Here is a 137552-nt window from a genome sequence, read left to right as displayed (position 1 = left end):
CAACGGGGCTCAGAGTGTGGTCTCCCCAACTAAGTGGGTCTGGGTTTGAATCCTCCACTTGTGAACTCTTTACTCTGGTGGTTTTCTCTCCCCTGAACTTCAGGAATCCTCTCTGAAAACTGGAGGTAATGGTGTTATGAGTCCTTTCCCCAAAAGTTGTGAGACGCTTATCAGCTGCATCACTGGGTAAGTTACTCAACTGCTCCATCCCTCGGTCTCTCGCCTGTGAAATGGGGAGAAGAACAGTACCTACCTCAACCAGATGTTAGGAAGATGAAATAAGCTAGCGTTTGTTTCCCGGGCACATGGTGAACGTTATGTAAGGGTTGCTTAAAAAAAAATATTACATGACGCCTGGCTCAGGGCAAGCACTCAAGAATGCCAGCTGCTATTATTGTTCCTATTTTAATTGATAATAAAATGTTGGCACCTGTTATATTAGAACGAGATGGTGAAAGATCCTATCAGGTGTGATGTTATCCTGTCTCTGGCTTTGACTCGGACATGCCTTCCTTACTCACCCCACGCTGCGTCACTCCGAGCTCAGATCAGGGCCAGCGTGTGCACTCGCACCAGGTCCCGTGCTCCATTTAATGCTTTACTCTCATCGTCTTGAAATTCTTAATAACTTTTGCACAGTGGGCTTTGCATTTTCCTTTTGCATCAGGCCCCCAAAATTATGTGGCCAGACCTGCTTGGAGTCACAATTCTTGTGGTCGTAGCAGTGAGGGGTCTCCAGCAAAGAGTGGTGGTCCCCCTCGGGTCTGAGCTGGGTGGGTGGCACACGGAGTTATGGCTCCTCCAGGAGAGACCTTTGCAAACAGAACGATCCACTGGTCGCGGGGGCTGGAAAACATGGGATCCGAGGATGAACTGGTGGGGCAGCGGTTGCTCTGCCTGGGAGAAGAGATGTAGGGTGGGCCCAGTGGTGTCCTTTGATTTCTGAAGGGCAGTGGGGAGGAGAAAGGAGCACGTGTGCTCTCTGTGGCTCCCAAGGGCAGATCCAGCTCAGCATAAGGAAGGAATTTTGAATAACGAGAGTTGTGCAAGAAGGGAATGACTGGCTTGATTTCAAGCCTCAGCTCCGCCTGGGGGTTGAAAGCATGGGCTCTGGCTTCCTACAGCTCCACCTCTGCCCAGATTGGTGACCTTACAGAAGGTCAGTCATAGCCTCAAGCCTATTTTTCCTTCTATAAAATGGGCCTGAAAATGCTCCCTAATACAGAGTGATGCTACTGAAGATAGAGCAAGGTAGGTTTGTACATAACGGTGTAGGGGATCAGAATTGGCCACCCAAAATGTCTCTTTGGCATGAGGATCATTTTGGGCTGGTTACTTTTAAGAAATTGCAGACAGGGGAGAAGCTCTGAAGTGTAGAAGTTACCCTTTGAAAGAGACATTTACATTTGTAAGGGAAATCTCCATTTGTAAAGATATCTCCCTCTCCATATCAGGAAGAAGGGGGGAATGACCTTGTCTCTAGAAACTCTTATCAATGTGGAAGGCAGGGACTTAAATCTGCATAATAACCTTACTCTTGTTTACTGTGCTTTTCTAGTAATCTCCCATAACTGACTCCCCCCACCCCCAACATCCTCCTTTGTATTTAGCTGAAGATAGTGTTTAAGGTAACAGCCTCCACCATTTTGGCAAGATACCCAGTTTTCCTGGGTCTCTCCCATGTATACATGTTATAGAGCTTTGTTTGATTTTCTCCTGTTATTCTGTCTCATGTCAATTTAATTCGTAGCCCAGCTGGAAGGACCTAGAGAGGGTAGAGGAATTGTCTTCCTCCCCTACACATGTAAAGGGCACCAGGCTCCTACGAGGTGCCTAACTAAAGACAGCAGCGGCTGCTGCTGTTATTATTGTTAGAAAGTAGGGATTTCCCGGAACTGGCAGGGTTCAAGTTGAGATGGACCATCAGGAGTTGCAGAGACGACCTGTGCATCAGAGCTAAAGGAGGAAGCACGCACATCGCCCCCTTGACAATTTCAGAATCTGGCATATTTAGATGAAGAGTTTGAAAAACCCACGCTCATAAAATGCTGTCTCTGTGACAAAGGCCCCCGAGGGAAAGGGGGTGGTGCTTCTTGCGGAACTGAGGAAGTTTTGGGACCTGGCGGCTGCTGAAGACGTGGGAGGGGTTCCCACCGTGCCTGCATTTGAAAACCCTGGTTCCCTGAGCCGTCACTGGCTGAGCATGTTCCCAGGAGTGCAAAGCTCCCCTCCAGGCCTCCTAGGAAATGGGTTCCATGTGTCTGAGACCTGGACACTGGAACTGCCCACAGGAAAACAGCATTGGTGGGTGGTGTACGTATAAGCGTGAGATTGCGTGTGCCCGCTTGATGCACGCACGAGCAGTTCGGGCATGTGAGGGTCTTGGCTATCGCTAATGCCGGAGCCTTTGCCTAGAGCCACACTCAGAGTGACAGCAGCTTCCCTGGAAATGTCTTGGCAGTGGTTTGTCCTGAGATAAACATTTCTCCTCTCCCTCATCTCCCATCTCCTCTCCTGTCAGCTGTGTGTTGTCCCCAAGCTGCATCCAGGAAATGCTCCCTTTCTAACCACAGTTCTACACAGCAGTAATGGAGCTGAGGCTCAGAGTCTGGGAAGCAACAGATGGGCTCCATCAAGGGCTCCGTTCCATTGAAGCACGGAGTAGCCACGAGTGTGTTTCTCCCTCCTGAGACAGGAAAAGAGGATGGGCACCACAGCCGGCCCCAGGAATTCAGGAGCATTTCCTGCACACATTCGGGCGGTCCATCCTTCAACAAATATTTACTAAGTCTGGCTCTGTGCAGACACCATGCTAGGCGTGTAAATACAGCCGTGAACAAGAGAGCGGCCCCAGCTTTTCTTTTTGTTTTTAACATAAAACTATTTTAAAATGTACAGTTCAAGTGGCGTTAATTACATCCACACTGTTGTGCAACCATCACCACCATCCATCTCTAGAACATTTTGTCCTCCTGAAAGAAAACCTTGTATGCATTAAGCAGTCACTCCTACTCCCCATCCACCCACACCCTGGCAACCACCAGTCTGCTTTCTGTCTCTATGGATTTGCCTATCCCAGACATTTCATATAAATAGAATCATCCAATAGGTGGCCTTTTGTGTCTGGGTCCTTTCTCTCAGCATAATGTTCTCCAGGTTCATCCACACTGTAGCAGGGATTAGCACTTCATTCCTTTTTATGGCTGAGTAATATTCTACCATGTGGCTATCTAGTCTTTTCTTACCACTGGACTTTATAGCTGAGCAACCTTGCTATTCCTCACTCCCAAGATGGGAAGAGCTCCCTGGGGCTTTCCTGACTCAGGAAGCATGAAGACAGTGAAAAGGCCTTAAATTATTCATTAAAAGTTGCTCCCCCTTGAGTGCTTACCACATACCACTTCCTCTGGGCCTGAGCCCATAGGCCCACAGCTAGAACAGTACTGCCTCTGTGACAAGAACATCCACTTCGAGCAAAGCCCAGCTGTGGGACATCCTCAGGGTGAGTATACAAGCACCAACCTGGGTCTCAGGCCCCACATCTTTAAAATGGGTCTAATAGTCATATCTCCGCTGGAGGATTAAATACAATGGTGTCTGTGATCAGCCCAGTGTTGGTTGTGAGGGCAATGCCCAGTGACCCTGTGACCATCACCCCATCTGACTGCTATCCTTAAATGGGATGGCATCATCCCTGAAGGCCATCTTGGCTATCTCAGGAATGGGCTTCAGGAGCCAGGCTGGCCTTGGGAGCCCAGGCAAGCAGCCTGGCACGTAGCCCCAAGGCAGCCTGGTTGGCTGATGGGCAGCTTCCAAGTCGTCACCATTTTTCCTTGTCATAATGTCAGCTTCTGTGTTTCTACATGCTGGGTGAGTGTTTGTGCTGCCAACGTGCAAATTAACTCAATTTAAAATCACACCATCTTTTCCGGTTCTAACTGAATGGTTATTGAAGGCGGGTGCCCTGGGGCCACACCCCAGTTCTGTTGTTCTGGTCCTAGCCTGCCGGGCAGCCAGGCCCACTTGAGACACAAAGCCCTCTTCCCTGGCTCTCTGCCCGTCAGGAGAGGCAGCCAGACTCCCGCGGACCAGGAAGTAGGCGGGCAGGAGTCAGGATCTAGAACCAAACTTTGGACTTTTCACTTATCTTGGTCTAGACTCTTTTGGTTATAAAAAGAGAAATCCAAATCAAATTAGCTCAATTCAATTCAATTCAACAAATTGCAGCTGTGTCTATGTGTCAGGCACGGGACCAATGCTTGTGGTTCATCAGTGAACAAACCTGAGATTCTGGCCCAGGGAAGCCAGGTGTTAGACATAGGGATATTAAATAAATTATATGATGTGTCGTCAGGTGACATGTGCTATGGAAAGAAGAGAGGGAGCAGAGACAGGGCAGTGACATCGGGGTGCTGGGGGTGGGGACAGGCTGCAGAACTGATTAAGGTGGTCAGGGTGGGCCTGAGATTTGAGCGAAGGCTTGAAGATGAGGTGTCAACCCAGTGGATGGGGGAGGGAAGAGAATTCCAGGCAGAAGATCAGCCAGAGCAAAGGCCCAGAGAAAGACAGTGTCTGGTGTGTTCAAGGACCAGCCAAGAGGGCAGTGGGACCAGGCTGACTGAGTGAGAGGGGGAGGAGTAAAAGGAATTCAGGGAGAACCAGATGAGACGGGGCCATGGGCCATGGTCCAAACTTCGGCTTTGACTCTGAGTGAGATGGGAGCCACTGCAGTACGGAGCAGAAGAGAGACGTGATTTGACTGATGTTTTGTTTAAGCGAAAAAGGAAACTGCTAGATTCCTAGGTCTCGGTGAGTCAGAGGTTGGGGCCTCACTGTCTCCTCCAGAATACAGCCTCCTTCCATGTGGGGAAGGAGAACGGATGCACATAACTTCAGGCCAACACCATCCCAGTCCTGGAGTCAAGAGGGGTCTCTCTATCTGTGTCAGAATATAAACTCCCAGGGAAGGTCTCTGATTGGCTCTGCTTGGACCAATCACAGTGGCCAGATGCCAGGAACATTGTGATTGGCTGGTCTGGGTCACATGGCTGCCCTATATGAAGAACATGGAGTATTCTGATTGGTTGTCCCATCAGAATTACAGGCAATAGGAGTACAGTTCCTGAAAGGAAGGGTGTGATTTCCCAGAGGAAGGTAGGCAGGAGAGGTGAGCTGGCAGACAGAATAGTCTTTCATTGAATTGCTCATCCTGAGAGGTCACCTCTGCCCCAGGAGGGGCTGCAGAGCCATCGGAAAGTGCTCACTAATCTACTTTGCCTCTTCTGCAGACTGCTTACCACATTTCAAAAACCCTGCCTCGCTGAGGATGTTGATGCTGCAGTGATGACTACAGTACAAATCTGACTTAAAGGTCACTTCATTTTTTCATCACTGTGTTTCCCCATCTCTGGCTGGAGAAAGCCCGAGCAATACTCACCGAGGTCAGGAACCAGCGGCCGAGGTGCGGCCACTTCCTCCTCTCTCGGAGCCTCCTCTGAAGTCACAGACAATTAAACAGCACGAAGAGCTCGTCTCTGATCCTCAGGAAATGCCGAGGAGGGTGAGCTGGAAGAAGCCACATGGGGCTTTAGACATAACACCTCCTCTTTGCTCAGAGTTGTGATGGGAAAACTATTGTGGGTTTTTTTTTTTTTAAATACAGTAAAGTAACAAAATTCGATGATACGTCTCAGTGAATTTTTACATATATATCCACCTGTGTAACCACCACCAGGTCAAGATATAAAACATTTCTAACACCCAGGAGGCCTCCTCCTGGGATGGGCTCAGGCCATCTCTTGCCCTCATTTTTGTACAGGCACCGCTGTGTTTCTCATGGGCCTTGGGGCCAGGCTCCCGGTAAGCATGCCCCCCCCCCCAGCCTTGTGCTCTTGCATACCGTCTCCAGTCCCCCACCCGCTGCAAGGCAGGGGCCGCCAATCCCATTTTACAGGCAGAGACTGTAACTGGAGTTCAGAGAAAAGTACCACCACCCTCATCACCACCACCAAAAACCAAACAGCAGCTTCCACCGATTGAGGGAGGCTGGAGGGAAATTCTTGGCGGAAGATCAGAGAAGGGTTTGTCCTCCTTGCCAAGCCCTGGCTTAACTGGCTCATTTTAGCAGACGATGACGAAAAGATTCCTACCATGAAGTCACACACATCAGTCAGAAGGGCCTCCCTACAAAGCCCCTCTTATTTTTGGCTCCAGGTAATAGTAGGTAATAATCTGCTCTTTGCCCACGCTGGTTTTCCCAGACTCCACTGGAGAGGTTTCTATCTTGTTTCGGAAGACCGAGCAGGACAGAGCACGTCCCGTCCAAGGAGGGATGGACACTGAGAGTCCTCTCTCGGGATGTCTCTGGTCCTCGATTCTGGGGAGGGTGCAGACACCAGACATCAACCCAGTAACTGAGCATTTTGACAAAGACAGCCACCTCCAGCGGCTCTCCCGAGCTGGAGGCGAGAGAGGCAGGCATCCTCTGTTCTCAGACAGAAACATCAGCAAGGAGCAAGCCAGCACAGTTCTTCCCAACATACAGTCAGAGATAAAACATGTTTCAGGACATCCAATGCTTTCTACGTCCTGTCCCTGATCACGACCTATCATTTATCTCGTGAGGCTGGGACAACCCTGTCTGGCAGCGCCATGCTCCAGAAACAGGGGGTTGGTTTACAAACACATCTTTTGTCCAGACAAAGGAAGGTTTGGCACATATCAAATGGACCAGAAGGTACGCCCCCCACCTCCTCACTCCCCAACCCACTGCCCCCAGCAGCAAGGGCGGGGGTTTCCAAGAGCCTCCCTCCTGGCAACCCTGCTGGATACGGATCATTATCCCCATTCTGAGGAGGAAGAAACTGAGGCTCAGAGGCTCATACCGATGGATGGCCTACTACGTGCCAGGTGGCTAACAATTAGACACGACTCCCCTTAGTTCCCACAACTGCTGTGGGGAGGGACTTACTGTCAGTTGCATTTTACAGTTGAGGAAACAGGTTCAGAGAGAGAAACAGCTTGCCTAAGGCCACACAGCTGACGCTAGTGCTAGTGATGCTAAGAGAGACAGTGGGATAGCATGCTAGTTTCCTGCAGCTGCTGTAACAAGTTGCCTCAAATTTAGTGGCTTAAAACAACACAAGTTTATTCTCTTACAGTCCTGGAGGCCAGAAGTCCTAAACCAACTTCAGAGGGCTAAAGTCAAGGCCTTTGGGAAGCTCTCAGGGAGAATTTGTTTCCAGGTTTTTTCCAGTTTCTAGAGGCACCTGCATTCTAGAGGGGCTCAGGGCCCCTCCCTTCATCTTCAAAGCCAGCCCTATAGCATCTTCTCTCCCCTCTGACCTCTGCTCCTGTCTTCACATCTTTTCTCCCTCTAATTCTACTGCCTCTCTCTTGGGAGGACCTTTGTGATGGAACTGGATTTACTCAGATAATCTAGAGTAATCTCCCATCTCCACATCCTTACTTATTCCCATCTGCAAAGTCCCTTTTGCTACATATGGTAACGTATGCGCAGGCTCGGGGGATGGGGACGTGGACATGTTTGGTGGGACATTATTCAGCCTACCACAAATAGCAAAGTCACATCAGTGTAGATGTGGCTGTGGTTCAAGTGTCTAGGCTGAGTGTGGGGACAGAGGCTCAGTTCTCACACCCACCACCTGCCTTGACCTTCAGAGAGCTGGGCACAGATCAGCGACATCAGCCACCTGTGGAGGTCCTGTCAGGTGCCCGGCTTTGTCGCACCTCCTAGAAGGCAGGCAGTGCGGAACACCCGCATTTTATGGAGAAGGAAACTGATTAGAAAGTGTTTAAGGATTTGGCAGGGAGGCGTGGTCCCCGACCAGGGGCTGGACCGGGAACACCTCCCGCTCCTCCCGCTCTCTGCTTCTCCCAGCATCTGGAGGCAGAAGTTGCTTCTGGCGCTGGGAGTAGGCGGGTGCTGAGTGTAGACAGGCCTCCGTCGCGGCTCACCCCGCCTCCTCCCTGCTCTCAGAGACAGAGCCACACGCCTGCTCTCGCCGTCTTCCCCAGAGCTCCCGCCGGCAAGATGCCGCCCTCCAGCCTGGCGATGGTGAGCGGCCAGGCGCTCCCGGCCTTCCTGCTCTGCAGCACGCTGCTGGTCATCAAGATGTACGCGGTGGCCGTCATCACCGGCCAAGTACGGCTGCGGAAGAAGGTACGTGCGGCCCTCGGGTACCCCAGCCGGTGCGCGCGCGTCTCTCGCCGCCCTGCGGGAAGGTCCAGGACAGGAGAAACTTGGCCACGGTGTTTTCAGGACCAGAGTGTTGAGCAGGCTCTGGACCTAGGTGCCTCTTCCAGCCCTTGGGATGGTGCCCCTCTGGCCCTCGGTTCCAGCTGGACCGCACCTTCTTGTCCTCTGTTTTAAGAGCATTTACTCCCTGGCTGTGCCACCAGGTGAGTTCTCCAGGAGTGCCGCTGAGCTCCGCTGCCTCTCGGAGGGAAGCAGGTCCCGGAGGGTGGAGCGAGGAGCAGAAAGCCTCGGTCTGACCTGGCGGCTTCCCGGCACAGGAGATCTGATATTTGGGCGGAGTGGGAACCGGTGAAACAGGAGCCCGAGAAACCTTTAAGTGGAAATTCCCAATGTGCCGGTGAGGTCGCTTCCAAACTCGTGGCAGCCTCTAGGGGCCAGGTCTCAGCCAGGATCCACTGGAGTTTTCAGGGAGGAATTTCCCCCACCAGGCCGAGTCCGGGAGCCAAAACAACAATAAAGAGGCCCAGATCTGAGCTAGGGCGGGCGGGTGGGCGGGCCGACTGTTCTGGGACGACTCTGCTGGCGCTGGACAGCCAGAGCCCCAGAAGTTGCCGGACAAGCGCGCCAGCCCTCCCGTCAGGCGCGGAGGCCCGAGGGTACCTACTGATCATCCTCCCAGGTGTTTCAGAGAGGAACTGTTTCCAGAATCCGTACCCCGTTTTCCCCCTTTATCCAGTGCAAAGGCATGGCGAGGCTGGCTCTGGCATGGCGTGGGGGGTGGACACCGGGGAGCGGGATCTCGCCCAAGAGTCGGGCTCAGCCCCTGGCACAGGTACAGGCAGGACTGAAGGCAGGCCAGCCCCCCAGGGGAGCTGACACTGAAGCAGAGGCACACTGATCACGCCTGACTTGTCCCTGCCTCTGCCCATCCTGAGATGTGGGATACAGGCGTGGAGCAGGGACAGCTACCTCCGCCCATTGGGTCCTTCCAGGGAGCTGAGCATTTAATCCCCGCCACGGCCCTGGGGAAAGAGGGGAGGAGCTGTACTCAGCTTATTTTGGGCTCAGAGAGGAGACATAACTTGTGAAGGCCAGAGTCTGGTTTGAACCCAGCTGTCCAGCTCCAGAACCCACACCTTGCTGGTGGGGTTCTTACCAAAGGGCACAGCCCAGAGCTTTCCTTTCAGTGTAAATCCAGGGGAGGGGAGGAGACAAGCCTGTTGGAGTGCCTTTGTGCCTGGTCAGTGGGGAGTGGCGGGAGGAAACCTCCCCTCGGGCTGGCCCTGAGGTGCCCCTCTCATTTCTGCTTGGCATTCAGTGTCAGCCAGGAAGGAGCAGGAGAGCTACACCGTGGGGAGGTGATGGATGCAGGCTCTGGCTGCTCCACTCACCAGCCTTGGGACCATGGGGGAGTCTGGGACCTCAGTTTCCTCATCTGTAAACTGCGGATGGTCACAGTGGTGCCAGGAGAATTCACGCCTGGCACAGAGCAAGTGCTCCATCAGTGTTAGTTCTCACTACTTATTAACAACTGGAATTAACACAAACGGCCCCAGATCCCTCCGTGGGATGCGTCGGGAGGCCTGCCCCCTCGCCCCCACTAGAGGTCGTCCCCCAGCTTCTATCACTCTGGCCTCTTCTGGTCTGCACTGCGGCTGGCGCCTGGCCAGGGCCACCTGTCCTCCAGTTCTGTTTTCAGGAATGAGCAACCTCGTGGACCTCGGACTCCACAGGCGGCTGCCCGCCAGATGCTAAGGCCCCTTGAAGGCAGTCATGGGTCCACAGACTGTGCACAGCCATCAGAGTTGGTGATTCCGTGACTTAAGGGCTAGCGGAGAGGAATTCTGGGTGTGGGGGCTCCAATTCTGACCGTGACAGGCATCGGTCACGTGATCTGTTCACCTCTTGGCTGGGGCAGGGGCAGGCCCACCAGACAGGACAAACCAGGGCTTGGGGACAGATGTCACAAGGGCCCATGAGTCAGAAGCAGCAAGATTTGCCGTTGGGTGAGCACTTTAGAAAACCTGCCGCTGAGGTTCAGGTTGCTGAAAGGTTGGTGGGGCCAGCTTGCCTGGATGCCAGCAGGGAAGGGTGGAGCATGGGTGATGGGCGTGGGCCTTTAATGACTGGAGTGTGACCTTAAGTCTCTGCCTTCCGCCGACAGTTCATTAAGCCCCTTCTTGTGCCGGCCACGTTGTGCTGGAGGCTTCTCCAGTTCTCTCCTTCCCTCTCCTCAGGGCAGATGAGCTCCATTTGATCCAGAGTTCACAGATGAGGAATCCGAGGCTCAGGGAAGTTGAGAAACCCGCAGTTAGTCAGTGGGAGCTGGAGTTCCCACTCTCATTGCTCTTGGTTCAAAGTCTAAATTCTTAGGGTGCCTCTAGGACCCCTGCCAATCTCTGCAACTTTGTCTTGGGCCTCTGTACCTTGCTCTCTATGCTTCAGTGTCAGCTAGTAAGGAGTGGGGGGAGCTACACCCTAGGGAGGTGATGGAAGCGGGCTCTGGCTCTGGTTTTCTGTTTTTCAAACATGCCCATGTTCTTCTGACTCCGGGGCCTTTGCACATACTCTCTCTTATGTCTTGAATGCTGTTGCTCCAGTCCTCGCTTCATCTGGTTAATGTTGATGCATCTTTAAGCCTCAGCTTTAATGTCACTGCCCTGGAGAAGCCTTCTCTGACCCCAAGACTCGGTCAGGTCTCCTGTGGGCATTCTCAAGGCCAACCCTGTTTTCCATTTCTTTCTTTCTTTCTTTCTTTCTTTTTTTGGTGAGGAAGATCGGCCCTAAGCTAACATCTGTTGCCAATCTTCCTCTTTTTTGCTGAGGAAGATTGGCCCTGGGCTAACATCCGTGCCCATCTTCCTCTCCTTTATATGTGGGACGCCACCGCAGCACTGCTTGATAAGTGGTGCATATGTCCGTGCCCGGGATCCAAACCAGCGAACCCCGGGCGGCCAAAGCAGAGCTTGCGAACTTAACCGCTACACCCCTGGGCCGGCCCCTGTCTTCCCTTTCTTCAGATTCACCACCTGGTCTTCCCTGGTTCATAGGCAATTCCCCCAGCAGACGGTAAGCTTCACAGGAGCAGGCACAGGAGGGCCTCTGTCTTAGTCCACTCGGGCTGCTGTAACAAAATACCATAGACCCGGCAGCTTATAAACAACTGAAATTTATTTCTCACAGTTCTGGAGGCCAGAAGTCCGAGATCAAGGTGCCGGCAGATTCAGTGTCTGGTGAGGGCCCGCTTCCCGGTTCACAGACGGCTGTCTTCTCGCTGCGTCCTCACATGGCGGAAAGGGCAACAGAGTTCTCTGGGGCATCTTTTATAAGGGCACTGACCCCGTTCATGAGGACTCCACCCTCGTGATCTAATCACATCCCAAAGGTGCCACCTCCAAATACCATCACATTGGGGTTTAGGTTTCAGTATATGAATTTGCGGGGGACACAGACGTTCAGTCCAGAGCGGCTTTGTTTGCAGGGAGACCCCAGCACTTGGCACATAGTAGGAGCTCGTGGATGCTGGTGGATGGATGTGTGTGTGACCGCACCACTGCAGAGCCAGGCGGCCGGGCCGTCCGTCTCACGAACAGTAATTCTCAGCTGATGTATTCCAGGCTTTTGCCAACCCCGAGGATGCCCTGCGACACGGAGGCCTCCAGTATTGCCGGAACGACCAGGACGTGGAACGCTGCCTCAGGCAAGTACAGTTGGGCCTCGGCCTGGCCGCAGCCTGGCCTTTCAATCCCTTGTCTGGACACCCGGGGCTTGGGGGACACCAGGGGGACCAAGGTCTTCTGCCTTCCTGACCCCCTCAGACTGTTCTTTTTTTTTTGTTTTTTGTTTTTTTTGTGAGGAAGATCGGTCCTGACCTAACATCTGCCAATCCTCCTCTTCTTTTGCTGAGGAAGACTGGCCCTGGGCTAACATCCGTGACCGTCTTCCTCTACTTTATATGGGACGCCGCCACAGCATGGCTTGCCAAGCGTTGCCTCAGTGCGCGCCCGGGATCCGAACCGGCGAACCCCGGGCCGCTGCAGTGGAGCACGCACACTTAACTGCTTGCGCCGCCGGGCCGGCCCCAATAGGTGAAAATTTATGTCACATCCTGGTTTGACTTTGCATTTCTTTTATTCTGAGTGAAGTTGAATATCATCTCATACGCTTAGCATCCCTCAGCCAATCAAAAACAATTTTTCTTACTACAAAACTCAGAACTACTCCTTGCAGACAATTTTGATAACGTTGAAAATACACAGAGGAGAAAAAGGAAAACCACTCACCTTTCTAATCACTGTTAACATTTTCATCTGTCTCCTCTTTCTCTTCTGTGTCTAAATATTTTTCATAAAATCAGGCAGGCATTATCTACCCAATTTAGGGTTCTGATTTTTTTCGGTTAACATTATTTCATGAGCACTTTCCATGTCAGTAAATATTACTCAAAAACTGACTCAAAAAATGGCTGCATAAAATTCCATCAGATTGTGTTAACTTCATGTGACCAGTCTCATGTTGGACTTTTTGGTGGTTTCCTCTCTATTGTACATCATCGAGCTGGAGGGTGAGGAGGTGGCACTCCGGGGGCTGGGGTTGTCAGCGGAGTTCTGTGGAGAGGTGGGAGGATGGGTCGCTGGATGGGAGAGAGACAGGAGACGAAGCCTCGGGGGGTTCTCAACACCTTCCCCTGCATCACAGGTGGAAATGTGTGGGGTGCTGCAGTAGAAATGAGAGAGGTACTTTTATTAAAAGACAGTCAGTGGTTTATTTTTTTATGGTTTTCTCGGCCATTGAAAATAATATACTTACTTGTGGTTTTTAAAAATTACAGTAATGTGTAGCGTAGGAAGCGAAATTCTTTGCTCTTTCACCCTTTCTACTGTAACTATAGTGATAGTCCTTGGTGTGAGGTCCATCACCCATCTTTCCATTCTTTCAACATTTAATGAGCACCTATTGTGTGCAGGACACTGTGCTAAGCACTGGTTGTACTTTAGTGAACAAAAGCCTGACCCACACGTGAATCCATGCTGGTGACCCTCACCCCACCCTCAGTACTGGTTGGCTTCCTCTCCTGGGTGGTGGAGAAGGACAAGACGAGTAGTTGAGGCAGCCGGCTGCCATGACTGCGGGTAGCCCGAGCCGGCTCACAGCCGAATCACCAAGAGATGCGTCTGCCATCTCCTGGGGTTCAGGGGTTCTAGGTACCAAAGCTTACTCGTGGCACAGGAGTGCTTACATGGGCTTATGAACACCTGGTTTATTTTCACTGGCTGTAACCCTGCCAGGGAGAGACAACCGACCCATGTGGTGCCGGGACATTTCCACCCGCCCAATGCAATGTTTTCCTCTGATCAAAATGACCCACCGTAAAGTACCGATGCTCAGGTGGTTGAAATTCAATTCAGTGCTTTTTGAGCACTTCTTATCTACTAACGTGTTATATCCATTCAGCAAGTATTTATTGGGGGCCTACCATGTCCTGGTATTTATTGGGGACTTACCTTGCCAGACTGGGGGATCCCTGGTCCCCTAGGGCTCCTCCTCTTCCTCCTGAACCTCACCTAACGTCACGGAAACTTGAGGGCGCAGAGCTCAGAGAACCACACATCCTGGCGTCCAGGACGGGAGAACTGGCTGGAACCTGAGTGGGAGATGCCCTGAGGGAAAAGTGGGTTAAATATTAGACCAGTTTATGGTGCCATGGGGGTCACCTGCACACACAGGAAAGCACTTAGGTCTCGGTTCCTGGAGGATGAATCTGCCTTGCAGGTTAGCACGGGCTGCAGCCACAACACGAACCCGGCTCTGGGAGGTTGGGAAGCAGCTTTCAAGGACACAATAAAGCCCAGCCACCTTCTTTCCACGATGCCTACCCAGTCTCCCGGCGCTGTGTGTTTTGGCCAAATTTCGACTCTATGTGTATGAAACTGCAGTGAGGGGGGGTATCTGAGTGGTCCCAAGGCAGGAAGCAGACCCCTGACCCAGGCTTTGGAATATTCTGACTGTGTGGAGTATGTGGACTTAATCTGCGTGCACTGGTTTGTCAGGAGATTGAGTCCTGAAATCTCAGCCCTAGAAGTCCCTTAAAATCTTATCCAACACATCCATTCTATGGATGGTGAGCCGTGGCCCAGAGAGGGAGGAGCCTTGCCCTAGGCCAAGGAGCTCATTAGCATCCTGGTGGAGAGGCAGCTCCTGGCCCAGTGCACCTTTTCCAGCGCACCATAAACTGTGTTTTATTAATTTGGCCAAGGCATCTCTGGGTGGTCTGGAGTCTGGCAGAACCGAGAGGGTGACGTTAGCTTTAACAGTTGTGTCCAGGACAGGGCTGGTGATGGTGACGAAGAAGATGGCAGCTAACTTAGGATGCACCTACTTGGCGACAGGCAGCGTTCTTGGCACTTTATAGATTCTAACTCGCTTAGCCCTCCCAACAACCTTCTGAGGAGGGTACTGTTACCTGTAGAGGAAGAAACAGGCTTGCCCAGGCCACGTGGCTTGTGATGGCTCAGCTGCCATTGAGCCCAGGCCGTCTGATGCGTGGGCTCTGCTCCTGAATACTCCCCGCTCTGCGTGAACTCGATTTTACTCCGGTTTCTACCTGCCTTTACAACGAAGCCGACTTGACGTTGTATCAAACCTGAATTCAAGGAAATCACCAATGGGGATGGAGAGCAGGGCTGAGGGAAGGGGAGAGAGCTGGCGTGGCCACCAGCAGCTGTGCCTGCCCGGGATGCCTGGGGGTCACTGCAGGTCTCCCTCTCCCCACCCTGTCACTTGATACCCTGGGCGGCTGTTACCTTGTCTGCTGAGGGGGAGGGGCAGCCTGGGGCCGCGGGCGGCTCTGCAAGTCCAGTCGGCTCTGCAAGTCCAGTCGACTCTGCAAGTCCAGTCTAGCAGGAATTTGCTTTGGGTGACTTTTGCCTTAAAAAAGTGGTTATTATTGGAACGCCACGTTTTGCCCAAGCGCCTCTCCCATACGTGACTCCTTCCATGTGTCTCGTTCAGATCCTGGGGTGGGGAGGAGGGGAGGGGTTTTGTTGCATCATCCCTGGTTTCCCCACCTCTCCTTGTCCCTGGCACCACCTGTGGCTTCGTGTGGGCCCCCACTGTGGTCTGAGACATACCAGAGAGAGGAGGGGGGCTGGGCCAGCCCCAGGGGCTGAACGTCAGAGCTTTAGGAGTTTCTCAGCTCCCAGCCACCTCTCCCCCATCACTGGTGGGCTCTGAGTCCTCTAGTCCCAATTGATGGGGCTCAGCACCCAATGCGTGGTTTTCTGCGAGGGCTGCCCCTCCCCATCCCTGGGTCCTGCCCCGGAGAGCAGGCCCGCTGCCCGCCGGCCGTGAACCTCTCCCATCCTATCCCTCCTCTCTGCCCTGTTTCCCCGGCATCTTTCTCTCACCTGCTCTTTGGGGTTTGGCCAACGATTCTCTCAGCAGCTTTCTAAAAACGGACTCACTCTTAAAATATAAATACATACTTTAAGGAAAAGTATCTGAATGAATGGGTTTCCGAGGCTAGTTATGCTTTTCTGATAGTTTCAGATAAATACAAAAGTATGACAAAAATACTCATCCAGGTGGCACCATCTCGTTGGGCACCTGTGGGAGGCAGACCCCGTTCTGGGACACACTGACTTCATCTAAAATGGGTTTTCCAAGGGTGTCCCTCTAACAGGGAATGGGGGACGTTGGTATACTCAGCTCCATTTCCGCAGGGCAGAGTGGTTTGAGAGGAACACTTGCTGCCTCCTCCCTCATAGCTCACAAGTCAGGGGAGGGACTTGCTCGACTGGGGAACTGGAGGGCACCGGCCCTCAGTTTCTGCCTCTCCTTCCCTGCAGCCAAGATCTGGCCAGGGCCCGCCTCTCTCTGGCATGGGAGCCAGCAGCCTTTGCCCAGCTGGGTGAGGCCCACCCTCCCGCAGACTTGCTTTCCCTGTGGCTGGGTCCCCAGGTGGAGATTTGGGAGAAAAGGAGAAGGGAGGCTCATGTTGGCTCCAGGACATGGGGACAAAGACACCAACTGCCATGTCCTGAGTTTGACCTGAGACAGATCCAGGCCCTGCTGGGTTTACGGGAGCTTTTGTACACTCAGATTGAATTCCAGAATCCTGCTTCACAAGGCCTGTCTCCCGCTCTTATGCTGCCTTACTCCCTCTGTGCACCACACTTCAGCCACATGGGTCACTTTTCTGTGCCTTGAAAACATTATGCTCATTCCCACCTCGGTGCCTTTGCATGTGCCCATCCCTTTCCCTGGAAAGTTCTTCCCCTGCACAGATAGCCCCTTATCATTCAGGCTGCAGTGCCTGAGTGCAGTCTCCTTCCCTGACCACACCCACTCCAGTCATGCTGCAGAGACCCCTACAACACTGGGCGGCCAAGTGCTGCAGGCCTCTTCCCTGCCCTGTCCAGCCCAATTCCTTTCCATCAGGCCACATACCATGGCCTTTGCCTAAGGCTCTCCTTGCAAGTGGGAGGGAAGAGGAGGACTCTACAGCAAGTCACCACACCGGGGCTGCTGGCTGGGCCTGGCCCATTGGCGCAGCATTGGGGAAATGCATTCCAGCCGGAAGGCCTGGAGAGGGGGCTTCGGTTCCAGCAGTGTCCCCGTGCCTCACACACATGGCCTGTCCTTGGGGGAGGTCATGGGCCGGGCACTGGATTCCTATTTATTTGAGCTTCCAACATGCCATCTAGGGCTCAGCCACTTGCTCAGTCTCTAATTTATGGGACTCGACCTCCCCACCCTCTGTAAGGGAAGCTGCCCATTAGCAGGAGTCATGGAAAATGTAAACCGACTCTTAGGAGAAGGGGGTGAGTTTTCTTTCTTGGTCATTTATTTATGGCAGAGTTATACACAGCCCCCCACCCCCCATACACACCACACACTCACACACTTGATGATTTTAAACAAAAAAGAAACTGGATAGCAGGGATGAAATGGAGAGCTTTGCCAGGGTCCAGCAACTGGTTGGCTCCAGTGGGTGGACGCTGTTCTTGTTATTATTTTCCCTGAAAGAGGGAGGGGGGTTTGCTTATATTTAGGGGCAGAATAAGACAGAGCCAGGCGTGGATTTCAGATGCATGCTCCCAGGTTCTAGGCCATCCCCCTCAGAAGGGCCCAGGAACCTGCATTTGGAAGGAGGGCACCTCACAGCTGCCTCAGTGGTAAAGACCATGGGCTCGAGTCAGACCCAGGCTCCTTCCCAGCTGTCACTCACCCCGCTGAGCCCCACTTTTCCTGCCTGGCATCCAAGGCCAGATGGGAAGATGGCGAGAGTGTGGCAGGGGCCGTGTCCCGGCCAGCCCTAGGGCTTGGTAAGAAAACCCCAGCCAGCAGCCTATCATGGCTCCTAGCCCACTAATAGGAGCTTGGAGTTGCTGTCCCTCCCACCTTTGGGGTCTCTCCCTGTCCTAGCCGTGAAGGGACTCGACTCTGGCGCCCCTGAGATGATCCCCAGCCGTGTGGGGCCTCTCAGGGCAGAGGGCCCCAGCTTCTGTGATATTCTCAAAGCAGACACCTGGCTGACCGCACCCCCTTGCCTTCCCAGAGCCCACCGGAACGACATGGAGACCATCTACCCCTTCCTGTTCCTGGGCCTCGTCTACTCCTTCCTGGGGCCCGACCCTTTCGTGGCCCGGATGCACTTCCTCGTCTTCTTCCTGGGCCGCATGGTGCACACCGTGGCCTACCTGGGGAAGCTGCGGGCGCCCACCCGCTCCCTGGCCTACACCCTGGCCCAGCTCCCCTGCGCCTCCATGGCCCTACAGATCGTCTGGGAAGCAGCCCGCCACCTGTGACCACCAGCTGACACCTCCTTGCCGCCAGACCACTGACCATGAGCCTCTCGGGGGACTGGGCATTCTTTCGAGATTGTGATAGGCCCCGGGGCCTGGCTTCCTGGCAAACTGCTAAGCGGGGGGCCCTGGGCCCCGTGCGCCTGTGCGTGTGTGCACACGTGTGCATGTGTGCCCCTTGGATTCCTGGGTGAAGTGACCGATTGGAACCATTTAGAGCCAGTTATCAAGACTGATAGAAAATACTTCCACTCAAATGACGTTTGCATTTAGACATTTGCACATAGAGCATTAAAATCATCACTCCTTCGTCCCTAAGAACCGGAAGAGGGAGGAAAGAGAGTTCAGGTTCCTAAACCCAATGACCGTCCAGGTCCAGGGCTGTAATAAATGCAGACTTCTCAGACCCACCCCAGAGATTCTGGTTCGGCTGGTTTAGAGGGGGCCTGGGCATCTGCCTTTTTTAAAAGCTCCCGGTGAGTCCCAGCAATGGCCGGGCCTGGGAGCCACTGCCAGACCCCTCTGGAGGCAGGCCCAGGATGCACAGGGTGTGACTGCGATTTCTTTTTTGGTGGGAGTTTCGTGAGGGTTGGGGGTTACATTCTGTGCCCTGTGCTCCATGGACTCTTCTCTCCTCCGCGCAGGTGCGGGTGGGAGGGGCCCACAGTGAAGTCGGCCTTCTCTTCCCCGAGGTTTTAGTCGCTACTGAGGGCTGTAAATCAAGGACAATGGGCCTTGAAGGACCAACTACTAAAAGGAACTTATGGATCCTTCAGTATCTGCAGGGTTTGAAAACCGCGAGTATGCCCCCCCCCAAACGTGGGGAATCTGTGTGTCTCTACACTCCTGTTCTAAGACGTGTGGCTTTAATCATTAAGTGGAGAGTCTGACCAGCTCGGCCCACCACCCCGCGGCCTCCTGGCTGCTGGTTCCTGGTGTCCACCGTCGCCCACGCCGGCCTGAGCGCCAGCTCACTGGACGTTTTTGCTAGTGCGTCACTGGCCACAGTCTCTGGCAAACACACGAACACACCCTGACTGGGGTGGTAAGGCCACAGCAAGCAGGCTGCTCTCACACCCTCCTGTCTCCTGCTGTGGGCCAGTAAGAGGGTCTCTCGGCTCTATTGTTGCAGCCCAGGACACTGCGGCTCCAGGGGGCGGACACCCTGAAGTGCAGGGTCAGCTCTGGCCCGGCCTCTTAGCGTCCAAGGCCCTGTTCTAACCACTGTACTCCACTGCCTCACTTTCCCTAAACGCCATCCCAGCACTGCCCCCTTATCTCCAGGATCTGGGGAAGCCCCCCTCATCCCTGGGCATGTCCCGCTCCCACCACCCTGCAGCCCCTGAACTTCTGTCCCCACAGACTGAGGGGCCTGCAGAGTGGGGGCCTCCCTGGAGGCTCGGGACCCCAGGCCTCACTGGAAATCCGGGTCAGCCCCTTCCCTGCCAGGCTCAGAGCTGAGAGTGGATAACACTGCCCCCTGGTGGTGAGATGAGCCTCCGTTCTTGGGCCACAGCTGCTCCGCTGGAAACAGGAGGGGCGCCATCCTGTATGGAGTGCCTGGCGCTTGCTGAGCATGGGCTGGGCGCGGTGCTTACAGTTTTTTTCACTGGATCCTTAAACTGATCCCAGGAGGGAGGCATTTCTGTTTTTTGATGAGGGAAGTAAGGCTCAGAGAGGAGAGGTTACCTGCCCACCGTCCCTGAGCTGAGATGTGCTAAGGCCAGAGGAGCAGACCCAGTGTGTGTTTTATATTTTAATATTTTCCACCCTGGGGACAGAGGGGCTGAGAGGGCAAAGTGCCCAGCTGGGCTCCGGGTGAGGAGTGCATCCAACTCCCAGGGGGCCACGTAAACCTGGGACCTGGATGAAGGGGCAGCCCCTCTGAGCCACAGAGACGCTGAGCCCTTCATGCACCGCGCCATTGTTCGTTCCCCCGGGCGGTACCTCTGCGGACACTGTGCTGGGCGCAGGGGCAGCAACAGAGTTGGGGGGACAGCAGGACAACAGACAATGACAACACCAAGTGCTCAGCATCCTAATGGGGGAGATGGGTCGTGGGAGCAGAGAGGGCCCTCCAGCCCTGCTGGGGAGGGGTTTCTGGGGGAGACGGAAACTCACCTGAGATGGGGCTAAGTCAGACTGGTTGGGGGGGATGTCCAAGCTGAGGAAGTTGAGGTGCAAAGACAGCAGAGCTCAGCCCTCTGGGGTCTTAGGGCTGGGAAGTGGGGGAGGGGGTGTCTAGGGAGCGTGGGGGGTATGGCAGGGAATGAGGCTAAGGGGTCAGCAGGGGGCTCATTCGAGGCTTTGGGCCTTGTCGGGGAGTTTGGAGGCAGTGTGGATTGGTGTAGGTGGGTCTCTGTCCTAAGACAGTCTCAGAAGGCCATGCGGAGAGCAGAAAGGCCGGTTGACAGCCGGGCAGTGGCCCTTACTTCCCAGGTGGCAGGACAGTGCCCTGACTGCCCGCCCAGGAGCTGGAGGGCCCAGGAGAGGCAGGTGCGGCCGAGGGCAGGGAGCGCCCAGCCCACGGTGCTGTCCAGGGGCAGCTGGCAGGAGCTGAGTGATTTCCCCAGGGGAGAAGGAGGCCCGGGGGCCCGTTCTGCTCCCACCCCCAGGGCAGACTCAACCCTCCAGGGTGGGGAAGGGCCGAGAGCCGCCTCCTGGCAGCTGCCCCTGTGGCTGGACACCAGGCCCAGGAGAACCACTGCCCATGTTCCCGGCAGCAGCAGAGTGAGCGCAGCAGGTGAGTTGACACGGGTAGGGGGCCCCGAGACCATGTCTGCTGACCCGGCCACAGGTGTGTGCACTCAGCCACCCCTTGAGGCCATCTCAGGCACCGAGGCAAGTTGACCTTAGGCACTGGAGAGTTCTGACCTCATCCCTTTCTCTGCAGCGCACATTCCTCCTACTCCACTCAGACTTGGGCCAACCCTCTGGGGCTGCCTCCTCCCTCCTAACCCGGGGCTGGGGGTGGTGTGAAGTGTGGGCAGTGCCGGGGGGGGGCGGTGCTGAGTGACAGCCTGGGGACCCTGGAGCTACAGGCAAAGACTTTGGGGCTGAGCCCTGGCTTGGGAAGCTGGAGCTGCCTCTGGTTGGGGCCTGGTGTCTGGGAGCATCTTCTCCTGGGCTCCAAGTGAGCAGGAAAGGCCAGAGCCGGGCTGGGGTGTCATGCAGACCCCAGGGTCAGGGCGCTGGACTACGAGTTGGGGACCTCTCAAAGTGTCGCCAATTTGGTCTAATGCTATAGAACCTTTCCCCCCACTCCAATACACACACCTTCTAAGGAGGAAGCCCAAGACAAGCGATGGCCAGTGTGCCCGTCCACCTGGGCTCCCCAGTCTCCATGATGCCCCTCCGGGGAGCCCCTGGGGCTCCCTCATCTAATGGATTTCTTAGCTCGAGGCTTCCAAGAGCTTCCCTGGTGTGTGAGGGACTTGGAGGAACAGGCAAAGGTCAGAGGACAGAGGGGCCTGGTCTGCCCAGTCCTGGAGGCAGGGACAGAAGCGGGGGCCCCCCTGGGGAGGAAGAGCCCAATTCCCACGGAATCCAGGGGATCCTGGGGCCTCTGTGTGTGTGTCCCCAGGAAGCCGCTGCCCTTGAGAATGGACTTCCAGGCCGGCCAGGGTGGAAAAACTGACCCCTTCTAATTCTGGATGAGCCAGGCCTTGGTCAGTCACAGAAGAGGGGGGGTCTGTTGGCACTGGTGGGAATCCAGGTAGGCTTCTCAGGAGAGGCATTGTTTGAATTGGAACCTGAAAGGATGATGGGATTTTAAAAAATTGTTAATTATATATACTCATGATTAATGGTCAATGTCAGAGGTTTAGAAACTACAGAAAAGCTCAAAGAAGAAAATAAGCGGCCCGGCCCGGTGGTGCAAGTGGTTAAGTGCGTGCGCTCCGCTGCAGTGGCCTGGGGTTTGCCGGTTTGGATCCTGGGCATGCACCGACGCACTGCTTGTCAAGCCATGCTGTGGCGGCGTCCCATATAAAGTGGAGGAAGATGGGCACGGATGTTAGCCCAGGGCCAGTCTTCCTCAGCAAAAAAAAAAAAAAAAAAGGAAGATTGGCATCAGATGTTAGCTCAGGGCTGATCTTTCTCACAAAAAAAAAAAAAAAAAAAGGAAAGAAAACCTCCCGTACTCTCACCATGCAGAGGATGTCCTGGGTCATGCTCCAGGTGCCCTGAGATGCTTGTTTGTGGAGATTGCCATGAGGGCCTGGGTCATTGGAACAGCCTCCCAGCCGCATTCCTGCGCCCACCCTCGACCCCCAGGGTCCCCTCCCCACCCAGAGCCAGAGGCTTCTCCTGAGAGCCATGCCTTCGGGTGACTTCCACCCCACTTGGAGGGAGGCTGCGTTCTCATAAGGCCCAGTGCCATCTTCTTTATCTTCTTCACTGTCGGTCTCTCCCTCTAGAATGTGTGTCTCGGGGTCATAGATTTGGGTCTCTGTTGTTCCCTGCTGTGCCTGTGTCCCCAGGTCTTGGAAGAACACCTGGCTCCTAGAGCGTTTCTATTAAGTGAACGAATGGTGTGTATGATGAATGTGTGTGTGCGCGCGTACGTGCATGTTTGCACACGTAGAATAGAGATAGGGATTCAGGATTGTTTTTATCCGGGGTGAAGTTCCACAACAAAAAATATTTATTGAGGGTTTCTTGGCACTGGGGAGACTTGGTGTGTCACTGATACGGTGGCATCTGTGCTCAGGGGCTCACAGTCTCCAGCAACACCTTGGACTGGCTCTTTGTCATTTCTTGAGATTTGCCTAAATAACACATCTGCACTTCCTCCCAGGGCTTTTCCTGGTCAATATCATGAATTTTAACAGCTCCCTGTCATTCCATCCTCATCATTTATTTAATCTGCCCTTATTGTTGGACAATTAATTTTCCAGGCTGCATCAGCATGAGCAATGCTTTCACGGGCATCTTTGTACATAAATCTCTGCGCACGTCCATTTCTTTAGGGTACGTTTCTAGAAGTAAAATTACTGGGCCAAAAGGCATGTTTGCTTTTAAGGCTTGTGGTATATATTGTCCTCCAAAAAGATGGTTCCAATTTGGATAGAATTTTTAAAAGAGTTTTGTCAATTTTTAGTACCCAAGTAGGGAAATTTACAAGTGTATGTGAAAGAATAGAGACCACCCACAATCCCACGTCCCTGAGACAATCACTGTTCACGTTATGGTTTATGACTTGCCAGATTTTTTAATTATGCATATTATATGTAATATAATATTGTTGTTAGTGCTGTTGAGTCAATTCTGACTCCTAGTGACCGTGTGGACAGCAGAGCGGAACCCTGCCCAGTCTTTTTGCACCATCCTCTCACCTTCTGGGCTATATCAGACAATGCTCCGCTGCTATTTATAGGGTTCGCTTGGCCAGTTTTTTTGGATGTGGGCGGCCAGGTCCTTCTTCCTAGTCTGTCTCATTCTGGAAGCTCCGCTGAAACCTGTCCACCATGGGTGACCCTGCTGGTGTTTGAAATACTGGTGGCATAGCTTTCAGCAACACACAGCCACCACAGTGTGACAACTGAGAGATGGGTGGTGTGGTTCCCTGACCGGGAAACAAACCCGGGTCGAAAGCACCGAATCTTAACCACTAGACCACCAGGGCTGGCTAATATGCATAATATATTTATGTATCATGCATATTAAAAAAATATATATGTATATACATATCCTATGTACATATGATCCTGCCACGTGGCCACCCATGAGACAATGGTTGATGCTCTTGGTATCTGCGCCAGCCAAGAAGACTTTGAGTAGCTTCACTTTTTCAAGTTTGAATTATGAAAATGATACGGTTTTTCTTTCCATTTTCCAAATATAAAATTATAACATTGAATTATTCTTTTTCAAACTACACACATCTCCCCAGACACACTGATGCATCTGCTGACTGTCTAGAATTTAACCTGGTTTTTTAAAATGTTGACACTATATTATAACCCTCCTGGGAATGGATTTTCACTGGCAGAGTGGGGCTGGGTGGGGAGGACGTTGCTGCTAGGTGGGAGGAGGGAGCACAGTGAGGAGAGGGGACTGAGTCCTCAGGATTGTCTGACGAGTCTAGGGTAGGGGGTGAGGTGGGGATGTTAAGGCTGAACAGGGAGAGCAGGACTAGATGGTGGAGCCTCAGACACCGGGCCTGGGGGATGCAACTTCGCTGGGAGGGCACTGGGGAGCCATAGGAGGATCTAGGCAGGGGAGGGACATGATCGAGGCTGTGTTTTAGGGCAATCTGTGGGCTTATGCAGAAGAGCCTGAAAGGGGATAACACAAGGAAGCTTTTCCTGTGGCCTGGCAGATAATTTGAGCAGAAGCCTCATGTCTCCCCTGTAGTGGGCCTGGGGGTTCTCTGGGTGTACCACGGGCAGAGAGAGGCCAAGCTCCATCTCCACCTGGATTAGTTTTCTCCGCTGTGTAACAAGTTGCCACAAATGTAGCTGCTTAAAACCACACCCCTTTATGATCTTACAGTTTCTGTAGGTCAGGGGTCCAGGCACAGCTTAACTGGGTCTTCTGCTCAGGGTCTCACAAGGCTCCTCCTGTCAAGGGGTCCTCCAGGCTGAGGTCTCATCTGGAGCTCAGTGTCCTCTTCTAAGCTCATTCAGATCGTAGGCAGAATTGAGTTCCTTGCGGTTGTGAGTCTGAGGCCCTCAGCTGCTAGGGGCCACCCCCTCCACGGGCAGTTCATGACACGGCTGTTTGTTTTCCAAGGCTGATAGGAGAGCATCTCCCTGCTTTGAATCTCTTCTTTTAAGGAAGACCTGGACTCTCTTTTAAAGGGCCCATGCAGGATAATCTCCCTTTTGATTAAGTCAAACTCAACTGATTAGGGACCTTAATCACATCTGCTAAACCCCTTCATCTTTGCCATATTCTGTTGGTTAGAAGCAAGTCAGAGGTTCCACCACACTCAAGCAGAGGGGACTACACAAAAGTGTGGCTACCTGGGGTGGGAATCCCGGGGCCATCTTAGAATTATGCCTACACACCACCTCTCCTTTGAGTTCGCCTTCTGAGTTCAAGGTGCCCACGTCTGACTCCTCATATCCCGAGCTCAATCCATCCCCACTTCTTCCAAGATGGGAACTAAGAATTAAGAAGCTCTCAAACACATCCTTTCCAGCACTTGCAACGTAGAAGGGAATTACTGATGACCACAAAGCTCCAAGACCTGCAGGACTAATGGTGGAATAACAGACAGTGGAGTAGAGAGCTTCGGATGGGGGCCACTCACTTCCCAACAGGTGTGGAAGAGACACCAAGGGGGACAGAGAAGGGAAGAAAACACACTTTTATCTTCAAAGAGTTCCTTCTATAGCTGAGACTCTTACACTGGCCTGCTTGTCTTGTTTCTCTGTAAAGTTATTAGCCACGTTACAGAAAATACAGAGACAAGTCGACTGTGAACCACTATAAAATTCAATCTGGGGCCGGCCCGGTGGCGTAGTGGTTAAGTTTGCGCGCTCCGCTTTGGCGCCCCAGGGTTCGCAGGTTCGGATCCTGGGTGCGGACCTCCTCACCGCTCATCAAGCCATGCTGAGGAGGCGTCCCATACAGAGCAACTAGAAGGACGTACAACCAAGACATACAACTATCTACTGGGGCTTTGGGGAGAAAAAAAGGAAAAAAGGGGGAAGATTGGCAACAGATGTTAGCTCAGGGCCAATCTTCCTCAAAAATAAATAAATAAATAAATAAAAATAAAAATAATTCAAACTACTTACATTTTGGTTTGTGTCTTCCCAGGTGTTTTACATTGCATGTATGAAATGTGTGATAAACATTTTGGGACACGTTACCCTTTTTCTCCCCTTTTGGATTGTTTCTCAAAGTGGGGCTTAGAGATGGAATGACCCGGTGAAAGCACCTGGACAGATTCATGGCCGTTGGTACATTTTCCGGAAGACCTGCTCTCATTTTTGTGCTGTGACCCCTGCTGGTGGTTGGGGATTTGCTTGTTTCTTTGTTTTTCAAGAGAAGGCCTGGTCAGGAGCTGCCCTGTGGGGAGAGGGCAATGTTCCCCTGTTCTGGGCCTGACAGTGACCCCACAGTGCCCTCCAGCGGCGGGCGGCAGAGGTGCAGGAGCAGGGGCGCCATTTTGCTTTGGTCCCACTGGTGTTCCCAAGGAGTGTGGGCACCAAAGGGACAGGGGAAGAGCCCGTGAGCCGTGTGTCCCCGGTTCTCTGGGCAGGGGCAATGCCATTCATCCTAGGACGGGGAGTATTTTGACTTCCTCAAACTCCACCTCTCACCCAGGGCTCCTCCACCATAAACAGCAAAGCGCCCATTTGTGGAGGGTGACTGTGCCACCAACCCTGGGAGGTGGCTTCTGTTATTGTGCCCATTTACAGAGGAGGAAACTGAGGCTCAGAGGAGAGTCTTGCCCAAGGTAACACTCTGCTCTTTATTTCTCGGGTTTTGGATTTTGCAAGAGCCAGACTGCCCTTCCTTAGATTTTTCTCTCTCAACTCAAGTTCCTTTATGTCAAACAAAAAATAGAAGCAGGTACACGCAATGCCCTCTTCCAAGCTTGCTGGGCCAAATAGGCAAAAGGAGGCAGAGAGGGGAGGATTCCAAGTTCTCCCGGGCTGGGATGGGGCCTTGGGTACCTTATCCTCATGGAAAATTATATCCCGGGGCGGGTGCCCGGGCAGCTGCCCACACAGCCCTGCAATTAGGGCCACAATAGCGACAGCGCTGTTTGAGTGTATTTTACCGGGAGGGCCGCCGTGCCCCCTCCCTCGGCTCCAGGGCAGCATGTGCAAACGATTAAGCGGGTTTGTTTTCTCTAGAGCGCTAGGGAGGAAGTGACACTCATCCTCGCAGCCCGACGGCAGGGCCAGCGCCTCCGTGGGAACCGGCCTCGGCTTTTTCCAAAGCTGGCGTTATGGGACCTGCCTTCCAGGCCCACAGCCTGAGCTCCCCGCCCAGTGTGACCCCATCTCTGCTGCAGGCCGCCCCAACCCGGCCATGCTTCATGGCACCCTCCCCTTGGACGGAAAACGGAAAAGACCGGACGCGCCTCCATCGGAGCTCTGGAGCACTGGCTGGGTGCCTGGGCGGGCTGTCCACTCACTTGCTCCCATCCTGTGCTTCTGGGGAAGAAAGAGGCCGCTCTTCCTGGCTGCCCAGGAGGGCACTGCTCTGGGCCCTGTGGGCTGCCCCTTTGCTGGTGCAAATCCCCAGGGGGTGGGGACAGGGGAAGCTCCTGTGAGGGAGGACCCTGCTCAGACCAGGAGGGTCCCAGCTCTTGTCTAGGGGAAGGGCAGGCCAGCGTCTTCCCGACACCTCTACCAGGCAGGACCTGTTTCCAGGGTCTCTTCCTCCTGGGCCCTCCTGGATCCGGAACACATCCCAGATCCGCCCACTCTGTCCCCATCTGGTTCACACTGCTGTCCCTCCTTCCTGGACATCTGCCCCCGCCTCTGCAGGGGACTCTCTGCCTCTACACAGAGCCCAGCGGGCAGGTCCCTCCACCAAGCACATCCCCTTCATGCTGCCAGGATGACATCCAAACTTCTAGATCTGGCCACACAAGCCCACCGGAGCCAGCCCCTGCTTCTCTCCACCTTCATCCCGCACCAGGAGATCCAGCCCTGGCACTGTCCCCACTGGCCCAAAGAGACAGCTTCTCACTTGCCTCAGGGCCTTCACACACGCTGTTCCCTTAGCCAGAAACACTATTCTCCCTCCTCTCTTTGTCTAGTGAAGTCTTCATCCTTCCAGGACACCTCCTCCAGGAAGCCTGCCTAGATGCCTTAGACTAGGTTTGGGGCCCTCTGTGCTTGGTGAGGCCTCTGCAGCCAGGGCCCCTGTGTCAGTTCTCTGCTCTCTCCCCAGGGCCGGGGGCAGGGCCCTGACACTCAGCAAGTGTTTCATAGTGTTTGTTCAGTGAATGAATGGGCAACGGACCCCAGAAAGCACTTACCAAGGTAGAGGCCACACTGAGCAAGAAAACACAGCTCTGGCTGCACCCCCCTGCCTCTGCCCCCCCGCACCCCTGGCCCCGGCCCCTCACAGTCCAGAGCAAAGGTCTCTCCCTTGCTCTGGCCCCCGCGGTCAGGTGGGCCCGAGCCAGCTCAAGGCATCAGCAGAAAGCCCCCTCCCCACACCTTCAGCCGGAGCCTGCACCTCCCTCATGCTCGTCGGTGCCCCAGGGTCTCCTGCTGACCAGAGTCCCAACCGTCCAGCCACAAGGCAGTCACACGGCGAGTGGGGGTCACCAGTCCCCCAGCGTGTCTGCGCATCCGAAGAGGGCCACGCTCAACCCAGAAGAACCATGTTTTCATAGTGGAACTCCAGGCGGAGTCCGGGGAAGAATACCTTGGGGTGAAATGGGGGAGAAGGGGCACGTCCTCACCTCACTCACGGGTGTCGTCACCATTCCTTCTAAAACAAGAACGGGGACCGTCCCTCCTGTGAGGATTGTCACGTGGCTTTGACCTGTCGGAGGTCATCTTGGAGAGGCAGCCGCGGGTGGGAACGCTGGCATTTTGGGGGCACTTTGATGCAGGGCGGGCAGGGCAGACTATGGGGAAGAGGCCCAGCCCATCGACTCCACTGGGGTGTCATCACTGTGTCAGTGTGAGGGCTGGCCCCCCGGGGGGCTGGTCATCTTTGCACCCTCTGGGGTCGGGGAGGGCTGTCCTACTTCCTGGGGGCTGGCTAGGTTACTTCTAGCAGAAATGGTCCCTTCACTTCCCATCAGGAGGCGGGGCACGGGGCCAGGTGGAGGGGCTGGCTTCAGACCACTCCCCTCACCCCATGGTTTTCGGCAGACTCCTCATAAGTGATGTCACTGGCTGGTGGCACATACGTCCTCTGTCGTCCCCAGTTACCATCTGTGAAAGGATGGGTTGGGGGACTTGGGAGAAGGTCTTCTGATGGACTTGGCTGTTAGGACCACTCCTCTGTCCTGTGAGCCCGCCTGGGACCTCCACTCTGCACCCCACTTTCTGGGCCACTTGCCCAGGCCCCTCCACAGTCAAATGCCCAGAGGGGTCCCACATGTTCTGCGTGAAGCAAGGGATTTAATTCCAGCATCTGCCCACCCACTCTCTGGCCAGTCCAGGAATCCATGGTCACCCACCCTGCCCCGCCCCATAGGGCACAGAAGACACTCCCTGCCCAGAGAGGGGAGGGGTCCTGCCCCGAGTCACACAGCATCTGGGTGTCCGTGGGGTCCAGGTCCCTGTCCGCCTCCCCTCCTCCCACCCCTCGGCTCTGCAGGGTGAGGGAGGACCTCGTTCAGAAGGAGGCACAGATACGAGGGCGGCTGGCCCTGCCGTGGCTCCTGGTCCGGGCCAGGCCCAGGGCAGTCCCCATGGCCGCTGCTGACCAGAGCAGGGCCCCAGAAGGCCGGCCCTCAATTGGTTTGCTGCACTTATCTGCCCTCCCACAACCTTTTGGGGCTTAAAAACTTTTTTATTTCTTAAAGACAGAGCTTTTTGGTTTTCACACACAAAGTAAGTGAGGTCCTTGGTGAGCTTCTTCTCCACCTTCCAGCCCAGCCCCCCCGCTCACGGGCCGAGGTCTCCAGTGGCCGTGGACGAGGGGCTGAGCTGGGCTCCCGGAGTCTCAGCAGCTGCTCAGGCCCAGGAGTCCGGGCTGGAGAGAGGGGCCAGGAGAGTCCACCCAGCCTGTCCTGGGGACAGGGGACAGAAGGTCACTTTCCTCACGTCTGCCCCCTTTCTGGTTGTTGTGAGAGCGGGGGCAGCCGGGTCTGGGGGCGGCCGTCAGTTCACCGTGGGCACCTGGCTGTGGTGCAGGCTGAACTCCTTGGCCTTGAGGCGCAGGCTGGCGATGCTGTTGGCCATGTTGACCCCCGGGGTCGTGGGGCCTGAGCCTCCAGGGCTGTAGGGGGGCACTGTGCTGTGGGCGACATAAGACACAAGGACATGTTGGTGAGGCTGGCATGCTGCCCGGAGTGGACCGCTTCTGGCTGTCAGTCCCAGACCCCAGCCTCTGGTCCTCCTGCTCCTCTCGTCAGCTTGCTCTCTGGGAAGCCTTCCCCTGGGAGTGGGGGGCGACCTGGGCTCAGGATCTGGAGAGGAGTCAGAGCGCCCTCGGTCAGCACTGGGCACAGAGCCACCTCTGTGGATTGTGGCATTCCTCGCTGGAGCAGGGGCTTCCTGAGAGCAGAGCTGGGTCCTGTTCACCCCTGGCGCCTGCACTGGGCCTGGCCAAAGCAGGGTGCAGGGGGAATGAACACACACCTGGATTTCAGGATGCCTCTGGTCGTTCTCCTGCCCAGGTAGGGACGGGGCAGGGAGGGAGTTGGGAGAGCTGTGAGGTTAATGTGGGGTCACTAGGACTCAGATCCTACAAGCTGACCTGCTGGATTGCGCCTCCAAAGAGACCACAGAGCTGCTCACACAGATTAAGGGGTGGGTGGTGCCCCCTGGAGTTGTGGGGTACAGAGACACAACTCTGTCGCACCTCCTCCCTCTTCCTTCCTGCCCTGCCACCTCGGAGCCTTTCCGGCTTTGACTGCCATTCCCTCAGCCCTGCCAGCCTCAGTTTCTCGCCTGGAGGGTCCACACAGGGGCTGGGGCTCTTGGGCCAGCCTAGGAATCTTCCTGCAGGTTTTCAACTTCCTCAGGGTGAAGGTTCCAGACAGTCCTTGTCTTCTCGCCTCTCCACACATTCACACACATGCTCACATTCGTGTGCACACGTATGCGCACACAGACTCCTGTGCACTCACAGGCACACACATGCACACTCACAATCCTGTGCACACGCTGATGTGGAAATGCACACACTCATGCACACATGCTCACACTCGTGCAACATACACACGCATATTCTTACACACCCACATGCACACACTCATGAGCACACACTTGCCCACACGTCACTTGTGGACCCCAGGTCCAAAGGGTACCTGGGCACCGCTCATGGCTCTCTTCAGATCCTCAAAGGAGTCTGGGCCCCAGAGGGCCCCCCTCCCGCCCTGAGGGGCCGCTCTCACCTGTAGGGGGACGAGGCTGTCCAGGAGAGATAGTCGGGACTCAGGGCGCTGGGCCGGGGAGCCACGGGCTGCTCGATGGCGGCCTCCTGGCTGTAGGACTTGAGCAGCGAGGCAGAGCGGCTGGCCAGCATGGCTCGCTCGTTCCGGCGGAACTTGGCTCGTCGGTTCTGGAACCAGACCTGGGGCGGGGGTGGGGGGGTGGGGGGAGCAGGGTGCCACAGGCTGCAGAGGGGACCCAAGTCCTTTTGACCCCGGTGTGCGCCCACTCTGCCTCCAACCCTGGGCTGGCAGCTTCACCTCTCTGAGCCTCAGTTTCCTCCTCTGTAAAGTGGGCATGATAAATGGTGCCTGCTGCTGGGTAAGCATGTTGGGGAACCAGCAAGTGAGTGAATGAATGAGCACTTAGCCGTGGTGAGGCTGTAATGAGAGAGGGGCATGCTGAGCACCCAGCTCAGAGCTGGCAGAGAGTGAGCACTCAACACTTTAAAATGACTTTTATTTATTAAAACCTTTTGTGCCAGGCACTGCTCTAAACTCTTTACAAATATATTAAGTCCTTTAATTCCCATAAGAACCCTATAAAACAGACCCATGGGATCCTCATTTTACAGGGAGCCACTTAAGGCACAGAGAGGTTAAGTAACTTGCTCAAGGTCACACAGCTAGTCAGTGGCAGGGCTTGGATTTGAACCTCAGCCCTCCCGGCCTCAGATGCTCCTTGCTCTTAGACACCCGACCTGGGCCGCTCCATACCCTGGGCGCGTGGTGGCCGCCCGCTCCCGCGCTCACCTGGACGCGCGCCTCGCTGAGGTTGACGCGCCGGGCGAGCTCCTCGCGCACGAAGGCGTCGGGGTAGTGCGTGCGCTCGAACACGCGCTCCAGCGCCTGCAGCTGGCTGCTGTTGAACGTGGTGCGGTTCCGCCGCTGCTTCTTCCTCCGCTTGGCGCCGCTGCCGCGCCCCGGGCTGGGACACTCACCTGCGGGGCATGGGGGCCCGAGGGTCAGCAGAGTGGCGGCGGCGCACCGTGCCCGCAGCGCCCCAGCCCGGCCAGGCCGCCCCTGCGCCCCGAGGCGCCGACACGGGCACGACTCGGGCACCTTCTCGGCAGTTTGCACTGAGCGCTTTCCTTGTGTCTCTCTCTGCAGATGGATGGTCCCGCCCCCGGAGCAGGAGCGCTTCCCTTGAAATCACTCCTGCATTCATTCCTTCGCGCCTCCATCCATTCATTCATTCTTCAACACGTATTTACTAAGCGGTTACCATGTGGCAGGCACAGCACACGGCGGGGGGAGGTGCAGGAGCGGGTGGGGGGTGTAACGGTGAACAAAAGCAGCCAGGCCCCTCTCCTGTGGAGCCAGGGGACAGGCACTTGCTGGCACCAGGGACAACTGACCTGGTCAGGGAGGGCCCGGGAGACACCCGAGTGTCCTCAGCAGCTGGCCCGGGCTCTGGGGCATGTAAACCCGCCGTCAGTATTTGTTGTGGAATTATAACAACACAGAATAAGGAGCAGAGAGAGGCACAGTTCTGAGGGTCCACTGCATGTGGGCCCTTGAGCACAGATCACTGGATGCTCACAGGGATCCTCTAGACAGGAGGGACTTGAACCACCAGTCTGCCACCAGAGTCCTGGTCCTGTTCACCAAACCTAACCTGCCAGCTGCTGAGACCAGCCTTCCAGAGGGCCCACAATGCCAAAGGGCATCTCTCAGCGTCCTGAGCACCCACTGTGTGCCAGGGGCCGTGCTGGTACTGGACAGAGATGAATCAGACGGACTCATCAGCAGGGGAGGCAGGCCCCAGAATAAGACACCCATTGCCAGGGCGCAGGAGGATACTCAGCTCTGGTGGGCAACGGGGAGACGATCAGGGGAGGCTCCTCAGGAGAGGTGGTGCTTGAAGTGGGTTTTGAAGGATGTACAAGAGTTCTCCAATCCGACCAGAGGGAGAGAGGGAAGGCATTCGAGGCAAGGCACAAGAGGTGGGAAGGACCAGAGGATGAATCCCAGCAAGGGAGCTGATCAAGGGTCTGTGCTGGCCTGGGGGGCAGAATTAGCAGCTCGGGTAAGGATGCCCAGCACAACTCTGGGGAAGGCATGGGGTAAGCGACTAACACCTTCAGGACCATCCTGTCCCTTGAGGAGACAGGTTGGAGGGTGTTCAGCTGACTGTTGCCACCTTTAAATTTTATCTAGGGGCAGAACTGTTGACCCTTCATCCCCTAGGGCCCAGCTCGTTGCCCACTCCGCCAGGGAGCCCTCCCTGACCACCTGAGTCCACGTGGAATCCCCTTCCCTCCACTGCATTCACACAGCACTTAGAAACAACACTGCCCAGTCTGGCACTTCCTTCTGCATCTGATTTTCTTATTAAAAATGTATATTTAAATAACAAAGGAATATCACTCTTTGTCACAGTAAGAGATTCAAACACCAGAGAAAGGTAAAAAGTAAAACAAAATACTCCCCTCTCCCCAACTCCACTCCCCACGCTTTACAAGATTACAAACTTATATTTTAAAAAATTTACAAGCATGAGATCATGCTGAATACACTGGTGCCTCAACTTGCCTATTTTCATTGAATAATGTCCCAGATGCCGTTCCCTCCCGGTACAACCCGACCTTCTCTATTTGGGTTGTTTTCCATACTCTATTTTCCCTCTTGTTCCCTCCCTCCCATTTTTTAAATTCGTTTACTCTTCCAGCATTACTTTTTGCAAATACAATATGTATGTTTTCTCCCCCTCTTCCATCAAAAGGTAGCATACCGTGCACTGTTCTGCACCTCACTTTTTTTCCGCTTAGCAATATATCCCAGGTTCCTCCGTCCAGGGCACAGACATCACTCACGCTGCTTTCGCAGTTCCGCAGCACCCGTTTACGACGGTCCCGTGGCTTATTCAACCGGAGCCCTACCGAGGGGCACTTGGCGTGTTTCCAACCTTTTGCAACTAACGAGTGCCACAATGAATAGCCTCATGCGAACATGATTTTCTATTTTTGCCAACGCATATTTGGGACAGATTCCTAGAAATGGGTTTGCTGGGCCAATGAGTAAAACACTAGATGTGGCCAAATTCCCCCAGAAGGCTTCCCATCAGCAGTGTCTGGGAAGGCCTGTTTTGCCCAGTTTGGTCAACAGAGCATGTTGTCAACCTTTTGGACGTTATCCCTACCTTGTAGTTTTGCTTCCCTGGTTACACATTCCCTTTATACGTCCTATGTTCTTTGCACAGTGTTGGGCCTTTGCTCATCCGAGCATCTAGAACATTCCAGGCCCAACGACGGGCTCCTCTCAATCCCTGCTTTTGAACAAGCCCCCAGGTTAGCAGGGCTTACTGACTCTTGGGCAACCAACTGATGCGATTTGAGGCTCGATTGTTCCAGGAGCTCGGAAATGCTTGTGGCAGGAGGATGGGGGCTGGCAGGCAGGAATCGGGGAGGGTACCCGATGACTTTACAGCTGGGTTTGGACCAGTGGTCCTCAGCTGAGGGCAATTTTGCCTCCAGGTGACATCTGGCAACCTCCAGAGACACTTGTGACTGTCAGAGATGTCCGAAGTGCCGGGAGTGAGAAACCCTAATTTAGACGGACGACCAGGAGTCCGTTCAGTACTTTGTCCCCTTTGGGAAGTCCTTGCAAACACACGAGACATGTGTGGGGGTGGGGCAGGCAGTGGCAGGAACACGGAGTGGCCCCTGGTGCTGGCCTCCTCTCCTGAACGGCTTCAGTCTTCACTCCTCACCTCCTCCCCTAAGAACAGGAGAAGATGGATGAGAGCCTGGGGCCTGTGAGCATCTCTCCACCCCCACTCCCTTGAAGGGGAAGAAACCTTAAACTGAAACAACAAGGGCCCTGCGCTGAGAATCCAGTGGTGATCCATAGCCCAAAAGCGGGACGGAAGCTTCTGGAACACTAGCCATTACAGAGCCGATTTCCATCCCCCTTCAGGCCACGCTGCTTGGGCACACACCCAACGCAGGAGGCATTTCAGCCAAAAAAGGAGACATTTTGGGGACGTTCCTGAGCATTTCAACTGAGGGTGTTGAAATGAAAACCATTTTGCAGCTTTTGCCCCGCCAAGTGGGCGCCGGAAGAAACGACTCCTCTTCGCCAGATGGCGTGGTGACTCGGAGCTGAAACCCTCACGCAAAGGCATTTGTCGCCAGCCCCCCAAGAGCCGCAGGCCCTGCTACACCGAGGCCAGCTGGGCTCCACGGGGGTCTGGACTCGGCTCCCTCCTGCCTTCCCCTCAAGGCGGCTCTGAGGGATGTGCTCAACAAAAGTTGGTTTGGGCCAGGAATGGTGCCAAGCCCTCCAGCTGCTTCCCCCCACTGGCTCCCCGCACCCGCCCTCTGAGTGTTCCCCCATTTCTCACACAGGGAAACTGAGGCTCCGAGGTTGTGCACCTGGGATGGGAGTGTTTGTCAGAGGGCGCAGCCACCCTGTCTCCATGGGGGTCTCCTCCCTCATCCGCCTCCCTCCTGGGGAAGGTGACCCGGGGGTCTGTCACGCTCTTAGCCCCCGCTCTGGGAGGCGCCGAAGAAAGAGGCCTCCACTCACGTCATCTCGCTGGTGCAGAAATGTCCCTGCCTCTCCATCCCAGCCGGTGGGAAGTCTGCCCCTGGCACCTCTTTGTTCCAAAGGAAGATCTCATCTCTGGGAGCCGTGAGGGATAGTGGCTTGCCCAAGGGCCCCCAAAGTTCCTGCAAGGAGCTTAGCTTAACCCAGTGCCAAGAGCACAGTAATTGCTCGATACGTGCTCGCTGTCGTTAGCGTTATCGCTTGTGTGCAATCCGCTTTGCACAGGAAGACAAGGATCTTTCTCCCTGGTCGTCTGGTCCCCTCACGCCAGCTCACATAGAAAGACGGGCCCGCAGGCCCTGCTGTGGGCAGAAGCTGGGGAGAGGCAGCCGCGTTGAGGAAGATGCAGGCAGCGTCTTGGAGGTGACCCAGGACCTGAACCCACAGCTTTGGACTCAGCCAGGGCCCTGGGGCTGGCCTCTGCTTCCCAGCGGATGTGCCGGATATTTATTACGTAAAGTTCCTGAATCACCTCTTGACAAATGTACTGTGGTGGGCGTGTACATCCCTCAGGGGGCTCCACGCTTGGGCTTAAAGCAGTTGGAAAATAATAAATACTCACAAAGCCTCAGGCCAGCCAGCGCTGGGGCTTGCTCTGTCCAAGTCGGACGGTGCCCAAAGTTTCCTCTTATGCAGTAAAAGTTCTGCATTTCTCTGAGATTAGAACTAATAAAGCCTGAAACCCCCTCCATTTACCCGGGCTGTTTAGATGCTATTGTGAGGGCCTGGATCGGGGACCAGATAAAGTATTCAGACGGGGGAGGCCTGCCCAGTGCTCTCTCCCTTAAAACCCAAATTACTTCGTCCTCGATTACATTACGATGAAAAAAAAGGTGACTGGTGCAGTTTTCTGCCATTAAATTATTTCACACATACCATTTATTTGGCTGACTGCGGGCTGAAGACGTAAAAACTCTGCTCTCAGCCAAAGGATCAAGTGTGGCTGGCTCCCCTCCCCTGCACCCATGGTTGTTCTTATTCCGTGTAATTTAAGGGTCTAAATAGTCTGGAGGGAATTAACTGCAAATTCTTCCTAAGACAAATAAACCCAGCCTCTTCGTTTCTGCCTTTCTCAGGCCGGGGAGAGAGACATTCTGTTTGTTTTTGCTTCAAATAGTCAGTTTGCGCCTGACCCCAGGGCCGCGGCGAGCTCCAACCCAAATAAATAACTTTTATTAATTAGCATTTATTCTGACCAAATAAGCAGCCTCCCCACCCCAATGTGATCTCTGCCAACACGTTCCCAAAAACAAACAGTGGGTCCCCAGGACCTTGATGTGGATTTAACAAATTAACACTGGGCCTTGGTCAAAGGCGCTTCGGAGCTGCAGGAATATTTACAGCCAGGAACGTCCGAGGAAGGAAGTGGAGGTGGGGGGCGTGGAGAGGCTGCAAAGGCTTCAGCTCCCCCTCCTAGCTCCCCGAGGCCTCTCAGTAGAGATTTGGGGCCCTTTGAAGGACCCTGGGAGAAGGGCTCAGACAGGAATTCTGGAAACCGTGTCCTCAGCTGCGGCGCAGGCAGCGTTCCTCAGGACACAAGTGTGTCAGGGGAGACTGGAGGGGGATCCCTCACCTCCTCAGATAAGTGAGGGGCAGTGCAGCCTAGTGGTTAAGGAGGCGCACAGTCCGGGGTTAGGATCACCAGCACAGTGGCCATGGGTGACCCTGTAACTCCTCCCAGCCTCCGGAATCTCACTGAAAAGTGGGAATAAGAGGAACTACCTCATTTAACCCTCATCACAACCCTACACGGGGGCCCTTAGCCCGATTTTACAGATGAGGAAACTGAGGCACAGGGGGTTGCAACGTGCCAAAGCCACACGGCTAGTAAAGGCCGGAGGTAGGATTTGAACAGAGCCTAGGCTCTTGAGCACCTAGGCACGGGCAGCCAGCCCTCAGGGTACCCTGCCCCCACCCCATCCTCCTGCAGTGGGTTTCTGAGGGTCTCACCAGGGGCTTAGGGTGTATGGAACAACCAAGAAGAGGGATGCTGAAGGCAACAGAAGCATTTCTGGAGTGGGGTCTGTGCTGGAGTTCTGGGGCACGCAGGCCAGGGGGCTGGGAGCAGAGTGCAGGACGGGGGGGGCTTCGAGGAGGGAGAGGCGTGCAGGCCACCCAGCCTGTGAGACCTGTGAGGGCAGGGCCAGGGTCAGGCCTGGCGCCAAGTCAGGCCAACAACCTCTGAAGGAAGAAAAGAAGGAAGGACAGAAGGGAGGAGGAAGGAGAACAAGAAACACGGTCCCTGGAACCCTCTGGAGAAGGGGGCCTGGGCTTCTGGGGGTTTCCCCAGGCAGCCAGCCCCACCCCCACCCCCCAGCCAGAACCTCAAGCAAGGGGTCCAAGAGCTGATTTGATCTCCGGCCGAACCAGGCTCGGTCCAGGACACTCGGGGACCAGGGCTAAGGTGAAGGAGGGGCCCGGGTCCTCTGGTGAGATCACACAGGCAGAGCACCCAGCATCGCCTCCCTGGAGGCCCCAACACCCTCAGGAGGGGCAGGCGGGGCTGCCTCTCCCTACAGAGGAGATGGAGGGAGGCCCAGAGAGGGGCCAGGACCTACCCAGCGTCACACAGCGAGTGAGAGCCCTCCCCCCGCAAACCCCAGGCCCGTTCTTTTCCCGCTACACCTCTGGTAGCCACTTGCCAGGGATAACGGAGAGAGGATGTAACCCCGGCCCCCAGCCCAGCCCTGGGCAAACCCGATGATCATCACACAGAGGAACGCAGCCTTTCTCCTGAGGGCCTTCCTGGCTCTATCCACTGGGTGGGGCCACCCTGGTGGGTGGAGCCAGGGCCTGGGCCCTGGGAGGTGTCAGGGCTGCTGTCCCAGGTTCACGGGCTCCTTGAGGTCAGTGCTCCCATTGGACACACACCCTTTCCCTGTGGACCCTGCCCACACCGTTCCTGGGCTTGCAACTTCTCTCTCCCTCCCTGGCTCATCTTCAGGTCTCAGCAGAACACTGCCGCCTCCAGGAAGCCATCTCAGACCCCCTCATTGTAGCTCTGTCACACTGTGGGGTAAATGTGGGGTCATTTGTCAGGCAGGGACAGGAACTTACTGTTTTCTGTCTCCCTGGGACCCATCACAGGGCCTGGCCCAAGGTCAACTCTGCACAAATATTTTTTGTGTTGAGTGAATGAATGAATGAATGAATGAACCGGGACTGCTGCACTGGTTCCCTCTCCCAGCCCCCAGGCCAGTGACCAGTGTGGCTATGGGGAGCCCTCAGCAGGCTTGGGCTGACCCTGGAGTCTGGAGGAGGCTGGGGAGGCTCCTACATGTCCCCCAGAAACCTCGGCAGAGCCCTGGAAGCGGCTGCAATGATCTGGGTCTCTCTGAGGTCTGGAGCCTCTCCCTTACATGCACAAAGGACATGGTGTGCTTCATACACTTCCACAGGGCCACTGAACCCCCCAAGAAATCCCAGTGGAGGGGCCAGAGTGCCAAGGGGATCCACCTTACCAGACAGCACAAGCTCCTACCCACCTCAGGGCCTTTGCACATGCTGTTCCCTCTGACTGGAGCACTGCACCCCTTCTGCCTGGCTTATGCTTATCCAGTCTTTAGTCTGAGTCTAAATTCCCTGCCCTGAGAGGCTTTCTCAGACCAGGACAGGTCTCCTTGTTACAGGCTCCTGGGCCCTCTCCCTCTCCTGCACATCTGTAATTAAGTCACTCTTCTATTTTGGTTATCTGTTTAACGCCCATCTCTTCCATTCGACTCTAAGCTCTAGGAAGACAGAGACTGGGTTTGCCTTGTCACTCCTGTATCTCCAGGACTGAGCAAGAAGTTTGGCTTCAAAAATATTTCCAGGGGCTGGCCTGCTGGCCTAGTGGTTAAGTACAGCACTCTCTGCTTCAGCAGCCCGGGTTTGGTTCCTGGGCGCAGATCTATACCACTCGTCAGCGGCCATGCTGTGGCGGCGGCTCACATACAAAACAGAGGAAGATTGGCAACAGATGTTAGCTCAGGGCGAATCTCCCTCAAGCAAAAAAAATATTTCCAAATGAATGTTTATATAAACGAAGGAATGGATCATTCAGGACGTCTCAACTTCTAAAACCATTCCCTTTACCCTCAAAAGGGGCAGACGATGGTTTCTTAGATGTGACACCAAAAACACAAGCAATTAAAGAAAAAAAGATAAATCGGGCTTCATCAAAATTAAAACTTCTGTAAACACACCGTCAAGAAAGCAAGAAGACAACCCCCAGAATGGGAAAAATATTTACAAATCCTATATTTGGTAAGGGATTTGGATTTAGAAAATATTAAGAACTCTTACCAACTCAAGAATAAAAAAATAATCCAATTAAAAGTGAGTAAAGGATCTGAACAGACCAAGAAGATATATAAATGGCCAATAAGCACACAAAAGGATGCTCAACAGCATGAGCTATCAGGAAAACGCAAATCAAAACCACAGCGAGATCGCACTTCACACCCACTAGGACGGCTAGAATCAAAAAGTCCGATAATAACAAGCGTGGGCAAGAATGTGGAGACCTGGAAGCCTCGTACACTGCTGGAGGGAATGTAAAATGGTGCAGCCGCTTTGGAAAACAGTCTGGCGGTTCCTCAAAACGTTAAACATAGAGTTATATATGACCCAGCAAGTCCACTCCCAGGTACACAGCCAAGAGAAAGGAAGACCTGTGTCCACACAAAAACTTGCATATGAATGAATGTTCACAGCAGCACTACTCATAACAGCCAAAAAGTGGAAACAACCCAAACACTCATCAACTGATGGATGGGTAAACAAAATGTGGTCCATCCGCACGTGGACTATTACTCGACTGTAAAAAGGGATGAAGTACCGATCCACACCGCAACACACAGGAAGCTTGAGAAACATTATGCTGAGTGAAAGAAGTCGGTGCCAGTCACAAAAGGCCACATAACATATGATTCCACTTACATGGGAAGTCCAGAAGAGGCAGGTCTCTAGAGACAGAAAGGAGATTAGTGGTTGCCAGGGGCTGGGGAGGGGCTGGGGGAATGGGAGGGTGATGATTAAAAGGGCAGAGTTTCTTTATGGGGTGGTGAAAATGTCCTAGAATTGATGTGATGATGGCTGCACAACTGAATAGACAAAATCAGTGGAGTGTACACTTTAAATGGGGGCTTGTATGGTGTGTGGATTATATCTCAAGAAAGTTGTTACTACGTAAAAGAACACAGAACCGGGGGAGGGAGCAGAGAGAGACACTGGGACTGACCAAGAATGGCAAAGAAAGGAGGACACCTGAGGGGACACGGGGAGGGGATGACAGGGGGTGGGGGACAAGTCGCCAAGGCCCAGACGGTGGCTCAGCACTGCCGGGGAGGCCCCCAAAAGCTGCTCTGGGCTGGGGTCTTTGGGGAAACCCTCAAAGAGAGAGCAGCCACGAGGCGGGGTTCTTAGGACAGACCGGCTCCATGTCACTCGGGGAAGCCGGGGGGCAGGGATGGGAGAGGCTCACACTTCCCTCGAGGCCCAGGAGAGTTGAGAAAAATGGGATCATCGGGCCCACAGGGGAGCAGGGACAAGGCTAATGGGCAGAGAACATTTGTGTCCTCTTCTCAGGCACAGAAAAGGGCCAGGAGGTCAAAGGCCAGATGCAGCTGACCATGTCAAAGGCTCTGGGGTCCCCGGAACCTCCCCTCGTGCCCCCCAGGCCTTTACGTTCCGGGGCCTGACCACCTCTGACCTCTGTGCTCCACAGCCGGGGGTTCAAGCCTCCAGGCCCCTCTGGTCACATCTGTGGTCAGCCCATGCTCTCCACTCCTGAGACCCCCAAACTACGCTCCAGGGAGCGGGGGGACCTGGTTGGAGTGGGGTGCGGGTGAGTGGGAATCGGGGAGCCATTAAGGAGGCAGACGAGCCCTCTGCTCAAAATTCGGTCTAAGAAGGGAGTTAGCGTGTGTCCCGTCTGGTTTTAATCTAAGGTTGGTGCCTGATGCCAGATTGATTGTAAAACCTCCATTCTAATAACAGGCTGGGATCTGGAGGAAAGCTGCCCTCGGTAACCACCTCCAGACCAGGGTGAAGCTCTCAGGGCCCAGGGCCCAGGGTGGGGCTCTGTGCCCAGTTAAGAGCTCCTGGGCCTGTGAGGCCCACAGCCTCCACCTGCAGGGGGTCAGGGAGGGGGCGGCTGGCTGGGGGCAGAGAGGGTCCAATGTCCTGTGCCTTGGTTCTTTAAATCTTTTTTATTTTATTTTTTTGTGAGGAAGATCAGCCCTGAGCTAACCTCCATGCCAATCCTCCTCTTTTTGCTGAGGAAGACCAGCTCTGAGCTAACATCTATTGCCAATCCTCCTCCTTTTTGTTTTTCTCCCCGAAGCCCCAGTAGATAGTTGTATGTCATAGTTGCACATCCTTCTAGTTGCTGTGTGTGGGACGCGGCCTCAGCATGGCCGGAGAAGCAGTGCATCAGTGTGCGCCCGGGATCCGAACCCGGGCCGCCAGTAGCGGAGCGCGCACTTAACCGCTAAGCCACGGGGCCGGCCCTGTGCCTTGGTTCTGAAACAAAGCTGCAGACAGCGCTGGGGTCTCAAGCCTATTATCCTTGTCCTCTCAAGGACTCAGACCTGAAGGGACCTTACAGGGCATCTGTCAAAGCCCCTCATTTTGCAGATGGGGAAACCGAGGCGTGGAGAGGGCGTGAATCAGCCCAGGGCTCCCAGCAAGGCAGCGGGACCCCAGGTTCTGTCCACTGCAGTCTGACCCCTGAGAACACACATTTTCCCCTTCTGCTCTCTCTCGGGGGACGCAGGGGGGACACAGGAGCAGATCCCCGACCCAGCCATTGGGCATGGTTGGTGGGGACAGTCAGCAGCCCCCCTAGAGGGCAAAGTGCTGCCTCCTCTGAGCATCTGAGAATGCAGAAAACCTCCCCGTGTCCACAGTCGAGAGAGTTCCTCTCTGGGCCCTCGGTTTCACCATCCGTGCCCTGGTGCGAGAAGGGTATCTCCTCTTCCCTGAGGGTGGCGCAGAGAGGATGCAACAGCCCGGGGCTTTCCAGCGTGGCCATTTCCAAATGACCAGTATCCCCACTACCATTTTTCCCAAATGAAACCTCGGCCCCAGCTCGTTGGTTCTTCCCCTATTTAGATCATGAGCCCCTTGAGGAATCTGGTGAATTCTATGGACCCTTCCTCAGAAAAACACAGGTGCACACAAAAGTGTGCATGCAACTGTGGTGGGCGGCGGTTCACAGGTTCTCTCAGTCCTGAACACAGACCCCAACCTAAAAAGTCAGCTCGATAGAAAGTCAGGTTTTCGCCCCGGAAGAATCTGCCCCTCTGCCCCATTCCACCTTGGGGTCCCCTGGCCAGCCCCCCCGCCCCCACCAGGAAGCAGCCCCGGCAAAGGCAGTGCCCGTCGGCCCCCCTGTGAGGCCGGCGGGACCTCCGGCGACCCTGGCTCCGGAGCAATGCTGCATTCCCAGAGCGGGTGACCTTTCGAGCATCGCTGGAGGCTTTTATGACCCATTTGTGAGTTCCAGACACGCTGGAAAATGTGAGTTTGAGGCTCGGCTTAGTGAAGCTCCAAGGGCTGTCTCCAGGGCTTCTGCCGCCCCACTGACCACAGCTGGGCCTGTGGTGAGGACAGAAGGGCCCCGCCGCCCCCCCGTTTTCTGGCTTCCATTTGCTAAACTGTATTACGTGCCTGGCACTGGGCTACAAAGCCCTGCCTTCAAAATGCGGAAGGCGCTGTTACTCGGCCTCGTTCTCAGTCGGGGCAGTGAGGTTCAGAGAGGTCAAGTCACGGGCCCGGGTCACACAGCCAGGCCGTGGTGAGGAAGGGATTTATGTCCCGTCTGTCTGTCCCCAAGGTGGCAGGTATCTGGAGGAAAGCCGCCCTCGTTGACCATTTCCAGACCAAGGTGAAGATGCTCGGGACGCCGTGTGGGGTTTGCTCTCCCAGCTGAGAGCTCCCGGGCCTCTGGAAGCCGGCAGCCAGCACCTGCTGGGCGGCGGGGCGAGTGCGGAGACCGCTCCGGCTTCCCGTGGCCTAGCCGGCCGCTCCTCTCTCCTCGAGCAAGTCCGAGTGCTCTGCCCATGCCCCCCCCCCGCCGGGCTCAGGGGCCCCGGGGCCCTCCAGGCTGAGGACCCCCTGCTGTGTGTCAGGGGTGGACGCCTGTCTGCGCCCCAGCCTCCGCCAGCCTCGCCAGCGGGCCGCGTGCTCCGCCATCTGCGACATCTCTGACACGTTCCCAGTCACACCCTAGAACGACGGCCAGCCTTGGCCCTAGAAAATTCTGCATTACAGCGAGACGTACCCCTCTCCCTGTGGGTCCCCCCAGTTGTCCTGGGCTTATGCTTTGAGGGGCGGCACAGGGGACTCTTCCCCAGGACCACCTCGCTGACATCTGAAGGTCGCTTTCGCCCGTGGCTCTGGGAACTGCCCTGCCCCCCTCGCCACCCCAGCGGCCCCCGGAGGAGGGGCTGACACCAGATCTTCCAGATTTCTCAAACGGGTGTCCACTGACGGTTTGCTTCAGGACTCGCTGGGAAGTTCTTAAGAAGGGACATTCCCATCCCCTCCCGGGGGACTCTGATCCGGCCACTGGGGCCAGCTGGGAATCTGCAGCAGAGTCTCCCTCACCCGCAAGCTTAGTAATCACAGGCTTCGGTGCAGCAAACTGGGGAGGACACGGCTTGACAGGAAAAATGCCCGTCCCCTCGCTAGCTCGGCACCGTCCAGTGTGGTAGCTGCTAGTGACATGTGGCCATCTAAATTTAAATATATTGATTAAAATGAAATAAAAATAGAAATCCTGTTCTTTGGTCACACCAGCCGCCTTTCAAGGGCTCAGTAGCCAGATGTGGCTGGGCTGCCATACTGGACAGCAAGGATAGGGAACATTTTCATCATTACGGAAAAGTCTATCCCATACAGCCGCTCTGGAAATTCCAATTTTACTACTACTTTTTTTTTTTTTAAAGGAGAGGGAATAACAACAACAAAAAATAGCATTGAAGGACATTCAAAAGCAGAAAAATCATCCCTAAATCCCACCACGCCAGCATATCTGTTTAATTGTTTGTGGACTTTTTGGCCCTCGGCCACCTGTATCCAGCTCGCACATGAGTCCACTTACGGTGTGCGTGAACATCATCTTCCTTTTTGGATGGGGCATTGATTAAGAGTCCAGGATTAAGATCAGACATACCCAGGGACACCATGTATGGTTGCACAGGTTGTGCACTGCACAACTCCAGGGACACCATCCCCATAGACTACAGTGTGACTGGTGCCCCCTCTAGTTATGCAGTGGCCAACTTGCTCAATCCTACCCCGCTTTCCTGGAAATAGCTGCATTCAAGTCCTGGCTTCACCACGCACCAAGTAAATGAGCTCTGTGGACAAGTGGCTTCCCCTTAATCTCCTCCAAAACCCTCTCCCTGGTTTCCCCTCCTCCGTGTCATGGTCACCTCGAGCGGCCGCATCATTTCACCCAGTGGGGATGCCAAAATTGCTCAACCACTTTTTCTTCTCTCGGTGGACATTTAGGTCCCTTCCAGTTTTTCTCTATTGTAAACACTTGGAAAATGTCTCACGTCCTTCTCCTTCCGCTGCGTTTCCAAACCCCACCTCCTTCAGGGCAAGTTCTTACAACCGCAACCTCCTCCCTGCCAGGACCTTCTGGGTTCTTTCTCGCCACCAAGCCAGTCAGAACAGGCTTCCCCACAAAACATGAAAGTGATTCACCCAGCACAATGGTCCAGAGCTGGACTCTGCAGCGGCCTGCCCGGGTTGAAATCCCAGTCTCACTGCTGTGTGACCCTGAGTAGGTCACAGCGTTTCTGTGCTTCAGTTTTTGCATCTAGAAAATGGAGTTAACAATATCTCCCTTACAAGGCTGCTGCAAGGAATAAGTGAGGTCACATGTGTAAGGTTCTCACAACGTCCGGGACGTGGGAAGTGTTAAATCACATGAGCCATTAGCATATTTATTTGGAGTCAGATGGGTCTAGGTTTGAACCCCAGACTTGCCATATATTGGCTGTGCCACCTTTTGGCAAATTACTCACCGTCTCTAGACCTCATCTGTGTATCTGTCAGGTGGAGACTTGGCTGCTGGGAGGATGAAGGGCATCCGTGTGCCTGGTGCAATGAACAACAGGTGCAGGATACCTTTTCCCTGGAGCTGGTGCTCACACACACACACACACACACACACACACACACACGCACAGAGGCTGCCCTGAACGTGCCTGGGGAGTCCGTCCTTCCCAGATGCTTCCGGAGAAGCTGGGCTGGATCAGGCAGGAAGCCCTGCCACCATCCCAGACTGAACTCGCCTCTTTAGTCTCAGCACCTGGCACGGTGCCCAGGGCACAGGTGCTCTGTAAATACTGAACGACTCAACACATGAATGAACGGGTAGAATTTGGGTCCCGATGGGGGAAGTGATCCCAATTCTCTGTCCACCCAGACATGTGAAGACTTGCACGCACTGGAGATCGGGGTGAACTGCTACAAGCTTTCCCACGTTCCCGACCCTCCTATCTGCGGAAACTAATTTGGTTATTGGTTTTTTAAATTTAGGGGGGAGAGCATGAGCCAGAGCAATCTCCTCCCCCTCAGCCTGGCTTTGCTGGTGCTCAAGGCTGGAGAAATGGGGACATCATTCTCCCTGTAGGGGAGGGAGGAGGGGGCAGCCCCTGGGCTGGAGCCAGGTCTCCTGAGCCTGTGGGGGAAGGGAAGGGATGGCCGGACTGGATTGGGGGACAGGTGGCTGGCTGTCCTGATCCCCTCTCCAACTGGGTCCAGCATCCTCCCTCTACTTCCTGAAGGTTAGGAACAGACCGCCTTGTTCCCTGAACCTCCAAATGCAAAGAGGATTTAACTCCAAGCACAAAGTTTGGTCTCCGGAGCCTGGGTTAGAATCCCACCCCCTCACCTCCCAGCTCTGTGACCTGAGCCCGTCCCTGCTCCTCTCAGGGCCTCCGTCTCCCGGTGAAGGCGGCATGTGATGGTTCCAGCAGGATGGCAGTGATGTGAGAGGGCGCACCCACTGCAGCACTGATGCACGGTCAAAGGTGTGGCCGCCCGGGCCTCAGCCCTCTCCACCCTGTCCTGAGCCCCCGGAGACGGTGCTGGCTTCGCCACCCCATGCATCTAAGGGGGGATTGGTCTCTCAGTGTTGACGTTTATGGGGCTGGCACCCCCTTCCTCTACTCAGCATCCCAGCTCCCCATTTCCAGAGCAAGGAAGGGTGGCAAGGCCAGAAGACCTCACTCTTTCGACAGATCTTCAAAGGTTTTCTCTGAAACACTCTTCTCGCAAGCACAGGAAGGGCTGCAAACCAAGGAAACTGCTCCAAGCCCAAAGGCCCTGGGTGAGGCCGCCTGCTCCGCAGCCAGACTGGGCTGGCCAGGCCTGACAGCACCGCCCTGTCCCACCCCTGTCCCACGTCCTGGTCTCCTCTCTGCTCTCAATGCTGCCTCCATGTAGATGGATGGCACCAAAGTGCCCCCTCCCCATCCCCCCACCTTCCTAACCTCCTCTGCTTCGCCTGGTCCTGCCAGGGCCCCAGAGCCCACGTGGTGAGACCTGGGAGCCCCGGCCCAGCTCCGTGGCTCACTTTACAGAACCGCACAGGAGGCCCAGAGAGGGAAGCTGCTGGTCGGGAAGAGCACAGCACCTCAAGGCTGCCCTGGGGCTGGAGGGGGGACAAGCAGCTGACCCACAGCCAGGGCTGGGGACTATCCTGTGGGTGACACAGATCTGGTGCCAAGCTGGGACAGACCTCAGTGAAACCCTTGTATTTCCCCTGGTGGGTGAAAAGCCCTCTTCCGAATCCATGCGTTCAAAAGCCGCCAACCCCTACATTTCCTCCCCCACTTCCTGCCCCCCTCCCCCTGTTTTGGCATTTCTCAGTATGGCCCAAACTCCTCATCTTAGGGGAAGCTCTGACTCAGAACTTTAAAAAATCTTACACACACACTTAAGAAAACAAACTTTGAGGGGGGCGGCAAGAGTCCCCGGCCCTTGTAAGGGGTGTGGCTGGGTTTTCCGAGAGGCCATCCTGCCCTCCCCTGGGACAGGGGCGGTGGGCGCGGCGGACCCCACCCCCGGGAGACCAGCATCCCGGTGTGGGCGGGGCGCTGTTGGCGCTCGGCTGGCAGGTGGGGGCGGAGGGGTCACGTTTACGCACACGCGGGTCTGGGGTCGGCCGCGAAAGCCAGGGAGTGCCCGGCCCGGCGCGCCAGCCGCCGCCCACCCGGCCGGGCCATGTGCGCGCCAGCCCGTGCGTGCGAGCGCGCCGCGCCGGTGGCGGTCAGAGCGGCGCCGCGGCACATCTGGTTCCAGGCGAGCCCCTGGCGCCTGCCTCGCCGCAGACCCGCGGCCCAGACACACAGACGTTAATGGATCGGCGCGCCCAGCCCCGCGCGGCCCGCTCCCGCCGCCGCCCAGCCGCTCCGTATGAGTGCCAGGCGGCCGCCCGCGCGGGAGGGTGGCGCGGCGCGGAGGGGTGGGCGCGCGGCGGGCGGGCGGGCGGGGGCGGGGGCGCGGCGCCCACCCTCCCCCTCCTCCTCCTGCCGCCTGTCTTCCCTCCAGCGCCAACACCTCCCTCCCCACCCCCGCTCGCCCAGTCTCCGCTGGACCCGAGCTGGAGCCAGAACTGCCCTGTCCCATCCTGGGAATCCAAGTTCAGGGAAATCCAAGCCCAGTTGGTAACAGGGGCAGGTCCCACGTGCCCTGAGCCGGGCGCTGCAAGGGCGCGCCGCCGCACACGAGAACCCGATGAGACAGGGACGCTGCTACCATCGCCCATGCCAATTTCACAGTCGGGGAAACTGAGGCTGGAGCGGTCACTCGCCCGAGATCACACAAGGAGAAGGCAACAGAGCTGGCATTCAGCCGGGCTGTTGGACTCCAGCTCCCGCCTCCTCAACTCCTAACGCACAGATCTGGAACCCAAGGTCACCCAAAGATAGCAGCCACGCGCGCCTTCGCCTGGGGCGCCCCCCTCCCTTCCCTTTCTCAGAGAACTTCTAAGCTGCACCCTGACCCCTTAGCTGAGGTCCTCCGACCCAGGCACCTGGGGGCAGTGAGGCTTCCAGGGGACTCCTCAGGAATTTGATTTGGGTGGATCCTTTCCCTTGGCAAGGTTCCAAGACGGCCGCTTATTCAGAATTGCACCCTATATCAAACCCTGAACCCCGAGGGTAGCTCCAGGTCCACCGGTGCTCCTGAGAGAAACGCTCTTCTTTAGAAGCTCCTTTTGATTATTGAAGGGTATGTGACGTGTTCTGCCTTTGAAAGGGGGCTGTAGGAGCCGTCTGCATACTGGATTAAAGGGGCGTCAATCTGAGTGGGCTAAAGTGCGTGGGAGGCTGAAGGTGGGTTTTGTCTCTCTCTCTCTCATTTCTTTATTTTTTAACTATGGCCTCTGGCCCCCAAGGGCTAAGTGTGTGTGCTTGCAAATTGCAAGTAATTTGTTGGCTCCGGGTTAAATTTTAGCCTTCCCCCTCCTCCAGGGGGACTTTATAGGGAAATGGGCCCACATCAAAATGCCACACTCCCCCTTAAACTGGGGGCAGAGCGTTTTTTCTGGGGGCAGAGCGTTTTTTCTGAGCTGCTCACACGATGGAGGAGTTCTGTTTAGGACTTTCCCTTTAATACCTCCTGAATTCACTCGGATGTCTTGTTAACTTGGGCCATCAAAAATTCTGGGTTTTAGAACAAAACTACACTTTTTAAAAGTTCCCAGCCTGCAGGTAATAAGCTTTGTAATGGCCGCAGTGGACGTGCCCAGGCATCGAAACCGACAGGGAAAGTCTTTCCCTGCCAAGTCCCACGGTACAGGCTCTGGCTGGTGGGGCCCCTGCCCCCTGCCCCCTGCCCCCATCCCCACCGCCCAAGGGTGCGGGGTCTGGGGAAGAGCAGCGTGGTGCAGGAAGGGGAGGCCCCAGCAAACTGGGGGCTCCTGAGGCAGCTCCCAGCTCTCGGCCCCACACCCCCATCCCGTGGTAAGACTGGCCCCTTCCCCAGAGGGCCCGGGAGGGGTGGAGGGCAGGCCACCGGCCAGGACTAACCAACATGGGCTCAGAGTGCAAAAACCAAACCGGTCAAGCACACTGGTCACGAGGCACCGGGAGCAAGTGGCAGTCAATTTGGAGGAAGCCGACTCTATCTGCCGCTTCTGCACCCTGTCTCTCCACAAAAGCAGTTTCTCCTGGTGCTAGAGAGCTCATGGCGATTTCTGGTCTCAGAACTCGGTCCCTTTGCCTTTCCTTCCACCTGCCGACCTCCCCTCACTCCCCCTTAGCCAGAAACCTCTGGAGGGGGTGCTGATCGCAGGTGCCTTGTCCATACTCCAGTGCTGTGGGCGGGGGAGGCCTAGAACTTCCAGGCCCTGGGACTTCATGAGGCCCAGCCACCTGTCTGTGGGGTGCTGTGTTTCTCCCTGGGCTGCCAGGTGACCCCAAAAGATTAACCAGTGGCTGCTGGGCCCTGCCCCTAGACCTCTCTGAGTGGCCTGTAGCACACCCCATTTCTTCTGTATGGTGAACCCCTTTCATCTGGAAGCCGCAGACAGGCAGGGGGTGGGGGAGGGTTGGGAGGGGAGGGGCACCGAACCTCCCAGGCCAGAGGCCTTTGCTTGACCACCAGGGCCATGTGCAGGCACCATACTAGTTATTATGACTCTGAAAGGGGCTCGCCCAGCTGCCCTCCACAGAGCCCCCATGTGCCAGGCCCTTTACACACATGACTTCAGGGAGTCCTCACCTGCAGTCACCATCAACACATTGTACAGATGAGGAAACTGGATCCGAGAGGACTAGTAACTTCTCTCAGGTCACACAGCCTATTAGTGGAAGAACTAGGACTCACCCACCCCCGGAGGCACCAGACTCCAGCACCTGAGCTTCTAACCACTGAACCACACTGCCCCCTGGGGGGACAGGGTGAACGTTCCTGCTGAGCAGGGGTGAGTCTGCACTCATGTCCTCCCCAGGCGGCAGCCTGCACAGAGAGTCAGAGTCGTAAGGGGCTTTAGAGAGCACTCAGACCAGGCTAACTCATGGTGTCTTCTCCCCTGCCACTGCTAATGGCCTGGCAGCAGCTGCTTGTGTTCAGGAGGATTCTGAGGAGCCCTGGAGCTGTGTCTGCCATGGGCTCGGGAAGGGGGTTCTGACAAGGAGTCTTGAGCCCGGTCCCAATGTCCTCATTCCACAGATGTGGAAGATGGAGCCCAGAGAGGAGGCGTGACCTGTTCAAGGGCTCAGAGAGAGTTCCAGACAGAGCCAGAGAGGGGACGTGGGCTTTGCTCCCTGCGTGGGCTCTTTCCACCTCAAAGAGCACAGCAAACAGCGTCACGTGTGCCACCATCTCACCACCCCTCCTCCCCCAACACGCTGATTTTGGTAAGTTCCACAAAGGTCAGAGGCGTCCATTTGCAGAGAGCTCGGGTCAGTTCTGCCTCTTTAAGGAAATAAATGAGCAGCAACCTGGCGTTGCCAGGAGCCAAGCCCTTGTCCAGGGCCTCGGTGGGGCAGGAAAAGTGATCCAACCTCCTCCGACATTTTAAAAATAGGGACAATATTCCACCTCCTGCACAGAAATACCACGTTGGCAGGTAATGTTGGCAAAGCAAATTTTGCCCCAAGAGACGTTTGGTTTTTTTTTTTAGACTATCTACCATGAGAAAACTTTTTTACAAAATTAAATTAGAAACAACCCGATTAAAAAATTGGCCAAAGACCTTAACAGACACCTCACCAAAGAAGATACACAGATGGCAAATAAGCATCTGAAAAGATGCTCCACGTCATATGTCATCAGGGAGATGCAAATTAAAACAACAGTGAGACACCAGGACACACCTATGAGAACGGCCAAAATCCAGAACACTGACACCACCAAATGCTGGCGAGGATGTGGGGCAGCAGGAACTCTCATTCCTTGCCAGTGGGAATGCAAAATGGGGCAGCCACTTTGGAAGACAGTTTGGCGGTTTCTTACAAAACTAAACCTACCCTGACCATCCAATCCAGCAAGCGCACTTCTTGGTTTTTACCTAATGGAGTCGAAAACCTATGTCCACACCAAAAGCCACACATGGATGTTTACAGCAGCTTTATCCGTAATTGCCAAAACTTGGAAGCAACCAAGATGTCCTTCGTAGGTGAATGGATTAATACACTGTGATGCATGCAGACAATGGAATATTATTCAGCAATAAAAAGAAATGTACTATAAAGACACAAAGGAAACTTAAATGCATTTTGCTAAGTGAAAGAAACCAGTCTGAAAAGACTACCTACTGATTCTAACTATGTGACATTCTAGAAAAGGCAAAACTCCGCAGCCAGTAAAGAGATCAGTGGTTGCCAGGGGTTGGGGGCAAGGGTAGGGATGAACAGGGGGAGCACAGAGGATTTTTAGGCAGTGAAACTATTCTGTATGATACTGTACCGGCGGATATCTGTCATTATATATTTGTCCAAACCCTGTGGACTTTGGGTGATAATGATGTGTCAATTTAGGTTCATGGGTTGTTACAAATGGACCACTCTGGTGCAGGATGCTAGTGGGGGAGGGTTGGTGTGTATGAGGGCAAGGGGTATATAGGAATTCTCTGTATTTCCTGCTCAATTTTCATGTGAACCTGAAACCGCTCTAAAATAATAAAGTCTATTTAAAAGGGAAAAAAAGAAAATTGAAAAATTAAATTATAGCCTGTGGTGTGCTGGTAAATGTTTAACAACCAGCTCTCTGGTGGGAGAATGGGACCCTTAATTTATAGTGTTTGCCAATTTCTGGCATATAAATACTTCCACCATGGCTAATTTCTAGCTACAATGTGACATCAGTGAAGGCAAAATTGGCAAGAGATGTGCAGAAGCACACCAGGATATAGTATTTCCACCGTCCAGATACCATAGGTGCAAATAACCTCCAGAGAATAAATAACAGTAAAACGTAGTAAAGTGACTAGAGAGAGGTGAGTTTTGAGTATATATATTGCCTTTGTCTTAAATATAATTGGAAGTTTATATAATTTAATTTTTTGTGTGTCTGTGAGGAAGATTCACCCTGAGCTAACGTCTGTTGCCCATCTTCCTGTTTTTGCTTGAGGAAGATTGTCCCTGAGCTAACATCTGTGCCCATCTTTCTCTATTTTGTATGTGGGATGCCGCCACAGCGTGGCTGACAAGTGGTGTAGGTCCACACCAGGGATCCGAACCCATGAACCCCAGGCTGCTGAAGTGGAGCATGTGACCTTAACCACTAGGCCATGGGGTCGGCCCTCTATAATTTAATTTTTAACAGCATCTGTATTTGACAATCAGCTTCCAAAATTCTGGAAATTTAATAGCTGGCTCTCATGAGCCAGTGCGAGCTGGTGCTAGCACACTGCTATAATATCTAGGCCATCTAAGGGAGGTAGTCTTATTTTTGCCTGTTTCCTCTCGTCCTTACCCACATGTAGGTGTTTTTGTGGGAGCTGGCATCAGCGTGTACAGCCCATTTTGGATTTGGAAGCTAGGTTTATAGTGATGGTGAGAGCTATGTCTGTCCTGGGAGTGGCATCTCCCAGAACGCAGCCCTTGGGCAGACCTGTCAAGCCCTCAGATCCTGCTGACCTTGTCGTCAGGGTCAGGATCATTCCCATCAGCCTGATGCTACGTGTGATTCTGACATCACCGGCTCCGAGCGCCGGGGGGCCTTTCTAAAGTGAGTTGTTGCCTCAAAAGTGTGCCCAGAGGGCTGGAAAGTCCCGCCAGAGAAAACGCAGGCCCACAGCTTCCACATCAACTATCAGGGAAAGAGTGACACCCCCCCCAAAACAGAGTTCCCCGGGGGAAGGGAAGGACGGGCTGAGTAAGGTGGGAGGGATGGAGGCAGCAAGGTGGAACTGGGGTCCTCAGCCCTAGCTGCCCACTGCAATCACAGGGCTGGGGGCCCGTGGAGCTTTTACAAGTGAGATGCCAAGCCCCATGCACCCCTCCTCCCTCGAGAGTCTGACTCCACAGGTTCGGGTGGGCCTGGCCATCAGCATTCATTGAGCACTCTCCAGGCAACACTATTGTGCAGCCAAGTGCATGGTCTTCGGGCATCAGACCAGCCTAGAGTAGAGTCCCAGCACTATGGTCATGGGCCAGTTACCCAACATGAGCCTCAGTTTCTTCATCTGCAAAATGGAGATCTACCTAGGATTGTCACAGGCAATAACGCGATAACCGGGTACCAGGCGGGAGAATGGGAAATGACGGATTCTGCAAACACACAGAGCAATGCTTGTATGCAGGGCACTGAGCTAAAAGCAGCCGCCTGGGAGAGAAGCACTATCGTTGATTCCCCTTTTAGAGATGAGGACACCAAGGCTCAGGGAGAATGAGGACTTGCCCAAGGCCACAAGCGGCAGAGCCAGGATTCAGACCAAAGTGGGCAGGCTAATTATGGAAGATATGAGTGCTCCTGGAGCTCAGAGAAGAGCTGGGGGTGCAGGAGGCAGGAAATCTTGAAAGAGGAGAGATCTGGAGAGGAGATGGGAGTGTCTCCCTGTGCCACAGGGCCAGCCATGGGCCTCTTGGAAACCAACAACTTGGAACATTCCTGGCCTCATGCAAACTTCACCTCCTTCCTGTGAGACTCTCGTTGCCCATCACTTCTGGGGAGGCTCAGCAGATTGGGCACTTTCCTTTCCACTCTGAATGATCAGGGGGGGTACGCTAGGTCTAAAGCCACATTGGTGAACAAAAGGCTCCTACTCATCCTATAAGACCCCACTCAAAAAGCCCTCCCCTGATGCGCAGAGTGCCTTGTGCACACATCTGCTTCAGCCTTCTCACACTGGCTTCTAGGCCTGGTCCCCCTAGGCTGTGAGCTCCCGGGTGCCTCTTTGGGCCCAGTGTAATTGAATGGAGGTAGACGGAGCAGCAGAAATGTGGACCCAGTGAGTCCTCCTGGACTTGCTCCTTCAGCGTCAAATAGACCTTGTCCTGATGTGGATGATGCTTCTTGGGGAAAAGGTGAAATTGACGTGCTATTGCACACATTTGGGTGGAAGGAGGAAGGCACAGAGAGAAGGCCAGAGACTGAGGAGGGCAGCTCTTGGTGAGTGACCACACCATGGAGCCTGGGTCCAGGGTGGCTCTTCAAACAACCCCTCTTCGTGTCACGGGACCCTTTCCAGTCCTCAGAGCTCTTCCTCATCCACCCTCGTGAACGGTGCGAGGGGGATACTGTCATTAAGTCGCTTTACCAAAGGGGAATCAGGCTCGAGAGTGATGTGGCTGCCCGGCCTTGCCCAGCTGGGACCTGAGCTACAGTCTGTCTGTCTGCCCTCATCTCCTGGGCTGTGCTACCTTTCTGCTCCCCAAATCTCAGGGGGGGATAATAAGAGTACCCACCCCTCCCGGGACTCAGGTGTGGGGACCAAAAGGGGCTGCGAGTCAGGCTGCTGGTCTGTGACCTTGGCAAGTCGCTTCTCCTCTCCCTGCCTCAGTTTCCCTGTCAGTGTTGCACATGACTCCTGGGTGGTTGTGAGGATTCCTGGGGATGATGCCTGGAAGGTGATCAAGACATGGGACCCACAAGTGTCGCTGTGGCTGACAAGCACGAGAGTGGTCCTCCACACCTCACCTATCCGGAGGGCGTGGGCCGCACAGGCCCACCTCCCTGCCAAGCTACGGCGCCCATCTTTGCCCCTCCCTCCCACGAAGCATCCTGAATGCAAATGCACCCCGCATCTTGCAGGCTCCCAAGCAACCTGTTCCCTCATCGTATTCCCCCATCCCTCCTGCAGGGGCTGCACCACAGGGGGCTGTTCCTCACCAGCACCAATCAAATATGGAAAAGAGCCAGCCACAGGTTGAGTGCATTTGCTTAATTCTCCCTTGACCCAGGCCCGGCCCCCACCTGGGCGCCTCTGATTTCATTAGCATTCTGCAAGTCCCCTCCCATCAGACCCACTTAGGCCCCCCACTCAAAAAATCAGGACGTTGGAGTTTTCTCAGAGAGGAGAGGAGGGGGCACCGAGTGGAGGGGGGACCGCCGACTGTGAAGACCAATTCCGAGGCGCCTGACGAGCTGGGACCTTGTTCTGAATGAGCTTTGTGCTCTTGGTGCCTCACTCTCCTTACCCTAGTTCTGACCAAGACCCAGGGAAGAGCCACCACGCAGACCAGAGTCTAGATTTCAGCCTCAGGATCTGCCCGCACTCCAGCCTCATCTGGTGCCCCTGTCCCCCACAAGCCTCCTGCTGGCCACACTCTGTCACTTCTTGTCTTTGCACATGCTGTTTCCTCTGGCTGGAACACTTTTCCCACCTCTTCAGGAAGCCCAACCCAATCTTCACCCCTCACCTCTAGGAATCTTCCCCTCATTGCCCCAGAGAGGCTTGGGGACCCATCTGCCTCCCCCAGCCACTTCACGATCACTGTTTAAACTTGGACTGCACCAGCCTGTTTCCCTCTGTCCCCCTCCTCAGGGTTATCTGTGTCAATAGTGGTGCCTGGCACAAGGTAGGTGCTCAGTAAACAGGATGAATGAATGAATGAATGAATGACTCACAGCCCAGCACTGTTTAGCCTTTAGGCCCACAATGCCTAAGGCCCAGAAGCTTTTCAAAGGCCCGGGAAAATGGAAGACCTGAAGTAGTTTTTTACTGGTTCCAAAATACAATGCAGAGGGTAATTAACAAACAGTTAATGAAATGTTGACCCACGTGACGGCCTTCAACTGGACAACCGCAGCCACCACCGCTCGTGGCTGTGGGTAAAGTATATTGCCATGGAGCGTGGGATGTTAACTGGAGGGGGACACTGATGCTGGAAGGGGGCCCAGCAAGACCCCAGCCGGCCCAGCGCCCCCAGCCTGGGCAGTGATGGCCCCCTTCTGAGGCTGCCTCCATGGTTTCTTGCCACCACCCCTCAGCCAAGGTCAGGGACTGCTCAGACTCTGCAGGAGCTGGACAGAGCCATGGGGCCAGATGGGCGCACTGAGCCCAGGAAGAGGGAGGGCAGGGTCTCAGTGACACAGCTTCCCGTTCTGGTGGAGGGGGACAGGGTGGCCCCAGTGCCAGCTGCTCAGGCCTCCTGGATGGACATTAGCTGCTTTGAGGGTCATGGTTGAGACAAACGCCCTGGATTGAGTTCCCAGTACTCCACCCACAAGCTGGGTGACCTTGAGGGAGTTACTTGATTTCTCCGAGCCTTGGCTGCCTCCTCTATAAAGGTCTCCCTGGGAGGATTAGGTGAGATAATACACGGGAAACGCATAAAGCAGGGCCGGCTGCCGTGTAGGGAACTCTTCCTTGTAAATGTGAGCTCTGTTATGTCCGAGAGCAACCCTTCCAAGAGCAGCCGCCCTCCACTCCTTGTCCCAGCGGTCCGGGCGACGCCCCACCGCGCCCAGCCCTCGGCCGATCAGCACGCAGCTCCTCTGCGGCCGCTGTGATTGGCTCAGAGGTGGGCGGCGACCCTATCCCGGCCGAGCGAGACGCGGGAGACACTCCGGCGGCTCCGCAGTTTAAGCCCGGGATCGGGGCGCGCCTGAAGCGCCGCCCTGCAGTTCTCGGTTTGCACATCCTCATCTTAGTTTTGCTTAAGCTAGTTGGGGCCGGTTTTCTATCCGTCGTAGGTGACAGTCCTCCCCAACTATACCTGGACCCTCGTCCTTGCCCTGGCGGAGCTAGATGAGTGTGTCCCCGCTCCGCACACCCCCACCCCCAAGTCTGCGCCGAACACAGCGCCAGAGGGACTTATGGACCCGCCTTTGGAATCCTCTCTCCCCTGCCCCCAGCCCCGCCCACGCCGTATGGGCCGGTCCTGGGTCCGTCTCCCAACTAATTTCGGATGTGGATCTCTGCAGCCTGTTCGGAGGCTCCTGTTAGCCACAGCCTTGCGCTGAGGGGACAGCAGGGACGGGAGGGCTCTGGGGTCTGATCCTCTGCCAGGTGCGGGCTGTGCAGCCTTGGGGTGGCAACTCTTGTCTCTGAGGCCCAGAGGCCCCTGTGCTTCTCAACTTGGAGGGATTTACCAGCACCGCAATTAATTACCTGTCTGTGTCACTCTCAGTTAATTGCCTGTCTCCTGGCACCTGGGAGCTCGTAAAGGCTGATGGGTGGATGTGTGCCCAGTGCCTGCACATAGTCGGTGCTCAAGAAATATATGTTGAGCGGAGGAGCCCCTGCTTCTCACCTGTGGAACGGAAACTTTGATAGCCTGTAAAGATGAGGGGGGGGGCATGTGTGCTCTGGGCTTCGGCCATAATGGTGGCCTCTTCAAGGGGGACGATTTGTTACTGTTACGAAGGAGGTCCCAGCAGGGGTTCCCTGTGGACAGTGACTTCACCCAAAGGAAGTGACATTAATGGCGGCATGACACTGGTACAGCCAAGGGAGGAGGGGGAAGATGGAGGCAATGATCTGAGGGCTCCACAGCCAAGCTGGAAGCCAGAGCCCCCCCGCCCCCGCCTGTGCTGTTCCTGGCCCGACTCTGTTGGCCAAAGCGATCGTTTGTCTGCTGTGCCCAAGGCTGGGTAGTGCTGAGCTGAAGACACCCGAGCGTCCCCCAGGGTGGACACAGCTTCTGCCAAGAGAGCGTGGAGACCCTGCCTGCACCCCCTCCCCTCTATCTCGCCCTAAATGTGCCAACAGACAATGGGAGTAAACATGCCCAGCCCCCATTGCCCCACCCCAGGGTGGGGCTGGGGGTGGAGGGAGAGTTAGTGCCTTAATATGGAGCTAGTTTGGGTTGAGACAGTTCCCGTCTTCATGCTGGGGAGATGAGGGACCCTAGGGACCAGCCGCTGCCAGGGGTGTGGCTGGGTCCTCCGCCAGCCCTCTCTGAGGGGCCCGCATGTAAGTTGCTAATAATAGCAATGATAGCAGCAGCAGCAGCTGGCTATGTGCCAGGACTATGTGAAATGCTTCCTATCTCTGCATCCTCACAACCCACTTGTCATTAGTCCCACTTTACAGACAGAGAAACTGAGGCTCAGAAAGAAACAGAGACTCAGAAAGCCCCTTGCTCCAGTGAGGCAGCTGGAGTCAGTCTAACTTGCTGGCCGCACTCTGGACCTCCGCTCCCTGGGGCCCCTCGGGCACATGAGGAGGCCACCAGGCTCCAGCCCTTGGCTACCAGCTCCCTGGGGCTGCTGCCCTCCTGACCAGGACCACGTCACCTCCTCAGAGACCTGCCTGTACCCATGGGAAGGTGGAGGGAGGAAAATCTTCCATGCCCAGGGCAGCCCCACTCTCCCAACCTCTGCTGTGGTTCTCGGTTTGAAGAAAGCAGAGAACATTCGCCCCAATCCCCGCAGAGCCCAAGAAGCCACCATGGAGCTCTCCAGAGCCTAAGGTTCTTCTGCGGGGGCTCCGAGCTAGCCCCTGGGTGCTGAAGGGGACACACCCCGCCTTTGCCCTCTTTGGAATGGGGCTCGTTTGGCCTTCCTCCCTCCTCCCTGACCGGAGCTCCATCCCACGCTGTCTTGTAGACCCACTAGTCACTTAGATGTCCATCTGGTTCTGGTTTTTGGGGAGTGGAGGGAGAAGCTGAGAGCTGGCACCCGATGGGGGTAAACCTGATCCCTTCGCTTCTTTTCTTGGCACCCCAAGCTCTGTGCATTTCCCCCTGCCACCCGCCTCCACAAATCCCAGGGCTGCCTCATCATCACGGAACCTGCTGCTATGGCCCTTTGGACATCAGGGTCCTAGGCAGAGAAAGGAGACAGCATCGAGATCAGCTTTCCCACAGTGCAAACGCCATGTCGAAACCAGCTTTTCTGGAGCCTAGGAATCAGTTGACTGCGAACGTGCATAAGTGTGTGTGCATGTGTGTGCGTGTGCATGTTCCGGACATGTGGTGAGAACCCGTCTGTAATCCCCGAGGGAGTGTATCTGAATATCTCAGCCTTCCTCCTTGAGCCGTCTTATCCACAGACCTTCCAGAAGTTGCAATTAATCTCTAATTTGAATTTTTAACCTCAAATGCCACATTATAAAAATAGTTGTGTTGTGTTTTATAGATGGCATTTGTCATGAAATTATAAACGGTTACAATTTGTGCCATGGAAAATAAAGCAAAATGCTCATTCTGCACGGGAGCAGGGGTCAGTTCTAGCCAGGCTGCGGCTGCAGCAAATCAACCCCATCCTTCCAAAGAGGGGACCCCAGGTCCCCCGGCAGGGCTGGGCAGGGGCTGAGGGGTCTGGGTCCCATGTCCGTTGGGGGGGCACTTGGAGCTGGATAAGCTGTCTCCTTTATGGAAAGCGTAGGTACCAGCAAAGGCCACCGGGGCCAGCTCCTGGGACCCAGAACTCTGTTCCTCATCTCAGCTCCTCTTCCTGTGGGGCCTTGGGAAATTTATCCCTCCTCAGTTTTTCCACCTGTGAAAGGGGCTTGACAGTCCTCAACTGTGCATCTGCCTCCTCCTCCCAAGTACCAGGGAGAGTGAAAGAGAAAGCAAACTGGTGTCTACCGAGCTCCTCCTGAGGCCAGATGGGCACAGAGCTGAGCCCTCCTGCTTGATTTCATCAACTCCTCTGAACAACCCAAGCCCCACGTACTATCATGATGCCCATTTTGCAGATAATGAATTTGAGGCTCAGAGAAATGAGGCACTTCCCAAGATCATCCAGTAAGTGAGGGTGAGGTCAGGGCCAGAATCCCACAGCTGAGCCAGGCCCCTACTGGCAGCATGTCCTGCCCTGAGAAGGTGGGGGACCCGTGGAACTCACTGGGGCTGGCTCTCTGTTTCTACACCTGTGTCACCATCAAGCTGCATGGGGGACAGTCAGGGCTGTCCCTGTCCCAGGGTCCTGGCCCGCCTGCCTGGGTTGAGGAGCAGCTCTGCCAGCAACCCTCTGCTCCAGTGTTTCCACATCTCTGACCCGTCCCTTCCTAAACCAGCCTGGAGAGGCTGGGTGAGGTCAGAGTGAGCACAGTCCAGAGGCTCCAGGCCAGCAGGGGTGGGGAACACCTTGAAGACAAGGATCTAAGGCTTGGCACCCCCAAGTCCTCAATGCATAGCCCATCTTTCTGGGCCTCAGCTTCCTCGTCTGGAAAATGGGGCCGTAAGACTGCCTAACTCCTAGAGCATCCGGGAGGAATTAATGAGATGATCCACATGGAGGGGTTAGCACATAGTAGGTGCGCAATAAACGGCCCTGGCTGTTGGGATCTCGGTGACGAAGACAATGATGAAGATGAATGTCACAGGGGCAAGCCCCTCCCATCCGTCATCCAGCTCCACGGCCCTGATTCAGTCACAAGCACCCTAACTCCCTCCACTCCTCCAGGGGCGCAGGGCTTGCAGCCAGACAGCCCAGCCAGCGTTCCTCGTCTTGCTGACGGATCTGCTAAGGAAACCTCCATCTCGGGGCCGTTGTGCTCTACGGCACGAGGCCCCAGTGTTGGGTCCGGGACTTCGGTGCAGCCGTCCTGCAAATGGCAGATTGGTGAGCCTGACACTGGGCACGGGGACCTGCCTGCCTCTGGCTCTGGACAGCTCCTGGAACCTCTCCTCCCAGACTCGGGATCTCAGATCTCAGAGCAGCTGGGCCGCCGCGGCCAGTTAGCGCTTGGGATCAGCTCCTTTGGAGACAGGGGTGCCCCAGGAGGCTCCGGGCAACTGGGAGCCAACTGCTGGTCCCAGGTTAACCATCACTTCCCACACAACAGGGAACACTCGCTCACCAAGAGAGCTACTGGGGAGCGCCCGGGTGCCCTGGACACTCCAGATGCCCACAGGCGCACAGAAAGCATTCCCACCGCTCTGAATACAGAAATGGCAAATCTTGAACCAGGCTTTGCTCATTGCCCCTTTCCCACCGCGCCCCCTCCTACCCTTCTCCTGGAACAGCCAATCTCTTTCTCACTCTGAGCCCCTGTATCTGCTGTTCCCTCCACCTGGAGCACCCTTCCCAACCTCTTCGCCTGGCTAACTCCACTCATCCTTTAGGTGCCTTCTGAAATTCCACTTCCTCCAGGAAGCCTTCCCTGAACCTCCGGACCAGGTAGGGGGCCCCATTATCTGTTCTCATAGCAGCCAGGACATCTCCTTCATAGCAGGGACCACACCTCCCTTGTTCCCTGCTGGGACCCCAGCATCCAGCCCGAGGCCTGGCATGGAGTAGGTGATCAACAAGTATAGGTGGGAGGAAGGAGGGAAGCGTTCATGGGACGCCTCCCCTATTTTTCCTCCCCTGAGAGAGAAACCGGCCCCTTAAAAAGGCAGCCCCCTTGAAGCTCCATTTGCTGCAAGAGCAAACCAGTGTTCTTTAAACAATGACCCTGCTTTTGGCCGCATTAGAGCCTCATCTTTTCTTTTTTCCTTCCTGGTGAAACCAGAGGAGTCCGTTTTTACTTCTTGTCTCCGGCAATTTCCCGCTTTGAGCCCTGACACTCTCCTCGCCCGGGGCAGGCGGGTGGCAGGGCAGCCTGCTCCCCGGGAGAGGCTGGCCTTCCAATTAAAACATGATGTTGCTCAGAAACACAAGATTTCCGAAGGTGGCATCGCTCCCCGGCCCCCAGCCCCAGCCCCTCCATCACAGGGCAGCCCGGAGCCCTCCTGCCTGGCTGCTGTGGGTCAGGCTCTGCACAAGGGTGTCCCTGGAAAACTGGCGCCTTGCTTAGGGCACTGCAGAGGTTTCCGGGTGAGAACTGGGGAGACGGGAGGCACAGGGCCTTCCTGGCAGGGCTGGGGCTGCTTCCAGCAAGAGGACACTGAGGCTCCTTCGGCACCTGGGGGCCCGGCACAGGGTGGCCAGCATTGTACCTGGGATCTGGACATCATTGCATATCTCCTGGGTGACCTTGGGCAAGCCACTTTGCCTTTCTGAGGCTCAGTTTCCTCATCTGTAAGGTGGGGGTAATGCTTCCCCTCCCTCCTGAGAGAATTTGGCGAGAGACTGCGTGTGAAGCGCTGAGCTGGGAGCCAGGCAGACGTGCCGAGCTGGACCGCAGGAAGCTGCGCTGCCCTCGCACTCTGCTCCCTGGTTAGGGACCTGCTCCCGCCTTTCCACTGGTGTTTTCCCAGTACGCTGCCTCAAAACAACACGTGTGCACTGAATGAATGAGTGAATGAAGGGGTGAATTAATGAATCCCATCCAGTTTTCTTGGAACCAAAAAGGAGGCCTATCGTGGAGCGGGACGGGGAGGCGAGGAGTTTCACATATGGTCTCTTAGCGGAAGGCAAAAAGGCCTGTTTTCTGGGGCTTCATCACGAGGGGAGTCAGGGAACAAAGTGCCAATTTGTCTTTTCTCCCACTTTTGGGACCTTTTTTCCGGACTTTTCTCCCTAGTCTGGGCTGCAGCCCTTCCTTCTGCAGGTTTGAGGCCAGATCCCCCTGAGCCATGGGGATGGTGCCTCAGGTCCTGGGGAGGCAGCCGGCTCTCCTGGCCCCCATCAGGGGAGATGTGGCTTCTAGAGGCCCCTCTGGTTTCCGAGCCCATGGGGAGGTGGGGGGGCTTTGAGGGGCACCTGGCCTCGGGGAGCAGGGTCAGCCCGCTCTCTCTCACAGACGAGCTCATCCTCTGCCCTCAGCTGTAGACTCAAAGCTCTCTGAGGCAGGGGGCTGTGTCGGAGCCATTTCTGAATGCCCACCACAGTCAGCTCAACGTGCACTCCTCACTCCGTGCTTCACAGGGTCGGGAAAGGGTGTAGACCCTGAGGCTCCAAGCCTCGCTTCTCCACCACTGTGGAACCTTGGGCAAGTCCCTTCACCCCTCGGAGCCTCAGTTTCCCCACCTGTAGTCATAATGGCAGATGCCCTTTCTGAGAACTTCTCACGTTCCTCCGCTTCCAACATTTCTCTAAATGCTTAAAACTACCCCACAAGGAGGCACGGTTCTTCTCCTGTGACAACTGGGGCGCTCAGAGAGACGAAGAAGCTTGCCAAGGGCACACAGCCGGTCAAGGCTGCTCCTCTGGTGGAGGGCTGTGAACCCCGCCATTCAGGGGCACTGCCCCCATCAACAGACCCTTGGATGACAGGGTCTCACGGTGAGAAGAGAGGGGTGAGTGACTGGGTCGGAGGAAGGAGGCCCCCAGGTCTCACAGGGCGCAGGGGGAGGCCCCGGAGAGAAGGGGAGCCCGCACCCCCCTGGGGCGGGCAGCAAAGCCTGAGCCCCGCGCGGCCTGGCTGCCCGCTGGCTGGACCGGCCGCCCATGGCCCCATCTTGAGCGCATTAGGGGCTGCTGTTCACAGATGTTTTGTGTTACATGTTATTTGTTAGTCTAATGAAAGGAGGTACACTCGCTTTCAAGACCTCGGCGTTCGGCGGGGTTTCTACGGGAGGCTGCCGAGCTCTGGCGGCGAGAGGAGCCACGAGGCCCCTGCCAGGCGCGCCCGGCGGCTCCCGCTTTGATTCCGAGGATTGCAGCCATCCGCGTGGTAATTCCAGCTCTGGTTGAATGTCATTTCTAATAACGCCATCTCTGGCGTGTAAACATCTGCACCCATGGCGAGAGGGGAGGCCAGGAGGAGGAGGCCAGAGGCGGAGGAGGGCAGACAGGGAGATGGGGTAGGGGGCTGGTGGACACACCCCGGGGGGAGTGGCTGCCCTGGGGGCAGCGGATGCCCGACCCCAGCGGACCCCTGCGAGGGGAGCCTGCAGGGTCGTGAGGGGTGGGGTGAGTGAGGAGGGCAGAGAGGAGCGGGGCGGGATGCTGGGAGGGGCTTTTCCAGTGACAGAGACCCTCAGCTCAGCAGTGAGGCTTCTGACCACCCCAGCCACCCCCCACCCTGGCCAGCCGCAGCTGGAGGGAGTCAGGAGGCTTGAGAGGGACAGGCAGGAATCTCTCCCAATCGCAATGCCCCTTCCATTCCAATTCTTTAGGCTGCCTTGAGCTGGTACTCAATAGGTGCTCAATGAATGCTGGTGGCTGGTCGACAGCAATTGTTCTCTCCTAGCCCCGTGCGGCTTCCTGCACAAAGTCAGGTCTCTGGGGATGCTGGGGCTGGGCCTCGGAGCAGCTCCCTCCCCGCTGTATACTCAACCCTTCCATGTATACTTGATGCCAGCCTCAGGCTTCCCACGGCGGCTCAGCCCGGCCTCTCCATCCCCCCAGGGAGGACCATTTTCCACTCAGGCCAACTGAGGAGGAGGAGGAGGAGGTGCAGAGGATGGAAGGAGCCTTCCAGAGCATAGCAGCACTTTCCCTTTAATGCACATAAAAATCGCTGAAGGCCCTAGTAAATGCAGAGGCCCAGGCTTGGGCCCCAGAGAGTGCCATTCCATGGGGTGAGGTGGGGTGGGGCCTAGGAACATGCATTTTAACCAGCTCCACGGTGATTCTAATGCAGTGATTCCTGGGACCACACGTTGACAAACAGATGGTCCAGCCCCCCTCAGATGGGGACACTGAGGCTCAGACCAGCGACAGGGTGTGTCCAGAGTTGTAGGGCCTGGCAAGTCCCGGTTTCCTGACTCCTAGTGCAGGGCCCTCTTACTGCCACCTGGGCAGCAATGTCATGGGAGGTGACACACCCTGACCTTGTCAGTTCTCAAGCAACTGAGCTGCTTGCTCAGCCCTGGGTGGAGGGGCCCTCTGTGGAAGCTTCCAGGTCTCGCAACCCCTGGGCCACCTGCTCTTTCACTGCCCGCTCCCAGCACCTTCTCCAAAGACCACAATCCGCCCAGCAGCCCCCTGTCCACCTCTCCGGCCTCGGGGTCCCATCTTCTTGGCTTCTCCGTAACTCATTGCCCCTGCTCCCTCCTAACCCCTCCCACTGCCCCCCAAACCCGAAGGTCCCGGCTGCCCCTCCTATGCACAGAAAAGCAGAATGGATCACAAAGAGGGGCCAAAAATAATGTCTTCCAGAGCCTGTTTCATTTTTAGGATGCAATAAAAGACATCATTAGCCATAAAGGGCCCCATGTGGACGGCGTCCTGTCATCGCAGTGGCCCCTCGAAGCTGGGCTGGAAACAAGCGGCTTCCCAGATGTAGGACACAGAGCAAGGGGGCCAGACTCACAGGGGGCGGCGAGAGCATCTGAGTCGTTTAACAACCTCCATTCCCAGGACATCATGAGATTCCACGACTCCTGGGTTCCAGGCAGGGCAGGCTCTGCCCCTGCTCCTGAGGAGGCCACTCTGCCCCGTGTCCCCTCTCCTAGTCCCTGGAGGCTGCAGGGCACCTGGTCTCCTGTTCTCTGCTCGGCATGGGAGCCAGGCGTGGTAACCTCCCCACCTCCCTCTGTCTAAACAGGAAGCTCGCACGGTGCTCTCCTACTCACCACCTCGCAGAGGGCACTTAACCCTTGGCCCGTTCCAGCACGACATGGCTGCTCATGTGCCTGCAGCCCCCCTGGACATTAAAACCCTGAACTTGATCACTGGGGCTGGGTTGGAGCCCTCACGATGGGGTGTGAGTGTCTGTGTGTCTATGTATGAGTGTGTGTGTGGTGTGTGTGTGTGCGTGTGTGTGTCTCTGCATCTGTGAGTCTGGGAAAGCCCGTCCACCACGTGGATCCCAAATGCCAGCCCATGACACGGTCTTCAGCGACCTACCGCAAAATGAGACAAATAGGGGCAATTTGCGAATTTTTTGTTAAGTGAAATCAAGTCAGTTTTGAGAACATTCTCTACCCTGGGATTAAGATGCTAAAGGTTCTTTCTTGGATAAACAGATGGGGCAACAAGATAGTGTGGCGCATAAATGTCTTTTCTTGGCACAGTTTAAAAACTGCCCATTCTATGCCAGTTCCCCTACGTTCCTGGACATTTCCCTGAGGCTTGAAATCTGCAAGTCTGGGAACCACAGGGCAGGCAGTAGGAGCTCAAGGCCTGACGCGCGACACACAGTCGGTGCTCGGAAAATGACTGTTGAATGAATGAATCAATGAATGAATGAGTATGGGAGCTGGGGGTGGACTGCGAAAGGGTCCTCTCCTATTGATGTTCCCCAGAGTCAGGGACTCCCCACAGCTCTCCCATGTCCAGGCGGCTGGAGACAGGCCTGTGGAGGGTGGGGGAGGCCATTCTGGATGTTTCCGGGCAGGAGAGGTAGAGGACCCCCACTCCCTCTCACACCTTCCCACACCCCCAAAGCCGGGCAGTCCCGACACTGCCAGGCCTGACCCGTCCCCCACAGGCCTGTGACCCAGGCCAGGCTGCTGAGGAGACAGAGGAGACCCCTCCCCTGGCCGCCCCATGGCCCCCTGAATGCAGCCCCCACCTGCCTGGGAGTGGACCTCTCTGGCCGAACCACCGAGCATTCCAAGGGCTGCAGGAACGGCTCAGAGCAGGGGCTTCAGAACGGGAGAGGCCTGGCTGGAATCCCATATTCACGAGAACGTGTGACCTCGGCCAGTGGCTCCACTTCTCTGCGCCTCAGTTTCCTTCTCCATAAAGTGTGAAAAATAAAAGGACCCCCTTCCAGGGTTGGTGGGAGGACAACGCGGGGCGAGGCAGGTGGAGGCCCAGGCAGCACACGGGGAGCACTTGGCTAATGTGCCCGCGAGCGCTGTGGTCATTCTTGCCACGTCCCCTCACGTCCCCCTTCAGCCCCATCACGAGCTCGTCCCTTCCACTCCACCCCCACAGCCTCCGGCCCCAGGGCAGCACACTGGCTGGGTTCCAGCACTGACGCCCCATTTGTGGGATGTGTTCGGGGAAGCTCTGGCCCCCCGTAAATCACCCCCAGGGTCCACTTCCACCTCGGCCAGCCGCTGTGCTTTGGGTCCGGGACTCCACGAAAGCTTCCCAAGTTCTGCCTCGTCCAGTCTGACGTCGCATGCCTGCCCAGGACAAGCCACCGAAACCCTTCCTCCTGTCTCTGCCCACCTAGAAACCCCTACACGGCACAGGGGGCATCCCAACAGCCCCACTCTGGGCCAGCCCGCAAGGCCCGTCTCCCCCTGCCTGACTGCCCCCTTTGGTTCCCCAAACAAACCTGGGCCCGAGTCTCCCCAACAACCAGGTGGGCTTCCCCTCCAAACACTGAGCTGTGTGGGACAGAGAGGCCTGGACTTGGGATCCACAAACAGACCCCGCGCCTCCGTTCCCAGCTGGGAGACCTCGGGTAGGCTGCTTTGCCTCTCCGGGCCTCGGAAAAATAGGGATGGCAGTTCACGAGCCCCGCCTGATCCACAGGGCTGCCGTGAGCATCTCAGCGAGCTGTAGCGGGGACCCTTTATTGAGCACTGACTGTGTGCCAGCACGGTCTCCCACACCCGCACCACACCACGCCCCTGTAAGGGACAGCACTGGCCACCGTTCCCATTCCACAGGTGGCAACACTGAGCCTCAGGGTGCTTTTTAGGCCTCCAGGGTGGCGTCCAAGCAGGCATTATCACTACTGCTCCAAACTTACTTTTCCAGAGGCTTCTGACAGGGAAGAGTCACAGCGCCAGCCCTGCTGAGCTTCTGCCCACAGGGAAGGGCCCCTGTGGGGTGCTAGCAGGTCCGAGGCCCCTGTGCCAGGCCCCCAAGCTCCCTCCAGATGATCTACTAGATATAGGAGCAAGACCACCCTGGACCCCCATGAATAATGAACTAAATAGCAAGCGTCCCCCCTGCTGACAAAAAGCCAGAGATGCGGACCATCGTCCCTGTCCCCCAGCCACCCTGGTAGACCCAGCGGTTCTCAAACGGAAGGCCCCTAGGGTCTCATCTTCTAGGCCTGGTTCCTTGACCTCGTGCTCACCCCTCTTCCCTCCCTGCCCCCGGGCACGTGCGGAGAGACACCCTCACCTGTCTGAGGGTCCGGGCCCAGCCAGGACCCAGGCCGCAGATTCCACGTTCCTGGAGAGACGGTGCCGTCACGGGTCATTTTCTCAGCCTGGGTCAAATCACAATGAGGGACAGGAGGGGCCTCACACACATCTGTGTGCTGCCTCCCATCGTTCAGGTGGGGGACTGAGGCCCAGAGAGGGGATGTGACACGCCCTAGGTCACAAAGGGAGATGGCAGCAAAAGCCAGTCCTGAAACCTGGGTGTCCTGACCCCCGTCCAGGGCCCGTTCATGGCAGATGGCTCTGTCCCCCCAGGAAATGGATGAAGGGAAAGGAAGGGAGGGAAGAGTCTCTGAAAGGCTGGTTCTGATGAAACCCTTTTGTCTCTTCCCCACCAGCCCCGCTCCTGTCTCGGCAGGTCGGCTTCCTCCGGCTCCCTCCTCCCCAGCCCACAGGCTGCCGAGGCCACCTTTCAGGGCAGTTACAGGTAGGCCAGTTAAAAACTGAAGTCAGCTACGGAAAACAGCATGATGGTTCCACAAAATATTAAATGTAGAATTACCACGCAACCCAGCAATCCCAAAAGACTGAAAGCAGGGACTGGAAGAGATATTTCTGCACCCACATTCTTAGCGGCATTATTCACAGTAGCCAAAAGGCAGGAGCAACCCAAGTGTCCATCAACAGAGGAATGGATCAACAACATGTGGTACGTCTACACAATGGAATATTATGCATCCATAAAAAGGAAGGAAATTCTGACACATGCCACAACGTGGATGAACCTTGAGGACATCATGCTAAGTGAAATAAGCCAGTCACAGAAGGACAAATGTACACTTCTACTTAAATGAGGTCCCTAGAGTGGTCAAGTTCATCAAGACAGAGAGCTGAATGGCAGGTGCCAGGGGCTGGGGGAGGGGGGAATGGGGAGTGAGGGTTTAGCAGGAACGGAGTTTCAGTTTGGGAAGATGAAAAAGGTCTAGAGATGGATGGTGGTGATGGTTGTACAACAATGTGAATATACTTAATGCCACTGAACTGTATGCCTAAAAATGGCTAAAATGGTAAATCTTATGTTAGGTATCTTTGAACACAAAAAAAATTTAAACATTGGAGGCAAGTCGGCCAGTCTGTCAAACTCAATGGTTGCTTCAGGCTCTCCACTCCGACACTCAGACACTTGGCCCTGCCCGCCACCACTGCCAAGCCGGAGAAGCAGGTCCCCACCTCAAACCAGACTCATGCTTGGCTTCCTGTCACCCCGTTAGCAGATGCGGCTCAGGGAGCAGCTCCACGAAGGGACCCCAAATCCCCCGTCCGGGGCTCCAGCCCACCCCGCTCAGCTTGTGCCCTCAGACTCCAAGCACCCCACTGTCTCGAATCTCTGGGAAGAGGACCCGCCCGGTCCTGAGGTTTTCCAAAAACAGGTACCAGCCCTGCATGGCCTGGCAGCCTCCCTGGGCTGGGGGCCTCGCCTGCCTGGCTCCACGGGCCGTGTTTATTTTCCCAGTGTGTCCGCATCCCTGTTTCCGCCCTGCCCACAGGAGGGAATGCTTTACAGAAAATCTCAGTTATTAATGTGGTTTCTTTTGTTGTAAGTCATTGCAAAGGCAGCGAACGAGGGTTTATTTTCCTAACGTGCTTGGCATAGCTTGGCGCCCGGCGCGGACCTCAGCGTTTGAATTGGGAGGAACCCGAGACCCCGGGTTGCTCTGAGTCACCAGCGAAGCCACAGCCTTCCCGGCCAGTTCTGGGGGGAGCCTGGTCTGGGAAAATCATTGGCAAGAACAGGCTATATCTATGGGTGGCTTTGTGAAAACAAAAGATTGAAAAACATATTTTAAAAAAAATTTTGAGCCTGCTAACCTGGCAAGTTGAAACTATATCAATTTTCTAACTCATTAGTCTTCCCATTAACCCTTAGTTTTCTAAATGGGAGCACCTCATCTCTCTGGGGTCAGTCACTTTCTTTGGACCTGGAAACAGCTCCAGAAGCCACAGGAAAATCTACTTCGGAGCATGTCTGACTCCTCAGTGAGGAATCTCCAGGGCCCAGGACTGGAGGACGCTCACAGCCCAAGGCCCACGCTTGTTTCCTGGCCTGGGGTCCAGAGGCCCGGCTCCCCGAAGTTTGGTTGCCGGATTTGGAAAGGGGTACAGGGATGCGGGCTGGGCTCACCAGGATGAGTGGGTGAGGGGTCCCTTCTCCCCCAGTTTTGGGAATCCGCAGTAAGTGGCAGTGGGAGGGGCAGAGGAAGCTGGCCTCTCCTCCGCCCACCTTCTGCCTGCGGGCCCAGACCCAGGGAGCAAGCTGAGGGATTCTCCAAGGCCTGGGGGCAGCCACAGAGCGCCCCTGCCCTGCTCCTTCCCCGCTCTGGGGCAACGTCACCGCAGCAGGCACCCCTGGAACGCAACCAGTTGGCCTTGGGAAGATGCTTGACTCTACATAAAACATTTGGATTTCATGGACTAGTGATTTGTTTTCAATCTGAGGAATGAGTATAGGGTTACCTCCTTTTAATTTTGCCAAGTAAGGACATTAAAATAAAACAATCTCCAGTTATTACCTCTTATTTCATAAAAGAAAGGGTGTTTTAACACCAAAAGTGAACAGGAAAGATACAATCTCAAACACAAGAGAATCTTTAAATTGGAATTTTTAGCTTCCTGAAGAACTTTCCGTACTGTCCACGTTTGCTTCAATCTGCAGAGGCCTGGAGGAAATCTGCGAGCCTGGAGCACGGAGCTGGACCGCATGTCCCCAGGTCAGAGCTGGGCTGGGGTTCCAAGGCGGGGGGCAGGCTTGAGGGCATCCTTCAGCCCATCTTGAGCCTGGCTCCGACTCTGCCTGCAGCCCCTTCTCCCTTACAGATGAGGGAAAGGAGATGCCCATCTCCAGGAGCAGATGGACTGCTGCCCTCAGGCCCGTCCCACCTGACCCCACACCTAAAGAGTCCTCTGTCCCCAGTGCCTGGGTATTCCCAGCGTGCAGAAGCCCCTCCCCAGGAAAAGGCCAGCAGGCCTCCTGGGCTCTCACTGAGGGTGGCCCGGCCCCAGGATCTGCTGGGGAGGCCCGCTACCCACCCAGCTGTCTGGGCGTCACCAGCGGCCCTGTCCAGGCACTTGTGTCCCCAGCTGACACGAGCTGTTTGGGGACTCCCCAGAAAAACCTTCCGTTTGGAGACCTTCTATGCTGTGTCCAGGAGAAGCAAGGCCTTCCACTGCCTTTCCCCACGGCCGGGGCCAGGGCGGGATTGGCACTCATCCCCTGGCCAGGACTTGAGTACAAAACGCCGGCGCCTCCTTCCTTCTCCCCCGATCGCTCCCATCCTCCTCTCTTCCCCCTCTCTTTCCTTGTCTCCCTTCCTTCTTTGCTTCATCCCCAATTTGCTCCTCCTTTCCTCCAGCCCCCAGGGGGCCCCCTTCATCAGGGTCAAATCAGAGACCTCTCCCCTGCCTGCTCAGAGCCAGCGGCTCCTCCCACGAGACCTGAGGTCCTCAAACAAACTCAGCTGGCAGGGCCCTCCTCCCACACCAGAGGGCACTCCACTCTACCCCCAGCCCAACTAGACACCTGCCTTCCACTTTGCCATCAGGGACACCCCAACTCCCAGGGGCAGGTCTGCCCGCTTCATGATCACCCTGGAGGGTGAAGAGAGATGCCAGTCCGCTGTGGGTGGTGGGCGGTGGACGCCACTGAGAGGGAACCAGAGGCCGCTGGACACGGCTGGCACCAGCTGGGTGCTCTCTGAGATGCACCGTGAAGTCAGGTGTGTGTCAGGCGACCCCACGTGTGCACATGCTCCTGGACGAGGTTTCCGACGAGGCTGCATTTGCCTCAGTTTCCCCTGCACCTCCTCTCATCTGAGAAGCAGGGCATGCAGCGAGCTGGGGCTCCCCTGAGACCTGGAGGCTGGTGAAGGAAGTGGGAATCCCCAGGCACCAGTGGGAAGGCAGCTGGAGTCAGGTGGGTGACTCCTAAGGGGCCCACAGCCTCCAGCAGGCCAGCCTGCTCCCCAGAGCTAGAGGACCGGGCAGTGGGCTCAGACCACCCCACCTCCTCTTCAGGGTGTGGGTGAGCTGTGGGGACTCCACTCCTCCCTGTGCTCCGGTGAAACCATCCAGAGCCAGAACCTTTGCTTTATCTTCATCTCTGCTACTCCAGCGCTCTCTCCCCACCCCCTTTCCTTCTTACCGAGGGCTCAGGACACTGCCATCCAGTGTGACTTTTTGAAAAAAGCCACTTGGGTGGGTTGTTTGTTTTTAAAGCCCCTTCCTGATGACCTTTAACCTCGGCAGGGGAACAGAGGCCTAGCTGGCTCTTTAGGGCTGGACCATTCCACCTAGGAAGCTGCTAGTGGCCCACACGGGGGGTGGGGGCAAGCATTCTGACCCAGCCGAGGAACTCGGTTTAAGAAGACCTAGCAGTTGCCGCGGTGGTGCCCTGGAGGAGGCAGGCAGAGTTTGAAACCCAGCTGGTGGTTAGGTCCCTTTCCCCTCCAACGCCTCAGTCTCTCCCGCTGTACCAGGGCCATAATCACCCCCACTGCCCAGGCTATTTGGGAGTGGCGCCGCGAGGGCTGCCTCCGGGGCTGGGCACAAAGACAGCGCACCTCCCAGAAGCTCCTCCGACTTGTGGCTCTGGGCAAAAGACGCCCTCTACCCCGGTGGAGAGCTCTGGTCACCGCAGCCCATCTCATCGCCGACAGACAACCTCAGCCACGGCTGCGGGGCAAGCCAGCCACACGGGAGGCCGTGCCCAGCGCCCGCTCCCCGGAGGTCCCGCCGTAGAGTCTCCGCCGGCGCCCCCGACCCCTTCCCAGTCCGGGATCCCGCAGACCGCGCGCCCCGCATCCTTGCCTGCCCCACGCCGGCCCCTCCGGCCCCGGTAGCCCCGCGCCCTCTCCGGACCCCGCATTCCGTTCCCACGCCCTCTCGGGCCCCGCGCGCCCTGCCCTCCGCCCCGCGCTCCGCGCGCACTCACCGTCCTGCGGCGCCGCCTCGCTGCCGCTGCTGCCCCCGGACGGCTCCCGCGCCGCGCCCTCCCGCGCCTCGGCCCTGGCCGCGGGGCGCGCCGCCAGCCGCCCGGCCGCCGCCACCTCCTCCAGGTCCAGGAGGTGGCTCACCGTGAAGTTCTTGCGCGCCTGGGCGCAGTCGCCGGGCCCCAGCGCGGGCGGCGGCGGCGGCCCCGGGCCCAGCGCCGGCTTGTCCAGGGCGAAGGCGGCGGCGGCCGCGCTGTCCATGCCCGCGAGCGGCCCGGGGTGGCCGGCGGGGGTGGCAGCGCGGGTCGGAGCGAGCGCGCCCCGGCCGCCCCGCGCTCTGCCCCGCTCCGGCCGCCTCCCGGCTCCGCGGCCGCCGCGGCCCGCCCGGCGCTGACGTCGGGGGAAACCAACTTTCTTCCCTCCCCTTCGCCGCAGCCGCGCCCGCTCCGAAGTTGCTAAAACCCGAGCTCCGGACACACGCCCCTTCTTGAAGCAAACCTCGCCCCCCGCCACCCCCCCGCTGCGGCTGCGGGGAGGGAGGGGTCCTGCGCCGAGTCCGGCCGGAGGCTGGGGGCAGGGAGAGGGGGGAGAAAAAAGGGGGGGTCCTTCTTTCACCCTCCCCACCCACATTTTAAGGAGCAGGAAAGTTCAGTGTTTGGGTTTTTTTTTTTTTTAATCCCCCAACAAGTATCTGGGGAGATGATAGTGGAAGGATTAGCAGCCCCCCCCCGCCCCCACTTCCATTTACAAATTCCTCCGTAGGGGTGGGGGGAGCGACTCAGACAGATGACCGAGAACATCTCGAACTCCCAATTCCCCCCCACTCCCTCCATGCACCCCAACAGTGTCCCTCCCTTCCGGAAAGAATGCAGAGTCCACCTTGTCACTCCACCTGGCCGGAGGGTCTCCCCCCTAGAAAGCAGCACATTTCAAGCTTCTGGGGTGTATACATTCCCCGCCCCCCACACGCCCCCCCCCCCCCCCGGAGCCCACTCCCAGGATGCTCCAGGCCCTCCCCTAAGAAAACCAAGCTGGGAGGAGAGAGTCTCCCTCCAGAATTCCTAGCTTAGACACAGAGGACAGACAACCAGACGACAGCCAGACTGACAGACGGGTGACAGGGAAAGAGAGGCAGGCTTGGGTCTCTGCTCTGGTTTTTGTTCTTCAAAGAAAGCACAGAAAAGATGCCCCCAGTGGTGGAGCTGAGACCGTAAGCCCTTCAGAGGCCACAAATCTTTGCCCAGGTTGCTGCTTGGAGGCCTGGTCCTCTGTCCTCCCCGCCATCACTGCAGAGCCATAGTGTCACAGCAACAAAAAGGAGCCCACCAGGAGAAGGCCTTCAGAATGTCCTTTCTGAGCTCCCACACAGAAAACCCACCCTGCATACACCCTTGAAAACCTGCAGACCTGCAGCCTAGGTTCTGCCTGAGTTGGGTTTTTTTTCCAGAAAGAAATCACGCGCAAAATGAGGCTGAGTGTCCCCCGAGTGATGTTAGCCGCAGCAATCCGTGGAGGTGCCCACGTGGGTCGGTTCAAGGTTTGGAGATTATGGCGTTCTTCTTTGGAAAGCGGCCCTAAGGGTGTCCAGTGAGAAAGGCTGGCAAAAGAGGTGGCGGCCTTCTCCCAGGGGACTGTCAGGAGCCCAGCCTGGGCACCAGGGGGTCCCTGGTGCTGCCCACAATGTGTGTGGCTTTGAGGACAGTGTGAGAGGGCCTTGCCCCTGCTGGAGCACCCAGCAAGCCCAGAGTAGGAGATTATCCTAGGGGAAGTGCTGCTCAGTGGTCAGAACAGCTTTGGTGTCAGAGACCAGGTCAGGCCCAGCTCTGCCATGCACTGCCGTGTGACCTCAAACATGTCACCTTCCATTTCTGAGCCCAGCTTTTCCCTTGTAGAATGGGCCTAATGGAGTACCTGTCTCCTGGGCACTATGCGGATCCCGTCACAAGGGAAATCCTGGGCCCGTGGTCTGGAGCAGAGGGAGGGTGCTGTCAACATTGGGCTGTGGAGCTGGAAAGGGCCTGAGGGATCATCTTGATCCCATTCCCTTGAATGGCAAATGGGGAAACTGAGGCAGCAAAGGCATAGGCTCCTTCTAGAGCTGGAAGAACCACTAAAATTGTTTGGTCCCAGCCCTTTTGTTGAACAGATGGGTAAAGCGAGGCCCAGAGCTGAGAAGTGCCGTGTAAAGGTCTCTTGGTCACAGTGGCTTCCTTCATCCACTCACGCATTCATTCATCCTATGCGTACGGAGACACCGTCTCCTGCATCTCTGCAGGATGAGGGTGCTTCAGCCCCAGCCTCCTGGGTTCAAATCCAGACTTTGCACTTCCTAGCCGTGAGCCTTAGCAATCTGTTTAGCCCGTTTCCCTTGGTTGCCTCATCTGTAAAATGGGCTGTTAGAAGGATTAAGTAAGTTGATATATGTGGGGCACCTGGTACCTCGTAAGCACTCCATAGTGTTAACGATTATTATTTTTTAAACATTTATTCAAAGAAGCAGTGCAGGGCAGTGATGGAAAACTCGGCCTCTGGAGCTGGGGAGACATGGGTTTGAATCTGTTCACTGCCATTTACCAGCCGTGTGGCCTTGGAGAAGTTGCTCGCTGGTCCTCTCTGAGTCTGATCCATCATCTGTACAATAGGTATAAAAAAGGGACCAATCTAAAAGGATTCTTGTGAATCGGCATTATGCTTGTTGTTGTTGTTATTGAGTTGTTACTACCCGTCCCAATCCTGGGGGCTGGAGTGGTACAGGGATGGCAGAGTGGGGCGAGAGGCGTAGACTGCTCTGCTGAAGCTCAGCCCTTGAGCAGGAGTTCCAGCCCTGGAAACGCACCCAAGGAAACTCCAGTTAACCCAGGAATGACAGAGCTCATTACCCCAAAGGGATCTGGTTAAAAAATAAATAACTTCCATGGTGATTTAGGTAAATCCGTGATGCTAACCCAGAGTGGAGAATGAAGGGAAAATGGGATCCCGGTTTGGAACCTCTCAGTTCAACAAGTAGTTGTTGAACCAGGCCCTGCTCTAGGCAGCAGAGATGGGGAGGAACAGATAGGGTCCCTGCTCTCCAGAGAGGATTCCATGGAGAAGGAACTGATCCTTAATTGGTGGCTCTGTGGGAGGTCAGATCCTGGATCCGACCATGAGTGAGAAGGCATATTTGCCTCAGTCTCAAAAGCTAACATGCTTAAAAAAAATTAACTTTTCTTATTACAGAAGTAATATGCTTATTGTGGAGACTTTAGAAAACATAAGGAAAATTAAGAAAATAAAAATCACAAATATCCCACTTCCAGAGATCTCTGACACACAACAGGTATTCAGTACATTTTTTTGAGTTGGTTTAATGAAAGAGATTGAAGATAATCATCCTATGTATTCAATATTGAATTAAAGACCTAGAAAAGGCAATAAGACAAGAAAAGAAATGAGCTAAAAATAATTTTAGAGTATATCTTTCTAGCTTATATCTACATTCTAGATAGATGGAGAGAGAGAGTTGTATATACTATAAAAGCCAAACTATGTTGTGCCAACTTTTTTATAACTTGCTTAATGTGTCATTTGTGTTGTCTACCACTATTTTTAACGAAAGCCTAATGATGTATTATTACCTATTGCTATATATCCATAGTTATTTTCTTGATAATAAGTACCTAGAAATAGGATTTCTGGAAATCTGGATGTGGTAGGCAGATAATAGCCTCCCAAAGATGTTCTTATCATAATCCCTGGAACTTGTGGATCTGGCAAAGGTGAATTTAAGGTGGCAGATAGAATTAAGGTTGCCTATCAGGTGACCTTAAGACAGGGAGATGATTTTAGATTATCTGGGTGGGCCCAATGTAATCACAAGTGTCCTTCAAAGTGGAAGAGAGAAGTGGGAGAGTCAGTGTCAGAGTGATGTGATGTGAGAAAGACTCGACTGGCCAGTGCTGGCTTTGAAGATGGAGGAAGACAGCCACGAACTAAGAAATGTAGGCAGCCTCTAAAAGCTGGAAAAGGCAGGAAAACAGATTCTTCCCTAGAGCTTCTAAAAAGAAATGCTGCTCTGCCAACACCTTGATTTTAGCTCAGGACTTCTGATCTCCAGAATGGTAAGATAATACATTTGTACTGTTTGAAAACACTAGGTTTGTGATAATTTGTTACAGCAGCAAATAGAAAACTAACATAGTGGGTCAACGATTCTGCAAAAGATTTCAGGCTTTTGATGATATTCCATACAGCCTCCAGAAAGGTTGTATCAATTTCTACTCCTAGAAGTGTCTCTGTATCCTTGCTAGCATGAGCTATTTTATTTGTTTGCTTCTTTATTTATGGCAGCATCTTTATGGTTTTATTTAACACAAATAAAACATGCACAGGAGCTGTCTATTCATTTTCTTCGCCGCACAGCCTGGCGTTGGGATGGATGACTCTGACGACCAGCTGGCCACTCTGTCCAGGACAGTTTTGCAGTTCACGGAGGAAACATTGTGAGCACTTTCAGCAAAGTAAGATTCATTGTACACCAGCAACATTGTTACTTCCAGCTCCTTGTAGATGGGGAACTTCCAGAAGCCACTGGGTAGCATGTGCTTCGTTTCTCGTTGCTCCCATAACCACTGTCGGGCATTAAGAACGGCCCATGAATCTTCTCCGAATCCTGCTGTCAGTGCCTCCGTGTTCCCGCCAGTTACACTTAATGTTGACGTATCACTCTGATTGGTACTGTATGAATGTCTTGGTTCTCTTTTTGATGACCTTGGGCTTCACCAGGGGTCTGAGGGCAGCATGATGCAAATAGGAGATGGCTGCCACCTCTGTAGGCAGCGCCGAGGAAGAGCGGTAATAATAATTAATTAGATTTCAAAAGGCATTTCCTTGTTTTAACCTGCATACCTTGAATTATTGCTGAAGGTAAATATTTTTGGTATTTAATGGCCACTTGCATTTCTTATTTGTAAAGTATCTGTTTATATTCACTACCCATTTTTCTACTGGAAAGGTTTTCTATTTCTTACAGAGTTATATTAGTGTCATTCTTCAGCAATAACAACCTCTGCAAGACACTTGACTGTCAATCATTTAGGACCAGGCCCATTTCACAGATGAAGACACAGAGACCAAGGAGGACATGGAATCCTGAAGCTCTTCTCGTTCACCTAGTCAGCCCCTGTGGCCACACACCCAAGAGCCCCTTCTGAAGGAGACAGTCTAGCAGGAACAGCACACAGAGAAGCACAGGTCAAACTGTGTCCACTGCTGCATGTCTGGGGAATCATAAACTCCGCAGGCCGATGTGACCCAGACGTGACCAGGCGTGACCGTGACAGATCACAGGCTTCTGTAAATATTGTGTCAGGCTGCGATCACAGCAGGGTCCCTGCTCATCCCAGACCCCGGTCTACCCTCTGGGAAGTAGAGCAAAGCCCAACGGGGCAGGACATTTGGCTGTCTCCCAGCCTCAGTTTCCTTCCTGAGGATCTCCCAGCCGTGATATCCTGCTGAGGTGACTGGTTCTCCCCTCTTGGCAGGGGCTGAAATATCATACCCCTTTGAAACATGTTTCTGCCTTACCTGCAAATCCAAAGATAGAGATGTACTCCATAACAGCAGGGGCTCACATTAATGAGCCATGGTGTAAGCCAGCGATGTACTGAACCACATCATTTCGCAGCATCCTCATAACTACCATGCAGGGAGGGGAAACTGAGACTCAGAGAGCTCAAGCTCTGTGTCCCTGTAAGTTTGTCAGGCTCCTAACCGTCCTCCCAAGTTGTTCCATGAGAATTTAGGACTAGGGAGTTATCTGTTTTTCTCAAAGAATGATGGTCTCTCCTTTTTAAAAAAAGAACTAAATACTAAGATTTGGAGAACCCATTACATTTCCCTTTTTGCCTTGGCTACCAGGAACCCGAGAGCTAATGTTAAGACATAGTCACAGTAACCTTATCTGTCCAGGTGGCAAGTCAGTGTATTAGCTTCCCTTTTTTCTCCTTCCATGTGGCATTTTTGTTTTAAATCTTTTTGATACAGTGGCTCTGCGTTCAGCACTTTCCAGCAGTGAGACAGTGATTAAGTCCCTTAACCTCTCTGGGTTTTAGGTCATGAGGGCACCTGTCTCACGGGGTGGTGTGAGAATCAAACGAAGTGATCTGCGTGAAAAAAAAAGCCTAGCGTGAGCTGGCACGTGGAAAATATTCAATAAACGTCACCTGTGGATGTGAGAAAAGGCTCTGATAAAGCCAAGAGAGCCGAGAGAACTTGTCCTAAATGGGAAGACTCGGCTGGATTCCAGGCCAGCCCGCTGAGGACCTGCTGTGTGACCTTGGGCCACATGCTGCCCTCTCTGAGCCCTGGCTTCTTGTCTGTAAACTGCCTGCTCTATCCTTTTCACCATTGTGTCCTCAGAGCCTGCACAGGAGACGGAAGGAGAAGTGATGCAGCCCGAACCTGCACATAGTAGGGCTGCATACACAGTTATTCCAAGAGTGAAGGGCTGGTGATCAGATTCCCCGTGACCCAGGAAACGCCTGGCCAGCATGGTGGACTAAGACTGGGCAGGTGCCAGGGGGGCACTAAGGCGGATCTGGGGTCCCAAGGACCCGGCAGGGCTGGGACAGGCCTGGATCCGGGTCTGGGGCCAAACGGCAAGCTCCTGTTGAGCACCTACTGTGTGCAGGGCTCCTGGTGGGCACAGCTTGGTGCCCACACTCCACTCTAGACCTGCGGCAACCCCCCTGCTGCCTTCAGGGGGCTGCAGGCTTCACAGGGAGACAGACCAATGGGACATGGTCCTGAACAACTCATTCTACAGCCATTTATTGAGTGCCTACTGTATACCGAAGCATCCCGGGTGAGCACCAGGCCGTAGACCCTGGTAGACTCTCTGAGGAGATGCTGTGGTCCAGCTGTGGCAGCCTGAGCACCACAGACTAAACTCGGATGGGCCGGTCATTCTGTTACGACAAAGACAACTCCCACGCTGTGGGTTTTGGGCTCCTGGCACCGACGTGACTCCCAGGATGAGCCTTGCTGGAGAACTCCCTCCTACCACAGGTGGAGAAACTGAGGCTCAGAGGGGAAAGGACCAACCCCAAGCCTGGGACGCACCCCACCCCGCAGCTCTCTGGAATTCTCTCCGGGTGAACTGCCCCACCCCCTCTCACCCTGTCTTCCCCCGGGGTCAGGGGAAGGATGCTGGGGGTGAGGGCTCAGGTCCAGGCCTAGGGGAGCCCGAGCCTTTGCAAAGGCTTCCAGAGCCCCCAGGCCCTGCCCTCGCTCCCTCCCGGGCCTACAACATCTTGCTGTGATTACTCTGTGGTGAGCGGTGAGCGGAGGGCAGCTATGCGAGCCTCTCCATTGCACACAGCTTGGGGTGGGGGGTGGGGGGGAGCACGCGCAGTGATGGGGGCGAGGTGGCTGGGGACAAGGCGGGGCTGAAGTACGGGGACGAGGCTCACAGCTCACCGGCTTGATTGGGGATATAATAGTTGTTGTTATTTATAACTCGCTCTTGAACCCTCGCCAGGAGAGTGTGTTCGCAGCCTGCACAGTCCAGGCAGGCGTTAAATAATTACACCAACGACCTAATCGGCGGTGAACTCCCCGGGGGCCCCCACTTCCTTCGTTCGCTGATTGCTGATATTTTGGGGGTGAAATATGACCATTTTTACGATCAAAGAGATCAGAGTTCCAAAGGAAAGAAACGGAAAATAAGGGGGGCTGGGGGTGGGCTCTCCCAGTTTTCTTTTCCTCTGACTTCGTGGTCTGGTAAAGTTTCTTTAGACATGCAAAGATTTACACACCTTTCTGCGGGGAGCCTTAAATTGCTCCGACTCCTCACCCATCTCCCCGAGCAGCGCAGGAACAGTAAGTCACTGAAAAATGAACAGGCTTCCTCGTGATCACTCCGGCCGCCTTTGAGAAGGAGAATGTCTAATGACTTTTTTTGAAGTGGAGGTCAAGGTTTTTTTAAATAAAACAATCTGTATTAATGCAATTTCCTTTCGAGCCGTAGCTTTGGATGATTTTTTTTGGAAACAGGAGGCAGGGGTGGGGAAGGGCATCATTTTTCTCCCGCCAGACAACGCGTCCCTAATGAGATACATTTATTTAAAACTGTGTATGTCATCACCCTGTCAGGGTCTCCGGGCGGGACCCCGTCCCCCTCTTGGTTTGTTTCGGATTAACGGGGTGTGTGGACGGCCCTACCGCCTGGCTGGCTCTCATTGCCCCTGGTCTTCCCCCGCCCCTTAGTGCAGCCTTGACCATTGCATTTTGTCCCCCCCCAGCCCCCATTCCATCCGATCACCCAGATCTTAGTACAGCCCATCGGCCTTGGGTCCTCACCTTCCCACCCACCCCAGCGGCCTCCTGCTGCTCAGCGCTGGCCCCCAGGTTCCTGGAGCCCTTCCTCCTGCCCCAGGAGGAAATATGGCTCCGTGGTTATGTCAATGACTCCGCCCCAGGCAGAGCTGAGTTTCAGGCCCAGCTCAGCCACTAGCCCCGTGACTGTAGACCAGCTACCCAGTGTCCCCAAAGCTTCATTTCTTTATCTGCCAAATGGGGATAACAAGAGCTACCCCCCCACCCCGGGGTTCCCATGGGGCTGCAGGAAGGTTCTGCTGGGCATCCCCAGCATCTGCCTGGTCCCCGGCTCACAGCACACACCCACTTACAGCAGCGGCCACGGTCACCACCATTACTGCTCCCCCAGACCTAGAACAGAGCCTGAGCACAGGGCCTCTCCCGTCCCCACCCCGCCCCAGCTCACAGACCGGCTGCACCTGAATGTGGGGCTTAGCGCCTCTATCAACATATTTTTATGGAGGCCTGCGCGGTGCTGGGGCTCAGGGGATAGAGCCGTGACCCAGACAGCCTGGTCCCACAGAGTAGTCAATACGCCAGTCTCCACGGAGAAGTAAGTAGCAACATCAGGGGACCGCGGGCTGGGGGAGGGTATCAGGGAGGGCTTCCCTAAGGAAGGGGCATTAAGCCAGCTCTTGAAGCATATGCAGGATTTAGCAGATGACAGGGGCTGGATCTAGGGGCAGCCAGGCAGGAGACCCAGCACGTGCAAAGGACCCATAGAGCCTCCGACCTTCCCTGTTCCCAGGGGCCGGGGCCCTGCAGGAGCATCCTTTCTGGTCTCACTGTGCCTCACTTTCCCCTCCATGCCAAGAACTCGAATTACATTTTATTTGTGTGTGAGGGAGATTAGCCCTGAGCTAACATCCGATGCCAATCCTCCTCTTTTTACTGAGGAAGACTGGCCCTGGGCTAACATCCGTGCCCATCTTCCTCCACTTTATGTGGGACGCCACCACAGCATGGTTTGACAAGCGGTGTGTCAGTGCGCGCCCGGGATCTGAACCCCGGGCCGCAGCAGCAGAGCGTGCACACTTAACCACTACGCCACTGGGCTGGCCCCTCAAATTACATTTTTAAACTGCTCTGCATGCACCAAGGTCATGAGACATCCATTCCACAATATGTAGCGTGCTCCTTCCCGTGCCCGCTCTGGGCTGGGCCGGGGGCTGCCCTGGGGACCAGGCTGGAGCTGGCTCCTGCCCTCAGGGCTCACAGCCTGCAGAGGAAGAGTGAAGATGGATGTTCACCTCAGGGCTGGACTCCAGCCATCCCGGGCAGCGGGGGTCGGGGGTGGGATGGGTCAAGGAGAGGCCCCCGGCTGTGCAGGCTGGAGGGCAGGTGTTGGGTTTTAGAGGAGGAAGGGAACTACCCCAGAGGTTGTCTGCCCAGAGTCGAGACCATGTTCTTCCCCTACAGCCCTGGCTGGAGGAGCCTTGGGAGGCCTGTCTGGGCCTGGGGGCTCTGGGCCCTGGGGGGAAGTGGCCTTGGAGACCGGGGGCAGGATTGCTAATTTGCAGGAAGCTGGCTGAAAGGGGACTGGGCCAGTGTTGGGGGGCTCGGCCACGGGGTCAAGGCTGGGAAGCCATCTACCCATTCCCACGTCCACGAGCACCCACTCTGGCCCAGCTCAGGGCTGGGGCCTGGGGTCTGGAGGGTCCTGTTCCACAGGGGCAAGAGAGAGACCCCAATGCCTCTGGCCCCACCTCCTCTCTCAGCCAACTCCTGCCCACATGTAGGACCCACTTTCACCACCGCTGACTGCCCAGGCGAGGTCCGCTTGCCCGGGCTCCGCCAGCGCTCAGCATCTCCCAGCCCCGCGGGGACGCCCCTGCCTGCCTTCCACACTGCTGTCTCCCAGGAGCGAGCCCAGTGCCTGCAGCACGGGCACGAGGTAGACAGCTGCTGAGCGAAGTCTTGACAATCACAGTGACCCACGCAGCATCTGCACAGTGTCGGGACAGGCCTGGGGTCAAACCCCAGCACTGCCACTCATGGGCTCTGTGACCTCGGGGAAGTCACTTCCCCTCTCATCTGCAAATGGGGCCAATAAGGGTATCTACACACCAAGGGTGTCGGGAGGATTCACCCCACGATGCGTGTTCCAAGCAGGGCAGGGGCTACGAGGGACTCTTGGCCGGACATGTTGATTTCTGGAATCCTCTGGAACTTACTCTCTTGGTCTGTAAAGTGGACCTTTACCTCTTGTGACTGCTGACACCCCCACAGCCAAACCCCAAGGCACAGCCCGGCCACACCCCCTTCCTTCCCGGCTCCCTCATCCCTGTCTCTGTCTCTGTCTTCCTCCGTCTCCGCTCTCCTGCCTCTGTCTGTGTCTCCACCACGGTTTCCCTGTCTCTGGTTTCCCTCTGTCTCTGTCTGCCAGGAGTTCTGTCCCGGTGGAACCAGCACTCCGGGGCTCGGCTGTGTTCTCTTTTACAGCAGTGGGATGGGAAGAGGGCGGGAGGGAAGGAGAGAGAGACAGAGAGAGGAGGGAAAAATCAAAGCCACATATTGGTTCCAGATGTGGCCCTCTCACAGCCCTCTCCAGCAATTTAATTAAATTCCCCCAGACAGCCAGGAGGGTTTCTTAATGATCAAATTTCCCGGCTCCCCTCCTCGATCAGGCCCACTCTGTCTCCCTGACGGATGGCCGACGGGATTCTTCCTGCCATCAGCTTTGCCAAGTGGGGCCTGTGGGGTGGAGGGGGGGCCTTCCCGGGGAGCACAAAGGACCCTGCCCTGCGCCTGCCTCTGCCCTCCCTCCTTCCCCAATGGATCTGAGCCCTCCTGGGCCCTCCCTTGGCAGAGCCTGAGTGGGCCTAGCTGCAGTGTCTGGAGGGGGCCCAGCGGTCCCTTCCTTAAGCTCTGTCTCAGGACTGGTGGGTGTGGAGACTGATGCCAAGTGGGCGCCCGCAGTGGGTCAGATGGGGGAGTCTCTGGGATCAGTTCTTGGGGCTCACAGACCAGCCAGAGGTGGGGCAGGCTCAGACGTCCTGGGCATCCTCTCCCCACCCATTTGGCAGCCAGAGTGACCAAGGCTCAGAGAGGGCAGGGCCTTGGCCAAGATCACACAGACCTGCTTTTCAGGGACAGGAGAGGCAGAGGCAGGCTGACCAGCAGCTAAGGGGCGAGGATCTGCAGGGAGAGGCCTGGGCACTATTTCCTGGGACAGTTCGCCCATGAGAAGCTCAGGGTCACTCTCACCAGGACCCCTGACTTCTGGAGTGGGAAGGAATCTAGGCAAGCCTTGAAACCAACATATTCTTGTGTAGATGGGGCAGCGAGGCTGAGAGAGGGCCAGGCCAGAGCCCAGGCCCCAGCCTCCCTCCTGTCTTGGGGTGAGTGGCCTGAGGGCCTCCATATGGACTGAATATTTGTGTCCCCCCCCAATTCATATGTTGAAGCCCCAATCTCCAGTGTGATGGTGTTAGGAGGTGGGGCTTTGGGGAGGTGATTAGGTTAGGTGAGGCCATGAGAGTGGAGTGCCCAGGATGGGATTAGTGCCCTTATAGGAAGAAAAAGAGACACCAGAGCACATGGGCACAGGAAGAGGTCATGTGAGCACAAAGCAAGATGGCGGCCAACTACAGGCCAAGAGATGAGGCCTCAGGATGAAACCCATCTTGCTGGCACCTTGATCTTGAACTTCCCAGACCCCAGAGCCATGAGAAATAAATGTCTGTTGTTTAAGCCTCCCAACCACGGTATTTTGTTACAGCAGCCTGAGCTCTATGCACCTTCTCACCCTGTTCTCCTGGGCTTCTGAGGCCCTGAGGACTTGCCTCATCTGGAAGAGGCTGGGGGTCAGGCAGCGCCTCTGATGGAGGCACACAGGGATGGCAGAGAAAGGGGGGGGTCCCTCAGCATCCTCTCTGAGGCTCCGGGCTGCCCACCTGGGGGCTCTGCCAGGGCCTGGCCCAGCCCAAACCTGGCTCTCACAGGCCCCATGCCCTGGCCGTGCACCAGGACACCTGGCAGTGTCTGGGTATGGAATGGGGGCCATGTCAGGGAGGAGGCTACCCTTGGAGCAGGCGGCTCTGGCTAGCAGGTTTCTTGGAGGGGCAGGTGGCAGGGGAGGAGCAGGCCAGGCCACTGGGAGCACAGAGGTCCCTGGAGCTTAATTTCCCTGGGCGTCGGGGACCCCAAATTGCTCCTGGGGGCTTCTTAGGACAGCAAGTGGAATGAGGGAAGGGACAGGAAAGTCTTGCCCTGGCCCCGCCAAAATCCTACCACCTGCTCCTGCTCCCAGCCTTCTGGTGCCTCAATTTCCCCCCTAAGCCCACAGAGGGCAGGGCCTCTGGGAGCAGAGAATCGGGGCCCTGCACTTCAGCGTGGGGACCGTGGCCAAACAGGGCCACGCAGGCTGGGGCTCCTGGTCAGTGGCACACGCGGGTCACGAGGGTCCGGGGTCAGGGTGGGGTCAGGGTGGGGGAGGGGGAGGAGAGGAAGGGGGAGCAGAGCAGAGGAGACGGGCAGACAGGAGGAAACCGGAGGGCGGCGGCTCCATGACTGCACGTCGGAAATACGCCCAGCCCTGCATCTCCGCTCCGCCCCCTGGGACCCGCAGGGCCTGAAGCTGCAGGCTCCCCACCCATAAGGCAAAGCGGTGCTCCTCGCAGCGGCCTGTTCTGTCTCCCCGACATCTCCCTTTATGGACACTCCACCAATCGGAAAAAGAGAAACTGAAGGGGGCCTGTCACCCAATGTCCCCTTAGGGGCCTTCTAAGGGACCGACCTGGCTGCCAATGGAGGGGCACCACCCCTCCCTGGAGCCGCCCGCCCTGGGCATGTGTCAAGTGTGTATGATTGTGTGTCTGAGAAAGTGTGTGTTTGTGTGAGAGAGACAGAGTTGTGTGAATATGTTGGTGAGTGTCAGAAAGTGTGACAGTGTGTGAGAGTGCATGTGTTTGTGTGTGAGAATGTCTTGTGAGTGTGACTATAGATGTGCACAAGTATCTGTGAGTGTGTAAGAATGTGAGTGTGTTTATGAGGGAGTGTGAGAGTCTCTTGTGTGAGTGTATGCGTGAGTGTGCATGAGTGTGCGAGGGTACATGAGCGTGTGCAGGATAGTGTGAGTGTGTGAGCAAGAGTGCGTGTGAGAGGGACAGCTCGGAGGGCAGCGGCTGGGCTCCGCGAGGGGGAGGCCCAGGCTCTGGGTTTGAGTCCACCTGGGCCTTGGCAGCTCGCTGAGCTGAGCCAGTCAGCTCTCCCTGAGCCTCCGTGTCCTGGACGATGACAGGGGATCCTTCCTGGGGCGTTAGGACAAGTCGGTGAGATGACGCGTGTTGAATTTCTCATCTAATTCCTGGGACACAGGACGCACTCAGCCCAAGGCTGCTATTGTTGCCCATCTATCTTTGCTACAGTCAGGCTGGGCCTGGGGTACCCGGGAGACCGGGACGGGGACTGAGTGATGCACGGTCCAGGCTGAGGGCCCAGAGGAAGGGATTCAGGAGGGCCTCCAGGGAGGCGTCCTGCGTGCTGGGAAGGATGTCACTGGACAGAGTTGGGAGGAGAAAAGGCTTTGTGGGCAGAAGGGGCCTTGCTCTGGTGTTCACGGCCTTCATCAACCCCACACATCAGAGGAGTCTGCAGCCTGATTCTCGGCCTCTGGCTGATTTAATGTTTGTGTCTCAGGTAAGATGCACTCATTGGTAAAAAGGTAGAAAATACCCAGAGGCACAAAGAAGATAAAAGTTCCCTGGATCCAGCACCTAGAAACAACCACGACCAACATCTCAGCATGGGGCCGTCAAGAATTACCCCTGCTCACACACACATGCATACATGCACACACCCGTGCTCACATACCCCCACCCCCCCTACTTTTCCTAATAGGATCACACTGTACCTACTATTCTGTAACTCGCTTTGTTGAGCTGCTATGGGGCAGAGTCTGGCAGCGTAAGTCCTGTGTGTCAGCTATCATCACTGTTGGCGCTGGAGACATTAAACTTCTCTCCTTATGGGTGTGGACAGTTTTTCATCCTTTGTGACTCGCCTGTGCATGTCCTTTGCCCATTTTTCTGTTAGTTTTTGCATCCTTCTTGTTGATTTTTCATAGTTCTTTATATATTAAGGTTATCCCCCTCTGTACATTGGATAGTCAGAGTGACTCCCAAACTCCCTGGGGAGTAGCAGACAGGGACAGACCCTGCCAGGGTCTGAGCACTGGGGGCTTGGCCCCAGGACCCCCAGGCTGTTGAGGGACCCTGGAGTTGGGCAGCAGGAAGTGAGAGGCAGTGACAAGGAAAGACGAGAGAAGGTTCAGAGCTGAAGTCAGAGGCTCTGAGCGACAGAGCGTTAATAGGAGGCAGATGGAGGAAATAAGGCTGCCCTTGCTGACAGGAGGAAGGTCAGGGGTCACAGAGCTTTCTAAAGATAGGAGCCTGGGCGACAGGTCGGCGGCAGGGCCTGGCTCCACAGCATGGTACCCAAGGGCTGTGACAGCGCAGGGGTCAGCTTCTCCCTGCTGTGCGTCCAGACCCACTCAGACCCAGAGCCAGAAGAGCTGCAGGGAACTCAACTCCCGGAGGCCAGACATACAGAAGAGTCCCCCAGACCTGAGTTCAGTCCAAATCTAGCTGTGCAAGGTTGGGAAAGCACCCAAACCTCTCTGAGCCTCAGTTTCCTTGTTTGATGAATGGCGTAATAGCATCACCTACTTAATAGGATCTATCGAGATTAGCATGTGGAGCCTTTAGCACAGTGCCTGGCACATCGAAAGGGCTCAGTAAATAAAAGTTAACTCCTTGTTGTTACTATATGGTCACAAGACAATTATAGTTTTCCTGTTGGCAGAGCCCACCAGCAACATCAAGGACCTCTTCACTGGCTCCAAGACTGTCAGAGCTGAAGGGCCTTCAGGTTACAGATGAGGAAACTGAGGCCCAGGGACCAGAAGGGCCAAGCCTGGGGTCCTCCATTAGAGCAGATTTAGATGTGTCCTCCAAAGAGATGTCTTCCAGTCCTAGCCCCTGGTACCTGTGACTGTGACCTTATTTGGAAATGGAGTCTTTGCAAATGTGATCAAGCTAAAATGAGTTCATACTGGATTAAGGTGGACTCTAAATCCATGACTGGTGTCATTTAGAAAGGACAGGGAGATTTGGACAGACACACGGACACGGGGAAGAAGGCCGCGTGAAGACAGAGGGAGGCAGAGACGGGAGTCATGCCGCCACAAGCCAAGGAACACCCGGGGCCGCCAGAAGCTGGAAGAGGCAGGAAAGGAACGTCCCCTAGAGTCCTTGGAGGGAGCACGATCCTCCCGACACTTTGATTTCAGACTTCTGGCCCCCAGAACTGGGAGAGAACACGTTTCTGTTGTTTTAAGCCGCCCAGTTTGTGGTGATTTGTTATTATAGCCGTAGGAAACTAATGGAGCCAGGGCAGAAGCAGGCCTCAGACCAGGCTTTCCCGGGACCCCATTCTAGATGGCCCTCCCCCAGGCACCCACCGTGTGCCCTTGGTCAAGTCAGGCCCCTCACCTGTGCCGTGGAGCAGGTGACCCTGGATTAAATGACGACAGCTGTGAGGCTCCCGGGTCGCCTGTGAGTTGCTCTGCTGTTCAGGGCCTGGGGATCAGTTGAGGGGTGGGGTGTGGACCCTTAGAACAGATATTCCCCCCCGCCCCCCAGGGTAGTGCCTGGGGAGACTGAGGCATTTGGGAGCAAGCGCCCCGTCCAGATAGGAATTTGGGCCCTGGTGCCCAATCTTCTGATTTTACAAGATAAGCTGGAAACCCCCATTTCTGTGTGAGCAAAATTTCCTGATTTCTGTCAAGGAGAAGACGCTTCTTTCCTGGAGTGAGAACTAAGGCAGACGTGGGCTGGGAGCCATGGACCCTGAGGTCCCGAGTCCCTTCTGGCAAGCCCAAGCTGGCCTGCCCCAAAGGAGCTTAAATCTGGCTGCCCACCCTCCTTCTCGCTCCTTTATGTAGCAGATGGGGAGGCAACATGGGGTGTTTGAGTGCCTGATGGGGCTTTCATAGCTTGTCTTTTGACCTGCACCACAACCTTGCAAGCTTAATAATAACAGCGAGTAATTACCCAGCCCCTGCTGCACACTTGACCCTGCTGGGTCCCCAGAGCCCAACCTGGGCATGCTTTGGATTGGGTTTTCTTGTGAAATCTGTTTTGCTCTTGGTGAAAGAGCCTTATTCTGCCCATTTTTTTGTTTAATCCTGAGACACATCGAGTTGTCTTTACATGTGCCTCTAAACTTTTTCTCCTCCACTGGACAACTCTCGCCTCTGACAGGTGCCCAGCGGGAGAGAGCCCCAAGCCCACATGGGGTGGGAGGCCAAGATGTGATGTGTAACGCTGGGACGGGCACACTTCCTAATGGGCTTTCCAGAATCATGGAGACATCAAGGCTGGGCTGTGGGACTTGGGGTTGGGGACGCTCAAATGGGTGGCCTAAGGGAAGATGCCTAAACCCCAGAAAAGTGGCGCCAGGCTTGGTTTCCTCCTGCTAGACACTTACAGAGCTCGATCCAGGGTCTTGGGTGGGTGCGATTATCCCCCCTTTACAGATGAAGAAATTAAAGTTCATTGAGTCCATCAAGGCAGAAAGTGGAAGGAGCCGGCAGCCCGCTGGGCCCCGAGCTCCCGGGACAGAGACTAAGGAACTGTCCCCACCGCCCGTCGGGGTGGGCGAGCGTCCGGTCAGCGTCGGGGGAGGCGAGAGCCAGGCCACGCCGGAAGGGGCCGTGGCCCGATCCGCGTCCAGGGCGGCGCGGGGACCCGGGGTCAGTCACCTCCCCCGCCCCGGGGGGCCGGGCAGTGGCCGGGCCGGGGCGCGCGATGGGCGGAGCGCGGACGGCGCCCAGCGGCCGCGGGCGGGATCGCAGGGCCGGGCCGGGCCGGGCCGGGCCTGGCCGGGAAGGGGCGGCCCGCGGTGGGCCAGGCCGGGGCTGGGCTGGGGCTGCGCCGCAGGCCGCGCCCTCCGCTCCCCGGGCCGCTCCTCCCGGACAGCGCCAGCTCGCGCTCCCGGGCGCGCCCGGCCCTCCGAACCGCAGGGGGCGCTGTCGCCGTCGCTCGCTCCCCCGGGCGGCGCGGACCGGAAGTGCGAGGGTCACTTCCGGGGCGGGCGGGCCGCGGGGCTGCAGCAGGGGAGGCCGGGCCGGGCCGCGGCCGCGGGCACGCGCGCTGTCGGCGTCTGGGCCTCGGCGGGAGCTGCGGCCGGCCGCCGCGATGCCGTTCCTGCACGGCTTCCGGAGGATCATCTTCGAGTACCAGCCGCTGGTGGATGCGATTCTGGGCTCCCTGGGCGTCCAGGACCCCGAGCGGCAGGAGCCCCTGGACGGGTAGCTCGCTCCGCGCCCACCCCGCGCTGCTTCCTTTGAATTGTCACTTCGGGCGGGACGGACGGGCGGGCGGGCGGGGTGGCCGCGTCCCCGCCCTGCAGATGAGGAGACCCAGGCGGAGGCCGGAGTTGCGTGGCTGCGACCGCGAGCTCCTGGGCGCCGGCTCGCATCGCGCGCTTGGCAGGGTGGAGGTGCTCCAGGCCGGCGCGGGCGGGCAGGCAGGGAGGGCTGGAGGGTGGGGTGTCGGCAGGCCCTCCTCCCGGAGCTGCAGGGGAGCCGGGTGGCATCTCTGTCGCCCTCAGCTCTTACCCCAGAGCGGCGCGAGAATGAACTTTCTGTAGCTGAGTTTGCATTTGATGTAGACAGGAGCAGGCCTGTCCGTGAACCTGTGGGGAAGGTGCCGGAAGATGAATCATTCAGGGTACACCAGTGAGCTAGACCAAACCCCAGCCTCCATGATGCTTATGCTCTGAGGAGAGAGCCTGATAATGTAAACAAAGTCTGTGGTATGTTAGGTGTGACGAGAAAAGAGCAGAGGAAAGGGGACCCGTGTGTGTGTTGGGGGGGATCCTTCGGCATTTCAAACACGGGTTATTCTGAGTTTCCCCAGGGTCTTTGGTGGAAACGTAGGCTTTCTTCATCACTATTCTGTTTCCTTTAGGCTTGCTCTGAAAATGCAGTGCAAGGTGTTTCCTTACCTCTAAGGCCATGCTGGGTGGGTGGGTCTGGGGGGGTGGCCTAGGGGCTGCGTGGCCTTTTGTAGTTCCAGACATCACGTGGGAACTCTGCCCCAGAACGTTTGCTCTGCATGCATGGTGCAGTGGGCACTCCCTAGGGCTGGGGGATGAGACGGAATCCTGCCCAGGCAGTATGGATCGAACCTTGATCCCGCCAGTTGAAAAGGTGCAGATGGGTGAGGCTGAGGGGGGAGTGGGGAGCACCAGCCGGGGAGGGGAGCCTCACCAGGAGGAGGAGATGGCAGCCTGTGAGGGAGCTGCATGCAAGTCGTGGAGCTGCCCAGGGGCCTGAGTTCTTGGGGAGAGCCGAGGCAGTTCTCAGTGGGCAGTGCTGGCGGGGGGAGGCCGATGGGTTGGGGCTGGGTTGTGAAGGGCCTGCGTGCATTCAGCCTTCGGGAGACTGGGAGGCTCAGTGTCGCAGTGCGTGTGAGCCGGGAAGGAGGGCTGCTGACGGCCCTGGCTGCGGGAGCTGCCTGGCTGGTCTGGCACCCTCTGCAGCTCAGGGACAGTCATTGTCTGAGGAACGAGTGTCAGGGTCTGGTTCTTACTCCTGGCTGCTAGGGTGCCCTTCCGTCCGGACAGCCCAGGTGTGGGAGGCTTTGTACCCAAGCCAGGGACCGGATTCTCTGGGCAGCTTGGGAGGAGGCTGAAGACAGCCCCAGTCCTTTCTCGGCAAGCCCGAGGCGTCTGCTCCAGTTAGAAGATCCACTTTGGCCCTCTCCACCACAGACCTTTTCCAAAAAGGCTGTCTGCCCCATAGAGCCAGGGCCCTGCCTTGGGGGGGGGGGTGATGACAGCAGGCGACTGAAGGCCACCCACCCACAGGGTGCCCAGCCCAGCTGGTCCCACAGCTCTTCCCACCCTCACCTGGTCCGCCTCTCTCCTGCCCCAGGCCCAGTTATGTCGCCAGCGAGGAGAGCCGAATCCTTGTTCTCACTGAGCTGCTGGAGAGAAAAGCCCACTCTCCCTTTTACCAAGAAGGCGTGAGCAACGCCCTGCTGAAGATGGCCGAGCTGGGGCTGACCCGGGCGGCCGACGTTCTCCTGCGGAACGGGGCCAACCTCAACTTCGAAGGTCAGCTGGAGCCCAGAGGGGCGGGGTGGGCAGGTGGGCCTGCGCTGGGTGGGCGGCCAGGCCTGTGGGCTCTGCTTCCACTGTTCCCTTAGGGGCTCCCGCCCTCCTCTATTTCCTGGGTGATGAGTGAGGAAGCCGCACTGGGGGCCTCCCGTCCCCTGGGGACGTGCAGATGGCACCACCACCTCTGGTCCAGGAGCCAGTGTGTTGCTGCTTCTCCTGTGTGATGGATTTAGCAAAACTTTCCCAGCCAAGTCCCCGCTTCCATTAATGTGAAAATGTGGCTGCTGGCCGGGTGCCCAGAGCTAAGAGAAAGTAATTTTCTGCCACTTATTCTGAGCCATCTTGCATTTTCCTTCTTGCCATAGGGAGGGGGAGACAGATAAGCCACGGTAGGCATAAATCACGGCAGGACCGTGCTGGCTTCTGGCTTTTAAGTGCCGGGGCGGTGATGGAGCTGTTCTCCTTTCCTCTGTGGCTTTCCCCAGGGAGCGCAGGGTCGGCCAGGAGACATGCAGGGGGACTTGTGACCCAACGGGGGTCTTGGTGCTGACACAGGATGTGACCGGGCATGTCTCCCTTCCCCGTTTGAGGATGGGCTCCGAGGCTGTGGGCTCCTAGAGGGTCAAGGAGCTGAGGAGGGGGAGCTCGTTCTGAAGTTAGTCACTTGGAGACCTAGCTTGGAGAACTTGGCTGTTATTGCCAGGCTTAAGGAGCTGTCACTCTGGGTCTTCCTCCCAGCAGCCCCAGAGGAGATGCCCTGTTTTATGGTCCCATTTCACAGAAGAGGAAAGTAAAGCCTAAACAGATTAAGTACCTCACCCACTAGAACACCCCTGGGACCTGAACCTAGGTCCGACTCCAGAGCCCGCACTCTAGCATCCGACGAGGACAGCTCTGTCCTGACCCCCTGTGGTGACAGGAGCCCGGCCTCCTTAGGTGGCACTGCTGGGGCTGGGCTGCCAGGCCTGGGGTTCTGCGAGAATGTGCTGGACTGACGTGAGCTGTGTCCGTGCCCTCAGACCCAGTCACCTACTACACGGCCCTGCACATCGCCGTCCTGCGCAACCAGCCTGACGTGGTGGAGCTGCTGGTGCGCCACGGGGCTGACATTAACCGGAGGGACCGGGTAAGAGCCAGGTCCAGCCTGCTCGAAGGTGGGTGTGGTAGGGGCCGTGAGCAGCCTCCCAGGCTCCAGGTCAACCTGGCTGTGCTGTCTTGGCTCAGATCCACGAGAGCAGCCCCCTGGACCTGGCTAGTGAGGAGCCTGAGCGCCTGCCCTGCCTTCAGCGCCTCCTGGACCTTGGAGCTGATGTCAACGCGGCTGACAAGCATGGTGGGTGCCTCCCGCAGGGCAGCAGGATGGCCTGGGCCCCGGTGCCTTGGCCGGGAAAGCCAGGATATCCAGGGACAATGGCTAGGCGGGCAGGCTGGCTGCGGCCTGTCTGATGGCACAGCGTGGCCTGGCGTGCAGGTGACTTGCAGAGGCTTCAGAGAAGCGTGTAGTCATTGTCCACACTGCCCCTTGAGGGCTGCCTATAGGAGGAAACAGGGTATGTGTGCACCCAGCTTCAGAGGGAACTATGGCTTCCTGCCGGGAGAGACCCAGCCTGGGTTTCAGGTCGCATCTCAGGGTCAGAAAAATCCTACTCTCCTGGCCCTTCTACTCCTAGTTTTGTGTGAGCAGAAAGAGAACGTCCAGAAGCCTGTCACCCTCAGCCCTAGCTGAGAGGTCAGTCCTTTTTCCAGTTCCTTTTCCGACCCTGAGTGTATTTCTCCTCCACCTCTGGGGTGGCCCTGACCTCGGCTTCCGGGCCTCCCGGTCCTCCTCTCTCCCTCCACAGGAAAGACTGCTCTGCTGCACGCTCTGGCCAGCAGTGACGGGGTGCAGATCCACAACACGGAGAACATCCGGCTCCTACTGGAAGGAGGTGAGGCTCGTCCCAGGCTGTTCTGAGCCTCCCCCTCACACTGCACTTCCCAGTCTGCAGGCTCCTCCCCTCTTACACATTCAGGGTCCTGTGCAGGGGTGTAAGGCCTTCTCCCTCCCGGCTCTCCTAGGGGCAGACGTCAAGGCTACCACCAAAGATGGGGACACTGTGTTCACCTGCATCATCTTCCTGCTTGGGGAGACGGTGGGAGGGGACAAAGAGGAGGCCCAGATGATCAACCGCTTCTGCTTCCAAGTGACGCAGCTGCTGCTGGCTCACGGGGCCGACCCCAGTGAGTGTCCGGCCCACGAGTCCCTCACCCACATCTGCCTCAAGAGCTTTAAGCTGCATTTCCCTCTCCTGCGCTTCCTGCTGGAGTCCGGAGCCGCCTATAACTGTTCCCTCCACGGCGCGTCCTGCTGGTCCGGCTTCCACATCGTCTTCGAGAGGCTCTGTTCCCACCCGGGCTGCGCCGAAGACGAGAGCCACGTGGACCTCCTGCGCAAAGCCGAGACCATCCTGGACCTCATGGTCACTAACTCCCAGAAACTCCAGTTGCCGGAAAACTTCGACATCCATCCTGTGGGCAGCCTGGCCGAGAGGATCCAGGCGCTCCACTGCTCCCTGCGGCGGCTGGAGAGCCACCCCCCGCCCCTCACGCACCTGTGCCGCGTTTCCATCCGGCTCTGCCTTCAGCCGTGGCCCGTGGACGCGAAGGTCAGAGCCCTCCCTCTGCCCGACAGGCTGAAGTGGTACCTCCTCAGCGAGCACAGCGGCTCCGTGGAAGACGACATCTGACAGCTCCGGACCGAAGCGGGCAGGGCCTGGGCAGCTCAGCCTGCTGGTGGCTTCAGCTACCTGCGCAGCCTTGGGGGAGAACCTGCGGTCCGTCTGTCAGGAGGTGCAGGGTGGAGACGAGACTGACCCTCACTGAGACAGAGCCAGGTGGGGCCCGGCAGCCGCCCTCATTCCCGTGGGAGAAGGCTGCCGTCTCCTCCACGGAGACTGCCCGTCTTTCTGGCGGCACCCTCAGTCTCAACCCACGCTGGAAAAAGGGACAGGGTGTGGACGTGGGACACGCGTACACCCTCTCAGTTTGAGGGGCGTCAGGCGTTTACAGAAGCAGGGCGGCTCCGAGTCTAGGTCCTCCTGAGCTGCAGAACGATCCATCCTGCAGGCGTGGCTGAAGCTGGGAAGAAGCTGGGGTGAGCCTGTCGGGGTGCAGCTCAGCTGAGCCCCTTCCCACCCCTCCGCTCTCGGGTCTGGCACTTACAGAGGTGCTTTTGGTGGGCTGGGAGAGAGCTGAGCTGACCCTGCCGGCTTCTGCAGCTCTGGGGCTGGGTCACCTGGGGCCCCACCCACCAAGGCACAGGGCTGGGCTCTGGTGGCAGCTCTGCGTGCGCCAAACCTGAGGTCTTGGGGACCATGCCTTCCGCTAGAAAGCAATCACGCATGACCAGGGACAACCTTTTCCAAAATGTCTTATCTTGTGAGGGGATCACCTGACCGAAAGCCACCACAACTGAGAGCTGACTGTCCCGCCCAAAGCTGCGCCCTCACAAAGCTGTCTCCAAGTCACATCGGTCATTGTGAATGGTGTAAGTGCCTCAGAAACAAGCTGAGGCGACTACATGATATATTTATATTATAAAATTAAACTGATTTCTCTTGGCCTTCAAAGTCCTTGTGTAACACGTGCCCCCCCCACCCCCCCAGTTCAGGGTGAAGGGTCACAGGGCAGCAGTAAGAGGTGGTGGTGGGCAGGAGACACAGCATGTGGGGCAGTTTTCAGGTCACGTGGCCCTGTTGTCCAGTAAAGGAGAGCACCACCCTAGGCTGGCTAGGGCCTTCACAGTACAGGGAGTCACCCTTTTATTTCTCACTGAAAATGCCTACCAGGGAGCCACAGGCACAGCCAAGGGTAAGGCAAACAGACCTCTCCCCTTGCTGCAGGCTGTGACCATCACACTAAGTCACCAGGGCCCCATCACCAAGTAGGATTCAGAACGCAAACATCCCCCCAGCTGTGGATACAGCAGGCACCACGTGGGCCGCAGCCAGGAGGATGCAGACAGCTCTGGGCTCCACCTGCCCGGCTTGGCTCCTCTTCTCTCCTGAGGCAAAGTCCTCAACAACCAAGTTAAGGGTTGTTCTCTTCTTAAGGCAGCCAGGCCTGTGGCGGGAAGGCCAGATGTTAATGGAGCCCCAGGGAAGACCTCTCTCTCCGTAGGTGATGGGATCACCTACTCCCAGGCAGGGAACAGGGAGCCCCTGGAGTCACACGGGCCTGCGCTGCCCAGTCCCCGCCCTTCAGGGCTGCAGAGCCAGGCTCCTGCCTCACTGCCCCCCCATTCAGCCACACCCCTCCATGCCAGGTCCCACGATGCCTTTGTAAGAAGAGTCTGTGTAGTGAGTGGACAGCAGACAGGTATATTTAGTGGCCTCACTCAACACTCCCAAACCATCGACGTGGAGCCTCTGAATCTCACCCGGCTGCCAGCTCCCCCCACCCCGCGCTGGTCACTTGGTTTCTCCTGCCAGCCCCGCTCATCTCAGGGCTAGGCTGTACACGTGGTAGATCTCGTCAGGGAGGTTCTCCTGCCGCTCCTGGGCCAGGAGGCTGAGGCCCGCGCTGCGGATGATCCTGTGGACCACCTCGAGGTCCCGGCACACACTGCTGTCCACGTCGTCCAGGATCACGCCCTCCTGGGCCATGTTGTCCTTGATGACAATGATGCCGTTGGGGCGCAGGCCATGCTTGCAGCGCCGCAGGAACTCGGCCAGGTGCTGGTCAGTCAGGTGGCCTGGCGAGGGCAGAGGCGCAGTTACTAGGGGGTGATGCAAGCACCTATGTGCCACCGGACGTTTCTGTCAGCCACTACTTACTGAGCACTTACGCTGTGCTCAACACACAGGGCCTCACTGGCGCTCTCAACACTCCAGGGGGGCTTACTGAACCCCATTTTACGTAAGAAGACACTGGCTCGGAAGTCACCTACCCGAGGGCAATCACCAAGTATGCAGCTGGGGTTTCACCCTGACTGGGTGACTGGCAGGCCCCGCCTGACACCTGTACTCCACGCACCCCCTCCCAGGCCTGGATCACAGGAGTGTACCAAATGGAGTTCCTTCCTTCCATTAACACTCGAGACACACGCTTCCTGGGACCAGAGAACACGGGGCCAGACCTAGCGTGTTCCCAGCAGGGCTGGCTGCCCACCGTGGAGCGGGGGGCTGACCGCTGGTGCGCGGGAAGAGCACCCTGGGTGTGCTGGCAGGCTCAGTGGGGACAGGACAGGATGGCAAGGCAGGGCTTGTTCACTGCAAGCAGCAGGAACAGCCAAGGCTTCAACGCTTCCTCTTGCTAAAGAAACTCTTATTTGTACATTCACTTCCCCGTTTCTGAATGCAGCGAGTGACTGGTCGTTTAAATTCTTTCAGCACAAACTGCCCCGAGATGGGCTGCAGCAGGTGCTGAGTTGAAACAAACCACGGAAGAAGATGTACCTTCAGGCAGTCTCCCACCGTCCCGGGGAGTTCAGGGAGGGTCTGAGGAAGCCCCGCTGGCCCCTGCGGCAGGATCGCCAGAGCCCCAGCTCCCAGGGCTCTGGGGAGCCTGTCCCCACTGCGGGAGCCGTGTGGGAGGGGGAGGAGGGAAGCGGAAGCTCACCTATGACCCACTGGATCCAGATCACGTCGTAGGAGCTGGGCTCTGGGCTGAAGTCCTGGAGACCACAGCAGAAGTAGTTCCTCACCCTCTTGCCCTCCTCCCCCAGGTAGCTCTTAGCTTTAATCAGAAAGTCCTCCGTCACGTCCACCATGTCCACCACTCCAAAGAGCGGCAAGAGCAGCCGCTTGGTGATCCTTCCAATGCCGGCTCCGCAGTCCAGGGCGCAGGAGGTGCCCGTCTTGTTTGGGCCTTCCTAAAAAGCAGAGCAGCAACAGGCTCTGTCAGGGAGGGTTAGAGAGCCAGAGGGACCCTGTCTGCAAATTCCTCACGAGCTCCCGGAATTACTCATCAGGACTGGGCACAGGCTGGTGGCCGGCACAAGTGGGGACATCAGTGGGCATGAGCACAGCACATTCTTTTCCTGGGCCACACATTCCTAAAATGAAAGCTAACTTCCACATAAAGGTGACAGCTTGAAGAGGTGCATTCATCGCACTCGTGAGACCCGTTAAAATGACAGCAGAATAAAAAGAAATCAAGCAGTGACAGAATGGAAGAGGGCCATCAGTGAACACAGATTTTAACACATTTGGGAAGATGGAAAGGGGACAGGGGGGAGACAATGGACAGAGAGGGGGGCACGCAGCAGCCTCCGGTGCTTGCCAAGGGGGAGACAAGAAGGGGGCAGGCCCAGGGAGGCTCCAGCCACGGAGACGCCAGCCTGGTAGTACGGCGGGGCGAGTACCTAGGAGCCTGCATTCAGCAGAACAGCCAACACCCACTGCCCACATGCCCACGAACACAGCAGGACAGCAAAGGTTTCGTTCCTGGCAAAACTGAACGGTTTAAAGGAATACTACTCAATTCTGGCATCCGGGAGGCCCCAGCATAACAGCCAGCTCCCATCTGGTAACTTGAACACAGAACACAAGCTGACCCCGCCCACCCTGCCAGTCAAGGCCTGGGTCGCAGACACTGACAGATAACCAGAGGCCCTGCCGTGGTACACGTAAAAGGTGGCGCCCCATGCAGATCAGGCAGTGCCACCGGCGCCACATCCTCTCCACATGGAGAGCACACCAGACCCGCCTACCCTCAGAAACCTCTGCAGAAACTTCCGGGAGCTGTTGATGTCGATGCTGGAGATGTGGCCATACCCCCCGAGCATGCCATCCACTGTGGGCGGGACTTCTTTCCAGTACGTCTTGGCCTTTGAATAGAACTGTTTCTCGTCTTCTATCACCTCGCTCGTCATGCTGCCACCAGTCACGTCTCTGCTCAGGCACCCAACTCTGCAGTGGCACCTCCTGAGTGAAGAAAAGGAGTGCATCAGCCAGGTCCAGGGCCCCAGCCTCACACGATGCTTCTCAGTGGTCACAGTCCTGCTTGACGCAGAGGAATATCCAGTGTCCCCAGATCTGCTGCTACCCCTGGATGACAGTGCCTTCTGTCTCTTCAAGTCATTGTGCAAAGCTCTCTTCATATCAGAGCAGGGGACCCAGAGTCCTGGCTTCTGGTTCTTTCCTTACTCTACACGACACAGAACTTAATGGCTTCTGACCCCAGGGTACAGAGAACCCTGATATACACTTAAGAGAAAGGAGAGAGAAACAGGGAACCCAAGCTTTCTGCAGTAGACATTCCGGGGGACATTCCAGCGGGCCCTGGGAGAAGGCTGTGGAGTCCCCCGCCTCCCTTCCTCTCCCTCGTGCGCACAGCAACAAGCTCACTGTGGGGTCCAGTCCTTCGTTAACAATGACCGGGACCCTGGGCCAGGCCCCATGCTGAGAACTGGGGAGACAGCCAGATGGAAAACAGCCACATGGGCACAGGCGATCACAATTGCGTGAGGGCTGCAGAGAAGCACAGGGTGCTGGAGGAGCAGACCCCAGAGGAGCCCAGCTGGCTGGACTGTGCACAGAGGAGGAGCAGGTGGTGGGAGATGAGCCTGGACAGGCAGACCGGGCCTGGATTACGGCGGGCCCTGATTTCAGGCCAGGGGCTGTGGGTCTAGTGTGTCAATTATGGGAAACCAGTCAGCTGCGAGTTTCTGAAGGACACAGGGTGTGCTGGGACCTAACCTGCAGGGGGACTGAGTGGCAGGGTGGGCATGCAGGGGCCACGCTAGCAGACAAGACAAAGGGCAGCAGCACAGGGGGAACACAACAGCAGGGGCAGCAGTTCATGCTCTGCCGACACATACTAAGCACTTTTCATCGGCCACTGGACCATCACAACTAACCAGGAGCCAGGTACCACAGTCACCCACTGTGGAGTCCGGCGCCCCGGGAAGTTAAGTGCCCCGCCCAAGGTCAAGAGGGCGGGTACTGGCCGAGCCCTAGGCCCTCACTGCTCTTCCCTCATGATTCTCATCATGAGGTCTCAGCTTAAGTGTCACCTCCTCGAAGAGGCCCTCCCTCGCCAGCCTATCTAAGGGGGCTTCCTCCAACACCCTTATCCATGCCCCATCTTCTGCTGCCTTCAGAATGAGTATTTCTACCTGAAATTATACTGCTCACTGACTGTTGGGCCTCCACTAGAATGGAAGCTCGAGGCAGGACCCTGCCTGTTAACCACTGTGTCCCCAGCACTGAGCCCACAGGAGTCCCTCAGAGCAGGGGTGAGATCCCCCCAGTCCTCCAGGAAAGCTGCGCACGCCTGCACTCCTGGGGTCTCCCTCCCGTCCCCGTCACACTACTCCACTGGGCTGCAGTTGAGTCACTGACCCCTGGAACACAGGGGCAACACAGAAAGATTCCTGTGGAACCCTGGGATGGTCCTCAAAAACACTGGAAAACCCCGAGGCTGAGGAACGCTTTAGGGCTGTGAGAGAAGTAACTGGACAGAAAAGTGCCCTGAGGACAAGCAGGAGGCTTTCGATGAGTAACTTAGAGACTGTGAGGAGAGAAGAGGAACAAAACAAGAGAAAAGCTGACGAATTTTCACTCGCCATGCTTGTTACTAACCCCCAACACACAACTGTACTCTGAATTTGCCTGGAAGAGAAGGAACCTTCCAGAAGCAGCAGGCCCATCTCAGCCAAACAACCCGAGAACGCTCCTCACCGAGGCAACTCCACTTCTGCCACGCGCAGCTCTTCCTGGAGACCCCGCCAGCCAGTGGAGGCGCCAGGGAAGAGCCCAGCCCAGCTCCTGCGAGCAGATGGGAAGGGGGCTCTCCTACCCACCCCGACCTGGCTCCTTCCGTGGATGCGGGGATTCCTCAGGGGTAAGGGCACACACTGGCCTCCTGAGGAACTGGAAGACAGCCGACAACACCCACATGCCTACAGGGTCCAGTTCCTAGATGTGCGGTTTGTCACTGTGTCCCCTCTGAGTAGAGCCCTCTGCTGTGCCGAGAACCCTGCTCCAGTCCCCCTTCAGAGTCTGAGTCGGCTCTCAGACAGATGCCCTCGCTTCACTGTTCAGGGACAAGGGTTTGGGACCACAATGAAGACAAGTTCCAATTACTGCATTGATTGAAGAGCCCTTTGGGGTAACAGGCTGGGGGCCCCTGGTTCTAAAGACTGCACCCCCCCATCCTGGCTCACCAGGGTCCCACACCAGGGTCCCAGCACCTGAGCTACCCTCCCCCACCCAGAGAGAGAGAGGGGCACACTGCTCACGAGCATGAACTCTCATCCAACCTTGAGGTACACAGCAAGCAAAAGAATGTGGAGGCCTGCCAGTCCCCAAGAATGCTACTGCGGTTGAGGGGACATCCAGTAGCTCCCTAAGGGCTGACAGGAAAGGGGGCCACCAGCCTGTCACCACACAGCTGGGTTTGGGGGCTGCCTTATGTGGGTGAGGTCTGAAAGGCCAAGTAGCTGTACCGACCCTGCCAACAGGCGTCACGGCCCCTCCACCATTACCCAGGAAGGAGCCCATCAAAGCCAGCTCTTCACGCCACACCAGCGGTGCTCCCCCTCAGACTGGAGCTCAGTGACGTCGGCCCGTCCCCACCACCGCCCACCGGCCCTGGCAAACTTCCGGTTTTGTATTCAAATCCTACCCCCACTGGACTGGGAGCTCCTCAGAGCAGTGGCGACACCGAGCTGTAGCCCTGTATTTCTCTTGCAGCGCACATAGCACACAGGTGTTCAACACAAACTTCGCTTCCGATTAAATCAACAGAATAGATCTGGGGCCACACGTGTCCCTGGCTGTCCTCTCTGCCAATCCGTTTGCCTTCCCTCCCAGGAGGTAAGCCTCCTGGGTCAGGCACACAACCTTGTACACCATTAGCCCAGTACCTGACACAAGGTGGGTGTTTACTAATTGGTGAAGGAATCAAAGAATGAGCTTTGTGCGGCTACAGTCATTTTCCACTTTTAAGAAAATCCTACAGACAAAAATACAGCCCTTCAGAACTGATAACACTGAAGGCCATTACTGACAATATAATTTTTTGCTCTACCAAAAGCCTTACAACATGATTCCTTTAAATGTCAAGGTCCCCTGAATAATTTAATTTATAAGAATTCCACTTAGAGGCAGATTCTAGGAACAAGCCGGGGGAGGCACATGTAGGCCGGGAAATGGAGAGTATGACTCTGACGTTTGTTCTAACAGCTGATTCATGAGTAAATGTGACTCGGGGGGGCCCTGTCTACACTTTGCCTTGCAGTGTCCAGCTTAGAGTGGGCAGGAGTCAGAGGGAACAGCAGGGTCGTCAAACAGCAGGCAGTCCTCCTAGACTCTGTCCAGATCACAGCGAGGAACTACATGGCTGCAGGGAGGGGGAAGGGGCCTGGGCACAATCTGCCTTTGTGTGCGCTCTAGGCTAGCTCGGAGGGGAAGAGAAATCCTTTGCTCATAGTGAACTTCTGCTCCTCAGGGGTGGAATTCCTCTGTGCATCCTTCATGGTCATCTGGCCATCTCCCCACACCAAGGTGTTTGAGGCAACACCTGGGCAGCTTCCCCAGCCACCTTCTCTTCTCCCAGGATCCAGGGAAGAGAACGGTGTTGGAACTGTCACCGTCAGTGCTCTGCAGAGTCATCTCATCCTCCTCACTGACTGGTCTCTAAGAAAAAGCCTGAAAGCAACAGGAGGCAAGAGTCTGCCTCAAGTTACTTCTGCCCTCACAGCCCGTGGGACAGGGCCTGTTCTCCCTGGATCTGTGTGGACAGCGGCTGGACATATGAGAAGGGCAGGGTGCTCTATGAAAAAGAAAGAAAAGGAGGGAGGGAATAAGGAAGACCAAAAAAAAAAATGGGAGAAAAATTTAAAAACAAATGAAGGCTCTGACGGAATCAGATGAACCAGGTCTGAAGCCTGGCTCTGCTTCTCGCTGGTGTGTCAGCTCAAACAAGACACAAACAGTTAAGTAAGTTGCCTTATCTATAAAATTGGAACAGCAATACTGACTTTATAGGGAGGCTGTGATGATTAAATGTCAATATAAAAACATAAAGTGATCCATACAGTGCAGGGTACATGTTATCTCCAGTTTATACATCTCTGTCAAACAAGATTCTCATCCATTCTCTCTGCCAGTTGCGAAGATCAAATGAGGAAAATGTAAACTGTAGGGTGCTGGACACACCTTAGGGATTATTACTGTTATGCTGGGTGGTCAACCCAGCAGACTGAGACAGCGCTGCAAGTCTGCAGGGGAGGGGTGAGCGTCCCATCCGTGTCAACACAGAAACGCTGCAGAGATTCTGGAGACCGCTGTCTCTGCCTCGGTGGCTTCTGGTCTTCACCAAAGCAGCTCCCACAGTCCCCAGTTCACAGACAGAAAAACCATTCCACTAAAAGAGTGATGCGCCTTAAAACAAACACAGGGAAACTCCAACAGAATAAGGAGGGAATCCAGACTTCCCATCCCAGTCAAGGCCCCGGTCCTCCCAGGGGCTTATCCCATCTCACCGGGCAATGATTCTGTACACCCAGACCATCGGCAACGGTGCCCCACCCACCGGCACGGCCTGACACCCTTTCCATCCCTTAATGCACAGACGGAGAACCCAGGGTCCAGAGAGAGACCACACAGTTGACGAGCAGCACAGCCTGGGCCTTCGGTCCGGCAGCCTCTCTGCAAACAGGCTAACCTTGGCTCCAAGGGCTCTCGGGGGCTGTCTTCTGAGCGGCACCTGTGTCGGGCCGTCACTGGGGCTGGGTCCAGGTGAAATATGATAGCAACTCCTATGCCACGGGCGCTACCCCGTGCCTGGCTCTGAACTGGGCATTGTGCTGAATCCTCACGCACCTCTCGGAGCGGGTGCCCTCCCTATCCCCGTTTCTCATGGGGGAAACTGAGGCTCAGGGACGGAAAGAGATTTGCTGCGGCACGGGGGGCCGCGTGGGGGTGTCCACCCGGGCTTTGGGGGGCTCGGCCTCTTCCTCCTCCCCCACCGGGGACCCCCCCTAAGCCGGGGCGCGCACGTGAGGCCGGCCAGCTCGCGCCCGGTCACGTGACTGGCCGGGGCCTCGGGCGCCGAGGCAGTTGGGGGCCGGGCCTTCCCTCTCGCGGCGCCGCCGTCCCCCGCTCCGCCGCGCGCTACTCACCCCGGGCGGGGGCTCCCGGGACCGGGAGAAGAGGACGCGGAAGAGGAAAGGGCGGCGGCGAAGACCCCACCAGCCACACCAGCTCCGTCAGCCCCCGGCCAGACGCCACACCGCGCGGCACGCGCCGCTTTTGTCCGCTCACGTCACTTCCGGGCTCCCGGGGGCGGGGCCGCGGCTGGCTCCGCCCCGCCATCGGCTTGCCCCGCCCAGTGGGTCTTGACCTAGAACCTCCCGGACTTAAAAGGACCGCAGCACCGACCCTCTCCCGCCTCCAGCACGTGCACCGGTTCATGTGGAGGCTGCAAGCCTGGATTTTTAAAAACGAGCGTTCTCTGGGTTTCTCACTGGGTAAAAAGGGGGAAAAAAAGCCTTATTCCTCAAATCTCTCCCATAACAACTAGCATCTTAAAATAACATACAGATCCAAGAAAGAAAGAAAAAGAAATACCCTTGGCAGTGCCAAGGGGTTGCCACCCCAAATAAGCAGAACAAGTCCATGAAGTTCCCATTCCAAAAAGGTTGCCCTCCCCTAGGCTCCTCCCATATATAGAAATTCTGGAGCAGTCCTTGAAGCAGCCTTGATGGAAATGTAATTTTGCGGGTGGCTAGCCCTTGTGAACCTCTCAAAGCCTCAGTCGCCTCTTCTGCCAGACAGATGTAATAATTACTCACCTTCCAATGCTCTGAGGGTTAAATTTGTGGGATATTGCATGTGAAGCCTTCAGCCCTGGGCTTGTCGTGGTCTCTCAGTAAACAAGCTGTTATAATGACAATATTCATCATAAGTTCCTTTTTCCTAAACTGACATCCTGGTCTTAGATTTACAGTGCCTTCCTCTGGGCGCTGCACACAGGAGGTGCTTACAGTGTGTTGGCTCTAATGAAGTGAAAGCTATTGGGGGGGGGCGCTGAAAAGCCCCACCTGCTGTTGAGTGCCCCACATCTGTCTATGTACATATTATTTGGCATCCTCTCTAGAGTACTCGAGGTCAGACTTGGTTCCCCGGCCTGGGCACCTCTCCCAAGCTTCACTTTCCATATCTCTATGGGAAAGGGATAAACCCTAAGCTATCTCAATTGCTGGGGGTGTCCATAATCTTTTGGGCGCAGCTCTGAGCTCTCTTGGGGTGCCTAAAAATCTACTCCTACTTTTTTTCCTGTCGATGGAAGAGAAAGTCTCTTCCTCACACCCGGGCTCCAAGGCCTTTCCAGTTCTGGCCAGCCCTCTGACCTCCAAGCCTCTTGCATCTCTGAATCCCTGAGCCTCACACACAGCAGTCACTTAGTGAATGTTTGCAGCATGCGAGCGCTGGAGAGCTCCTTAGAAATCAGCTGGTTAGTCTGGTGGTCCTTGTCCAGCTCTTAAAAACTCACATAGCCTTAGAATAAATATAAAAATTTCTCACCTTCCCCATTCATTATTCTAACTTCCCAATGAGGTATGCCCTTCCATTCCTAGTTGAGGAGTATTTGCAGACAATGAAATACATCATCTGTGATGCCTCCTCCAGGCAGGCACCTTGTAATTTGAATTACAAAGTCATTTTTTCATTTTTCAAATTATAAAATTATACCATGCCAGTGAAATTACTGGTCCAAACTAGCCTTGTCCCCCACTCGATTTTCACAGTACAAGCTTCTTCCCTGCCCCCTCGCAGCCGAGAATCATAGACGGGGCCCAACAGTCCATTTGACCATGGAGGCCTGAGAAAGGAGAAACCTGTCCAGCATCACACAGCAAACAGAGCACAGCATGGACTCAAAATAGGTCTCTTCGTTTCCAGGCATTCTTACTGCCCAGGCTTCTGGCGGAAGTTTTACTTCCAGAGCCACCCAGCCCAAACATGACCCACCTGGGCCTCCGGGTTGGGAGGGGGTAGCCGAACCCTGGGCCCTCTGTCCCTCCTGGTCAGGAGCCCCACCACCCCCTTGTGACAGCAGTCTTGTTATCTTGAGCATAACAGCCCCGCCCTCTGCCCCCAGGCCTCAGTGCAGATGCTCCTCAGCTGGCCTTGGGTGGGGGCGGATCACAATGACCCTGAAGAGGCCCTGGAGGCAGCAGGGAGGGGCTGCAGAGGGACCAGGCCAGGAAGATGGGCTCTCCCAAGGACCAGCCCACCTGTTAGGGGGCTCTAAACTCACAGGACCTCCTCTGGCCTCACCCAGAAGCCCCACCAGGGTGAGTGTGACACTAGGAGCCAGCTCAGAGCTGACAACAGTCTGGGACTGGGTGTGGTACGGAGGAAGCAGCTCCCAGACCCCCAGTGTCAGAAGCAGGGGGCAGGCCTGGGGTCTGTCTTCCAAAGGAGGTGTTTATTAAAAATATGTGTCTTGGCCCCTCCCCAGACCTACTGAATCAGCATCCGGGGCATCTGTATTTTCAACAGGCCCCCACCCACGGGGCTCTGAGGGTCTCTCCTTTCAAGCTGGTTCTGGGTTTCTCAGTTCCCAGCAGAGCGCTAATAACAGTAACAGCCTCCTGGACTGGAACACTCCAGTGCTAACTGCTCTCTACCGCGGGATGTTATTCATTCTTACAAAGGAGCAGGGGCTCTGTTATCCCCTGACGGCACCGAGAGAAGTTAATTAGTTGGCTCTCTAGGTTACAAAGTTACAAGGTTATCCTTGTAACTAAATTATTGTATATAGCAATATATACAATACAATATATACAATATATACAATAACAAATTATTACTAAATCCTAAATAGTAATAATTTGAAAAGAATAAGAAGAGCAACTCGTCTTGCTGAGCAGGTACAACGTGCCTGCCACTCTTCTAAGCCACTGACATGCGCTTGCTCATTAAACGTCACAGCAACTCAAAAAGGTGGGTATGCCTACCGTCATCATTTTTCAGGTGAGGAAACAGAGGCTCTAGCCTGAACCACTCACTGTCTGGGGGGCCAGTGGTGTCACCCCCAAACCACACTGCCCCGCTCTGGGCGCTATGGCCTGGGGGCAGGTCTCTGCCCTCCTCTCCACTTCACACGGCACCCCCCGCCCCCACTGACGTGAGGATGGCCTGAGCCCAGCGCAGGGCCAGCCATGCCCCAGCGTCACCCCAACCCGGGGGCCCAGCAGGTGGCGCCCAAGGGGTTCCCCGGCGACGGCGCTCGCCGAAGGAGCGACCCGCTGCTGCCCAGGCTGCCTGCGCCCCAGCTGCGAGCATCTTCTGGCGCGGGGGGCTCAGGGAGTTCGAGGGCCTTGGGGAGCGACGCAGGGTGGTGGCAGGCCCCCAGGTGCGCGTCCTCGCACACAGAGCCTGGGGTGGGCGTCCGGAGCCCCCTGCCGCGCCTGCCCGCCCTGCCCACCGTGGCCCCGCGGGCGGCGCAGGAACGCACAGGGCTGAGGTCGCTGCTACTGCCGCCCCTGCTCCTGGCTCGCGCGCCCCGGGCACCGGCGCCCCCGCGCCGCGGACCTGGAGAGTGCGAGGACCCCCGAAGGGGCTCGGCCAAGGAGGCCCCGGAGTCCCTGGGTGCCCTCCTGGGGGAGCTCCTCCTCCCCAGCAGGTTCCGGGGGTTCCTGCGCCAGCTTGGGGTGGAGCGTGAGGAGGAGCAGCCGCAGCCACCGAGTGAGGCCCTGTGGCGCCCCCAGGGGGCGGGGCAAGGGCGGGGCTGAGTCATTTCCGGTGGGGGGCCCACCATGATGCCCAGAATGATGCTAATATTAGTCGTGTATTCCTAGCACAGTCCTAGCAACCTCCCCTTGAGGGTGGCTCTACCATTGCCCCTATTGTACAGATGAGGAAGCCGAGGCCCAAGGCCGCATAACTAGGAAGAGCGTAGGAAGGACTGTCCCCAAGCAAAGGCTCATAACTCTTTCCACCTCCTCCTGGTTCCCAGCATCGCCACATCAAAGGGGTGTGTCAGAGCACTGCCGGAGGTGTCCTCAGTGTCCCAACTACTCCTTCCTCCCAGACCTGCGGTAAGTGTCAGTGACCTGTTGGTGGGGACAGGGTTGCCATGGATGCTCCGAGGGTGGGGGACCTTGACCACTCATGCCAGCTGTGGCCTATTTGTCTTCAAGGGGCAAGTCATCGTACTTCCGGAATAGTCTTAAGAAGATTTTGCTCCATCAGATACCTGCCCTGGGGCCCCTGAAGAGAGATCACTCACAATTCACCACAGTCAAGAAGGCCAACCAGTGAGTTATGGGAGGATGGGGGGAGGGGAGTGGGGAGAAGAAGCTTTTCTTTCCTTCCTTTCCTTTGTCGTTCACCCATGAATTGATACATCTATCCACCTATTCATCCACCTATGTGTCCATCCATGACTCAGGTCTTCTGCCAAAGCATTCATAATCCATCGGTGAATCTACCCATGTATCCACGCATCCATCCATCCATCCATCCATCCACCCACCCACCCACTCATCATTACATAGATCTATCCATGAATCAGTTCTTTTCCCAGCCCATTCAAGGATTCCCAGCCCATTCAAGGATCATCCATCAACATCTATGAATCCATTTATCCATTAATCAGGTCTTCTACCAACACATTCATAATTCATCCATGAATCCATTCATGTATTCATTCTCCCATTCACCCATCCATCCTTGCATACATCTTATCAGTGAACCAGATTTTCCACAACCTATTCATGAATCTCTCCATCCATCCATCCATTCACCCATGAATCAGGTCTCCTGTTGATCCACTCATCCATCCATCCATCCATCTAGCTAGTCATCTATCTATTCACAAACTCCCAGAATTCTATCCACCCATCCATGAATCCAATGATCAATCATCTACAAATCTTTCCATGCACTTATAAATCCAGCATACTATCCATCTCTAATCTAGTCATGAAGCCATCTACAAGTCTACATACTAATTTACATGATCATTCACCCACCCTTCCATACATCTACCCAACCTCCCTAAGATCCAGTCCTTCTATTCAGACCTTTTCATTAATTCATCCATAAGTCCATCCATCAGTCCACCCACCCACCCACCCACCCACTAGTCTTTCATCCTTTTGCCCATCCCACCATTCACTCATCCACGTCTTCCTCTAACTTTTATTAGGTTTTACTATATGTCAAATATCGGGGGAAATAAAATAAGGAATGGAGGTAGGAGAAGAGCCTGAGCATTAGAGCTTCCTGAGCCTAGGTGCCGTAGCTCTAATGGAGGGGGAAAGAATGCAGGAAAAATTCCTCCAGCTTAAGTAGGCTTAAACAGGGGTGAAGGGTGAAGAGCATTGCCCAGGAATTCAAAGACCAGGGAGAGTAAATATACTCTAAAATGTAAAAATGTAAAATGTAAAAATGGAACATACATTCCATTCCTTCTTATCCTGGACCCATGGCAGACAGTACTAATTGATCACAGCACTTTTCCCCACTGAGCCTCAGAACCCTTCCTGATACAGTACCCCAGGCAGATACCACCTACCACTAATGGATCAGAGTAGGTGCCAGAAATGAAACACATTTGCCAACCCAGGAACTTTAAATCAATCAGGCCACATAAACACACTACTTCTCACAAGATGTAATACATGAAAGTATGGAATTCATGATCTCAAATGTGAGCCACAGCACAGCTGGACACATTCCCAGTGTTTCCTGTTCAAGAGCTAATAGTTGAGCACCTTCCGGGGTGTGAGATTCCCTGGTAGGCCCTCCAGGGAGGCCAGGCTGCATTAGAATGAGCTCCAGCAGGCTTTGAGAGGAGAAGCTGAGATTTCAGACCTGAGGGCAGAGCTGGGGTAAGGCTTGGCCTGGCCCTGAGGCCAGCGCAGAACAGGACTGATAAGCAGACAGCTTGAGGACCAGGTCCCAATGCCTGTAGCCAGGGGACTGCCTTGGACCCCTCCTGGCTGCCTGGCTCTTCCCTGGGCCGATGAGAAGCATCCCCTCTGCGTCCACACAGACGTGAGAATGTGGTCAGATAAATGGATGTGGATATATCAATATGTACGTACTTAAGGCAGAACATGGCATTTCTGAATAACAGAGCCATGGATGGAACAGGTGGACCCTCCTGCAGCCTTGCTGTTGAGGCTGAAATTAATAACAATAAACGTAACAATAACAGACACCCTTTATTGAGCCCAGGCCCCGTGCCAGGCCCTGTGGTAGAAGTCTCACTTAAGTTATTTGATATTCACCAAACTCTTATAAGGATGCTGTTATCGTGCAATATATAATACATAACTTAAAGGGGAAAACTGGAAAATGGAGACTGGAGGGTCGTCTGCCCAAGGTCACACGCTGGGAAGGGGCATGATGAGAATGACAATTATAATAAGAAGAGTTCCCAGTTAGAGGTGTTCACTCTGGGCCCCGCAAACCCTGGGTGGGGCGTGTTGCTGTCCATTTCATCTTTCACCACTCTGTACAGTGGGCACAACGATAATCCTCATTTTACAGATAGAGAAACTGAGGCTCAAAAGAGTTAAGATTGAACCCCAGGACTGCCTGACTGCCGAGTTCATATCTTTATTCTCTCTGCTGAATTGCTTGATATAGAAGAACACCGGCTCTGGAACCAGGATTCAAATCTTGGCTCCACCCCTTACCAGCTGTGTGACCTTGGGCAAGTTGCAAAAAGTCTCTGTGCCTCAGTTTCCTCATCTGTAGAATGGGAGTAATAACTGTGTTTCACAGGGTTGTGTGGGTTTGGTGGGCTCAGAAAAGGCCAGCTGCTGTGGCCGTCAGGATCACAGGTGGAGTGGGGACTTGGGACTCAGGCCCTGGCCCTTCCCTGCCCCTGGCCTCTCGGCAGGCCCCACAGTCCACAGGCCCCCAAGCTCAAGGCTGTGTTCACCCACAGCTCCTCGGGGGAAGGCTCAGGGCCCCGCAGGCGGTGCTACCCCTTCCGAGTGCGATTTGCTGACGAGACCCTACGGGACACAGCACTCCGCTACTGGGAGCGTAGCTGTGCAGGTAAGAGACAGGATGGGGAACCCTGGGGTTCCAGAAAGTTCCAGCCTGGAGCCGAGAGAGCAGAGGCTAAGGCTCTGGGTCCTGAGAGTAAGGGAGCAGCCGGCAAAGGTTAAGAGGCACTGGCCCTGCTGAGGAGGCACCTGAACTGGCCTCTCCGAAGGATGTCAGGGTGACCTTCAAGGACCAAAGAGAGGGTCCGAGGTCCAGCAGAGGTGTCCCAAGGCAGTTGGCGCCAGGGAGCAGCCACAGTCGTGGCCCAGGAGACAGCGGCTGCCCAGGCCTGGCCACCACTGAGGGACTTCTCGCTGCCAAGGGTCCCCACACACCATATCTGCTCACCATGGAAGCTGCCTCCGCAGCCCCCCGACCCCATGCCTGGCCCCCCACATGGCCTACGGGGGCTGGAGAAGGCTGGAAGGCACCAGAAGCATCTTCTTCCCATATCCAGGGAAGGCAGACCTCAGGGACCTGGATGAGGAGGTGCCCAGAAAGGTCCAGAAGATCAAACCTTCTCTGCTGGGGAAGGCTGGCACCGCTTGGGTGGTGGGAAGAAGCTGGGAGCCACCAGGCCGGCTTGCTGGGCAGAAGTCTGCGCTCAGCGCTTTCAGGACGGATGTGATGGTGTCCATGTGGGCAGTTTCCGGTGCTTTCTGAAGTGGGTGTCAAGAGGCAGGCGGGAAGATACGTGTCCCCGCTCCGGTGTAACCTTCGCCAGCTTCCCTTTCTCCATCTGCCCGGCCTCTTCTCTGCTCTTTTCTTCTCGGGGTCCAGCAGCCCCAGGGCCTCCAACAGTCCACAGCCTGCACCTATTTATCGAGCACCTACTGTGTGCCGTTTCAGGAAACAGCTGCCTCAAAGCCTCACTGTGGGTAAAGCTCTAAAAATCCAGGACCCTCCCCAATTCAGGAGGGACCCCACCCAGCCCCCTAGGGTCACAGGAAGTTGGAGATAGAAGCTGCGATTTTGCCCAACTTCTGGTGGTTTGCTGGGGAAGCCAAGGTCACCTGAGAGCAGGTGACGCAGCAGCCAAGAAGAGAAGCCAGGTGCCCCGGGCCACTCGTGGGACGCCAAGGAAAGGGGGCGCCTGGAGAAGCAGTGTCCTGTGAATGGCAGTTGGCTGGCCTAGGAGATGCTTCCTTGTCAGCCACTGGCCACAAGGGGCTGTGGTCACACACCCCAGGGCAGCAGAGTGGGGCTCGGCCAGCTGCTTCCCAGCCCTGTCCATCCCGAGGTGGCCACGGGGGAATTCGGGGTCTCTGACCAGCCGGAAGGGCAGCTGTTGGACAGGAAAGACCCCCAGCCCCAAGACCCCCCTCCAACCCCGTAGGAGTCGCAACATCGGATTTCCATGGGCGGTGCCTGGTCTTCCCGCGGTGGGCAAGGGGGCCGCCCTTTCCGGGCTGGAGCAGGAGTGGGTGTGTGTGTGCTGGGGGTGCACAGCTTGGGTAATAAAGGCAGAAACAGTCACGCAAGATAGTTTTAAAACCGGAGCCTTCTCTGGAGGCAGCCAGAAGGCGCTGGGGAGCCTGGGGTTGCCATGGAGACAGGGCTCTGCCTGGCCTTGCCTGCCAGAGGGAGGAGGGGAGCGTGGGGGCGCGGGTGCCCCCTCCCGGTAGAGATCTCATCCGCACCCTCTCTCCTCCAGTCTGGCAGGGCAGCCTCGAGAACGAGAACGGGACAGCCACCCAGTCGGCGGCATCAGAGCGGGTGTTCAGGAGTGTCGGGAGATGGCTGGAGAGTTTGCCCAAAACCCTGTACTCCAGAGCCGTGGAGGAGGCCACGGCCAGGCCCTGCCTGTGAGGCTTCGGGGAAGGGGCTGGGCTCCACGTCAGCACCCGGGCTCCCCTCCTCACCCTGCAGACCTCCCGCCCAGCAGTGGGCAGGCTGAGGGTCTGGGCCCTTGAGGGCCATGCCAGCCATGGGTGGACCTCGGACTTAGCGTCCACGCAGCTCACGGGCTTCTGTCCCCCTCAGGCCCACCCAGGAGCCGCAGGGCCACTTCTCTGAGGATGCCTCCGTGAACAGCAGCCTGCCGTTCATCCCCAGGGCCACCACCCAGAGGCAGCGGGGTGACCTCAAAACCTTCCTGGGCACCCACAGCATCCTGGAGCAGGGGGGCAAGTCGCCCTCCTGGGGCCAGAAGCTGGTGAGCAGCTGCTGGCAGCTGGCCGCCTGGAGCCCGGTGGGGTGGCTGGTTGCCGGGTGAAGCCTCCCTACGCCTTGGCTAGGGGGTGGCTCTCGAGCTGGGCTGGCTGGGTCCAGACCCCGGCTCCATACTTGCAAGCAGTGGGGTCTTTTTGCGTCTCAGTTACCTCATCTGTAAAAGGGGGCTGACCGCAGCGCCTGCCCCCTCACGCTGTGGTGTAGAACACCCCTGCGCCCAGGGAACCCCCTCGCCCGCCTGGAGGCCCCCCGCAGCGCCCAGCTGGTCGTCCTTTTCTGTCTAGGAGTCCTTCCTGCCCAGCTTGGTGCTGCACACGGTCCTGAAGCGGGGCCGCCCCAAGGGGTACCAGCTTCTCCTGCCTTCCACAACCCCGCAGCGGGCTCAGAGGTGAATGGCCGCTGGACCCCAACTCCAGGCCAGGACACGGCGGGCGAGTGAGGAGAGGCCTTCCCTGCCACACAAATAAATGCACATCCCAGGCGGCTGGGACCTGCTGCCTGATCTCACCCTATAAGCCTCTCCAGGTGTCTGGTTGCTGGTCTCCTCAGGGTCCTAGACCAGGGGGATAGAGGGGGCGGAGTCAGCTGGGATGAGGCTGAGGGTGGGGTGAGGCATCCTCAGGGGTCAGGGCTTGTTCCAAGTAAACCCTTCTGGAAGGTGGGAGACCCTACCACACACCTCAAACCTGGGACCAAGCCTCTATCAACCTGGATCAGCCCTAACCTGAAACAGGCACTGGCCCCCAGCCTCCCTCTTTGACTGGAACCAAAGGCTGCTTGCTGACCTCCACTGTGGGGTGAGGGAAAGAGCCCTGTGTGTGCACAACCGTTTGTCTTCTGCGTTCCTCAGGCCAGGCTCACACCATCTGGTCCCTGGAGGGCAAGCATCTGGGTGGGCTGGGGCACATGTTTCTCTCCCAGTCTGGGGGGATGGGGGTGGGCAGTGTTCAGAGCCACGTCAGGAGGTGGCAGGTACTGCCTGGAGTCTATCTGACCGCTGCACCGACCCCACAGTGCCACCCCGATACGCCTGTCTGCAGGTTTGGCCACAACCGTGTTCCAACCCGCAGGACGAAGTTTGCGCCCGTCCCCTCCCCTCTCTCCTTCAAGCAGCGCTTTGGCCCCAACCCCTCGCCAGGCCGAGGATGCAGGTCTTTATCGCCACCTCCTGGCCAGTGAGGAAACGGCCACAGAGTCCACGCCCAGGCACCGTGCTGATCAGGAGAGGATGGGATTTGGGGGGACGGGCGGTGGGGCTCTTAGCGCCAGGACGCGTAGTGATGGGGGAGGCCTGTCTTGAAGGGGTGGCCTGGCTCCAGATGAAGGGCCGCAGATCTAGGCACGTGTGGAGAAGCCCTGTGGGGGATGGGATGGGGACAAGGCTACAGCCCCCCTTCACTGGGGGGTGGGGTGGGATTTCAATGACCGCTCCCCTCCGCCTCCTTTTCTGGACTTGCACGCCCCGCCCACTATTTCTATTTCCTGGAGAGCCCGCGGGTCTCAGAGGAGGCTTGAGTTTACCGCACCTCCCGCGGTGGCCTTGCGCAGCCCACCTCGCCGTCTCTGAGCCTCAGTTTCCCCGCAGGGCGGCGGCGCCCCCGCCCTCCCCGGCTGCAGCGCCGCGCCGCGCCCACGCGGGGGCAGTGTTGGCCTGGCTTTGGCGCCGCCCGGCGCGGCCGAAACTTCTCGGCCTCTGGCTCCAGGGTCGGAAACTTTTCCCCTCGCGCCGCGCCCGCGCCTCCTGCCACCTGCCCGAGCTCGCGGCCGGGCCGCGGGGGGCGCGCCCCACCCCAGCCCCCCAGCTCCTGTGTCTGGCTTTTCGTGGGTGTGAACCCAGAAACTGCTAAGCGGCAGCAGCGCTGTCCGCAGCGAGCACTGCACGTGGAGTCCGCGTGGAGTCAAAGGGCGGGGGGCGGCTGGGGACCCCCAAAGCGGGACGGCCGGGGCGCGGCCCCCCAGGTCTCCCAGCGCTTTCCGGGGCGTGGGGGGACTCTCCACCCCGGGGCCCCCTCCCCTCCGCCGCCTCCCGCCCCGGCGCCCCTCGCCGGCCCTTCCTGTCCCCGCCCCGCCCCGTTACCCCCTCCGCCCGCCTCCCGCTGCCCGCCTCACCGTCGTGGACCCGGTCACGAGGACCCTGAGCGTCGGCTCGGGCCGCACGTCCCGCCAGTCACAGCGCAACACACACGCGGGGACGCACCGCACCCCACACAGAGACGCCACACACACACACACACACACACACACACACACACACACACTCCCGCAGACAGGGCCCAGGGAGACACACACGGCACACACTGCACACCACACATACACACACACGCACAGCAAACACACCACACGCACAGACACCCACACACAGGGCCCACAAAGACACACACTGTGCACACCACACACCACACACCGGGACACCACACATACAGACACACCAGCAAACTCACCACACACACACAGACATCCGCAGACAGAGCCCAGGGAGAGACACCCACACAGCAAACATACCACACGGCAAACACACAGATACCACACACACACACACACACACACACACACACACACACACAGACACCCACAGACACCCACAGATAGGGTCCACCTGAAGACCCGAAGACAGGGCCCATGAAGACACTCATGATACCACACACAGCAAATACACCACAGGGAGACACCAGAGACACACACAGTGGCACACCACACACACAGACACCGGAGAAACACGCACCACACAGAGAGGCACACTACACAGAGAGGCACTCCACAGACACACAGAGACACACCCCACGAAGACATGCCCCCCAGACACCAGCCACACTTACACACAAAGGTACACGCACCAGTAACACACCCACACCTGTGCATACACAAAGACCCACATCACACACGCCTGGAAGCACCACATACTCAGAGACACGCATACGTACTGTCCCACAGTTAGGGTCTCCCAGTGACCCCAGCCCCCACATTCTGCACCCCCTTCCCCCATCTCCGCCCTCTGTAGGTCTGTCCACCAACAGGCCCCTCCCCCACTGCAGGCAGAGCCTGAACTTGACGGTGGGGTAACCAAGAAGGGGGAGAGGAGGGAGGGAGGGGTGTGCAGTGAGGGGAGGGAACTCCTTCCAGCTGTTCTAGGTCCTCATCTCACCCTCCCCAGGGGCCCCACTTAGGGCCCTTTTCACAAGCACATGTCTGCTCAGGGTGGTGGGTGGCAGTCCCTCCTGGGCTCCGGGGAGCAGTGTGGCTGGAAGGCCCGGAAGGGTGCCCCCCCTCAGCACCCTCAGACCCATCTGGACCTCTGGGGGCAGGGCAGGGGCACGGCCCCCCACACTGGTCTCTACCAGTTCTTGTCCCTCCGTCTCACTCTGAGCAATCCCCCTCGCCTGGGCCATGGGCAGACCTGTGCCACACCGGGGTGGGGGCGCTGGGAGCTGGGGCTAGTTTGGGGGTGGCGGAGGGGGAGGAATGACTCCCAGCCCAGGGCAGAAGGAAGGGACGGGAGAGGCAGGGAACCACTGTCCTTTGTCCTGAGTGTCGCCACCTCACTAGGCCTCTACCCCCCTACGGGGGCATCTCCTTAGCCCCGTTTGCAGATAAGGAAACGGGCCCAGAGAAGTCAGGGGGGCTAGCCCAGGCCGTGTCCTCTGGCAGTGCCCAGCCTCCAGCCACACACACAGGTGTTCTCTCATAAGCCACTCAGGTGAAGAAATCAGGGCACAGAGAGGTTAAGTCACGTTCCCAGGGTCACACAGCTGAGCTCCAGATAGGAGAGCAGTGATAAGTGCTGTGATGGGGGAAGCACAGGCTGGTTTGCAGGGGAGCCCAGGGGTTTCCTCCTCCAGAAAATGCCCAGATTTCCTCCAGCCCAGAGAGCAAGGGCCAAGAGGGCAGGGCCGTAGCCAGTGTACACAGGCTGGCTGTCGATGGTGAGCTCTGCCCGCACCTCGGTTCCATTTCTTCTCCTTCCTTTGTTCACAGAACACATTAATTGAGCCTCTACTGCATACCCGGCTCCGTGCCGGGCCCTGTAAACACATAGACCGTGTTCCTGCCTTGGGGAGCCCACATCTTGGTGAGGGAGCTACAGAGGGGGCTGCTTTCACAGGCGTGTGACCTTGTGGTCATGCTCACAGAGCCCCTCGCTTAGCAGGGCCCTGCACTGGTTTGATGCTCGGCTGTTGTCATCTTGAAATTCTTAATCAAATTGGATCAAGGGGCCCTGTATTTTCATTTTGCCCTGGGCCCGTGCACGTTGTGTTGCTGGTCGTGGACACAGACATGGGACTGTGGCAAATGCTGGGCTGGGGCTCATGGAGGGCGGGCGGAGGGTCCAGGAGGGTTTCTCGGAGGCGGTAATGGATTGGTCCAGAAGTGGGCTTTGTCCTGACCCCAGATCCTGACATGGGTCCCCGGGTCCCTCCGGGCAGCTCCCTGGGAGCTGGGTCAGAGTCAGGCAGGAGGTCAGGACAGCAGAGCTCCCAAGGCCGTTAAGAATACCCCTGCACGTCTGTAATGAGGAGATCACGCGTGCGCAAGTGGAAACTAGGGAGAAGTCCCCTCCCAGCTGTCCCCCACAGGCCCTGGTCCCTCCCGCTAGGCAGCCCCGTTTCCCAGGCCCCCTCCAGAGACAAGGAAGTACGCACACGTGTGTATTTTTACATTGTAAGTCAATTTCACATACATGCTGGACTGCACACACTTTTCTGCAGCACTTAGCCTTTCCATTTCACATCTAACTGGGAGATCACTGAAGGCTCTTTTAAGTTCCTTTAATTGTGTAGGAGAGATTGGGACCCAGAGTGTCACACTTGCCAAGGTGTTCTGGTCGCCCAGGCACAGCTCCTACCCTTGGCACAGTGCAGTCCACGGTCCCTCAGTGTTCTCCCCGTACGTCCACCCAGGCCTCCCCCACAGCCTCTCTCCTGTTCTAATTTCGAGGACTGCCGTGGAGGGAGCCAGAGCTCTATCCCGAGAGGGAGCTGCTGTGACGATCCCCATTGCTACTTGAGGCCCAGAGAGGTGGGGCCACCGTCCTGGGGTCACACAGCGGAACCAAGATGGGAACCTGCGAAGCCACACTACCTCCCAGGAGCAGGTCCATGTTCCTGGGGGGCACTGCTCCTTGCCATATACTCACAACGTCCCTGGTGCCAGATGGGGAAGCCCAGACTTCAGTGGATGAGAATTGGGCAAAGGACCCTTCCAGCTGACAGCCACCAGGATGGGGCTGGCGCAAGTCCCAGCAAGGCCTGGAGGGCGGGGCTGGGCCAGGTGGCCTGCCGGGGGCGGGGCAGGTGTGGGTGCCTGGCCCGGTAGGCCCCAGCTGCACCAGGCTCCTGGCACGCCCTGGGGCGGCCGTGCCTGTCGCCAGGGAGGGCTGGCATCAGCTGGTTGAGTGCGCCGGGGGCTGCCATTCAGCATTTGGGTTCGAAGTGTTATTTTTATTGTGTTTTGTTTATTCAAGGCTTGCCTTTGAAATCTGTTTTTGCGCCTCCCCATCCCGAGAAAGAGGCTGGTTTGGATACAACGTGCAGTGTTGTCTCAGCCTTAAAAATGATTCCCCCTGAGTGGGGGGGCTCATCGTTCCTGAGCACACGTGGCCCCCACGTGTGGGGCCTGTGGTGGGCCTGCAGGACAGCCAGACACCCCCTGCCCTGGCCAAGCTGGGCCAGGCAACAGACAGCCCCTCAAAAGTTGTGCCAAGACGGGACCTCCAAGCACTGGGGACGCTGTCAACGCTGGCACAGGGGAGGCTCAACTTATGGGGGGTCATGTGACGAAAGCTAAGGACCTTGTCTATCCAGAAAAACGTACCTACACACAAAGCTTTGCAGTCAATTCCAGAAGCTTCTAGGACCTTCTGAGACCCATCCATGGACCCCTCCCTCCAGTTTAGTGCCCGTTCCTAAGGAAATCCCACAGTCTGCCATTTCCTAATCCTAGTAGCTAAAATTGAGCACTTACTGTGTTTCAGGGGCTGTACCGTGGGGTTTCTCAGATGAATTCATTTACTCCTCATCATTGAGGCACAGAGAGGTTGGGTCACTCACCCAAGGTCACACAGCTGGTAAATGGCTAAGCCAGGATCCAAGCCCAGCCAGTCTAGTCCAGTCTGTACTCTTAACCTAATACATACACGTGCACACGTGTGCGCGCGTTCACACACGTACATGCACGGTGCCTGGCCCCTGAGTAAACCTGTGGATTAGGCCCAGGGAGAGCTTGGGGTCTGGTCCTTGTGAGGATCAGATGAGGCCCACCTGGAGAGTGCCTGGCCCAGGCCCAGTGCAGGGGCTCGCCCCTGGGGGGAGCTGATATTACTGGGGGGAAGGAACAGACAGTGGGGGTCTCACCATGCAGACACCCCCCGCAATGACTGCCGTCCAGCAGACTCCTCCTCCCCTCCCTCCTCCCTCCCTTCCCTCCCACCCTCTTCCATCCTCCCTCCTTCCCCTCTGTCCCCTTCCTCCCCCACCAACCTCCCGCCTCCCCTCTCCACCCCCCCCCCCCCAGAAAGGAGGAGACTGGCTCACCCCATAAACAGCTGTGCGTCCTATGGCAGAACAGCCCACCCTGTCCACAGCACACTTGAGAAGGCAGGCCACGTCTGGGGGAGCCACTGGTGGTTCCCCGTTTGCACATTGCCTGCGCCCACAAACCAAGCCAGGCCACGGATCCAGAGCCTCTTGTGGCCCCTCCCTCCTTCTCCACTGCAGGGAGGACCCGGAGGGCCTCCATGGGCCTTCCAGGCTGGGACTGCCAGCGTTCTGGAGTGAAGGCCCTAATGCTATTTTCCAACAGCTTTTGGTGGTTTAATAGAATTGAGGGTAAATCTAACTTGCAAATGTTCCCTTTTGATCTCGCTCCTTTTTCTTTTAGCAGCTCAGCAGAGCAGAGTTTAGAACAGGAGTGGAGATGGAGACAGCTCCCTCCTCGATCCTGCTCCCAGCCAGGGTTCTCTGGAGGTTGGAAGTCCTGGGGTGGCCTCGAGGTGGCCACTGCAGGCTGGATCCCTGGTTGCCAGCCTTGACACCCCCCTGCTTGCCTCCTCTCCCTGCCACACCCCCAGTACTGACCTGGCCTAGGCTGGCTCCTCCTCCAAGCCCCAAGGTCCTGCCCCCTCGGCCTCCTCCCTCCATGCTCCTCCTCACTCTGCAGCAGGCTTCTGGCTTCTTCTTTACTCTCTTGAGCCAAACTCCTTCATGCCCCAGGGCCTTTGCACATGCTACCCCCCTCTGCCTGAAATGCTCTTCCCACCAGCTTCACTGACTCCTACTTGACATCAGGTCTCAGTGAAGCTGATGTCCCCACCTCAGGGAAGCCCTCCTGGATCAGAATTGAACAATGGTAACATCACTGGCTCACAGAGGATCACTCTCAGCAGACCCCGAGCTCCAGGAGTGCAGGGACTGAATAGGCCCCTAACACAGAGCCTGCCACCCGGAAGGCCCTCAATAAATGCTGAGCAAGGGGGTGGGATCCTCTCTGTGGACTCTCCCTGCTGTGTTCTGCACCTCAGTTTCCCTGCCTGTGAGATGAGGGGGCAGTCACACTCCCGTGCAGGCCATGTGACAATTCTCTGGTGCTCCCTCTGGGCTTCTGGCAAGGATCACACTCATTTCACGGTATTTGACTTCCTTGATTATCTGATTTTCCAGGGAGGAATTTTAAATCTCGGGTTGGGGTGGCATCTGCCGGATACCCGGGCACCCCTCCCATCCCACCAGCCTGAGTGCCCCTGACATCCTGGGAGGGGCCCATTAAAACTGCCCCCGCTTGGCAGATAAGGCCTCGCGCAGAGAAACCCTTCAAGGCTCTGTAACGTGTTGTTTGGCCCAGGGGGGGATGGTGGCAGTGGTGGCTCTGCTCTGTGTCCAAAGCTGTGGAGTTGGGCCCTGGGGCTCAGGAGCCAGACAGGCTGGGTTCACACTCTGGCTCGGGCACTTCCCAGGTCTGTGCCTCAGTCCCTCGGCTGTACAATGGGCATAATACAGCCCCTCCCAGCTGGGGTTCTCATGCTGACTGAGATGTGTCCCCGCCCGGGCTCTGGGGGTCAGGGTCCCTGCCCTTCTCACCCCAGAGGCAGTGGCTAAGCCTCAAGTCTCTGGAGCCAAAAATCCCGGTCAATACCCAGCTCTGCTACTAGGTGGCTGTGTAACGGCCTAGTGCCTCAGTTTCCCCATCTGTAAAGTGGGGGTGATAGGTACACCTGCCTCTTAGGGTGGCTGCCTGCACCCTGCGCCATATGTGTCTGCTTTCATTATTGCCAGCCCGACCTCACTCCCCACGATTGTCTTGTGGTCAACAGGGGGGCAGCAGGCACGGACATGAGGGAAGAGTCTGCTGGAACCATGCGCATCCTCTCCCTGGGCACGCGTCTGTCCCATTTCCCGGCTGTGTGACCTGGGGCAAGTCCCCTCTCTGGGCCTCAGGCTGTTCACCGAGAAAGGCTGTCCTTAATGGACCACACAGGGCACTGGAGGCTTACGTGGGGCGGGGTGTGGCGGGCCGCAGGACGGCGCAGTTGTCATTATTACTGTTGGGACATCAGAAAGTAGAGCCATTTCCCTGAGCCCCTGTTTTCCTGGTGGGGAAACGGCTGAGAAGGGGCTGTTCAGTCTCAAGGGCAGGAAGGGCAGCCAGTGTCTGCTCTCTCAAGCTGCTAGGAAGCTGCGGCCCAGAGAGGGCGGCGGGGACGATGGGCACGCCAGTCTCTGAGACACACGGTGGTCTCTGCGACTACCCTCCTGTGGAATGGCGGTGCGAGGAGCAGGTGCCCCAAGGTGAGCCCCAGCTCCCCGCTGGATCTCAGCCGGCCAGACGCCAGGGAATCTTCGCAAATGCCCCTCCCCCAGAAAGCCCCCCTCCCGGAGCAGGCCGCCCCTCTCCGATAAGGACCCCCGAAGAAGGCCACCCTTCCCGAGAAAGACCCCTCCCCGAGCAGGCTCCCCCCAGAAGGCCCCCTCCCCGAGCAGGCCCCCCCAGAAGGCCGCCCTCCCGGAGCAGGCCGCCCCTCTCCGATAAGGACCCCCGAAGAAGGCCACCCTTCCCGAGAAAGCCCCCTCCCCGAGCAGGCCCCCCCCAGAAGGCCCCCTCCCCGAGCAGGCCCCCCCGGAAGGCCGCCCTCCCGGAGCAGGCGCCGTGCCAGGGCTCCCCGGGCAGGGAGGAGGGCAGCGAGGTGCAGAGGAGGCCGGCACTGGACTGAGGGCACACAGCCCGGCCGGCCCCAGCGGCGCCGCCCCGTGTCCCCGCAGCCACCCCCGGCCGCGGGCCTGCAGGGACTGGCCTGGCGGGGACGTGCGGGCCTCCTGGGGGTCTGGCCCGCCGGGCCGGGATGACAGCGGAATCCGCCGAAACCTGCCTCCCGCCGGCTCGCCCGCCCCTTCCGCAACCGGATCGGGCTGGGCGGCCGGCTTTGATGTCGCGCGGCCCCCCGCCCCGCCGGCTCCGGAGCCTCCCGGGGGCCGACTTGAAAGGGCAGCCGCGGGCCGTCCAGCCTTCCCGGACCCGCCCGAGGCGGGGGGAGGGGAAGGGGGGCCCAATCCGCCAACAAGGGGCGACGAACGGGTTGGCCTCGGCGTTCAAGGCCCTTGCCACGCTCCCACTCACCCCTGGGCCGGGCAGAATGACCGCGGTTCCCAGGTGTTGCCCGGTCTCACACGCCGTGCCTCCCACCTGCAACGTCCTTCTCATCTTCTCCTGCCGGCCTCAGTGTCAGCGCATCTCTTCCCTTTCCGGAAACCCCACTGCGGGGGCGGGTGAGGGGGGCGACCCCCATGGCGGCACAGACTAGGGATCCCCCCCAGGCCCCTGGCTGTGAGCTCCAGTGGGGCGTCCTTCCACCCCCGGCCTGGCCAGCGCGGGTGGGTTCTCGGGAACCAGGAGAAGGAGGCCTTCACTAACAGCAGTCACCATGATGATGATGATAAGCTTAGGGGCCGTCAGTCTGAGGGGGCCGCTGAGAGAATTCCGGGGTACATCACAGGTGCCTGGTGCACTGTATCCTTGGATTACAAAACTGGGCGGCCCTTCTCCCCACCTCTAGCCAGAGGGCTTGCACTCCCTCCGGTGCTGCCTCAGCCCTTGCTCAACAGCTGACAGCCCCCAACAGCCCCCAGAGAGCCCCAGTCCCCTGTTGCCCTGCCCCAGAGTCCCATGATGCTCTGCAGCTGCCTCCTTGAACCCTCCCCTCTGCCCCCCCACTGATTTCCTGGGCCTCTCCCAGCGCCCCAGAGGGGCAGGCTGGGGACAGTTTTAGTTCCAGGTTGCAGATGGGGACACTGAGGTCCACAGAGGGGTCCAGGTCCCAGAGCTGGTGGGACAGAGCTGGTGGTATTTGGCCTCAGGAAAGAGATTCCCCCCCTCCAAGGCTAGATTCAAACCTAGGACCCCCTTCATCCAAGGCCTCCTGGGAGAGTGAGAGGACCCGGCACCATCCTTCTAGGGGGCTTCCAAATACTAAACATGGGAGTAGACGGGCTGTGAGCCTCAAGGCAGGTTCCAGTGATTCGTCTCAGGAGTTGATGATCTGATGCTCTCACGGCACCATATAACTAGCTGTGCAGGCACACGGATCCCAGGGCAGCTCTGAGAGGGGCCCTCCCCTGCCTCCCCAGGAGGAGAAGAGTGCGGGGGGTAGGCAGGGTATGGGGTTGGTAGGGATGCAGGGATGGCTGTCCCATCCTTGCCCGCAGGGGCTGCAGCCTGGGTGGGCGAAACCAGATGTGAGCATCGGCCTCCCGGCCCACCAGCCCCAGCTCTCCCTTGTCTGCCTCTCTCTCCGGGGCCTAGGTATTCTGTCTGCAGCTCCCTACCACCACGCCCACAGCCCCCAAGCCCACCACACTCTCTGCTCTCTGCAGGGTTCAGCAGGCAGAGAGGGGAGGGGAGAGGGAATGGAGGGCTCACCCTGGGGGGAGCAGGCAGGAGGCCTGATCGCCCCTGGGCCAAGCTTCTCAGTGTGTTTTCTCATCTTTCTTGGAGGGCTGGACTAATTCTCCTTCTTTTTTTTTCCGTGAGGAAGATTGTCCCTGAGCCAACATTTGTTGCCAATCTTCCTCTTTTTGCTTGAGGAAGATTGTCGCTGAGCTAACATCTGTGCCAATCTTCCTCTATTTTATATGTGGGACACCACCACAGCGTGGCTTGATGAGCCATGCATACGTTGGTGCCGGGGATCCAAACCTGGGAACCCTGGGCTGCTGAAGCAGAGCGTGCAAACTTAACCACTACGCCACGGGGCTGGCCCCTAATTCTCCTCTTTCTTTCCTTTAACAAATGTTTACTGAGCACCAATTATGTGCCAACACTGTGCTGAGTGTGCAGATACTCTGGACGGGATAGAGTCATCATTTAGTGGGGGAAACAGAGACAAACCTAATAGACCCATAAATAGGGGCTATAATGGTGGAACTCCAGGCAGCTCTGAGAAAAGGCTCTAACCCAGCCACAGACATCAGGGAAGACTTCCTGGAGGAAGTGGCATGGATGAATTGAAAGCAAAGGCCCGGGTGGAGGAAAGTGAGTGGTGGGAGGGAAAGAGTGCGGAGGCAGAGGAGTGGGCTGGCTTGTGTGAGTGGGAGAGCAAGGAACCACTTGCTAGAGGAGGGAAGAGCAGAGGCCGGGGGCACCAAGGGGTCTGGGCAGGGCCCTGGTTGAGCAGGGCCTGGCAAGACCTGGGAACACCCCAGAATCCGGCCTAGGGTGTCCCCACTGCCCAGTGGAGGGAACTCAGTGAGTGGGACCCAGAGAAGCAGGAGGGATGACGTTGGGGTTAGAGGAAAACCCCAGCCTGGATTTCAGACCCCACCTGGAATGGACTGGCCAGAGGCTGGAAGGGAGACACCAGGCTAGGCTCTGAGGAGGTGTGATGGGTGGGGCTGGCCCCAAAGGGGATGGCGAGTAGAAAGAGCCTGTGAGCCACCCTCCTAGAATACCCTTTCTTCCCAGCACCTTGGTCAAGATCCTACCTCCCCCAGGACCCAGTCCCAGATCCCCCCAGGCTCTGTGCCCTCTGTGATTTCAAGATCTTTAGACAGATCTTCTAAAACAGCGCCCTTTCATTGAGCGCCCACTCTGTGTCAGGGACTTGCTGAGCACTGTGCCTCAGGGAGAAACAGCTTGCCCAGGTGCCACAGCTGAGAAGGGGGCGGGGCCCGGCTGGGGGCCCAGGACCACCTAGCTCCACCTGGGCTCCCTGAGTGGGAGCCCGGGGGGCTGGGCCCCTCCCCCTGTGCTGCTGGCAGGGCGGGGTCCCTCACAGAGACGCTCCTCCCACCTGTCAGATCTCAGCTCACTTGTCCCCTCCTCTGGGTGGCCCTGCAGTGGACTGTCCTCCCCAAGTCGGTCAGCGCCTCGTCCAGTCCCCGTCACGTTCTCCATCCCTCCTTTCGTCTCCTGCATAGCTCTTTTCACAACTGCAATCATTTCCTCGTTTATTTACGTGGTTATCAACTCTCCCCAACTAGACCCAGGTTCCGGAAGGCAGGGACTGTGTGTCCTGCTCGCAGCGATGTCCCTGTGTTAAAAGGATCTGGTTGTGCTTCAGACAGGGCAGACTTCAAATTACAGGGGTTTAAACAAGAAAAGGGTTTGTTTCTTGCTGAAGTGAATACGGGAGTCAGGGCGGGCATGGGGCTCCACACCCATCGGGGACCCGGGCTCCTGCCGTCTCGTTGCTCTGCCATCCTCAACACGCGGTGTCAGCCTCACAGTGCCTGACGGTTGCTCCAGCCCTCCAGTCTCAGTGCTCACATTCTGGTCAGCAGAGAGGAGAAAAAGGGAGAAAGTTTCCCCCTGTCCTTTAAGGAAACTCCCAGGAAGTGATCCAAACCACTTCTGCCAGCATCCCATTGGGCAGAACCTGGTCACGTGGCCACATCTAGCTGCAAGGGAAGCTGGGAAATATAGTCTGTAGGCCAGGCAGCCATGTGCCCAGCTAAGGATTGGGGGTGCTATTCTCATGGAAGTGGAGAGAAGCCACCAGCAGCCTGTGTCACAGTCTCCACCTCCTGGCTCATAACAACAGTAATAAAAATAAGAGCTGACCTGTATTTACTATTTATTATACTCTGTAGTCATTCGTTTAATCCTCACGATAATCCTCAGGGTAGGGGACCGAGGGACAGTATTGGTCAAATCACCTGCCCAAGGCCACCCAGCTAGGAAGGAGCAGGGCTGGATTTGAACCTCGGGCCATTGGCTCCAGAGCTGATGCGTCTCTGCTTCTCTGCAGTGCCCGCTGCATTGCTGTAGAATGAATGACTGACCCGACTGAATTTGCTCTTGTCCCAGGTGCCCCATAAGTGGACCGGGCGCCCCTCTGTGTGGCTTCCTCCCCCTGCCCCTTGGGCTGGCCCAGGCCCTGGGCTGTGGCTCCAGGACTGAGCCTGGCCTGATGTAAGGAGACTCAGGGAGGCCAGCTCCTGGATGGGGCCAGGAGGGAGGGAAGGAGGGGAAGGGACAGCTGTGCTGGAGGGTTCCAGAGAACCAGGGGGCAGGGGGACATGGAGGCAGCCTCTGGGACTGAATCAGTGTGAAAAGAAGACCTTCCCGGGGCAGTGCGGAGCCTGGGAGTGGCCCTGCCCTAGCTTCCGGCTGCTGGAGTATCCTGGTCCTGGGGGCCAGCAGGAGAACCTGGGGTGTGTAGGCTCTTGCCTGACCCTGCAGGAGCCTGTCCAGCGTTCCTCTAGCGCTCTCCCTTGGATCGTGACTACCTCCTCCTACAGTGTCTCTGCCAAGGAGCTCTTCTTGGGGACATTATCCTACTCAGTCCATCTGGGTCTGGTATAGAGAGAGGAGGCCATGGGGACCCCAGAGAGGCCCAGTCTCCAGCCTTGTGGCACCATCCATCAGGGAGGGAGGCCCAGACAGCCAGAGGGTACCCTCCTCTCTCCACCCAGCCCCGCTTGGACACCAGTCACCCTCCTGCCAGGCCCCTGCCGGATTCCCCGCAGGCTTCCCAGCTGCGCCCCGGGCCCTGCTTTTCTGTCACGGATCCAAGGTCCCAATCCCTTTCCCTGCAGTTGGGGGGGTCGTGACTTTTTCTGTGCCAGGGACCACCGTGGCATCTTCATACCCTGTTTTGTTTGTAAATGCATAACAAATACATAGGATTACACCAGAAGCCAATTCATTTGAAATACAGCTATCAAAGATATTTCTTAAAACCACATTTGTGATGAAATAATAAATATGCTTCTTTATTAGGCATTAACAAGATCTAGCAGCAGCTCTAAAATGAGGGAGTGATGAGCGAGATTTTGAGAAATCCGCATCAGCTTCGCTGCGACCTTAAGACACCAGTGATTTCTACCGGGGACGGAGCCGCGGTCCTGCTGACGACGGGGTGGGCGGGGCGTGTGCAGCACTGAAGGAAATGCTCAACCGTAGTTAGAAGGTGGTGCAATGAAGATGTCACTTTTTCCCCAAGTTCATGAATGCCCTGAATTCTCTCCGTGCCGTACCCCAGGTTAAGGACGTCCACTCTGCCCCAGTAATTGGGGTACAGACATGACACGCACCAAGCACGGAGTTCTGGGAAGAAAAGAAGGCAGGTTGGGGGCGGGGCGGGGCCAGTAGCTAAGGGGGCGGAGTCCTGGGCTCCGGCCTCTGTGACCAACGACAAGTGGAAATGGAGGGAGGGGGAGCAGCCAGCTTGCTGACCGGTTTCCCCAGTCTGGGGTCCTGGGCGCCGGGGTCCCTGATGGAAGAGGGAGGTGGGAAAGAGCGCAGAAAACGGGTGTGTCAGCCCGAGCCGGATCCAGCGGGGAGAGAGAGAGTGTCAGTCAGCTCCCGACTGGTTCTGCTGCGGTGACAGCCAGCCTCCGCCGCGCGGTGTCTCCTCACCGCGAAGGTCTGCTTTTTGCTCAGGTCAGAGGTCAGCGGAGCTGCGGGAGCGCAGCGGAACCACTTTTTATCCCCTTCTGTCCAGGGTCCAGGCGGAGACGTTGCTGCTTCCACGGCAGAGTGAAGGGCCCACGAAGGCCATGTCTGGCTATTTGTCCCCGGCATCCTAAACCGTTCTTAATACGCCGAGTGCGCCCAACCACGTGCACCCAATCCCCACACGACCCAGGAGGAGGCTCCATGATTATCTCCATCTTCCAGGGGGCCCCTGGGGCTCAGAGAGGGTGTGAGACCCCCAGGGGTGGCCCAGCAGGTACATGGGAGAGCAGGGGTTCCCTGCTCCAGGCTCCCTGGAAATGTCCTTGGTCCCAGGTCCCGGAGTCCCCTCCCCTTCACACCCCAGGAGAGAGGTCCAGAGCCTGGTGGGGCCCAGTTAATTGGCTCCTGGCACCGTTCCCCAAAAGCAGGATGTACCAATCAGGCCTAAGGGAATCCATGCAGGATTTAGGGATCCCCACCAGCTCAAGCTTCAACTCTTTCCTAGGCTGCTCTTACCTCTGCAAGGGGCGGGGGGCGGTACCCAGGTCTGGGCCCAGAGAGCCCAAGACCTCAGGAGCATCTTGACACCTTCTCAGGAGGCCTGGACGGGGTCTCCCTGACTTCTAGGCATCAGTGATGGGCTGCATCCCTATCCTGGGCCGTGACTGGTGGTTGGGGGAGGGGGTTTACAGTCAGCCTGGGAGGGGTGGGCACATTGTAATCGTAAGGGAGAGCCGGGAAGGTCAGAGTCAGAGAGAGATTGGAAGGTGCCATGCTGCTGGTTTTGAAGGAGGAGGATGGGGCCGCAAGCCAAGGAATGTGGGCAGCCTCTGGAAGCTAGAGAAAGCTAGGAAATGGATTCTCCCCTAGACCCACAGAAGGAACGCAGCCCTGCCTACGCCTTGACGTTGGGATTTCTGGCCTCTAAACTGTAAGAGAATAAATTTGTGTTGTTTAAGTCACTAAATGCGTGAGTTTTGTTACAGCAGCAACAGGAAACTGACACGGAGGGGTTGCACCAGCTCTTCTCCCAGGTCTTAGCCAGCTCTGATGTTCCAGAAAGAAAAGAAATAATATGCTATTCTCTCTGTCTGGAATACTTTTCCCTTCTCCTCCTCACCAACTGGCTCCTCCTCAGTCTTTGGGTCTTGGAAAGCTATGGCCTCCTCCAGGTAGACTTCCCTGACTGCCACTCCCACTGGGGTGATTGCCCCTCCCCTTTGACCCTATGGCACCTCCCTCCCATGTGCTCCCCTAGTTCAGCACTAACCACATTGTACAATAATCGCTCATGAGTGTCCTTCTTCCCTCTGAGGCCCTGTGCCCCGGAGAGCAGGAACACAGGATGCCTCGTTCTCCCCCGTCGCCCAGCACGGGGTCTAGCCCGGAGCAGATGCTCAGAACGCTTTGTTGAATGAATGAACAAATGAATGAATGCACATGTCCTGCTGCATGCAAGGAGGCTGCATTACACACATGCACGTGTGTGCTTGCTCAATGCAGGACGGGTGTGCAGACGTGTGCTCCTGCAGTTAGAGCTGGGGGGTCAGTGATGTGGCCAAGGAGGGGGCTGGAGCAGGGGGAGGCCATTGCCCCCCCCCACAGTCCCCTCTGCCTTGCGCAGACAGTGGACTTACTGCGGTTGCCTGTTGTTGGAGAGGGAGTGTAGCGTGGGGAGAGAGGGAAGGCGGATGCCTGCAGCCCGCAGCCTTCAGTGCTGACACATTCTGCTCCTTCCTTCCTTCCTCCCTGACCTCCCTGTGACCTCCACCGCCCAGCCTGGGCCCCTCCCCTGAGTGGGGGAAGGGGCAGGGACCTCCTAGTGTCACCAGGGGACCCCAGGCCAGCTGCGCTCTAGCCCCGCCCCCTGCCCCATTCCCTGAGCTCCAGCCTGGGCCCTGGGGAGGACCTGGTCAGTCCAGGAGGAGGGCAAGGGGTGGGGGCAAGGGCCGGCCCTGTCCCTCATTCATGCCTGGGTGGAGCAGGTCACTCCCCCTCTCTGACCCTTAATCCTGTCATCTGTAAAATGGCATGATAGCGCTTCCTTGCAGCGGGTAGCAATTAATGAGATAATGTTTACAGAAGGCTTGACACGAGGTCTACCATAGAAAATGCTCAGTAAGTATAATTTTGTTATCATCACGATCGTTTCCCCTCTCCCTCCCTCCCTTCCTCCCTGTCTCCCTGTCGCCTTCCTGCATTCAGCACACACAGGTTTGGCCCCAGCACACCCCTGGTACAGGGACAGATGTGCCTGGCTCATTTCTCTATCCCCAGCCTCCAGCCCAGAGGCTGGTACCTAGCAGCTGCTCAAAAAATGTTTGTCGAATGAATGAACCAGCAGAGCCATTTGGGGGTAAAGTTCTTCCTCTCTCTGGGCCTCAGTTTCCCCACGTGTAAAACTGTGTGTCCACAAACTAGGAAGTCCTGAGGTCCCTCCCGCTTTGACATCTGGACTGGATGTTATTGTTGCTGCCGTGCTGAGTCTTGGGTCTTATTTTTTTGGAATATTCGTGCCAGCTGACGCATCCACAAGTCCTCTCACCTGGACACAAGCCAGCCTCTTGCTTTGTTGCCTGCTTTGTGCTTTGACCCGATTCTCCATCACATAGGGCTGGCGCACGGGTCTTCAAAACAGAAATCTCTGCCTGATAAAGACAAGAGTCTGTAATGTGGCTCACAGGGCCCTGCACGGCCCAGCCCTTGGGAGCCTTTGCAGCCTCGTCCTGAAGCCTCCACCAGCTCCACTGCACAGGACTTCTCTCTGCCTCTTCTCCTCCACGTGTCCCTCCCTGTCTAGGCCCTTGGCACATGCTGTTCCCTCAAGCTGCAATGCTGTTCCCTCCCTCTTCAGCTGAGTAACTCCTACTCATTCTCCAGATCTCGGCTCTAGGCCACTCCTTCTGGGAAGCCTTCCCTTACCTCTCCTTAGACTGGGTCAAATCACCCCAGCCTCAGCCCCATGCGTCTCCTTCTGTGGGTCTGTCACGGTCAGAAAGTTACAGCCGCTTGTGGGATAAGTGGGTGTGTTTCCTGCACTAGACCATGCGCTCTGGGGGTCAGGCCTGGCTCAGCTCCAGCGCAGCAAGGATTCTGGCACATACGAAGTGCTCAATAAAGACTGGCCATGGCCAGGATCCCTCCTCCTGGAGGGGAGTCTTTGAGGCTCTCTGCAGAGCACCCTCTTACCCGAGGGTCAGGTGGCCAAACAGCAATGAGCGTGGGTTGGGTGGAGGTTCACGATTGCCCTTTGGGGAACGGAGCACCCACGGGGAGAGGGTCAGGGCAGTGGTGGGAGGGGGATGACCTCTGGGTGCGCATGCCCAGTCTCTGTCCTCCACCTCACATTACAGCCTGCTCTCTGAGTTTGGCCCCTGCTGGAGAGAGCCAGGTCCTGTGACCCAGGAAGAATCCCAGCCCCACAACTCATTGCTGTGCATCCTTAGGCACAGCCCTGCCCCTCTCTGGGCCTCGGTTCCTCATATAGAAAATGGAGACAATACTAGTCCCTGCTGCGAGAGATGGGAGTCAGTGAGACCATCTGTGCACAGCTCCTGGCACGGGGCTCAGCTCCTGCTCTGGCAGGAGGGCACTCACCTGGGCAACAGGGGCCCAGGGGCATGGTCTTCACAGGGTACCTCAAAGCCACTCTGCAGCTGGTCTGCAGTGGGCATTAGGGAAGGGGGTGAAGAGAGCCTCAGAGCCTGCCAAAAGGGGTTGAGGCTGAGTGTGTGTGTGTGAGTGTGTGTGTAAAGCTGGCGAGAGGAGAGATTTCAGAGGAGGGGGGAGGGAATGAGCTGGAAAAGCTTAGCACTGCAGCAACAGCGAAGCCAGAGGCCCAGAGGCAGGAGGGGGCCTCACAAGGCCGACCACAATCAAAGAGTGTGAAGGAGGGTGGGCCTGTATGGAGGGGGCTTCCCAAACCTGGGAGAGGAGCTGGGGGATGTGGAACTGGAGACTCGCTCAGTTCCTGGCATTCCTAATGTCAAGGGCCTGCACTCTGCCGACCAGAGAGCCTCGTTTGAATCTGGGCTCTGCCACTATTGGCTGTGTGACCCGGGTCCTTTGCCTCTCAAGGCCTCAGTTTGTTTGGTTGTAAAATGGGGATGACAGTAGAATATACCTGCATACGAGTTGCCCGGGGCTACCATAGCGAAGGACCACAGACCCGGGGGCTTGAACAACAGACATTTATTCTCTCCCAGTTCTGGAGGCTGGAAGTCTAAGACCAAGGTGTCGGCTGTGTTGGTTTCTCCTGAGGCCTCTCTCCTTGGCGTGTAGATGGCCGTCTTCCCGCTGCGTCTTCACATGGTCCTCCCTCCATATGTGTCTGTGTCCTAATTTCCTCCTCCTATAAGGACACCAGTCACACTGGATTAGGGCCCACCCTGATGACCTCATTTTAACTTAATCACCTCTTTAAAGACCCTATCTCCAAATACAGTCACCTTCTGAGGTCTGGGGGTTAGGACTTCAACCTACAAATTTGGGGAGGACACAATTCAGCCCACAAGACCTGTTTTGGTCTCGGTTCCTTGAAAGCAGACTAAAATAAAGGCTGATGTGTGGGTTGTTTGTTTGGGAGAATATTCCCAGGGGCGGGAGTGAGGGATGAGGGAGGGGGGAGAGTGAAACAATAGAGGAAAGAGAGCCGACACAAACACGCATTAGTGAGTCCACCATGATGGAGGGCTGGGTGCCCAGTCCCCGGGATTGTCTGACGTTCCTTGTGAAATGCATCTCAGGGCTATCTGCCCAGTTGGGGGAAAGGGATGGCATTTATCCCGTGGCTCCATCTCCCCTGGATCAAGGGTTGGCCTGTAGGGTGTTGCAATTGAGCCTTCGGGGCTGTTCACCCGGGTTGAGAGGCAAAGCCAAGAGGGTTGAAGCAGCACACGAGAAGTGTTTGGTACAGTCGGCCCCTTGCCCCGCTCAGCTGCGTCCCTGCCCTCCGCTGGGTGCAGCCCATTACGGTCCCCTTCAAGGAGCCTGCCACCTGCAGTTCCTGCAAAGACTTCACGCAGGACGGTTACTGAGGGGGCTCTAGCCCCTGCAGCCTCGCCTGGGATGATCTACCCACTCCTGAACAGCGACCCCTTTCTCTGCCTGCTGGCCCTTGGCACAAGGAGCCCAGCGTGGTCAGAGGGCAGTCACAGCTTTGAGTCGAGTGGGACCCATACTGTGCCCGGTGGAGCCCTCCCTCCACTTCCCTGCTTCCGTCCCCCCTCCCCCCGTCCCAGGTCACCAGGACCTCTTACCTGACAAAGTCTAAGGTTGCAGGGACGAGAAGTACAAATCCCTGAGTGAGGATGGAGAGAGGGCAATCCTATTTCCACACCTGTTCCTGGACCGTGCGTCCTAGCTACTGGGGACAGAGCACCATCGACCGGCTGTGGGTTCCGTGCACAGGGTGTCACACGAGGTGGCCGCCCCAACGTTCCATCAGACCCATTGTTCCAGGGTGAGACCCGCAGATACCGTGCTGGTGCGCCCACCCGGCTCCTCCCTTGCCATAAAGTGTGTCCCTTGGTCTGAAGCCCAGGTGGATGGGATCCCATGTCTCCAGGTGGAGCATTCTGTAATGCTGTAGGTGTCATAGCGCCGTGGCGTTCTGTCAGGTGGTCCAGAACTGTCACTGTGGTTGGAATACATGGCAGGGTCTGGAAGACTGAGGGGTATGGAAGAGGGGTCACTCTGCCTCCTCTCAGGGCTCACTGGGTGGGTTCAGCACAGTGTCTGGCCTGGTGGGCTCCTCCTGGACTGCCGTATGCCCATCTTCCAGATGGGGGAGGTTCAGGGAAGGAGGCAGCTTGCACAACAGCACAGTGCTAGTGGGCCACAGCCGGGCTGGGGACCCGGGCCTTACAAATCCTGTGCCCTTAACCAGAGGGAGGCTGTCCTGCCTGCCTGTCACAGCTGACTGACTGAGCCTCTTTGACTGACTGAGTCTCTTTAAAAAGGGAGACTCGATCTCTGCCTGGGTGGGCTCAGGGAATAGCGTGGGGGCTGAAGTCACCCTAGATGGCCCCCAGGGGCAACTGGGTGGCCCCCTGGGGGTGGGCAAAGCGGCAGCTGCCAGGCTAACCCACAGGGCCCTTTCTGAGATAATGGCAGCCAAAGCTACCAACTGAGGGGCCGGACACGGGGACTCTGAGCCCCATCCATGGCCTGGTTTCTGCCCAGGATGCTAGGGTCCTTCCTGATCCTTCCCCTCGGGCTCAGGACAGTGGGCAGTGCTCTGGGTCAGACATAGCCTCCTAGCTGTGGTTCCCGGGTCTCTGTTCCTTTGTCTTGCCTCGTGGGGGACTGGGGAACTGAGGAGACCCCAGGAGCCAGGCCCTCAACTCGGTTGTTGTTAGTCCAGCCAAGGCACCAAGAGGCCATCCAGAGGGCCTGCGTCCTGTCTAGACTCCCAATCCTGAGAAAATGTGGGGGTCGTGGGGAGAGGGCGAGGGCGGGAGAGGGGGGATCTTATGCGCGCTCCCCTCCATGAGCCTCGCACCTCGTAGGTGCTTACTAAACATTTGCTGAATGACTGAATGAATGTCTGGGTGGGTGGAGGGATGGACAAACCGACACACAGGTGGGTGAGGCCTCGTTCTGTGTTGTTCCGGCTCCCAGCTGCCCCGCCCCATCCTCCCCTCCTTTGCTAACCTCCTTTGGTTGCTAGCTGCTCGCTCCTCCATTTCCGCCGAGTCACCGCTCTCAACCTCGTGATGGGGCTGGCTGTGCCAGGAATTGGGAGGGAGGAAAGATCCACAGAGCCTCAGAACCTCACCACCAGCTCCATTTTCGAGACGAGGAAACTGAGGCGGGGGGAGAGTCCTGAAGTTTGCTCAGCCCTAGAATACCCCACCTCCCCAGCAGCCTTGGGCCCCTCCCCTGCCTGGCTCACCCACTGCATGGGGAAGGCTTAGGACCCCTCTCAGATTTTGGTACCTGGGGGGGAAGGTGGGGGAGTCTGGTCCGCAGATTGGGTTCCCTGAGTCATTTGGAGTCCCCCCGAAGATGTCCCAGCACAACCCACGTAGCTCCAAGGATGCTCCCGCTGGCCCCTGAGAGGCAGAGCAGGGCTCCCCAGCCCCCCTGCCCCAGCCGTGGGCTGCCCCCCACACCACTCCCTCCCCTCCATGGTTCTCTCCTCTCCGCCCTTCCTCTCTGGCCCCTCTCACCCTTCTCCAGGGTCTGGAGGCAGGACCCAGGAGCCCACGTCTGTCCCCCACGTGTGCTGTGGCCTTGGGAAGGCCCCCGCCCCTCTCTGAGCCTCAGTGGCCCAGCTGGGGCAGGCCAGCTACCCGAGTCCCTTCTGACCTTGACCCTCCAGGACTCTTGGCCATCGGAGCTCCGTCCTCCCTTCTCCCTCCGTCCGGACCACCCCGCTTTCTCTCTGGACCCCCTGTAGCCCCCACTATGGCCTCTCTCTCTGGCCCCACATCTCGCCTCCTCCCTCCTCCTGCTCTCCCTCCTCCTGCCCACCCTCCTGGGAGAATGCCAAGTCTGCAGCTTCCCGAGACCTTGAGGAGCCAGTGGGTTGGGAGCCGGCAGCTCAGAGCTTTGCAAAGGGGCCCCTCCCGACAAAGCCCTGCCCAGGCAGTCCTGGGGGGCAGCCCTGCCCTTGCACCCCCACCTCCTCACACCCTGCCCCGCTTGCTCTGCCTTGTTTTTCTCCGTGGCGTTTCTCATCTTCTCTTATTCACTTCACTTACGTGTTATGTCTCTTGTCCACCCCTCCTTAGAATGTCAGTTCTGAAAGGACAGGGCTTTTTGTCTGCTGAGCTCACTGCTCTCTCCCCAGCACAGTGCCTGGCACACAGTAGGTGTGCAGTGAGCAACTGATGGAGGAAGATTTCCTCTGCTCTCTAATGACAGCCACCATGTATGACCACCTACTCGTGCAGCACCTCACTGCCTCTGATCGCAGCTCTGCATGCCCAAGACTCTGCCAGGCTCGTTTGGGAAGATGGGGAAACTGAGGCTCGGAGAGGAAGAGCCCAAGAGAAGAACAAGTCCAAGGTCACGCAGGGGTATGTGGTGGGCACTGGATTCGAACCCACACGTCCAGTCCGCAGCGCCTGCGCTCTTAACTCTTCCTCCCAGCAGTCAGGGGCGGTGCATCGCTGGCCCGAGCTGGCCAGGCCGACCGGGGCGGCGTCAGTCCAGCTGCGAGGCCGTCGGCCGCGGCCCTACTTGTGGAATGGAGAAACTGAGGCACCCCGGCTTCCTCGGATTTCCTGGAAGCCTGCTTCCCAAACCCGAGCGCGTCCGGGAACCGGCCCCTCCCTGACCCCCGCCCTCCTCGGCCCAGCCCCGGCCGGAGGCGGAGCTCAGCCCGCGCCCACCGGGAGCCGGGGAGCCGGAGAAAAATGAGTTTTCCTGCCGCCCGGTGGCGGTGTCAATTGATCGGGCGCGGGCGGGGGCCGCGCGCCGGGCTGGGGGCCTCGCTCGCAGCTGCCGGCGCACAATTATCGGGAAAAAACTGGGGCGGCTGCTGCGGTGAAATTAGTTATCGATCCCTCGGCGGGGCCGCGGGGCCGCGCTCGGCGCTGACGGCTGCAGACCCGGCCGGGCCCCGCCGGGCGGGGAGGGGGCGGCGGGGAGAGGCAGGGGCGGGCCCTCCCCCGCCCTCCCCCTCCGCTCACGTCCCCGCGCCCTCCCCGCCGCTCTGCTCGCTCCTCTCCATTCATCCCGCCGAGGTATCGACCCACGGCCCACACGGCGCGGACGGGCGCCCCTACCCCCGCCCCCCGCCCGCGGGCCTGGCACCGCGCGCCCCGCATGTGCGGGC

The 137552-nt window shown here is 56.8% G+C and overlaps 5 protein-coding genes, 2 long non-coding RNA genes and 1 pseudogene across 13 annotated transcripts; 3 read left to right on the top strand and 5 right to left on the bottom strand.

Annotated features, from left to right (window-relative positions):
- The first annotated feature begins 7927 nt into the window (after positions 1 to 7927).
- On the top strand, positions 7928 to 18925 carry PTGES (prostaglandin E synthase). The gene is made up of 3 exons (XM_058524264.1): positions 7928 to 8182; positions 11836 to 11918; positions 17778 to 18925. The coding sequence occupies exons 1-3, from the start codon at positions 8054 to 8056 to the stop codon at positions 18025 to 18027; spliced, it is 462 nt and encodes a 153-aa protein (XP_058380247.1). The 5' UTR covers positions 7928 to 8053; the 3' UTR covers positions 18028 to 18925.
- A 10509-nt stretch (positions 18926 to 29434) lies between these two features.
- On the bottom strand, positions 29435 to 73608 carry PRRX2 (paired related homeobox 2). The gene is made up of 4 exons (XM_058524263.1): positions 73229 to 73608; positions 31811 to 31998; positions 31022 to 31200; positions 29435 to 29919 (listed from the first exon to the last, which is right to left on the bottom strand). Exons 1-4 carry the CDS (start codon positions 73485 to 73487, stop codon positions 29784 to 29786), a joined length of 762 nt encoding a protein of 253 aa, XP_058380246.1. The 5' UTR covers positions 73488 to 73608; the 3' UTR covers positions 29435 to 29783.
- A 3279-nt stretch (positions 73609 to 76887) lies between these two features.
- On the bottom strand, positions 76888 to 78065 carry LOC131393618 (large ribosomal subunit protein eL32-like; annotated as a pseudogene).
- Positions 78066 to 81028: 2963 nt separating this feature from the next.
- LOC131393747 (uncharacterized) lies at positions 81029 to 90218 on the bottom strand. Its single transcript, XR_009215965.1, has 3 exons — positions 90075 to 90218; positions 89078 to 89164; positions 81029 to 81134 (listed from the first exon to the last, which is right to left on the bottom strand). It is a non-coding gene; the product is annotated as an uncharacterized LOC131393747 (long non-coding RNA).
- Positions 90219 to 90718: 500 nt separating this feature from the next.
- Positions 90719 to 95792, top strand: ASB6 (ankyrin repeat and SOCS box containing 6). 2 transcript variants are annotated; one of them, XM_058524261.1, is made up of 6 exons: positions 90721 to 90897; positions 92527 to 92708; positions 93731 to 93837; positions 93936 to 94044; positions 94553 to 94639; positions 94770 to 95792. In XM_058524261.1, exons 1-6 carry the CDS (start codon positions 90785 to 90787, stop codon positions 95435 to 95437), a joined length of 1266 nt encoding a protein of 421 aa, XP_058380244.1. In that variant the 5' UTR covers positions 90721 to 90784; the 3' UTR covers positions 95438 to 95792. The 2 variants fall into 2 exon arrangements, with proteins under 2 accessions (XP_058380245.1, XP_058380244.1); XM_058524262.1 differs by lacking the exon at positions 93936 to 94044 and having other exon boundaries at positions 90719 to 90897; positions 94770 to 94969.
- Positions 95793 to 96831: 1039 nt separating this feature from the next.
- NTMT1 (N-terminal Xaa-Pro-Lys N-methyltransferase 1) lies at positions 96832 to 105525 on the bottom strand. Of its 4 annotated transcripts, XM_058524258.1 has the most exons (5): positions 104821 to 104935; positions 103856 to 104080; positions 99403 to 99616; positions 98310 to 98562; positions 96832 to 97443 (listed from the first exon to the last, which is right to left on the bottom strand). In XM_058524258.1, exons 3-5 carry the CDS (start codon positions 99562 to 99564, stop codon positions 97187 to 97189), a joined length of 672 nt encoding a protein of 223 aa, XP_058380241.1. In that variant the 5' UTR covers positions 99565 to 99616; positions 103856 to 104080; positions 104821 to 104935; the 3' UTR covers positions 96832 to 97186. The 4 variants fall into 4 exon arrangements, with proteins under 4 accessions (XP_058380241.1, XP_058380242.1, XP_058380240.1 ...); XM_058524259.1 differs by lacking the exons at positions 103856 to 104080; positions 104821 to 104935 and adding an exon at positions 105493 to 105525; XM_058524257.1 differs by lacking the exon at positions 103856 to 104080 and having other exon boundaries at positions 104821 to 104934.
- Positions 105526 to 107868: 2343 nt separating this feature from the next.
- Positions 107869 to 114468, top strand: C28H9orf50 (chromosome 28 C9orf50 homolog). The gene is made up of 7 exons (XM_058524786.1): positions 107869 to 108394; positions 108666 to 108747; positions 108850 to 108966; positions 111612 to 111724; positions 113370 to 113511; positions 113675 to 113870; positions 114172 to 114468. The coding sequence occupies exons 1-7, from the start codon at positions 107869 to 107871 to the stop codon at positions 114277 to 114279; spliced, it is 1284 nt and encodes a 427-aa protein (XP_058380769.1). The 3' UTR covers positions 114280 to 114468.
- Positions 114469 to 132901: 18433 nt separating this feature from the next.
- Positions 132902 to 136998, bottom strand: LOC131393744 (uncharacterized). 3 transcript variants are annotated; one of them, XR_009215962.1, is made up of 4 exons: positions 136474 to 136998; positions 135422 to 135573; positions 134026 to 134402; positions 132902 to 133118 (listed from the first exon to the last, which is right to left on the bottom strand). It is a non-coding gene; the product is annotated as an uncharacterized LOC131393744 (long non-coding RNA). The 3 variants fall into 3 exon arrangements; XR_009215963.1 differs by having other exon boundaries at positions 134026 to 134132; XR_009215964.1 differs by having other exon boundaries at positions 135422 to 135493.
- Positions 136999 to 137552: the final 554 nt, after the last annotated feature.

The sequence above is a fragment of the Diceros bicornis genome, chromosome 28 (genome assembly GCF_020826845.1).
Source record: "Diceros bicornis minor isolate mBicDic1 chromosome 28, mDicBic1.mat.cur, whole genome shotgun sequence".
Classification (NCBI taxonomy): domain Eukaryota; kingdom Metazoa; phylum Chordata; class Mammalia; order Perissodactyla; family Rhinocerotidae; genus Diceros; species Diceros bicornis.
Note: the sequence above shows the minus strand (reverse complement) of the source record. Positions and strands in the feature narration are given on the sequence as shown.

Excerpts from the sequence above, each read along its gene's own strand:
- PTGES (XM_058524264.1), top strand. The coding sequence starts at position 8,054 with ATGCCGCCCTCCAGCCTGGCGATGGTGAGCGGCCAGGCGCTCCCGGCC. Across the intron at positions 8,183-11,835 it reads AAGTACGGCTGCGGAAGAAG|GCTTTTGCCAACCCCGAGGA; the intron begins GTACGTGCGGCC and ends GATGTATTCCAG. Across the intron at positions 11,919-17,777 it reads GACGTGGAACGCTGCCTCAG|AGCCCACCGGAACGACATGG; the intron begins GCAAGTACAGTT and ends TTGCCTTCCCAG.
- PRRX2 (XM_058524263.1), bottom strand. The coding sequence starts at position 73,487 with ATGGACAGCGCGGCCGCCGCCGCCTTCGCCCTGGACAAGCCGGCGCTG. Across the intron at positions 31,999-73,228 it reads CGAGGCGGCGCCGCAGGACG|GTGAGTGTCCCAGCCCGGGG; the intron begins GTGAGTGCGCGC and ends CATGCCCCGCAG. Across the intron at positions 29,920-31,021 it reads ACAGCCTCGTCCCCCTACAG|CACAGTGCCCCCCTACAGCC; the intron begins GTGAGAGCGGCC and ends TGTCGCCCACAG.
- ASB6 (XM_058524261.1), top strand. The coding sequence starts at position 90,785 with ATGCCGTTCCTGCACGGCTTCCGGAGGATCATCTTCGAGTACCAGCCG. Across the intron at positions 90,898-92,526 it reads CGGCAGGAGCCCCTGGACGG|GCCCAGTTATGTCGCCAGCG; the intron begins GTAGCTCGCTCC and ends CTCCTGCCCCAG. Across the intron at positions 94,640-94,769 it reads CCGGCTCCTACTGGAAGGAG|GGGCAGACGTCAAGGCTACC; the intron begins GTGAGGCTCGTC and ends CGGCTCTCCTAG.
- NTMT1 (XM_058524259.1), bottom strand. The coding sequence starts at position 99,564 with ATGACGAGCGAGGTGATAGAAGACGAGAAACAGTTCTATTCAAAGGCC. Across the intron at positions 98,563-99,402 it reads TTCTGCAGAGGTTTCTGAGG|GAAGGCCCAAACAAGACGGG; the intron begins GTAGGCGGGTCT and ends TCTGCTTTTTAG. Across the intron at positions 97,444-98,309 it reads CTGGATCCAGTGGGTCATAG|GCCACCTGACTGACCAGCAC; the intron begins GTGAGCTTCCGC and ends TGCCCTCGCCAG.
- C28H9orf50 (XM_058524786.1), top strand. The coding sequence starts at position 107,869 with ATGCCCCAGCGTCACCCCAACCCGGGGGCCCAGCAGGTGGCGCCCAAG. Across the intron at positions 111,725-113,369 it reads CTGGGAGCGTAGCTGTGCAG|TCTGGCAGGGCAGCCTCGAG; the intron begins GTAAGAGACAGG and ends TCTCTCCTCCAG. Across the intron at positions 113,512-113,674 it reads GTGGAGGAGGCCACGGCCAG|CTCACGGGCTTCTGTCCCCC; the intron begins GCCCTGCCTGTG and ends GCGTCCACGCAG.